At 34.9% G+C, this 144,179-nt stretch overlaps 1 protein-coding gene across 12 annotated transcripts; it reads right to left on the bottom strand.

Moving 5' to 3' along the window:
• Positions 1-45,827: 45,827 nt before the first annotated feature.
• Positions 45,828-119,075, bottom strand: TET10 (tetraspanin10). Of its 12 annotated transcripts, none has more exons than XR_016355661.1 (13): positions 118,824-119,073; positions 118,605-118,716; positions 118,438-118,492; positions 118,284-118,339; positions 107,040-107,087; positions 106,770-106,818; positions 106,563-106,646; positions 106,386-106,453; positions 106,063-106,188; positions 105,876-105,951; positions 105,601-105,665; positions 89,755-89,830; positions 45,828-46,016 (listed from the first exon to the last, which is right to left on the bottom strand). XR_016355661.1 is itself a non-coding variant. In XM_089798360.1 (12 exons), exons 1-12 carry the CDS (start codon positions 118,996-118,998, stop codon positions 45,962-45,964), a joined length of 969 nt encoding a protein of 322 aa, XP_089654486.1. In that variant the 5' UTR covers positions 118,999-119,074; the 3' UTR covers positions 45,828-45,961. The 12 variants fall into 12 exon arrangements, 9 of the variants coding, with proteins under 9 accessions (XP_089654486.1, XP_089654490.1, XP_089654493.1 ...); XR_016355663.1 differs by having other exon boundaries at positions 118,605-118,720; positions 118,824-119,040; XR_016355662.1 differs by lacking the exon at positions 45,828-46,016 and adding an exon at positions 89,043-89,301.
• Between the last annotated feature and the right edge of the window lie 25,104 nt (positions 119,076-144,179).

The following is a 144,179-nucleotide window of genomic DNA, read 5'->3' as shown; positions in this document are numbered from 1 at the left end:
TATTGCTAGTAATCCCATGATCCTGCTTAGGAGCACTATAGAATATCCAACATCATTCTTCATATAAAATCTTTTTATGTCATTTTTTCTCATTCTTCACCCCATAGGTTTTCTATTAGTTGATATAATGATTGAATGATTTCAGTAGCCTTCTGCTCATTGTCCCTATACCACCTTTTTGCTTGATGATAAGTCAACCTAATGTATTGATCTACTCTTGAAAGATGAAATACTTTCTTGATGTTCTTAGATCTTAGATCTAAATCAATCTCTCCTATTATGTTTTTCACCACTCTTTCTTCTAACACATAATTTTATGCCAAGGCCATAACAGGTTCTGAAGATTGCACTAAAGTACGATGTGAGGCCGCATTAACTAACCTGGATTTGATAAGTGTAGAAATCATTGGGGATCTCTTATTTGGCTTGTTATAGAGTACCATGAATGAATATGACCTAATTAAGTGTCCAAAATCTTTGAATGTGCATCCTAGAAGCATGATTTTATTTGTACATCCTGAAACTTGAAGACAAACTAGTTTTGGAGAAATCTCCACTATGAGTGAGGATGAGGAGGAAGCCATTTTATCTACACAAAACATAAGCACATTACTCTAGAAAGTTAAAATTTAAACACTAAATAAACCCTAATTACTCTAAACCCAAACCCAAAATAGAAAACTTAGCAAAAGCACTCAAAAACCCTATTTTATTCTCTAATGTGTAGTTTTTGGCTCACCTTGAGGGTGCGCTAGGTGCACTCTTTATATTAAACAAGATTTACCAACTAAGGGTGTGCATATGTGCATCTTGTGGGGTGTGCATGTGTGTACCCTTTTCTTTTGAAAAATGTGAAGGGTTCATCATTAATGGTGTGCAGTTGTACACCTTGGAAGGTGTGCACCTACACACCATTATAGTGTTTCTTTGTTAATTTTTAGATAGGTGCGCATATGTGCATCATACATTTAGATGTGATTTTTTAGCTTTGTTAATTATGTGATTAAAATGTGTGCACCTTACACACCTAGGATTGGTGTGCAAGGTTCACACCTTCCAACTAAATATTTTGTGTGTATGTGTAGGAATTTAGAGATTGGGCACACCTCTATAGGTGTCAAGTTGTGCTTGTCTACTACTCAAGGGTGAGAATGAATAAGGAAGGAGGGGGTTTGAAGCACACCCTTTGGGGGTGCACACCTATGCATGTGTGTAGGTGTGCACTTCTAAAAGGAAGTGCTCCACACTAGTGCAGGTAGCACACTAGCACACCTTGAGGGGTGCACTAGGTGTGCTAGGTGTGCTCCTTTATATACAAAATCACATTTTCACCTTAAAAACTCCCTTTTTTTTTCACATGGGTTTTTCTAGGCAAAGGGCCAGGCTAGATTCAAACACATATAAAGCCCTAAAAAGACTCAAACCCTAGACTAGGGGTCTAGGAAAACAAAACATTTACTAGGGGGTCCACGTTTCAAGGGGAAATGGGTAGTGCATTGTGAAACTACAACATTATCTTATACGCAACTCATTCAATGTTAGTATGTAGAAAACTTAGTTATTATCATCTTTAAAAAAAATTGTTTGTGTGTTTTTGCCCTAATTTTTGGGCATGATACTATTGATGTGTTGAATTTTTGATAGGTTTTTCATTGATGGTAAAATATATTTTTGAGCTCACGAGAGAATGAGATTATGTATATCACAAAGGTTTATTAAGTCAGGAGAGTTGGCACAAAAAATGTTAAGGTATGTGATCTTAGGATTATGCTCAAAAATGAGTATAGATGCTACATTTATGTTCACTTAAATTTATATAGATCATTCAATGATTTATTGTTCATTTGGTGAAGATTGGTAGCAATTCACTATATAGGAAATCATGTCTAACGTAGTTGCTAGTAATTTTTTTGTATCTTATTAGCAAGATGGAATGGAGGTTTGAAAGCTTGGATCATGGTTGAAGACATGTTTTTTATGCCATGTTTGTTTTAGCATATCTTGGACATCATTTTGGAGAGGTCACAAAAGTAAAACATGTGATAAGTTTCACTGGAAGATTATTTCATTAATATAATGTGTTGATCTTTATTGAGGAAAGTGTTAATTTTACTGTAGCACGTGGGAACACTATTTTAGTAATTGTAATGATGATTTAGAAGTTTTGTATGCCTTAAAGAGTTCCTATGTAATTATTGTAAATTGGGAAAGCTTTAATAGGATGACCAAATTAGTTGTTAGGACAAGGTATAAAGCAAATTTATTTTCTTGGCTTGTAAATCATCATATATGTGGTTGGGGGATGCAAATTTGATTAGAGAAGATAACATGATAGAGTTAATGATGTATTTATACTTCAAAGGAATTGTATTAGAACTTAAGTTGCATTATTAGTCATCTCATCTTTTGGATATGTTATCCTAAAGATCTACTCTTCATTGTTGATTGAAGAAGTTTAGACATTAAGTTCAGTTGTCTTCATATCAACCTTTAATAGGGTTGAAACCTTTTGAAAAGGGTTAAAAGTCTCCAAACAGAGACTAATGTACTAATTTCATTATAGTTGGCTCATAAAAGGGTCATATCCTTTTGCAAGGAATGTTTATATTGTTACACCATCTAGTGGGTGTCATCCCCACTGGGGATTCCCTCTAATCAAGGTTTTCCCTTGTCAACAAATCATTGTTTCACTTTATATGGTTTATCTCTTGTTATGGTTCATTATTTTGATTATTGAAGTTGAATTTAATAAGTTGTATACAAGTTTAATTTTCTAACAACTAATTTCCCATGACCCCCCACCCCCACCCCCCCCCCCCCCCCCCCACCTCTTAGTTCTGAGGGTAAACTTTACTTTCTAAAAAAGTTAACATTTTTTTCTATAACTTAATATCTATTCTCTAGATTGTTGCATCTACATTCTAATTAGAATTTTCACTCCATTATGTGGTATTTATTTTAGTTTCTTTCAAAATTATCATTTTGAGTGACCTTAACATTGTTTTTTACATTAGACGTAATAATACAAGGGTGTTGACCCTTGAAAAACCATAACCCGAAGGTGTCAAGACATAAAATATTTGTGTCCCTAACATTGTTTTTCTCTCATTTCTTAGGATTTTGACATTATTTTTCTCTTATTTGTTAGGATTTGGACATTGTTGGGTGTACTTTTGTAGGTTTTTGGCCTCCCTAACATTTTTTTGTGCTTTCATAATCTTTGACTTGCAAATATCATCTTCTTACCTAGTTCAATATCCTTTATAGTTTAGCACATATGTTTCACTTTATGATGTTTTTAATTATACAGCGGTATTTCTACTTCACAATTTAATGACTTTGCATCTCAAACCTAACATCTATCTTTTATATCATGGATCATATTTTCTCATTTTTTGTTTCTCCCATGTCTTAAGATTCCTAATCAACATTCTCATTTTTTATTTTGATTACACACTTATACATTTTCATCTATTTGTATTATTTTTCTTCTCATTATGTCTCCTACATATGTCACATGGGCTTGGTGTTTCTACTATAGATTGGTATGTGTACTTCATAGAATAGAATTTTTAAATTGAAAATTCAATGTTTATATAGATTAATTCTAGTAAGTTCAAAATTCATCATTTCAATTTTATGACTGTAATCCAAACCCTTTGTTGTATTTTTTTGTATTTTTGTCTCTTCAAACATATATATTCTATACATACAATTTAATAATTACTTGTTTTAGCCTAATGATCCCATTTTCTTGAAAATTCTCACTAGCCTAATAATCATTTGAAAATTATTAACATGTTTATTATAGGGTCTCTTTTAAAACCACCCATCATTTACCACTAGATCTAGTTTTACAACTAAATTTAAGGTAAAATATTTTGTACTATCTTTTTATGAACAATGTGGTGATTACCCTCTCCCCACCCTAACAGATTATCATGAAGATTAAAAGCACCACTCTTATCGCTTTTATCATTTTCAAGTAATCTTTTATCATTTTCAACTTTAACAACCCTAAGTTATCTATTTCACTTTTCACATAGCAAAGAAACCTTGGAGACAAACACCTAATCTTTTATCTCTAGTAGACCTATTGATTTCATCCCCAAATGGATGACCCTAATTATTGTCTTTTAATGATGTCTACAAATTTCCAAGAGAAAGAAAACTCTCCCATTTTGAGATAATTTCTTACAATTGACTAAGATCATAATATATTTATACTTTTTAAAGTGAAGGATGAGGATGGTAAATGTCCTCTTGTAATACTCTCAAATATATTGAGGGCACTTTCCCTAGAAATCATATAAAAGACCATAAGACGTATACACTATATTTGATTGTAATTCACTAGTACATGGTTATCCCTTAGAAGCTACTCATGTCATGAACTCAAAATAGGTTTTTAGGAAATATATGCTCTCTCCTCACATGATTAAATGTGTGATGGCCTACCAGAGAACCTAAGAGGATGACCACAAACTACTAAATAAAAAAACATGATATTTATTTTTAAATAACAAATTCAATATAAACATTATGACTTAATTATCATACCATGATAATTGACTTAATAATATGTTATATAGAAAAACATCTAAACAATAAACTAAAACCTTATTTCAAACCTCAAATCCAAATATTCCTAGATAATTTTTAACATAGGAAGATAATATATAAGCATCTAACAATCATTGATACCAACATCGATCTATTGAAATTTATGTGTTTCTTTTAAATAAAGAAATAATACATGTTATAGGTACATTTAGATCCATTAATACTAAGAGTACATTGTTATAATGCCCAAAATATGATACAATGGTAAAACAATAATCATCATCAATGAAAGAATGAATACTATAATGAAGATACAAGGAAGATGCAAAGTCCATCCAAAATCTCTTGAACCAATCTCCAAACCTCAATTAAGAAAATTATTTTCCACCCAACCACATGGAACCCTGTGGTTTACCCATCGAGCTCAGAGATAGACACAAGGAACACCACAAAAGAAAACACACAATTGGAATATCACAACTAAAACCAAGGACTCACAAGGCATATAACATGGGATAACGTAAGGGATACTAAAGGATTCCAAGAGTTGAACTACAAATCTAAATAGTGGGGATTCTAAGACATGTGTAGGTAAGTGTCATCAAATATTTCTCCATTGTCCTAAGTTACCCTTGTAGTCTATCTAGACCCTAGACCCCATGAGAAACTCAATTGAATTGATAAAATGTCAAGAGGAAAAGAAAGAAAGAAATCTAGATCAATGCCCTGTGCACAACTAGGATTTCTCCAACTGATCTATAGATTGTATAAGCACTCAAGGCTATGGAAAACAAGAAAAAATTATATTTTTTAATGCATTAATCTAACCTAGCTTATTTTTATTTTCTTTATCACTAGATTATAAAATCCACAACGGGTTACTTTGGTAGCTAATTAGGGCTGTGACCCCCATTGCAAGCCACTTTTCCAACCATGCTCCTAGAAACCCACCTCTATACTCCAACTAAAAACCAAAAGAGGGAATCAAATAAAATAAAAATCAAATAATCCCTAAAGATTCATCATAAAAAAACATAAAATAGGATTTGGAGCATGGTGAATAAAATCTCAAATTAAAAAATAAGATCCACATTCATCCACCCTCTATATGGACATCAACACTAAAATAATTTGCACATAATGATAAGAATCATCTAGGAAATCCTCTAGGTTCCAACAACATAAACCATACTTCTAAAGCATGTATATTTATCACACACACATGGTCTCATTTGGATCCATTCCATCAAATTGGATACATAAGATCTCCTTGAAAAATCTATTGAACAACTAGGCTCCAAAGGTGTTAACAAACATAATGCCATAAAATTCCACCAAATAATATAATAGAGAAAAAGGATCATACTCAAAACAATATAAACATTCAAACTAGTTCCAAAAATAAAATACTAAGGAATATAAACAAGACCCTTATGTGACCTCAATTACACAAGCAGACCCATAATAAACATAATGCAATGAACTCGCTAAATCCATTAGAGACACCAATGTGCAATGGAAACATAGAGATTGAGATAAAAATTATGTCAAACCCATAACCTTTAACACACCTAAGGCCCCATGCACTAAGTTTAGTGTATGAGTAGTGACCCATATTAATGACAAATCAAGTTGCAAATAACATTTGTTTTACAAATGAAAAACATCTACAATTTCACATTAGCCATATCCAACGCACGTGTTGTTATCTATGTTATAACTCTAAACTAACATTTCCTAACAAAATGATTTTAAAGAGAACCTAAAATCCAAACCCTTAAAACACATGTACCATTACAATATGAATATGTCACATAATACAATATCACAAACACCACAAGACTACAACAGAAAGATAAACTATAATTATGATTGCACGCCTACGACAAACAAGGAAAACAATTTAACATAGTAATCATAGTAACAAAAACTCACTAATTTATATACATAATTTAAATTATACAATAAAAAAAATTATATTAACTTATTTAGAAACATCTCCTTCACTATTCTACAAATATCTTGCATGACTATTATAACACTATTTTACATAACTAATAATATTTGTTTTAGAATAATATGTCAATAATACAAAAAAACTCTTCAAGTATTATAGACAAGAAACTCTCAAGATTCCATAATGGTAATCCCAAAAGAAAACAACTAAAGTGTCATAAGAGAAGAAAAACTTTTCAATTCCAACAAAAGTTAATGAAGAGTAAAAAATTAATAGAAGAAAAACATAATTAATTTCTTCATTAATGTTATAAATTTATTTATAAAATATTTTATTAACTTTATAATGTGAATAATTATTTCTAATTCAATAAGGAAAAAATAGATAAAAGTAATATGTCTCCTTTTCATTTTAAATTTATTAATTAACCCAAATGAGATACCTAATACAAATAATTGTTAATGTTAAATTATTTATAATTAATATCTTCTTATAGAATTTTTTAAAAAATAACTAAACTAATTTTATATATATATATATATATATATATATATATCATTTAAATCATAATTATTTTTGATAATATAAAATTTTAAAATTCTTAAAATAATTAAATTAAAATATAAATTAAAAATTAAAAAACTAAATTAGATATTTTATATTTTTAAAATTTCAATATTTAAAGTTGAATATGAAATTCAAATAAAAACTTAAGTATATTTGATATAATATTGAAGAACTTTGGTTTTAGCAATGTGGTTTAGAATAAAGCATATATAGAACTTATTTATCAATAACATATACAAAATAATATAAAATAAATAGCTCTCTTTAACATCCAAAGATTTTCTCCATTTCTTACAAATAAAACTTATTTCTATAATTTTTATTAAAAATATTTTTTTTATAACTTCTTATTGAACTTCAACTTGTCTCTTAAACTTACCAAAAAATATACAACTTCATTTAAAATAGATATTCCAGTTGGAAGAGCAATTGACATTCAAGTAATGGTCACCTAAGTGTCTATGTTGTTGACTCTCTTTCTAAGTCCTCCTTGGAGGATTAACAAAGTTGAAACCCCTGTGGAAAATCTTGATGAATTCTCTACATTAGATCATATCTAGGCTCTAGTTATTTCTCATCTTTCCCCTTATTTAACCTCCTTGTTCTTCTTCTTGATAATGTTTTGTCTTATTGCTAGAGTGACATTATCATTCCCTATTCCTTTGCCACTACTTTGTACTAAACTAATGTTTTTTATTATATTGAAATAGGTTTTGAAGGGGCCCTAAAAACCTTTCCATCTTAAAGCATGGGATAAAAACCATTATTGTTCATAAAAAAAACCAGAAACAAACATGAAATGGAATTGGAAAAGAAAGAAGCTAGCTAGACACTAGGACAAGACAGAGACAACCAACTAGAACAACATATTAAAAAACCAAAAGACAAGATAGAACACATCAACATTAACTCAAACACTTCAACAACTCTATTGCCTCAGGTTTTGTGGAGCTATCATTATGCATGATGCTAAATGGTAGGAATTCTTGCGAACTCCTTGCTTGAAAAGCTAATTTTGTGAATCAACTCCAAGGTTCTAAGTTAATCTTGTGACCTACTATAATCTATTTAGTTGAAGATAAATTTGATTGTTCACAAGGATTCCTTTTCTGGTTCATTTTTATTTTGGATGAGATGAAGAACATGCACACTGCTTCAAAATAACAAACAAAAAAGAACTATATTTTTGTATTTTTTATGTTTTTTATGAATGCAATCTAACAATGCCACTAGTATGAAGTCCTATTCTAACAAGGGGGTTAGTAAAGAAAATAACAAAACTTTAAAGAAAATAACATGAAATTGAAATTCCTAATGGACATAAGCTATGGAAAATGACATGTTTACAAGTTAAGCTTTCAAAGAAATTGGTGGATAACCAATGAGAGGAGTAGCACTTCCTTGATTCCACTGATGTAATTGTTGGTGAGAAACTTAGTGATTGTATGATGTTTCACGCTTCATCAAATTGGAAGGCCACAAAAATTGAGCTCATGCACGATGAAAAGTTATGCAAGCACAATTCGATGATTTCTTCTCAAGCTAGTTATGTGATGAAATTTGTCAAAACCATAGCAAAAACTAGAACTAATGAATCACACAACCAAAAATAGAGCAATAAACTTTTGGCTAAATCAAAATTTCATGAACATACATCCATAAAAATATGACACTTTTAGGCAAGAATTACTACACTCCAAATGTGAGCACATTGCAAAATAACAGCGGCCCTAATTAAATATTACAATGGAGTATTTATAAGAAATTGTCTCCTCAATTTGTGTTGAGAGTGAGAGATATCTTCATGCAATAAGATGTTTTTAATTTAATAAAACAAACTAATTATATACAAACTAACAAACTAACTAGTTCTAAGTAGGACTTCATCCATTTTTATTTATTAATTGGATGCATGAGCCTTTACATGTTTAAAAAAAAAGAATTTATGAGAGGAGAAAGAATAAGAAAGCTTTCAGTTGAAGCGAAAGTGTCTGGAAGTGCTAAAAATGGGTGTTTGTCAGAGTTTAATTACCATTAGAATGTGTTTTCGATGCATGGAAAGCTTTATTTTTAGAACTGGTAGTTAACTGTCAGTACACCTCTGGAAAAGCTAACTTGGGCACCTGCAGACCTACAAACCTCAAAATGGCCCAAAATCTCAAAATTTTACTGTGTCAAAATTGAAATTCTGGCATCTGGGTTTTTTTCCCCTTCATCCCAAAGATATGTTTGGATGTTTGCCCTTGAATTTATCTATAATCTTAGTAATTTGAGCTACATCTAGTAAATCTAAAGCCTTATATATTTCTTTGATCTTCTGCCTATAATTATCTACCTCAATTTGAGTCTCAGCAAAATCCCTGAGTTTGGTATCCAATTCTAACAAGGCTTCTTTTGTTCTAAAAGCCTACCAGATATCTTCATCATTAGTAGCTTCCTCAAAAATCTTCTTGAAACTCTCCACTACTACCTCTATAGGCAACAACTTCTCTCATTCCTCATCTTCAAAAATCTCTAAGCATGCATCACTGCAATGCCTCTCTACTTCCAAAATTTTCTCTCGGGCTTGGTCCTTGAGCCTATGGATCTCTGTGTGTAATGTTTTCATTACTTTATTATTGTTAGCAATCTTCCTTGTCCAATCATTAGTCAAATCTAATTCCTCTATTGTATAAACATCTACCAAAATTTTGTACCTTTGACCCTTTATTGCTTGCAAAACTTGTAAGTCCTTACTTCACCCAATATACTAAAATCTTGCTTCAAAATTGCCACCATCTTATTCACATTTTCTTGTGTAGCATGAACTATCTTTAGGTTCCCTTGGATAATCAAAATGCCCTTCTCTTCAAAAATTTCTCACATCTATTGATAGGCTTTCAAAAATGGATCTAAATGCATAGCTCCCCCTTCTTTGAGTATAGTGTTTAACATCCCCTCGAGGTGCTCAGCATCTAGAGGACCAACAACTTTGGCTAAATATCCTCTTAGGATATTGTTTTTCCTTCATAGTGTTTAGAGTTCAACCTCTTCTTGTTCCATATTCTTAAAAAATTCCTTAAACCCATGGTTACCATCAATCTGGTTGTATCTCATGTGGGCTTCCCAAGCATTACATCTTTGATTTGATAATCTTTTGGATCGAGGCTTTATGTATCTCTATCATCAGGAGGTATGGCTACTTGAGCAAACAAATCCTAATTGTGGGTATTGTTGACAAATGCCAACAGTAACCCTTCATGTGTTGGGGATTCAAGTTTCTTCAAGATCTTAGCCAACTCACCTTGTCAACAAAAAATTGTGGCTTTGTGCTCCTCATTATTTCTTTCATGAGTCATCTTGGGAATCGTTCAGTGGAAGACCTGCCTTGGGATGATGAAGGGGTATGCTTGGCTACTTCCTTTCCCTTATCACTTCTCTTTGGAGTTCTTTCCCTTTGCAAGGGATCGTCTTATGTGGCCTCTATCTTTGTAGACCTTGTAGTTTGCACCTTAGTGTCTTGGGAGGCTGGTTGAGAATATTCTACCATTTGTCCCTCCTTTGACATTTCATCAATCATCATTTTTTGTGGTTCATCCTCATGTGAAGGTTCCTTCTAAACCTATTCTTCTTCTAAACTTTGGGGTAGAGGAGTAACTGAGCCTTTATCTACCACCATGACTTGTGGTGGAGATGGGAAGTAAGATCAGGACCCTATGACTCTGGTGGCATCTATAGGGGTATCCCTAATCTTGTCCCCAACCAATTCTATACCCACAAGCATGAAGTCAAAATCTGACATCTTAAACATATCATCACCCTCTATATCCTACTCATCCACCAATTGTTTTACCTCATCTTTTGAAGAAGAGACTTCCAAAGGTTCCTCTAGGATAGATGGTGGTGTTACTATGGAACTTATTTTCTTCTCTTGTTCAGTGGCTTTAGCTAGCTGATCTCTTCTCTATAAAGGATCGTTTTCCTCCTCATCTTCCTCTTCTTCTTCTTCTTCTTCTCCCTTGGGAATAGTTTCAAGGACAAATGGGCAAGGAACCATTCTTTTAGTCACCCTTTGTCTCTTCTTCATACGGATCTTAATCCTTTTCTATTTCATGGAGGTAGAAGGGGATGCTAGCTCTTCTTGTTGAGGAGGAATAGAGACCTATTGAATTTCTCCCTCTTCTAACTGGTTGGGCAGAAAGGGAGCCAATTGAGGGTCAACCTAGACTTGAGTAGCTCTAGTATCCTCTAACCCTTGTACATTTTCTTCCTTTTGTTAGGGAGGTGCTTGCACTTGACCCTCTTCTATATCGACCCTTTGAGGAGAGGTCCTCTTTCTTTTCCCTTTTCCTTTCCCCTCTAGAGGGTGATAGTATCCAACTGGGTGATCAAATCAGTATACTATTTCTGGCCTAATGGAAGACTAGGCTGCAAAGGTAGGAATTGTAACTTTCTTTCCTCTACCTTTCTTTAGGAGGGCTTCCACATGAAATATCATCTTATCAGGTATTGGATCAAGTTGAAAGGGTTTCTTGATCTAATCCTTTGTCATCCTAATAACATTCCTTGCCTAATGATTTGTGTCATCACCCTCCACCCTATCAACTTCAGCATTCATTATGGGTCTTTCTCCAATTTTGTCTGAGCTGAATAGGGGATCCAGCAACTCCCCAAAATCTTGATGTAGTATTTCCTCTTAAATTCTTATTTTGAGAGCCTTCTCTACCAAATACAACGTCATCCTAAAATATTCTCTAATAAAGACAGCATAATCATTTGTTGCATTCATCTAGTGGTCCTCAATGGCCTCTTCATGGTGGAATTCTCTGCCAACCAGCCTCTCAACTTTGCCAATGTTATCAAAATATGGTTGGGGAGAGTTGTACTCCTCAAGGGGATAATGTTCCCACTCCCACTCAAAAGATGGAATATCTTGCTTCCACTTCTCCTGATATGGTCCTATGACCAGGGACTATGTCCAACATGGTCTTCACTATATTCTTACCCTGTCATGTGTAGATTCAATCTATCGTTCAATCTCCAATAACACCATTTTATCACTTGGATATCTAGGGAGCTTCTTTGGGTTGATAGTGGCACCAGCTACTCATAGATATGTGAATGTTTTGAACTAGATCTAGTAGGCCCTGAGAGCTATTATCTGTTCTATTGCATCATCAGATAACCTTTTTGCATAGTCTCCATCTATGAATTAGATGATCACAAAGATGAATGCATCATTCATGATTATGTACTCTTTGCTTTGTCTTGTGAGCTTCTTCCTCACTAGTTGAGGGTAGACAATGTAAGGCTAGGCATTGGGATCTTGCATGTTGGCCCTCTTGTACAATCTAGGATAATTTGTGGCCCTTACTGCTAGTAGATACACCATGTATGAGGTCATATAGAATTTCTTCTTGTCCTTGACTGCCCCCTATTGTTCACACAAGTTCTCACTTAATGTGGTGGCCTAGTCAAGTGGCATCTTTTCCATCTTGATAGTCTTAATAAATTCACCATGAAAACATTCAGGTGTCTAGCTTATGGTAGACCCATGACCCTACTCTAAAAAATAATAGAATAGACAATATTCTCCTTCATATACCCCCTTGTCATATCCATCTTTCCTATTATCCTCCCTAGAGGTGTCTTCTCAATGAGATAGGAGGATTGGACGATATCTATCACCTCCTTTATGTGTTCCCTATACCATCTTTTAGTTGCCTTATAAGAGAGTCTAATGAATTGATCTTCCCTAGGGAGATGGAAGACCCTCTCAATGTTGTCAAGTTGGAGGTCAAGAACAACTTCTCCAATTACACTCTTAACCACCATTTCCTCAATAACAAATTACTATACCAGTGTCATGATGAGCTCAAAAAATTGTAATAATGTTGGGTACAAAACTCTAATCAAATCAAAGCAAATACCAAGGCTAAACTCTCTATGGGTTTGTTGAAGTCTCTCAAAAATTCCCCCAAGTCGATGTGTCCTAAATTAGTATCCTTTATTTCAGTATACTCATCCTAAAATCTTGACATGGATGGGACCCCTTGGAACTTGAAAACCATGGGCTTGGGTGCCATTTTTTTGCCAATTGAAGATGCCATTATATCCACATGATTAAAGATAGAGGCCCATTAGTTCAATGTTAATAATAAAAAGGAAACAATAATACTAAATCTTAAAACTAAATGCATGAAAACACCCTGCTATCCTTTTATTTCTTTAATAGAAAAAAAATTAAAAATAAGGTGCACATATGTGCACCAAATTTAGTGTGCAGGTGTGCACCTCATTTTTGGTGTTCTCACAATGTGTTTTAGGGGGGTTTTGATTTATGTATGGGTATATAGTAGCGGGGTGTGTGGTAGTGGGGTAGACAATAGTGGGTGAGCAGTAGTGAGGTGCATGGTAGTAGGGTGTGTGGTAGTGGGTGTGTGGTAGCAGGGTGCATGGTAGTGTGTGCGCAACAATGGGTGTGTGGTAGCAAAGTGGACAGTAGTGGGGTGTGCGGTAGTGGGGTGCCCGACAGCAAGTGTATGACAATGTGGTGCATGGTAGTGGGTGTGTTTTGGTGACCATTTTTTGTTTATGCATTATATGTGTTTTGTGCACCTATTGGTGTAGATGCACAAAGTTTGGAGTTATGAGTGCGAAGCCCAGAGACAAGCACGGTGTAGGAGTTTGCAAAGTTTTGAAGATACCAAAATAAGAAAGCAAGGTGGGTAAATGGGAGGGGGGTCAGGGATTATATAGCCTCACCCACCCTTGGTGCTGAGATGGTGCACACATGCGCAAGTGCATAGGTGCACACCAGTGCATCACCAAGAGTGGTGTACCCTTTGCGCACCACCTCGGGTGCATGAGCATGCAATTTTTGTTTTTGTTTTTATTTTTTTATTTTTTATTTTTCACTTTTTTGGCTTTTTGACTCTTTGACATCAGGACATGGACTTAGGGCCTCAAAATTGGCTCGAATTTGAAAAAAAAAGTAGGTGGTCCCCATTCTAAAAAGGAAATGGGGTGTGCATTGTGGAACTACAACAAATAGCCCTAAATAAAGGAATAAATGACAAAGCCATTTCTTCATCAGCAAACATTCTTTTGACGTGTGTGGAACACCAACCGAACTCTGAATGCCTTGAGCATATTTTTGAATGACTTCACAGCCAAACTTCAAAATCCAAAATGTTTGAGCTCAGTGTGTGATTCGTGTATTCATTCCCTTTGACATATCAAGATGCAGTCTATCAAAGTTTTCTGACAACATGGAAACAATCTCCCACCCTTCTTGGTTCATCCATTTGGAATCTTCACGAAGGTTTTTTATCGATCGCTTGCTTGACTAGATGAGAGAATCAGTTCGAGGGCTCTTAGCGGGTTGTCACTTTCTTTTAATTTTTTGGAAAATTTTAAAGAATCACTCCATATAGCTCCTAATGTCACTACTTGATGAAGCAATGTTTTAGTACAAGACACTTCATTTTGAAATTGTATCTTTTTTCCATTTCAAATCTTTTAGAATCCTTTAGTCTTAATACTGTCCTTTTCTTTTATTTTTCATTTCCTTCTTTTCTCTTTTTTTTTTTCTTTTTTTTGTATCTTGACTATACTTAGACTGTGTAGCCAAGACATCGATGTCGTTTCTTGGAATCAATCTTTGTTGAACATCCCTTGCATTCCCCTTTTAGAACTTTTAGAAACTCTCACACCAAACAATGATCTTATCAACCCTTCGAGAAGACTCCTCCTATTTGAACCAATTGGGATTTAGATCATCCCTTGTTGTCTTCAACCTTAATTTGACAACACCTAAGATGATTGATTATTAAGTTCACAAAGTTTTGAGAGCTCATTGGATTAGAACCTTGAATTTAAGACTAAAAGTCTCCCTATTTCCACAAGCAACATCCATTGCTCAGTTGGTATAAGACACGTAGTTGTCCAATTTTTTTGACAAAAAAAACCTCCTTCTAAAGTTAGAACTAAAAGAGTGGTTAGTAAAATATCTCAAGATAAAATCTCAAGTGCACCTTACCTTCTGGGACTGACACAACTTTGAAAGTAAACACACGATTGAAAACAAACACACAACTGAAAGCAAAACACACTTGCAGAAAACAAACACACTTACGGAAATAAAACCTAACTAATTGCAGAAATAGAATCTAAATAAGTGTAGAAATAAAGCTCAACTCTTTCTTTTTCTTTTTTCTTTTTTTCTTTTTTTAATAAATTATTTTATGCCTTAAAATAATGTTTCAAAAATTGCCCATTTATTGGTAAGGGAAGGAATTCCCCCTATAAGGAACTAAGACTAAAAGTGTTTTCTCTGAGGATTTTCACAATCTAATAGAGACCAGTCCACAAGAATTGAAACTTGGTATGGCTGACCAATTTTTATTTCACCTTATCCCAAAGTAGAACAAGGTTATAATGGCCCTCTTGTTGAACCATCTCTTGACGATAGCTTGATGTTTAGCCATATGCTCCAATGCAGCTATCTATTTCTCGTCCATCTCAAGAAGATTCATCAATCTGATTTATACTTTTTCAGCATCTTTAGTGTACCCACTCATGAATTTCAAAACAATAATTCTAAGGTTGAGCAAGAATACTAGTTCTTGTCCATAGACAAGCAACTATGGAGAAGTCCCCAAAGCATTTTTGACCCTTACTCAATCCATCCATAGAGCATATTTGAATTGCATATTCCAATCTCTAGGGTTCTCCTTGAACAATTGCCTTATTACTATGATCAAATTCTTATTCATGGATTCTGCTACCCATTTCCTTGTGGATAATAATTTGAGGAGAATTTGATAATAACCTTATTCTCAAATGCCCATTGAGTAAAAAATATTGATGCAAAAGCTGATCCGTTATCACACACTAGAGCGAATGGCATCCTAAATCTAGTAACAATGTGTTCCTCCAAGAAGTCTGTCACCACCTTGGTGGTGTAAAATTTGTAGGTTTCTACTTCTGTCCATCTTGTACAATAGTCATTGTCCATAAGAATGTAGGTGTGTCTGGTTGAGGATGGTGGGTTAATTGGACCAATGAAATCTAGCCTCCACTTTGCAAAATGGTGTACCTCATATACAAGTTGTAGCAGCATCATCAAGTGTCTTTCTTTATTAGCACTAGTTTGGTAGACATGACAAGAGTGCACATGCTCAAAAGTATCCTTAAATAATGTGGGCCAAAAATAACCCAATCTCAAAATCATATGAGTCATTGTTTGTGTCAAACCATGCCCTGTACCATACTTGTCATGAAATTGTTCTAGGAATTCCTTCACTTCCTCACCTCCTAAACATGTCAAGCAGATCCCTTCATAGTTATTTTTGTAAAACTTGTTTTCTTGCAGCATATAGGACTCACACTTCAATTTAAGTATTGTGCATTGCAAACTATTCATCCAACTAGGGCATTGATTCTGTAAGAGGTAGCAAACAATATCCTGGTACCTGACATATGTCACTACACCCTGGCCAATGTCAACTTGAGATACTATCATTTTCTTCTAATCTTCATCATCTATTTCTTTCTCAAAATCAAATTTATTTTCATCACCAATATGGTTATCAACTATCATCATTGACAATCCTTGACCTCTGACTAATTTCATAGGTTGGATCTCTAGGTCGAGTTCTTGAAGTATAGCCATCTATTTACCTCACTTTTTGCCAAGTTCATTTTGCATCAACAATATTTTTACCATTGGGTTAGGTACGATATCATACACCTTACTCCTTAAAATGTAATGGCAAAACTTCTTTACCACTTTAACCAAGGCAAAAGGCTATTTGTTGAGGTTAGAATAATTCAACTCAGCATTTCTCAATGGGAAACTCATAAAAGCAATAGGTCTTTCATCTTCCTTCTCTATCTTTTAGGTCAAGACCCCTATGCAAAAATACTCTGAAGCAAAGGAATATATCTTAAAGGGAACATTGTAGTCAAGGTTTACCAATACTGGGGCTATGAAAATGGCTACCTTAATATCCTCAAATGATTTCTTTACTTCAGGAACTCATTCTATTTTAGCTCCCTTCTTGAGCAAATTATTAAGAGGATGCATAATCTCTATGAATCCACTTATGAATTTTTGAAATAAATTTATCTTCCCAAATAAAGACTTGAGTTTCTTCTAACTGTTTGGGGTGATAACTTTGTAATGGCTTTAACTCTATCAGGATCTACAGAGATGCCAACTTTGGAAATGACATGACCTAGGATTTTCCCCTTAGTGACTCCAAATGAACACTTCTTAGGATTGAGAGATATGCCATATTTATGACACCTATTGAACACATGTTTAAGATCAGCAATGTGAGTAGTTTGATCATTTTAAAAGACAGTCAATTCATCCATATGGATAACTATACATCTATTAATCAATCCCTTAAACACTTCATCCATGGATCATTGAAATGTAGCCCCCACATTAATCAATCTAAATGGCATCCTCTTGTAGGAAAAGGTTCCCCATTTGGTCATAAAGGTAGTCTTTAGTCTATCTTCCTCTTCCACCATTACCTGATTGTAACCTAAGTATCCATCTAAGAATGACATCATTTTTGAACAATGTACAATTTCTAAGACTTCATCCAATGATGGCAATGGGTAATTGTCCTTCTAAGATGTCAAGTTCAAATTGCAAAAATATATGCAAAGTTGAATCTCTCTGGTCTTCTTTCATATAGGAACTAAATTAGCCACCCATGTAGAGTGATGCATAGCGAAGATAATTTTCACATCCAATAATTTCTTGACTTCCTTCATTATCAGAGGATCGAGGATGGGATTGATAGGTTTTTACCTTTGTCGAAAAGTTTTGGCATTAGGTTTGAGTGGAATATCATGCGTAATTATCTGGGGATCATATGTCTTCAAATCCTCATAGCTCCAAGCGAAGACATCCTTACATTCCATGAGCAATTTGAGCATGTGTCTTCCCTTTCCTGTATATTGCATGCTTTCCCAATCCTTACCATCTTGGGATCATCTTCTATTCCTAAATTGTATGAATCGCATTCGTTGGTCCCTTTTTCTTTAGTGATTCTTTTGTTAAGTGTTGATTCATCATGATCAAAGATGCATTCTAATTCAACCATTCCCTTTGGAATAGTATTGGTTTTTAGATTAAGAACCCCATCTTCATCTTCAAGCTCATCACCCTTGAGTTTTTTCTCCAGGGTGTCATCTATTTCTTGTCCCTTAAAGTGACCACTGCACATAATAAACTCTATTATATGTTGATCATCCTAAAAAACTTGGAAGTTCATGATATTGTCATGAATAGATGGAGCAACAACCAATTCAACTGAAAATCATTTCAACTTTGTTCCTTCAACTAGCTACAACGTGCTTGCTGAAATAGCAAGGGCATCGCCTACCATATTTTTCCTTCTTGGAATAGATTTTATGTTCAAGGCTTTGAAATCATCTAATAGACCATACCCTTTTCCTATAAGCAAGTAATCTCTTATCATTACAAGAGTATAGTGATTTTACTTGTCGAATAACCAATTGAGAATCTCCTTCATAGATGAGAGTTGTAACTCCTTTCTTGAGTGCAAAGAGAATTCCTCAAATCAATGCTTTGTATTCCACAACATTGTTAGTGCATCTAAATTTTAATCAATATGCAGCGTAGAAAGATTTACCTTTTGGTCCAACTAGCTCAATACCTGCACCAATTCCTGATTTGCACTTGGAACTGTCAAAGCAAAGCATCCAAATTGAGCTTTCATTGGGTTTTCTAACCTTATGCTTATTTGTCCTCAATTTCTCTTTTACCTAAGCTTTAAAAGATTATTTCTTAGGAACCCATTGTAATTTTTTGGGAGGTAAACTTGATGATTCTTCATTGTGAATTCTTGATAGAGAATGTGTGTGATTTTCTTTTTTGTCTTGAATTTCCCCTATCAATTATTTAATTTCTTCCACTTTAGGTAGAGGGTGAATGACCAATAAATTCCATCCTTGGCTTTTATGTACCATCTTATCCTTTGTACTTTGATCATTTTGGGTGGAGGAGAAGACAAACCTTTGTCGTTTGAAGAGTTATCACTATATGATGCATTTAGATCTTTAGTTTCCCCTTCAATCTCTTCAACAATATTAGATATTTCTGTAGGACTTTGGTTTTTTGTGGGTTCATTTTGTGGGTCATCAACTTTATTTACTTCAACCATTTGTGTCAATACCTTGACATGATGAACATTCAAACTTTGAAATGTCTAACTTTATGCAATCGGAAAAATCTTGGGAGGAGGAGAATATTGGGATCAGCTTCTTCTTCTAGACATTGTAGATTAGCCATCATATGGTCTATGAATTGTTTCATGACCTCATCCTTTGGGGCTGAAATCATGAAGTCCATATCTTGATCAGCTAGTTTTCCAGTTGACATTGTATCAAAAATCATCACCTTGTAGAGCCTAAATCTGTTTGTAAGAAGGCTATCTCATTAGGAGCATTGTAATCTGTGATCATCTTTGCTAACTTAGGCTCCACAACTATCTTGATTTGATTGTTCAGACCTTTCCATGGTAACCAAAGCTGAGTGAAATCCATGGAAAACCATCCCCTTAGAGAATTTGTCCATTCTCTATTGAGGAGTAATCTATATGTCTCTGGAATATCAACCACATGTATATCAATGACATCTTGAATTCAAGGGTCAACTATCAACTGTATCCACACATCCTTCAGTACACCTATGACTTTCACCTATGTTTTGTCCAATTATATCACTATCTAGTTGGTAGGTTGAGGAGTGACCCCTAGCTTTTATGTTATGGATAACAACATGAGATTGCATGAAGCTCCTAAATCAATAAGGAAATTGTGAAGATTCTTCTTGTATATTCTGATACTAAGCAAAAATGAGGGCACCTCTACCTTATGTTTAAACATAGTGGGCAATGCTTCTGCAGTGCTAACTTGTTGTGACACCTTCTTTTAAGGGGTAGTATCTGCATTATGGGAAGTCTTTGTATGGTCTAGGGTCTTCATGAGTGCCTCTCAGTGTTGTGGACAATTTTTCAACATATCAAACATAGACATATTGGCCTTTGTTCATTTCAAGTCCTCTATTGCATTGTACCTTTCAATAGACCAAGCAAGATTTTTTAATATCATTAGTACATTCACTTGGTTTTGATTTTTTTGTCCTCCAAGTGGTGGTCTAACTCGTGTTGAATTGTTCCTTGCCCTTGGATCGAGGGGAGTTGGTTGTAGCACTGGGGGGATTCCATCTGTTAGAGGTTTCTTTCTACTTCTCAAGTTGTACGTATTCTAATTGTCACTGTGAAAGGAAAACATCTCTTCATGTTGAAGGTCAGGTTCTTGGTTGAGTGGAAATGAGAACTCTTCATTAATCGATTGTTCTACCTATGGCTTTTGCATAGGATCGTAGGATTCTAACAGCATAACATTAAATTGCATAGGGGGTGTACTATCATTTACTTGAGAGCTTTAAGCCATCTCTTGATTTCCATTATAGTATGAGCTATCATTGTCTGATGCATTTTAATCATCGTCATACTAATTGGTATTTGCATACTGAATTTTGTTGTTATTATCAACACAAATGCTTCTATTATTTGGATGAGTATTCCACTATCTTTTTTGTCTTTGAAAGCCATTATTTTGATTAGGATGATTGAAGTTGTTCCCCCATTATTGTTTCATGCATTGTTGTTGTTTCCATTGAAGTTTTTGTTGTAAATTTGGCCATAATTGTTGTTGTAAGGACTAGCATTGTTTCTTTGGAAGTTGTTGTTATGCCCTTGTGACAACCTAAGATGAGTCAATTCATTGTTCATTTGTGACATAGTCTTTTTCATCTTACCAAATTTAGAGATGAAATTATTTTCTATTCCAACAAGGACTACTTCCTTTTGTTTAAAGAAGGTGGCCTTCGAAGGTTCATACCCTAGATATGTTAGAGCGAGATTCTATGGAGCAGGTTCCTATTATAATGGAACTAGATTCATAGGTATGAATTGACTAGGCACGGTGGGTACTTTGATTGGGTATGTTGGTGTTGTCGTGATAGCTTAAGTTGGAATCATCAATCCTCCTCTGTTAAGATTGGCTTGCTTAGTAAAAGTTATTGCTTCTATGAAGATCTTTTCCAATGTATTGATATCTATTGCAGGAAGCCTTCTCAGAAAGATAGTAGTAAGAGAGTCCATAGCATTCAAATAAATTTGAATAGTTGCTTCAGCTAGTATAGTGTATGGTGTTTCCAACCTGTGATACGCCATATGAAAGCAATGATTGAAGTGTGAAACTATATCAGATGGATCCCTTTTAATCAATATGAATTGTTGATGTCTCACTGCTAGGTTGAAAAAAGTTTTAAATTGTTCTAGGAACAATTTCTCAAAGGTGTCTCAATCTCCAATACATCCAGGTGGCAAATTGACATACCAATTGTAGGTGACTTCCCCCAAAGAGCAAGGGAATAAATGAAGGACCACATCCTCATTGACGATCTACTTTTGGTTGCAAATTTCTTTGAATACTTTAATTTGGTCTTCAATAGTTTGTGTTTCCCTATAAATGAACCTTGGGAAAAACTTTTCAAGCTTCTTAGGGAGGTCACGGAGTGTACCTCTCAATTTTATTGGTGAGTCTACATCATTTGCGAAAAAGGCCATAGGAGGATTTGGAAAACCTAAGGGTGGTTGTTGAGGTGGAACTATTGGAGTATGTGGTGCTCCACTAGGTGGTTGGAGTGGAGGTGGAGTAGAAGAAGATGATGAAAGCTCGAAGGAAAGTGGTTGAATTCAGGGTACTCCTTTATCACTGTGTGGTTTGTGGAAGTGGGTAAGTGCAAGAAACTCATGTGCCCTTGGTGAAGATCTTAATGCTCACTGAAATGGGGCTTCTAGATCAAAACCCTCTAGTTTGTACCAATTATGGAAAAAGCACACCTCTATTGAAGTACATTTTCTCACAAATTAGGCACACATAGAGTTTTGCGTATCTACATAGTTGCGGATCTGTAGACCTACATACCTACAAACCTGTGGAACTATGCACCTAAATTTCTCAAAAACTCAGAGAATTTTCTAAACTTGTGGCAAACACAAATTTTTGCAAAAGTAAAGAATTTTGAAACTTTGGCAAATTTTCCACTTTTTTTGGAGAATGAAAAGTTCAACCCACCTTCTAGCACCACTTATGTTGAGTTTTGGTTATCCATGATGCTAAATGGCAGAAATTCTTGCAAACTCCTCTCTTGAAAATCTGACTTTTTGAATCAACTCAAAGGTTTTAGGTTGATCTCGTGACCTACTAGAATCTATTCAATTGAAGATAAATGTGATTGTTCACAAGAAGGCCTTTGCTGGTTCATTTTAATTTCGAATGAGATGAAGAACCTGCAAACTGCTTCAAAATAACACACAAAAAATAACTACGCTTTTGTATTTTTTATGTTTTTTATGAATGCAATCTAAAAATGTTAGTAGTATGAAGTCCTACTCTAACAAGGGGGTTAGTAAAGAAAATAACAAAACTTTAAAGAAAATAACATGAAATTGAAGTTCATAATGGACATAAGCTATGGAAAATGACATGTCTATGAGTTAAGCTTTCAAACAAATCAGTGGGTAATCAATGAAAGAAGGAGCAGCACTTCCTTGATTCCACTTATGCAATCATCAGTGAGAAACTTAGTGATCGTATAATGCTTCACCCTTCATCAAATTGCAAGCCCACGAAAAGTTTTCTTATGTGAGATGAAAAGTTATGCAGGCACAATTCGATGATTTCTTCTCAAGCTAATTATTTCAAAGGAATTCATCAAAACCATAGCAAACACCAGAACTAATGAATTACACAATTAGAAAAAAAGCAATAAACTTTTGGCTCAATCATAATTCCACGAACACACATCCACAAAACTATGACACATTTAGGCAATATTTACTACACTCCAAATTCAAGCACCAAAAGCATAATTTTATTGCAAAATAATAGCGGCACCAATTACATATTACAATGGAGTATTTATAAGAAATTGTCTCCTCAATTTGTGTAGAGAGTGAGAGATATCTTCATGCAATAAAATACTTTTAATTTAATAAAACAAACTAACAATCTAACTAGTGCTAAGGAGGACTCTGTCCATTTTTATTCATTAATTCGATGCATGAGCCTTTGCATGTTTTTAAATAAAAAAATTATGAGAGGAGAAAGAATAAGAAAGCCTTTAGTCAAAGTGGAAGTGTCTAGAAGTGCTAAAAATGGAAGTTGATCCTTCACTAGGTATTTTTCAGAGTTTAACTACTGTTAGAATGCATTTATGATGAATGGAAAGCTCTATTTTTAGAACTGGTAGTTAACTGTCAGTGCACCTATGGAAGAGTGGACCTGTGCACCTCAAAATGGCCCATAATCTCAAAATTTTACTAAGTGTCAAAATTGAAATTCTGGCATCTAGGTTTTGTTCCCCTTCATCACAAAGCTATGTTTGGATGTTTTCCCTTGAATTTCTCTATAATCTCAATAATTTTAGCCACATCTGATAAACCTAAAGCCTCATATTTTTCTTTGACCTTCCATCTGTAATTGTCTACCTCAATTTGAGCCTTAGCAAAATCCCTGAGTTTGGTATCCAATTCTAACAAGGCTTCTTTTGTTCTGAAAGCCTATCGAATATCCTCATCATTAGCAGCTTCCTCAAAAATCTTCTTGAAACTCTCCACTACTACTCTTACAGGCAACAACTTCTCCTATTCCTCATCTTCAAAAATCTCTAAGCATGCATCATTGTTATGCCTCTTTGCTTCCAAAATTCACTCTCGGGCTTGGTCCAAGAGCCTATGGATCTCTGCATGTAATGTTTCCATTATTTTATTACTATCAACAATATTCTCTATCCAATCATCAATAAAATCTAATTCCTCCACTATATAAATAACTACCAAAATTTTGTACCTTTGCCCCTTTATAGCTTGCAAAACTTGGCAGTCCTTACTCTAGGCCTTTCCTTCATCTAGTATACTAAAATCCTACTTCAAAATTGCCATCATCTTATTCACATTTTCCTATGTAGCATGTTTTAACTTCAAGTTCCCTTGGATAATCAAAATGCCCTTCTCTTCAAAACTTTCCCACCACTATTGAGAAGCATTCAAAAATGGATCTAAATGCATAGCTCCCCATTCTCTGAGTGTAGTGTTTAATGTCTGCTCAGGGTGTTTGAGATCTAGAGGACCAACAACTTCGGCTAAATATCCTCTTAGGATCTCATTTTTCCTTTGAAGTGTTCAAAGTTTGACATCTTCTTATTCCATCTTCCTAAAAAATTCCTTAATCCCCATGGTTACCATCAATATGGTTGTATCTCACGTGGGCTTCCCAAGCATGACCTCTTTGATTTGATAATCATATGGACTAAGCCTTTTCGTATCTATATCATCAGGAGCATATCTATATCATCAGGAGCAATAGCTACTTGAGAAAACAAATCCTAATCCCAGGTATTGGTGAAAAATGCCAATAGTCTCCCTTCATGTGCTAGGGATTCAAGTTTGTTCAAGATCTCAGCCAACTCAAAAATATCCTCCTCATCAACACGGAATTGTGGCTTCATGCTCCTCATTATTTCTTTCCTGAGCCATCTTGGGACTTGTTCAATAGAAGACCTACCTCAGCATGATTAAGGGGTATGCTTGGCTACTTCCTTTCCCTTACCACTTCTCTCTGGAGTTCTTTCCCTTTTGCGAGGGCTCTTCTTCTGTGGCCTCTATCTTCATAGACCCTATAATTTGCACCTCAATGTCTTGGGAGGCTGGTTGAGAATATTGTACCATTTTTCCCTCCTTTGACACTTCATTGATTACCATTTGTCATGTTTCCTCCTCTTGTGAAGGTTCCTTTTGAACCTATTCTTATTCTAAACTTTGGGGTAGAAGAGTAACTGAGCCTTTATCTACCACCATGACTTCTAGTGGAGATGGGGGAGTAAGATTAGGACCCTATGACTCTGGCAACATCTATGTCCAATCTTCCCATTGGGGTTCATCTTTAGTAGTATCCTTGATCTTGCTCCCAACATCAAAATATGACATCTTAAACACATCATCACCCTCCATATCCTGCTCATCCACCCATTGTTATACCTCGTCTTATGAAGAAGAGACTTCCAAGGTTTTTTCTAAGGTGGATGGCAGTGTTGCTATGGAAATTATTCTCTTCTCTTTTTCTGTAGCTCCAGCTAGCCAAGTTATTCTTTGTAAAGGAACATTTTCCTCCTCATCTTCCCCTTCTTCTTCTTCTTCTTCTCCCTCAGGAATAATTTCAAAGATAGATGTGCCAGGAACCATTATTTTAGTCACTCTTTGCCTCTTCTTCATACGGATCTTAATCCTTTTCTATTTCATGGAAGCAGAAGGGCATGTTGTCTTCTTATGGAGGAGGAACAAAGACCTATTGAATTTCTCCCTCTTTTGACTAATTGGGCACAAAGGGAGGCAATTAAGGATCAATTTAGACTTGAGTAGCTCTAGTATCCTCTGACCCTTGTACATTTTCTTCCTATTATTGGGGAGGTTCTTACACTTGACCCTATTCTATATTGACCTTTTGAGAAGAGGTCATCTTTCTTTTTCCTTTGCCTTTCCCTCTGGAGGGTGATAGTATCCAACTAGGTGATCAAGTTGGTATGCTATTTTTGGCCTGATAGGAGACTAGGCCACAAATGTAAGAATTGTAACTTTCTTTCCTCTACCTTTCTCTGGGTGGGCTTGCAGGTGAAATATCATGGTATTAGGTATTGGATCAAGTTGAAAGGGTTTCTTGATTCAATCCTTTGTCATCTTGATAACATGCCTCGCCTGATGATTTATGCCATCGCCCTCCTCCCTGTCAACCTAAGAGTTCATTATGGGTCTTTCTCCAATTTTGTTTGAGTTGAACAAGGGGTCCAATAGCTTGCCAAAATATTTTTGTAGTATTTCCTTTGGAATGGTTATTTTGAGAGCCTTATCCACCAAATAGAAATTCATTCTACAATAGTCCCTAATACAAACATTGTAATCATTTGTTGCATTCTTCCAGTGGTCCTCAATGGCCTCTTCATGGTGGAATTCTTTGCCAGCCAGACTCTCAACTTTGCCAATGTTATCAAAATATGATCGGGGAGAGTTGTACTCCTCAAAGGGACAATGTTCCCACTCCCATTTTAAAGACAGAATATCTTGCTTTTGCTTCACCTGATATGGTCCTATGTCCAGGGGCCATGTCCAACATGGTCTTCGTTGTCTTCTTACCCTGTCATATGCAGACTCAATCTGTCATGTAATCTTCAATAACACTAGTTTATCACTTGGATATCTAGGGATCTTCTTTGGATTGACAATGGCACTAGCTACCTATAGATACGTGAATGTTTTGAACTGGATGTAGTAGGCCCAAAGAGCTGTTATCTGTTCTATTGCATCATTAGATAACCTTTTCGCATAGTCTCCCTTTATGAATCAGATGATGGCAAAGATGAATGCAACATTCAGTATTTTGTACTCTTTGCTTTGTCTTGAGAGCTTCTTCCTCACCAGTTAAGGGTAGACAATGTAAGGCCAGGCATTGGGATCCTACATGTTGCCCCTCTTGTACAATCTAGAATAATTTGTGGCCCTTTCTGCTAGTAGATACATCATGTATGAGGTCATATAGAATTTCTTCTTGTCCTTGACCACCCTCTATTGTTCACACAAGTTCTCACTTAATGTGGTGGCCCAGTCAAGTGGCATCTTTGCCATCTTGATAGTCTCAATAAAATTCACCATGAAAACATTCAGGTGTCTAGCTATCGGTAGACCCATGACCCTACTAAAGAGAATAATAGAGTAGCCAATATCCTCCTTCACGTACCCCCTTGTCATGTCCACATTTCATTTTATCCTCCCTAGAGGAGTCTTCTCAATGAGATAGGAGGGTTGGATGATAAATGTCGCCTCCTTTATGTATTCCCTATACCACCTTTCAGCTACCTCATAAGAGAGTCTGATGAATTGATCTACCCTAGGTAGATGGAAGACCCTCTCAATATTGTTGGGTTGAAGGTCAAGAACAACTTCTCTAGTTACACTCTTAACCACCTTTTCCTCAAGATCAAAGTGTTGTGCCCGTGTCATGATGAGCTCTAATGATTGTACTAATGTTGGGTGTGATGTTGCACTCACCAACCTTAATCAAATCAAAGTAGATACCAAGGTCAATCTCTCTGTGGTTTTGTTGCAGATTCTTAGAAATTCCCCCAAGTCAGTGTGTCCTAAATCATTATCCTTTGTTTCAGTGTAGTCATCCTAAAATCTTGATTTGGAGAAGACCCCTTGGAACTTGAAAACCACAGGCTTGGGTGCCATTTTCTTGCCAGATGAAGATGCCATTATATCTTCATGATTAAAGAAAGAGGCCTATGGGTTCAAGCTAATAATAACAAGGCAACAATAATACTGAATCTTAAAACTAAATGCATGAAAACACCCTGCTATCCTTTTATTTCTTTAAGAGAAATTTTTAAAAATAAGGTGTGCATCTACACATTAGATTAGGTGCATAGGTGTGCACCTAATTTTTGGTGTTTTCGCAATGTGTTTTAGTGGAGTTTTGGTTTATGTATGTGTGTGCGGCAACGGGGTGTGTGAAAATAGGTGCATAGCAGTGGATGCATGGTAGCAAGGTGCATGGAAAAAAGTGCATAATAGCATGGTGCACGATAGCAGGTGCATAGTAGCGGGGTGTGCAGTAGTGTGTGCATGACAATGTGTGTGCGGCAGTGGGGTGTGTGGCAGCAAAGTGTGGGTGTACATCAGTGGGTGCAATTTGGTGACCATTTTTGTCCATACATTATATGTATTTTTTGCACCTATTGGTGTGGATGTGAAAAGTTTGGAGTTATGTGTGTGGAGCCTAGAGACAAGCACGGCGCAAGAGTTTGCAAAGTTTTGAACATGTCAAAATAAGAAAACAAGGTTGGTAAATGGGAGGGGGTTGGGGCTTATATAGACCCACCCACCCTTGGTGGTGTGGCGGTGTGCACATATGAAAGTACATAAGTGTGCACCGGTGCATCACCAAGGGTGGTGTGCCCTCTACGCACCACCTTAGGTGTGCGGGTGTGCAATTTTTATTTATTTATTTTTATAAATTTTTTTACTTTTTGGCTTTCTAACTCTTTGACATCGGGACCCAAACTTAGGGCCTTAGAATTGGCCCAAATTTTAAAAAAAAGTAGGGGGTCCCCATTTTGAAAAGGAAATGGGGCATGTGTTGTGTAACCACAACAAGTTCTAGCTTCTTCATCTCCCCAAAAGCCTTCTTTAGTAGTTTAAATTTATTTGATTGGTACGGGGGAACTCCTTCATGGTATATGCTTTGGTCCTCTTGCAGGTCCTTATCTACAAGTTTGTAAGGGAGTCTTTATCATCAACAGCATTATCCAAGGAGGAGTTAATCATCTTGTTTAGCGAAATTGTGGTGTGTTCATTTGAAGTTTCAAATATCCTATATGCCACTCCAAGATCTTCAAGGCATCTAAATCCTTTCCAACAATCACCTTTTAAAAAATGACCTTTATAGATTTAAATTTTATCCAAACCATCAAATGTAGAATCTCAAAGTTATAATATGTGTAGTGTTGTGGTTTGTTATAACATATCAAAACCTTAGTTGTCTACAGATGAATGCAACTAAATAGTGATATTTTAGATACAAGGACACTACAAGCTCAGCCAACCATTTGTATCATGAAGACCATGTAGCTAGGAATGTTGCATCTCCCAGAATCTTTTAAAAGACTATTAAGACATGAATTTGCACTAGCTAACTATTACCAATTGAGTCTCTAAGTGTGCATGTTTCTCAAAGGTTGAACATGGAAAGAGGAAAAACCTTCCATTTAGGAAGGTTAGCCAAAGGTAAATCATATGATACTTGCATAATGGAGATCATTCAGTTGTGTAAGGTTAAACAATTTTATCATTGATGTCTAGCTTAATTTTACAATTTGCAAGGTTTAAAAAAAATGTATCCTAAGATCCCTTGTAGTGAATATGTTACCAAAATACATTAGCAGAGAAAGAAGTGTCAGGAAAGGCCTCCATGTGAACAAAAAAATATTTATATTATCTACACATGTTTTCAAGGTCATGTTTCACAAATCACATAAAAGGCATTTCATTAATATAAATGAGGTTCTATGACGACACAGTCCCCAATCAGAGAGACCTCAAGGAGATCAATCCAATCATGTAGCAAGAGTAAACACATTGGAAACAACAAGAATTTAGAGATAACCAAGTGAGATCAACATTCATCAATAGATAAATAGATGAACATAGGTTTGAAAATTAGCCTTCTTACATGCTAGGTTCATACATGTCAACTTATTTACATTCTTTGATCAAAGACATTGGATCCAATATAATCATATTCAATTCATATGATCACTAACTATTGCCTCAAGAGATACATTACATAACTCTTTGTTGGGGCCCTTGCCTTGTTTATCTCTCACTGTTGGTCTCACTCCCTTGTTCCTTCCTCCTTTCTTGCTTCTTCTTAGGCTTGCAACCCTTCCTCTTGGTTCTCTTTGCCCCCCTTAGTAGTCGCTCTCATTCTGGTGTGATCCCCACCCCTTGGTTCTTTGAGTTCTTGCATTTTTTTGGTTGTGCGTCCTCCCCCCATACCCTTACCCTTTCTTTTGTTGTCTCTTTTGGTGTATTTATCCATTTTGTTGTGTTCTGATTCTTCTTACTTTTTAGCCTTCTGGGTCTTCTCAGTCCCTTTCCCTTCTCCCTCTGAATTTTTACCTTTTCCTTTGTAATCGAGTTGCTTTCTTTTGTCATATTTTGTAGTTATTTTTATCTCTTTTTATTTTTATTTTTTCCTTCTTTTGTGTTTATATATTATATTACATTGTTTTTTGTGAACATATATATATAATTTTACATATATATTAGTTTTTATAGTCTTATATGCTAGCATATAGTATATATTAGTTTGTATACATTATATAAACTGATATATTACTTATTAGTTTGTTTATTTTCGTATTATGTATTTTATTGGTTCACATATTAGTATTTATGCACTTATCGTTTACACATATAGTGTTTATTTATATATATTATATACATACATAATGTTATCGACTTCGCATATTAGCTTTTATATATATTGTGATACTGATATTATAGTTGGTTTCATGCTTTTATAGATAGTTAGTAGTCTTCATATATATATATATATATATATATATATGATTTTTAGTAGTTTTCCTATATATGAGTTTACATTATTATTAGTTTTTATTTTCTCATATACTAACATATATTATATATTAGTTTATTTCTATTTTCTATATTATATGTTTGTCTAGCTCACATATTCGTATATATGCACTCATCTACCATATAGACATATGTGTGTGTGTGTGTGTGGGTGTGGGTGTGAATGTATATATATGTATATATGTATATTAGTGAGATTAAGTTTTTATATATATATAACTAGTAATATTTATGCCATGCATTAATTTATTTATTTATGGATATTAGTCAATTGTCATGTGTGTGTACATACATATGTAAGTATACACATATATGTATATATACATACAGATACACGTATACATACATATATATGTGTGTGCACATGTGTGTGTGTGTGTGTGTATACATATACATTTATATATGTATATATGTATATGTATATATATAGATATATTTATACATGTATACATATCCACATATATGTATGTATATATATACATAAATGTGCACGTGTAGACATCCATGCACACACTTACTAGTTTACATATTGAGCGGTTTTCTTATTTGTTAATCTTATTTTTTTCTTCATACATGTGTTTATTTAGTTCTTTATTAATTTGGTGTTTCTTTATATAATTTTTTGGTGTGTTTGTTATTTAATTTCTTTTTGTAGTTTTTTGCTTTTATTTTTATTGATATATTTTTTGGTTGTTTATTTATTTTTGCTTCTTTTGATTTTTTTGTTATTCACGCATTTTTTAAGTTTTAGTATGTATATACTTACATACATACATATATATACATATATACATACACATACATACATAAATATACATATACATATATATATATATATATATATATATATATATATATATATACACACACACATATACATATACATACACATATATATACATACATACATGCATGCATGCATGCATGCATACATACATACATACATGTGTGTGTGTGTGTGTGTGTGTGTGTGTGTGTGTGTCTTTTATTCTCCTTCTTGTTTTTTTTATTGTCGATTATTTATTTTATTGCCCATTTTTAGCCTATAGATTAGTCTTCTTATTCTTTCTTTTTCATTTTTTTTTTTTACTTTTTCCTTATTTTCTTTTTGTGGTTAGTTTTATTTAATTGGTCTTACGTTTGAATTCTTGGTTATTTGTCCCTATCCTCTCCCCTCCTTTGATTGCTCCTTAGGGAGACTTGGTTTGCATAATTTCTATTCTTGTATTTTCTCATCTGGATGATGGATCATGAAGTGTGATCCAAAACATTGATGCTCAAAAAAACTTACATAATCGACTCCAAAATAAATTCACTCATCTTCATATTAAATATAGTCTTTATGAAAAATATCTTATTTGAAATGGAGCGTTTTGGATAAAACTTCACTAGGGTTTTTTTATCAACTCTTTCATCGTCTAAGTTTTTATAATATTAAATGTCACAAATTGTGTGAGCCATAGATGAATACTTCCAAGTGCCTTTCAATCCAAAATATCTTAGCCCTCATCTATCACAGAGGTTGCTTCGTGGATTTTCCTTATAGTGGTCATCATAAATCCTTCTAATAAAGATAGTCCTATATTTGCATTTTCCATAATTGAAAACTCTGCCCATTAAAATTCTCAACCTTTAGCTTGCCCTCGTCTATCATTGGTCTCCACTCAACTGTGAGACCTTCCTGCAAAGGATGACCAAAACCAACCTTGCTTTGATACCACTTGCTAGGATTAATGAGACAAAAATGACAATTACATGCAAATATAACCAATATCAGAAAATAATAATGCATACAAAAGAGAACACAAGACACAAAGATTTAACATGGTTCACCCAATCCATGGGTTATGTCCACCAAACAACGAATCTGATATTTTTATTATCCACTGATTACAAATTGATTATAATTTATAATTCTTTACAACTCAATACTGCCACCAAGGAATTATGATGAGTGCACGATACTTCCCTAATTAGCCACCAAAAACTAAAACACCTTTCATTATTTCCATTTAAGAAAAAAAAAATTATTCATAATTTTATTCATTCATTTTTGTAAGAATCTACCTTAGGGAAGAATTCACCCAAGACCAAGGACCTCAAATGCAAGCACAAAATAGACCAGAGTATGATTAGAATAACTGTATAGTATTCAATTCTATATACAAGTACACTAGGAGTGCCTAAATATATTGAAATCAGCATCATGATAAGTCATACAACCAGGCACATGTCCACCAGATATGGGTTATCATCCATTAAGCACAAAAGTAAGTGTGATGATGAGAGGATAAGCCTACAATGGTGTGACACACAAATCAATGTTGTAGACACCATGTACTAAATTAGGAGTGCAAATAACTGTGTTGTCTACATGACAACTCAGTGAACGATGCAAATTCTTGTGTTGTAGACACCATGTGCATTATTAGAGTTGTGTACTTCTGTGTTGTCAACATGAAAACTCAAAAAGGTGTGCAAACTCCTAAGTGTCTCATAAAAATAAATAATAAAATAATGCAAAATAATAAAATAATGCACTAACCTAAGTAAACTTAAGTAAAGTGTAAATAGTAAATATATATTTACACCAACACCCCCCCCCCCGCCCTTAAGTGAAACTTAGGGGAATGCACTTAAGCTCACTAATGCATGATGGGTCCCAACTGTGAGGCCTTGTTAGGTACCCATGTACAAAAGCAATGCTATAGAATGATGCAATGCAATATCTCATAAAGCAAAGAAAGAGGGAAAACCTCATGAGAAAAACCCTCCAAAAAAAGAGATAAGTACAATAAAGAAGATGAGAGAGAAGAAGACCCCAAATGAGGAAAAATCCCCTCCCAGAAGAAGAAGAAGAGAGAAGTCAAGGGACTCCCCTTTCTGCAACATCCCACACCCCCAAGAGATCTCACAAATGAGTATACTTGACCTCAGTGAAGATATTAGTGACCTGCTTTACTATAGGACAGTACTATAGTGCAATGATTTTCTCATGTATAAGCTCTCTGATATAGTGCATATGAACCTCGATGTGCTTTGTCCACTGATGTTGAGCCAGATGCTTAGAGATTTCAATGGCACTCTGATTGTCACAATGAATAACTATAGGCTTAGGTAGATCAAATCCAAACTCTTCTAGGATGTGTTGTAACCAAAGAGCCTCTATAGCTACATTGACAGCTCCTTGATACTCGGCCTCTGTGGAAGAAAAAGCAACATTATTTTTCTTCTTACTTTGCCAACAAATAGCTAAGGTGAAATGTGTAACCTGAAGTAGACTTGTGAGAATCTAAGTCCCCTACATAGTCTGAGTCTATGTATCCAATCACCTAAAACCCTGTACCTATTGCATAATATATCCCATGTGTATGTGTACCCTTGATGTAATGCAAGTTGCATTTGGTAGCCTTCCAATGAAGCTCATGTGGTTCTTGCATAAAGTGTGAAACCATGCCAACTTACAAAAGCAATATCAGGGCATGTATGTGTCAAGTAGATAAGGCTCCCAACTAACTATTTGTATAAAGTAGCATCAACAAGTGGAGTGGAACACTTAGCTTCTAGCTTCACACCTGATAAAAAAGGAGTAGGAGTAGGCTTGCAGTCACTCATGTGAAATTGAGAAAGCAAGTCAAGACCATACTTGGGTTGTGAAAGTGATATCCCTACTGAAGACTATGTGATCTCAATGCCAAGGAAGTAATGTAGCAAACCCAAGTCTGTCATGGAAAATCTATCCTATAGAGAGGTCTTGAAACTAGCAATGATGGATGAAGTGCTCCCTGTAATGATCAAGTCATCTACATAAAGCACTAGGATCAAGTGTGAATCATCTTTATGAAGAATGTATACATTCAAATTAGAGTGATATCTAATGAATCTGGCTAAGAGGAGGAAGGAATCCATTTTGGCATACCAAGCCTGAGGAGCCTACTTAAGACCATAAATAGACTTCTTCAATCTGCAAACCATAGTAGAATCCTATACAAACCCCTGTGGTTGCTCCATATAAATTTCCTCATGAAGAGCACCATTCAAAAAAGAACTCTTAACATCCATATGGTGTACAACCCAATCTTGAGTTGTAGAAATTGCTAGTGTCAGGCGAATGGAGTTCATCTTGGCAACTAGTGCAAAATTCTCTGTATAGTCAATACCTAGAACCTGTGAGAAACCTTTGACAACTAGTCTAGCCTTATGTTTATCCACACTTCCATTCGTTGCAAATTTGGTTTGATAGATCCACTTACATTGAACCACCTTTCTTCCCTTAGGAATGGGAACTAAGTCCCAATTTTTGTTTTTCATCAAGGAGTTATATTCTTCCTCCATAGCCTTATCCCATTCTAGAATCCTTGATGCTTCTTTGAAAGATTATGGATCTAAAGCAATGGCTATATATGCATGTGGAAATAACTTGTGTTGTGACCTAGTCCTCTGAGTTTCTAAAGGATTTCCCACTAATGAACCTACTGTATCAAGGGTTTGTTGTGCCCAACAAGGTTTAGTGGAAGAAGAAGGAATGGCCTCAACTATTTGTTAACCCTGTGAAGGTGGTGTCCCGTGACTCAAAGTTGGAAGAATCTCATCTTTTCAGTCACTTTCATCAATATGATCACTATCCATGAAGGAGGAAGAAGGAGGAGTTGAAGAAGCCAAGATTTGACATGTTTCTTCAAAGTGAACACTCCTCTCATAAAATATTTCATGCGTCTCTTGACCCATTAGTTTGTATGCCTTGAGATGGTTAGGACAACCAACAAATATGCATGCTTTGATTTGAGGTTCTAATGACTTTCACTTTTGTTGAGGTATCCTTGCCCATGTTAGACAACCAAAAACTTTTAAGTGCTTGACACTTGGTTTCCTTCCACACCAAGCCTCAAAAGGTGTTATGCGGACTTCTGTTTTGGATGTAGTTGGCATAGCACATGGCTTCAGCCCAAAATACTTGATCAAGAGACTTGTTTTGAAGCATGCAAATAGTCATTTCCTTAAGGGTTCTATTCTTTCTTTTAGCTACATCATTCTGCTATGGTGTGTATGCAACTAAATGTTGAAGATCTATCCCCTCATGTGTGCAAAAGTCTATAAGTCTGGAGTTGACATATTCCCTATCATTATGTGTTCTTAGGATCTTGATGGCTTTCCCTAATTTTTTCTCAACTTGAGCTTTGAAGGTGATAAAGTTATAAAATACTTCACTCTTATGAGCTAGGAAAAAGAATCAAGTGTATCATGAAAATTCTTCAATAAATGTGAGAGCATAGCGGGCCTTATCAAATGATGGTACTGGAAATGGGCCAACTACATCACTATAAACCAATTCTAGAATAGCAGTTGCCTTCCAAGACTTCCCCTTGTCATATTTCTCTTCGAGATGTTTACCTACTTCACAACCTGGACATACACCCTCTCAAAACTTGGCTTGAGGTAGACCAATGACCATTTCCTTGCTATTGAGTTGCTGAAGGTAGGGATAATTAAGATGTCCAAATCTCTCATTTCATAGTTTACTTTTTGTGTTTGAATGAGTCAAGAAGGCAAGAGAAGTGAATTTAGGCACAAAATGTGAGAAAGAATGAAGTCTTGTCTCATGATTTGCCTTTCCAACCACCACCATTGAATCATCTTTGAGATTTTTCACCACAACTATGTTGGGGAGGAACTCTACTTTATTGCCACATCCATAGTGAGTTATTAAATAGATGGAGAGAAGGTTGGTGCTAAGGTTAGGAACATGTACTACATCCTTGAAGATGTCATTTTCCAACTCAAAATTCCCTTTACCTTTTACTTCAACTTGTGTATCATTTCCCACATAGATGTAAGGTACATTTGATGGTTTCAATAAGGAAAATTGCTCCCTTGAAGCACCCATATGATATGTTGCTCCTGAATCAAGAACACATTCCTCAACATTGTTTTTACTTGCAACTAAAACTTGTCCCTTACCCTTTGAAGTGGATGAAGAACCCTTATACTTATATGCATTTGGTACATCAATTTTGTGTTTCGTCATTATGTTGACCAATTCATCAATCTACTTATCCTTGCACTCATGTTCATCATCACCATTCCTCTTACAATAGGAACAAGTTTTCTTCTCCTTTTTGTTGGAATTGTTCCCCTTTTGATTATTTTTGGAAGAAGATTTTCCTTGTTGTGAAGAAGAATGTTGAGTGGAAGAAGATTGATTTGAAGATTGTTGTTTTGAGGAGGATTGTTGTGTGTCATCTTGTGGCTTAGCCTTCCACTGCTTCTGCTTCTTATTGGAGTTTTCACCACTAGAATTACCTCCATTTTCTACCAAGGCTTTGGTCTTGGAAGACTTGAGAATTCCCATACCCACTAGATTGTCATGTTCTGAGATCAACATTTCTAAGAATTTCTCGAATGAAGGCTTAACATAGGCACTACCTATTGTCCATTTGTGTGTATTAAAGCTAGAAACAAAAGGAGCATATTCAGGTGGAAGATGATTCATGATGTGTTTGATCATCTTTCCTTCCTTGATGGGATCACCACAATCCTTAAGATGTGCCCTATACATTTCTACTTGGGTAAGATAGTCTTTGATAGTGTCAAAATTTCTAGGATCCAACTTGAGAAGTTTATCCTCTATGGTGTAAGAAATGTCTTCATCTACTGTCCCATACAAAGCTTCAAGTTTAGCCCAAACCTCTATTGGATTGGAAAGCTTCCTAATGTAAAATTTGATAGGATCAAAGATATTTTTCAACAAGGTTCCTAGGGCTGCCTCTTGTTTGGATTCCTAGTCTTCTTTTTGAGCTTCATCAACATCCTCAAGAGGTTTCTTTGCTGCACCAGTGACATAATGCAATAAACCTTTTTGTACCAATGGCCCTTTAATGTTTTCTTTCCAAGTAGCATAATTATGTGGAGTTAACTTTGAAAAAGGACCCATAATGCAAGAACACAAGATCAAGGAGACACAGTACACAGTACACACCACCCCCCCCCCCCCCCCCCCTTTTCACTCAATCAAAAAATCCCCCCCCCCCAAAGAATTATTTTGGCACTTTTTATATAGTGCGTTTATAATGGGCCATTTGTCAAAATGGACAAAGTGGGCTTTCTAATTTTTCTTATTATAACCTCTTATAGAGTACAAATCTAGACTTTTATGATGTAGCTCAAAATTATAACAATTATGAAGCAATACAATGCAAAATAGGACCTATTTCTGAAAGTGGTATTTTTGTCCACACAAGACTACAATCTAACTACAAATCTGAAAACTAAACGAAAAAATATACACTTTCAAAAAAAAGGAACTTGAAAAGGAGTCCAAATGAGCTTGTACGATGCGTTTGAAGTTGCAAAAAGTAGGATTAGATAGTTACAGTAGCCAAAAAATACTTATTCTAACAAATCTATGCACCAAAACTAGAAACTAGCTACACCACTAAAAAGCTCAAAAAATTTTACCCAAAATCAAAAAAAAATCGCACCTGATTTGGAATTTGGATGATCGAGTTATGGTCGTTTGAAGTCATGTTGTCAAATCAAAACTACATCTGAAGAGGGGTCTAGAGAGGAAAATAATGTGTTAAAGTTGATAGTCAAACAGTCGTCACAACAATTCAAAAATGCCCTGGAATGATGTTCAAACGGCTGTCAAATTTAGGCTCATACTTTATTGACGTCAACAAAAACATAGGCCCTAGATGATATCAACATGACATCATGATGATTTCATCATCCTACAAATAGGTACCATGGGTATGGCTATAGATGACATGTAATGTACAGCTCTGCTTATGTGTTTAACATTGTGGCTGGTGACTAGGACACTACGTAGGCATTGACTAGTGTATGGAGCCAGATGATTGGAACTACTAACATGTACAAGTATGCATAAGTAGCGCTAATTATATCTGACATGGCCTTTGCGTAGGGTTTACATGAGTGACTGGGCAACTGCCACATTTCACAAGCTTTATGGGGAATAGCATGGCAAAGGTGCCAACAGGGACACCGCATGTCTAAAATTGGGCGGATGCCGTGGACAAAACAATGTTTGTCACTTGTCAAAGCACCCACATGGAGATGTTGAACACATGGCACAAGAGCTACTTTGTGCAAGTCTGAAAAGATCATGCTAAAGGCTACAAATTGCTTGCACCGACATCAAATTTTATTAAACACACTGGATTCAATGGGTAGTATCCCACATTCATGGGATGAAGAACCACAATGTGGCTTTTATACCACACCCGCAAAGCATAAACTAAATGAGTGGCCATGAGTTGAAAAGAATTTGCCATGATTTGCAAGTGGTTCGACTACTTTAGGAATATAATGGCAGATTTGGTTGATGTTGTGGCCCTATCAAATATTTCGATGCCGAACTTGCTGAATTAATGGATCCGTCGGATGGTGATAAATGTTTCCAAATAAAATAAAGAATATTTTGCAAAATATTCCCAACACAAGGCCGAGGTGTGATTTCCCAGTGCCTATGTAAAAAAAAATTCTCTACCTGGACACCCAACTGGGCTAAAATTCGAAAAAAAATAATTCCAAAAAATACGGAATTAATTAGATCCAAAAATGAATTAATCAGACTAATAAAAGACCATACGCAACTTTGCAAATCAAGCCTTCAGGTTGTGATTTGCAAAAAAAATTTGCCTTCCAGTTGACTATGGCCTAAAATAGGAAAATTTATAGTCAATCTTCACTGAATCATCACTTCAGATGCAATGGTGAGGTCTGCTTCAACTCTAGATGCTCCCAATTGTAGTTGATGCTCTGGATCTCAATCAGGTCCCTTAAAGAGATTAAGCAACAAGGTCTCCAATGGCTATGTGACGAGTGTCTCCCTCACTCTGATACCATTTAAGAATCTACCTTAGGGCAGAATTCACCCAAGACCAAGGACTTCAAACGCAAGCACAAAATAGACCAGAGTATAATCAGAATAACTGTATAATATTCAATTCTATATACAAGTACACTAAGAGTGCCTAAATATAAAGGCCTCTAAGATGCATCTAGAATGTCTTGGAATCATTATCATGATAAGTCATACAACCAAGCACATGTCCACCAGATATGGGTTAGCCTCCATTAAGCATGAAAGTATGTGCGATGATGAGAGGATAAGCCTACAATGGTGTGACATGCAAATAACTATTGTAGACACCATGTGCTAAATTAGGAGTGTGAATAATTGTGTTGTCTACATGGCAAGTCAATGAATGATGAAAACTCCTATGTTGTAGACACCATGTGCATAATTAGAGTTGTGTACTTTTGTGTCGTCAACATGACAACTCAAAAAGTTGTGCAAACTCCTAAGTGTCTCATAAAAATAAATAATAAAATAATGCACTAACCTAAGTAAACTTAAGTAAAGTGTAAATAGTAAATATCTATTTACACCAACAATTTTTAAATTTTTGATTTATTTATTCATTGCTTGATGATATCCTCCCAAGGAAATGATATTCATTTTATATCTTATTATTGAGTTGTTCATAGTATTTCATGATTAAAAACCCTTTGAAATATTTACAACTATTCATCCTTGATTTTTTTATACTAAAAAGATGGAGAAGAAAGGGTCTTGTCCGTTATTAAGACTAACCAAAAAGGTCACATAAAACAAGGTAAAAAATAAACCATAAGCAACACACTAGTAGAACACCTAGTAACCCACACTAAGAGTGGGTAGACAACTCACCCACAACATAGGTAGGAGAATGAGAAATTAAAGAATGATCTTTCATATGATGTCAAATCATCATCTAGGCAATACTATATTTAGGATTTCTACCACAAGAGGTGACAAGAGGGGAAATCCTCTTTGGATTATTGTCAAAATAATGGCCAGAGTGCTAAATAGGTTGCACATCATTGGCTAGAGGTTTAATTAGAATAGGATCAATATATAGAGAATTTTTTGTGAAACCAAACTGGTCCATACCAAAATCAAAAGGTGGCATAGGATTCACAAGGTTTGAGGGGGGAGGATCAATACGATAAGCATCATCTCAAGAATATTTCATCATTAGTCTTTGAAGATTTATTAAAGGTAGACTCTAAAGCCATGATGGTCATATGTTAATCATTATCTTCCTTCAACCAAATAACAATGCCTTTATTACATGAGACTAGGCAACCAATTTTTACTTGACGTGTAGAAAAGTACCACTAACATCAAAAACATAGATCTTCATTATCTAATGGTTGAGTCCATGACATATCCCAAATTATAGGGACCACACCTATAAGAAGAGGTGTGGAGATGTTAATGTCAATCGATATTTGGGATAAGATAGAGAGAATTATTAAGGTTGTGGTATCATCCACTTTTAAAAGATAAACTATAGGGTTATTGATGGCCTCAAAGTGAGAATTATCCCAAAAGTGTAGAGGATGACTGGAGAGACAAACCCAAACTAAGAAAATATTGAGTTATTTAGTAATAGGGTTGAAGGAGTCTATCTAGAGTTTGGTTGAAGGGGAATGAATCATGCAAACCACAACTTTCTTATGACTAGATCTCATTCCTTAAATGAAGCAAAAGAAGCAAAAAAGTCCCCTTATCACAAATGAAAATCTAAAGGCTAACATGAACTAAGGGTCTCCAAAAAAAATTACCCAATGATGAAGATCTATAATAGAGGGTCATAATTGAGCAAATCTACAAATTAACCCACAACATTGTTAGAAGTCCACATTATCCACCACATCTAGGACATAGACCACCATATGAATTGTCTAGACATAGGTAAGAGGTTAATATTTCACCTTGGCAGAATGAACAACAACAACATGAGAAAATATTCTCCCATTAGTAACAACATATTTCCTAGTAGAATGCTCACTTAGAAATGATACAAAAGCACCTAACCTAGCAAGCACCGCCATACAAAAAACTCTTACACCAAAAGTAATTCCCAAACTAGATACATATCTAACCTCAAAAACTAAGGCATTGAGATAGGTACAATAAAGAAGATTGAAGTAATCCATCACAAGCATCCTCAAAACCATTGCTAGAAACACCCACAACCTTAAATCCACCCTAGATCCCAACTTGAGAAGTGACACTATAGTGGATTGACTCGATTTTTTTCCATGGAAAGTAATAGAGGAGGTATTCATTGGAGTTGTTGGACCCATTGAGGTTTTTGTATCAATCCTTGATTGTTGTCTTTTGAAAAAAGACTATTTATTTTTAATTTTATTGATTATTTCCTTCTTAATTGTTTATTAATTGGTGGAAGGATGTCCTTCTCAAATGAAATAGTATCATTTTTACATCTCATGTTTTAAGGATTCAAATATATATTTTTTATGGCTTTTACCATTCATAAAATGTGTATTGTATTTTATTGGATATATTATTAAATATCCTAGTAATATTGTATAAGTCTAGGCATCATATTTGGTTGTAATGCACTAGTAAATGGTTAGCGCCCAGAAGCTACTCACCTAGTGATAGTAGAAATGGTTTTCTAGGTCATGTAGTTTTCTCCTCACACCATTAAATGATGTTGGGTAAAAAAATTGTTAATGCTTCATTACTGTCCCCACACTATAAGCCTAAATGATTCATATTGGTGGGATTACAATCATTACTAGTCTTTTTTTTGAATAATATAGGTTGTTCTTATTTTTGGTATGTTTTCTTATTTACACCTATGAATCAACCCATAAATCCAAAATATCAAATCCTTCTAGCATATACCATCAAATCAAAATCCAATCTTTGAAGAAACCGAAATCAAACATCAAAGCCCTCACGCAAACCAAAACTTGAAACCTCTCATATAAACCATAAACCTCAATCTTAAACCTAATAACACCCTACTAGAACACAACCATGGGTTATCCAAGATGAATAACAAATAATATAAAATCTTAGTTAACATTAATCAACTCTCACCCTCATCTGCATCTAAATAATTTATTTCAACTTTTAACCCACTTGTCCAAATCAAAACCCATAGTAAATATGAAAACCTTAAATCTAAAGATTAAAATCAAAAAAAATTAACATCTTGCCTATCATAAATATAATCATCTGAGTTTTATTAAATGTTATACTTTCTTAACAACTTTACATTTCCAAAGTATAATAATTAATCAAAATCGATCCTTGTTTAAGGAATTAGTCCACCCCAAGAAGAAAGTCAATCAAATCAAATCATCCTAAGGTATGAACCCCTTGATAGTAATGAGAGTCTTACATATGGATCAATATTATGTCACTCGTGTATCCTTATATGAAATTACCTCAAGAAGGAATGCCAAAATTCCTAGTTTTCCAAGCATTAATTATCAAGAACAAGAAACAAAGAACCCTATAGCATAAGGTATTTGACTACCTCTGAATTATTATTTATTGGTCACTCTATCCTAGATTTGACTAAGGGAACCCACCTTTAGCCCAAGGTCTTCATCATATATCTACACCCAAGTACCTAGCTCAAGAGTTCACCTTTCATAGTTGTTTTTTTCCTCGAAGAAGTACCCTTCCAATCATAAACTAGATCTATCAACATGACCTTCAAGGAAAATGATTAATATTACATGAACAACAAATAAAATAAACAAAGAGTAAATATTTAAAGGCTTAAAATACATATCTCATGGAAAAGACATTTGTAAGACCTTCGCACTTATGTATCCAAATATGTGCCTCTTACTTTCTCATTCTATAATTTCGACCACCAATACTTTGTCAACCTTATCACTAACCACCTATCCTTTAAAGTCCTACATCAAGATTCTCTCTCCCCCACTGCATATTTTTAGGACTACATCGTTGTGATGGATCTAAGTTATGTTATGTCAAATTTGTTTTGTTTCATTTTAAGACGAGCACTAGCCATAGTTTGATTTAATTGTGGAGATCAATGTGTGTTGGTATTTTGTGAATGTTGTGTTCCATACAAAATTTTGGAGCATTTTTTTAGGTGACGTAGATTCTAGATAGTCAACCTTTTTAGCATATGTGTTGCATAACATCATGGAAAACAAAAAAGGTAAGAATAAAATGCCAATAATGTGATATCCAAGATAAACATGTTTTTGAAGAGAAGAATTAATTTTATTTTTTAATATATTTGAGGCCATAAAAAAATTTATTTTTTGATATATAAAATAATAATTTATAAGTAAACAAATCGAAGAATGCCTCACACATTGGCCCTTAGAGAGTAGGACATAAAGTTGGTGCTAAAGTTGTCTCAAGTTGTCACCAAGGCAACATCTAGGAGGACGTGGATTTAAAATGAAATAGTTAAAGGAGAAGATAAATTGCACAAGTGAGACATCTTGGGGTGTTTTGGATTGGCTATACAAATTCATATAAAAACAAACACATTTTTAAATTTAAAAAAATATTATTGATTTTGATCTATATGTAAAAGTGACAATTCCCAAAAGTTTCAACATGAGATGCATGAGTTAGTTTTAACCTAACATACATTTTGTTTATTCGAGGAGAAGCATATCAATGTTCCCATATACATTGCAAAATTGTGGTTTTGTCATTTATGTCATTCATTGATATTTTGGATATTGATGTTATGGTGTTATGTTGATGCCTTATGTTCAATTTTATAGAGATTCTGTAAATGTGTAGTCTATGGTTGTATCAACCATCGTCGATATTGACGTCTACACTTGGTTTTTGTGATGTCATCATTAATTGTGCAATAAAGATAATGATATTGATGTTGATAATGATAATGTGTTGTGTGAGAGTATAGATATGATGGTAAATGGTGATTTTGATTGAAGTAAGTCGCGACTTGTTGGTTGTTAGCAAAGATGTCATCATGATGATATCGTACTAAGATGAGGATTAGAAGTAAAATTATGATGATTAGAAGGATAGAAATGAAGTTAATATATATTTTTATGATCTTGTGCACGATAAAGATTATTGTTCTATTGCTTTTAAGAGAGAAAATGGTGTTACAGGGCATAATTAGCTTGTTATAAGTTTATTCCTTTAAGTTGAGGATGAATATATGCAAATAAGAGATTTTCCATCTAAGCTTTGGTTAAAACTATAATATATAATGCATTACTATTGAGATATATGTGAAATTTAGAGCAAAGTATATTTGGTAGAGAACACATTTTTATGAGCAATTGGGGTATGTTGTCGTATTTTTTATGATGTGGTAACTACTTTAATTCAATGTATGAGCATAAAAGACTTACAGGGGTTTGATGGTTATGTTTTTCATAAGAGATTTTCCTTTTGTTTTATGTCAGGCCACTTTTGTTATGTATACAAGTAGAGAATAGTTGGACAAGTGTTGTACACTTGCATAAAATATTAAAAATTCTGCAAACTTACAGCTCATCTTGGAAAAAGATAACACACTTTAGGTATAGTATTACTTTTCTAAGAAATTTTTATACGAACATTAACAAAATACATTTAGCATATGTGGCAAGATTACATGAAGATGCATCATTATACGCATGAGTTAAGGTTGTATTGGTTATTCCTTGGAGTTTGTAATGACCCTTAGATCTAAAGCCAAGCTCACACATAAACCTTTGAAATGTCACATTTCTTTTGTTTATAATCTTTATTTTTTTAAATGCTTGTCTATGTTAAGTGTTTTCAATCAGTTAGGCAATATTATGCTACCAAATTTCCTCCATGGTTGAAGAGTATTGATATCTTGTTGTTGTTGATCTTCACACTTAATTATAGCTATAGATGTGCAATTGTAATGTTGGGTTATTCACAAATCCAACAACTTAAGAGTATGAGTTGCAATTGACAAATCTAATCTTATGTTGCTTCTCATGGAACACTAATACTCTAATATTGTAATGTGTCTAGATTTGTTGTTAATATTACATTAGGTAAGCTTTGTTGTTAGGGATTTCTTACTCAAAATGCCAAAGTCTATTCACTCAAGTTCAATTCAAGTACAAACTAAATGCCAACCCTTATATAAAAATACTCAACTAAGCATTAGATTATGACATAAAGGAAAAAGGTCAATGTGAGTTCAAAATCAATGGCAAAAAGAGCTACAACTGCACCTTTCACTTCTAAAGTTTCCAAATTTACAATAATCAAATGACAAATCAATATCTATATTTACATGAACTCAAATCCAAAAATAATATTATAAAGAGTTTTTAGTAGCGCTTCACTAACATGTTTGTGTTAACTTTTATCTCAAATCTCTTTTTGCTTATATTTGATATTTCATTGAACAAAAAGATGTCAACTAAATTAATAGGCCTATCTATATGATTCACTCTAGAAATAATAGACGTTTATATTTATTATTTATAATAAAGACCAATTATTATTTTTTAAATACATGATTTTACTATTCAAACCTAACAATTTTCTTTTTTACAATCAAAATTACAATATAATAAAAATTATAAATACAAATATACAATTATTGAAACCCTTGTAGATGTTTAAAACAAAATATTTGATCTTTATACATTTGTAAAACAATGTCATAATTTTGTGACAAATGAATATTATTATAATATATTATCATGATTCCATGACAATAAAATAATTTTATTATAACACATTATGAATGACATCAATTTCATTCAAATTAATACATGTACGATTCCTGCAAAACAAAAATGAAAACGTAAAATGTTAGAACATTTTTAACAAAATATTCAATAGTTTTAGGCAAAAAAAAAAATTATGACCATGAACTTTATGTTTTAAACAAAAGTATAGTTTCCAACATATATTATCCACTGAAAAATATTAGTATTGAAGAAAATAATAAATGAAAAAGCTTATTGTTATACATACTTGTGTATATTTAATAATAAAGATACAAAAGTACATATCAATATATAGGAAAATGATTAGAAATTATACATGGAAAATGGGAATTGAATTTAATAAGATAATATATAATTGATGATAAATCGATTATAACTTTAATAATGTAGGTGAGCATTCAACTTAATTACTATAACACTATGTTTAATATGTTATTGTTTATAGTTTCTCATAAATAATAATTCTAAAGAAGAAGCAAATTATAGTATTTTTTATTCACATGGTTCAACAAAAAAAAAACATTAAATAAAATTATTTTTTAAAAATTATTTAAAATACTAATCAATTCAAACAACTCACTCCATTGACCATTAAGATTGTTCTAAGATTATTGTAAGCAATCTTCCATGGCATACTCGTAAAGAGTGAGACCTATTATTTTTTATATTCCATGAGAACACAATGAGATATGTTTTTTCTCTCATTTGTGGCGATATATTGAAGCAATGATAAACAATTGTCCAAAAAGTAGCAAATACATTTTACAAATAGCACTATCTTGATGATGTTGTCTACATATCAATCTCCATAATCCATGTGTATTTTCCAATAGTTAATGCTAATTATGTATATGGATACATAATCACGCAATTTTACATAAGACACAGATTCATTATGTAAGATACAACAATTTCTCTTGCATGTATGAATCTTCAACTTTTAATGGTTAACCATCTTTAATCTTATTTAGTGCTAACATTTTGTTATTTTCTAATCTCAATAGTAAAACCCAATGAGCCAATAGAAAATACCATGTAAGTGTTGATGCATGTTTGGAACTATATCTCCAAAATATTGTGGAACTGCCTAAGACATTGAAATCATATATGTGATATATGTTTAAAATGGAATAATAATATAGGTTGTGGAATCTCATAAACTACTTTAGAAGTATTTGAGTTATGATAATATTTTACGTTCGCTTTTAATATTTTTATATTATAGTTTTAATATGTCAACCTGTTAATAGTTTTTGTTTAGACACTCACAATTACACTCTACCACTTGCTAACATTGTAATTACATCTTAAGAGTAGTAAAATGATGAGGATAACATGTGCACAAGATAATAAATATACAACAAAAAAATTAAAGAAATGGGAAAAAAAAAAAACCAATAAAGTAAAAACATCTTAATTTGACAATTTATTAAAAAAATATTAAAATGCTAATAATTAATACATATTGAGAATCTAGGAGAGTATCTCTAAGATTGTCGTTAGAAAGAATAAATGCCTCCCTAAATCGTTATTATAAACTTGTACTAGGTATTGAATAAGAAGCCAATTCATGCAAGGTATGGCATTGTCTAAGTGAAACCTCAAGTGTCTTAGCACTATTATTTATTGGATTTTTTTCATCTTGGCTGCAACATCTTACTTTTTGTTGTTGTTGTTATTGTTGTTTTGGTTGAGTAGTTTAATTTTCCCTTTTGCTCATGGTTTAATTTCATTTTTTTATTGGATTTTTACTAAACAATAGCAAATATAAAATTTACACTTTACCACATTTTTACTATAAATATTTTTAAATTTTTACCTTTGTTATGATTAACAACATTATTATCCCTCACAAAATATGGTCTTCAAGGAAAATATTGTAACATAACCAAATGATTGGACAAATCACTAGACATGGCATTACTAAATGCTTTATTAGTTTTAATTAGTGATTTAGTAATTCTTAGGGCCATGGTTTTTATATAAGGAAAGCTGCCCTCAAAATATCAATGGTAGACTAGATTGTACCTCTTTGAATTCATGACATTATGGGAAACTCAATCGCCATATTTCTAGCATATATAATATTAAATTTGTTGTTTGTTAAGATTAATTAGATTAAAAATAACATTTACATGCAAATAAAACAGATATCACAAAGGAATAAAGCACACATACACGGACAGAAGACACAGAGATTAAACGTGTTTCACCCAATCTTGGGCTACGTCCACCAAATAGAGAGTCCAATATTATTATCCAATAACTTCAAATTGTTACAATATTCAATCTCCCTCACAACGCAATACCTCTACAAGAAGCTATATATTCACTTCAAAAATCCTTGGCATGTGTTGGCTTAACAAAATAACCCTAAACATGCTTGAATCAACCTAGGGAAATGGTTGATGAGTCAAGCCGAAAATGCTTGACAAGTTAACAAACAAAAAAATGGTTGATGTGTTGAATCCCACACCTTATGAAAAGTGTACAATACTTTATCAGTCACTACAAACCAACATTATTCACCTTATATGCTTCAAAGTGGCTTCGATTAGGTGTGAAGATAGATCTATGATATCCAAGTAGTTTTTGTTGTATACTGTCGAACCCATTCTCATAGCATATTCAAACAATGTCTTATGTTTGACAATTTGTGAGATTTCACAACCATGGTATATTGCACTTCTAATATCACCATCTCATTTCAATCATATAACAAATACATATATTTAGGGCCAAACACCATCGAATACTACCAAACATTGTCTACACAATCTACATTATATATGTTATTAAAGTGAAATCTTCACCTGTAGGATACCACAAACCAAAGTCCAAAATGCCCCTCAAGAGTTTAACCACTATTTTCGCCTTGACATTGTCACATATAGTAGGTTGAAAAACATTGGCTTATAAAATAAATGGTCATCAAAAGTTTCTATAGCCCATTTTTTAATGTCATAACTTTCATTTGTTTGTTATATGCAACATATTTCGCCCTTGATTTTGTTGAGGATGAATAGGCTATTTATCATTTTATTTGCCTCTAGAACTAAATTTCTTGCACTTTACCTTTCTATCTTACAATCTTGAGTATGAAATGTAAAATATGCCCTTGATCCCAAATTTTTTACTAGCACTTAAAAGTTTATGCTTCAAACTGTCAACATACAAGGCATTTTTTTTGTCTTTCCATTATCCAAGCTACAAGTAGATTTCAATTATCATTATAGCATTATCTTCAACTTTCATAGTGTCATTATCTAAGGTCTTCAAAGTAAGAAACTTGTTATTGGCCCTTGTCATGTAGCTTAACCATCCATTATCAAGCACACCATGTATTTCCTCCATCTTGGGTGTGAAAAGTGATTTGCACTAGCATAGACTTCTTTATCTTCTATTTTCTTTCCCATGCTTCATTTTCCAAAAAAACCCACTTGTTCTATCTAGAAGGTTCCCAAAAACTACTACAAAAATTTGTTATACAACCAAATTTGTTACACTTATGAAGGGGAACATAAATTGTAGTTTAAGTCTAAGAACCCAGAGAAGTATTATTTTTGGTTCCACACAAGATTATTTGCTACATTCTTACACTCAACCAACTTATGACCAAAATGATTACAAGAAAAAACAAATAAAAAACGTAGTCAATTTAAGAACCTATTCATGTTAGGTTGTCTTGAAGAAATGTTCTTTAGAGACCCTTGTTTAGTTCTAATCAACACCATATTTTTCATGTTGGTGCTTTCAATCTTGACAATCCCCTAAGGCACAGTTATATAGACTTTTGACTATTCTATATTTGATATATTTGGTTGTTTTACAGCCTCTGATTTTGAACTTCTTTGATATTTTGATTTTCTTCATAGCCAATACTGGTCTTAAATAAATGGTGACCTTTGGCAATTGACAATTTCATCTAGAATTATAGCACTCTTCCCATACACAAAAGTTATGTTAAACAAAGAAAATATTTTTGTCAATCCTTTCCTCAAGGTAACAATTTAAGACTATCTTATGTAACTATGTAGTTTTGTGATGTCTCTCTAGGGCTCCTACACTAGGGCTTCCATGCTTGTGAATGGTGTCAATGAAGGGGTTTCCCTTAGCCCTGGTTTGAGGCTTGTGTGAATTCCTCCTATCGTGGATGGTTCGTGCATTGGGGGCTTGGGGAAAGTCTCATTTCTCCTCTCTAGCAGACGGTTCCACCACAAATGGCTCCACTAATAGGGCTTCTTGTTTGTGATTCATGTTCCTCCACTTGCTTATGCCTTGTTGCAAGTAGGGGGTTATACTTCCTCTACGAATCTTTTGACGGAAGGGGGTCTCCTATCTAATCTATCATCTTTTGTGGCATCACATGATAGTGACTCAAGTGGTTTTCCAACTAGGTATTCATCTAGGAAGAGCATTGTTAGTGATTTAGGTCAGAGCCATCACTTATTTAAAAATAAGTTGGTGGAGACAGAGTCTTTTCGTGTCTCCAAGTCTATTGATATCTCATTGGAGGCTACAAAAAGTGGCTGAAATTAACTAGGCTATGTAAGATATGTCATCTCACAAATTGATCTATAGATTTATGGGATTTTTGCATAGTCTCTCGAAGTTACATGTCTGGAACTATCAACAGTGGGAGCCTATTATTACTGGTAAAGTAAGAAATTTCCTTTTAGCAAGGGGTCTTTTGCTTCTAAATTTAGTAACATTGTTGATAGAAACTAGACCTTGTACAATCATTTCTTCAGGTAGGAGGATCACTTCATGTTGATGGTCTAGCCTTATCACCTTGATTTCAACCATTGTTTGAAAACTTTTATAAAATGCTAGTTTGTGTTGGACTCTCCTACCTCCCCCTTCATCTTTGGTTGGATTCTCTTCTTAAAGAAGTGGGTGAGGCCTTAGGCACTCAACATTTTTGGTGGATTCAAATGTCTCTAAGGGGCTTCTTGAGAAGATCAAGATTATCTCTCCTAAGGGATGTTGGATTCAACCTTAGGACTATGAACGGATTCCCTTCATGTGTAGGATGTGTTTTAGAACTAGTCATGTGGCAACTAAGTGTGATTTAGAGAAAGCTAAGAGGGCCAGTTCTCAGTCGAAAAATGCTTATGTTCAGCATTAAACAATTTATAAGAACTCCTAGAGGAAATTCTCTAAGGTTGTTGTGGATATGGGTCTTGTGCCTTCTGTTGAGGTCAAAAAATAACACGCCTCTTGTACAGATCCCAAAAAGGTGGTTGGTTTTGAATATACCAGTCTCAATCTGATTATCAACAAGCTCCTACACATAAGTGTGCTATTGGAGCTATCTCTCTGCTGGTTGTTGGCCCTGTCTCTGAAGCAAATCCTTGTTATATTGACATTGTTGTCGGTTCTCTCTCTACAAATGTTTCCATTGTTCCTTGAGTGGATGTTGAATTTATCGTTGGTTCTTCTCAGTGTTCCCTGGTTAGATCTTGTAAGTTGGATTCTTCGGCTTGGCAAAGTGCAACTACAATGGTGGAAGAGGCTTGGATTATGGTAGAAGGTAAAAATTTTAAAAGATATTTTCCATTGCAAGCTTCTCTAACTTCTAAAAGAGGGTTTTAATTGCAAGCTTCTCTAACTTGTTGGCATGTTGTTCTTCTCATGCTATGTTAGTTACAAGTTAGAGAAGCTTGCAATTAAAACCCTCTTTTTGGTCACCAAGCATTGCATGTTGTGGGCTTCCTATAAATATCTTTTAGAAGCTCCTTGTAAAGCGTTTCAAGCCACTTCAAAACCTATTTTCAATTAATTAAAAAGTAGACTATCTTATTATAATCTTCTTTCTTTGTCTTCAACTAAGTTCTCACCACTTGATCAATTGTCTTTGCCCATTCCAATTTAATCTTTAGATAGATGGTGACAATTTTCATCACACGAGGCTTTATGACATTTTTGCTTTTCAATCACGAACCTCTTTTTCATATTTTGCATGTGTGGTTTTTGTCTTACATTTTTTTATTAATCTTATTAAATTCCTTTATGGCATAAACAAGGTTTTCAAGATCCACTTCATCAAATTTAGCAACTTCTTCTCCTTCTAGATTTGTAGTTTCTTTCATGATATTATATTGATTTTTCAAGACATCAACCATTGTTTCTACTAGCATGAAAAAAGGTTATACTTTTTCATGAGATAATTTATCGCTCTCTTTGAATGAGTTGTTGCCACCTTCAGATTGGAGACTTTTCATGCTTTTATGAAAGTTAATTATGTGGTACAAGGTATGTTCCCTTTCTTCCAACTATGATATCCTCCATCATCAATATCATCCTCTTTTTCCATATGTACCATTGGTAGAAAATGTCTTATTTTACTATATGTTGGTAAGAAATCTAAGGGTTACAAACCAAACTTCTATATCCTAAAGATTTTTGGTGTTGTAGTTTTCTTACCCTAGACTCAAAACTATTGAGGTGACAAGGAATTTTTTCGATCTAAGATAAGTTGTAAATTACAATAACAACTGCATACACAACCGAAGATATTGAAACTCAAAAGTATTAGTATTCATTATATTCAATCGGTATATTTGACATTGGTATACTTGACATCCCTTTATCTTCTTACATTGATATATTATATGTTTCTCTAATATTTGTTCACCTTATTATATTCATCATCCTATCCATCGCGTTACTAGTGAATGGATCTTAGAATGTGTTTATATTTACAATATAGGACATGACTCTTAGATAGCATCCCTAGATAAAAATTTATATTCTAGAATAAATATTTGTAAGGACATCGTGCAATGAGATGTAATAGCTTCTCTTGATTTGTCTTTGTGCCCTATTTCCCTACAACTATTATCTCATCCTCAACATTCTAGCTAGTCTTCAAGTCAATTGTTTCCAAAACCATGGTAGTAACATTTAACTTTGGTTCATTATCAGAGCACCATGGGACTACTTCCCATCTAACATCTCCGACCATATTGCTTTGGAATCAAGAGTATTATTAATTTTGTATGGTCTTCATTAGTAGACTTGAAGTTTGTCCTACCTTTTAAAATTTATTGTCATACAACAATACTATGGAAACTCCAAGATGGACTTGTTTCTTTTCGATGTTACTATCATACAAGGTTTTATGCCTTTTTTTAGCTCATAAGTGTGATTCTCGTTGTTTTCTTTCTACATTCATCTACCTCGACTCCTAGAATATATACTTAATGGATTCTACATTGGTGAGCAATTGCATTAGTGTTGTCCAAAGATTGTTGGCTATAAATTATTGGTAGGTTTGCATCGAAGCCACATATTAAATCAAAGGATATATGTATTGTAGCTCTTTGCATGTTATCTTTTAGACCTAGAGTACCACAATATATTGATACATTCATAAGATCCATTTGCATTCCACATCTTAGTTAGGGTGGTGCCTAGGATTTGGTTTAATGCTTCACTCCCACCATTTGTTTGTGGATCACAAGGAGTACTTTGGTTGTGTGACCATGAACGTAATTAGCAACTCTTTCATGGCTTTGATAACATTGTGTTAGTCTTGATTGCTTCTAATACCCAAGGGACATTAAAAATTAGTAATGATATAAGTTTTAGATGATGTGTATGTGATGTGAATCCTTGTTGGTTTAGGTTTTTTCCATTAGATAGGTTATACACTATTGGTAATAATGAATCTAATTTTTTAACGTTATGATGGATACCATAATCAATGGGACCAATTCAACCAATTACCCATTTATCAAAAGAATTTTGTGATATAACAAGTTGTAGAGGTAATTCATGGTAGATTGATTGTTGCAATGCAATTATCGATAATGGTAGTTCAAATAACCTAGCTTCAAAGGAGTTGGTGAACAAGTTGAAATTGCAAAGATTTAAGCACCCTAAGCCCTATCAAATAAAATAGATACGAGGTGATCATAAGGTACAAGAAAGTGAATAATGATTGGTGCAACTTAAGATTGGATCATATCATGATGGTCTTAGGTAATATTATGCATATGGACGTATGTTATATCTTGTTTGGCAGACCATGGAAGTATGCTAGTAGAAAGAACATACATGTTATTGTTGCAAATGAGATGAAACAAGTGTTGTTTCCTTTGGAACAGACTCTTAAGAGTGAGATTTGTATTAGTGTTAGAGTTTGTTTGGTTGAAGGTAGGAAATTCTCGGATGGCTTGAGAAATGAAAGTATGTATAATACTTTAATTCCTAAGAAGTCTAATTTAGGATGAGAAGGTTAACTAGAGAATATAAAGGAGTTGTTGACAAAGTATGAAGACATAGTCTCATATAATGTACCTGATGGACTACCACCAATGAGGAGTATTAATAATTGTGTTGATCATATTTCAAGAGCTAGTTTGCTAAATAAAGCAACACATCGGATGACACTTACAGAGAATGGAGAGTTGAATGTACAAGTACAATATTTGTTAAGTGTTTGGTCACAGGAAGTTTGATTGTTGTGTAGTACTTGCAGTATTAACACCTAAGAAGAATGTGGAATGTGTACTGACTCTAGAGCTATAAAAAGAATCACAACAAACTATAGGTTTCTTTTGTCAAGGATGGATGACATTATAGATTGTTTGAGTGGTGTTGGATATTTTACCAAGATAGAAGTGGATCTCATCAAATTGGATCAGAGAAGGTGATGACTTGAAGTGTGCATTCAAGACAAATGAATGATTGTATGAATGGTTGGTGATGCCTTCTCAACTAACCAGTAGACCAAGTACTTTCATGAAGTTGATGAATGGGGTATTAAAGAAATAATTGGGTATTTTGGATATGTTGGATATTGGGGGAGATCGTTGATTGGAATTGTTGTATAGGATGTTGGCATTCAAGTTTTGTCATTAATGTCAATATATGTCCATATGTTTTAGTAATAAGTTGGAAAGACTATGATTCTAGATGTTACAAGCTATTGGACAGAAAAACACAAATTATGTACAGTATTCCTGAGTATGCGAGCTTGGATATTTGTTGCAGAGTGAGTGTAGACCTTATGTATATGGCCGCAGAGCTTTATGTGTGTCAGTGGATACGGGGCAACATATATGCACCCCTCCCAAGTGTTAAATAGTGGAAGTCTTTTATACTTCCATTGAGTAAAGGTGCATATATGTTGCCCCGTAGATAGCACCTTTATGTGTTGGTTTGTGAGAGTTACAATTGTTTTGGTGAAGGTTGGTTCAATGATAATGGTACGGAATTATGCCAAAGGTGATTGACATGTTTCAAGTATAATTTGTTGGTGATTTGGAATTGTTGTATTCAAGCATAAGGCATGGTAGAAGACTTGGATTAGAGCATGTTTCAAGATTTGTCCTTCATTTCATTCATATTGTATCGATTGTTTGTGTGTGGTTTCTATATAATTTATTTTGGGAGTCAACTAGATGGTGTAATGCATATTAAGGACTAGTGAGCATTGATTGTGGATCATGCGCATTTTTTGATATTTGTAATTGTTATATACTTGTAATATGTATTTTGTGTACCTTAGCATTCATTGATGTAATTATTTATGGATTGGGGAAGTCCTAATAGGCCAACCTAATAGCTTGTTGTAGCTTGTATAAAGGAAAGTAATTCCTTTGTTGTCATGTAAGGAATATATGATATAGATGTGAGCGTTGATGTTGGATATTAGAGTAGAGTTAAAGGTGTGGTCATATGCTTTAATAGAGGTATGAGTAGAATCTATGATCATTCCTTGTGCATTCAATGGCATTATAAAGGCAATTGAGTTTTTATCAATCAACACATCAAAGGTGGATTCAACCTTTATATTTTTGAATAGTAAGTCCACTTGAAGGTGGCTTTAACCTTCACTCTTTGAGAAATGTGCTCAAGTACTATGTCTTTTGTTCTCAACTCCTAACATGGTTATGAACCTTTTAACGTGAATTTTGTCTTTTAGCAGGGACTTGTCCATTAACAGGGATTATGTACTAAGTGCTTTGTATGGGCTTCTAACGGGGTCAAGTCTCCTATCAGTAGACATTTTCATATTAGTGCATGATCTTGTGGGTATCATTCCCATTGAAGGTTTTTTGTTAACAAAGTTTTCCTCAAGAACCAAAATCGTGTGTCTTATGGCATTCATTTTTGTCTTGTTTAATCTTGTTTTGCATTATTATATCTTTCATTGGTGATTTGGTTGAGAAGTATAGAGTATATTAAAATAGCACAAAACTGACTTGTTGGGAAGTATAAAGATCATTGGACATATAATTATAGATTTCAGTTAGTAACTAGGCTTGTACGCATATTCCTATAAACCTACATGTTGTTGGTTAATTGTATTTGGTATCATGAATATGTATTAATGTGAACATCTAATCTTGCATTTTGTCTATCTTTTCTTGTATCCATTAATTCATTAATAAAAAATAGTCATAATCTCTTATTGTGTCCATTTTGACACATGTAACTTTTTACACGAAAGTAGGAAGGTTGCCCTTCTTATTCTTAGATAAGAGGCTTTTATAAGAAAGAACAATAACAAGAATAAGAAAAGATCAAAGTCTTCAAATTCTCACATCTTGCCAATCACATATGAATTTTCAATGAAAATTGAACATCAAGTATCAGCACACTTTAAAACAATAAGATGCCATAGGCGCTAAAATAACATTCACCAAGAAACACTTATTTCATAAATCTAAATTCAAAGATTCAAATCATCCCATATATCAACTTGTATTATCATAATTGAAAGTTTCAGATAAACTATTCAAACATATATGATGTCTCAATTCAACTATCCACTAAAAGATTAATAATTATTGTTAAACAAAATACTAAGATGTCTCTTTCCCCTCCCTTTTTCTAAGCCATAACCTACTTTAAGTTCAAAATGTATAGTTTTAGATCTCTAGAAGGTCTCCCTGAAAACCCGACCTCTTGGTAGTTAACAAAACAATTATAATAACCAAGCAAATGTTTGTAGGGCATATGTCCCCAAGGTTAAAACTGTATTAAGAAAAATAAAACTAAGTGGTGGTACTACATTCTATTTTTTCAGCCTATTCATCTTCACCTAATGCATCACATGACAATTTCCATCCCTAGTAGGCACCCACGAGCTCTTCAACAACAATTGAATTAGGGTAATTTAGGCTCAACAACTTCATCTTTTGTGCATCTTTATCTCATTTCATCCTCACAATTAGCCAGGTGACGCATATACAGACATAACATAGATTCCGACTGGGTGACCCGTGTGAAGTCCGATGTTGTAGGATTCACTTCATCTTTTGTCACCTTTATGTCTGTCGCGAAGATCTTTACCATTATTTCTAGATCCTGGTTCCCTTCTTCATATTGCGGTATACCAAATGAATTAATGATCTTCATGTCCTTAATAAAACTATGCACAACAATTGAATTAGGGTACTTTAGGCTCAACAACTTCATCTTTTGTGCATCTTTATCTCATTTCATCCTCACAATTAGCCAGGTGACGCATATACAGACATAACATAGATTCCAACTGGGTGACCCGTGTGAAGTCCGATGTTGTAGGATTCACTTCATCTTTTGTCACCTTTATGTCTGTCGCGAAGATCTTTACCATTATTTCTAGATCCTGGTTCCCTTCTTCATATTGCGGTATACCAAATGAATTAATGATCTTCATGTCCTTAATAAAACTATCAAAAATTTGTTTTATTTCCCTCTCAATGGTTTGGGCCCCTGCAATTGCAAACTTGTATATCGAGCACCTCCTGTTCATTTTCTTTTTCATGATGTATAGCATGCCCACATTAGTAACTTTTGGGGGTTCTCTGTCAGAAACCTCAAGACATTGTATTCTTCTCTTTGTAAAATCTGGATGACTTTTTCAGTCCACCTAGCTTCATCAGCCTCCCAAATTGGTAATTGGGTCTAACCCTCACCTAGTGGAGTTTTCACTTCACTAAAGACTTCATTAGACTCTTGATGAACTTAGCTTCATCTTTGATCACAACATCTATCTAGTCAGCCATTGCGGGTGCCACTGACTTGCCCTTTTCTAGTTGGTTCAATAGCCTTTTGTTATCCAGGGAATTTGGATCAAAAGTTTCTAGTACTTATACCAAGGGTAATGCTCCACATCCTTAAAGGTAATCGATATATTTCGCCATGGCACTTATTATTTGCTTGAGTTCCCTCTTTACTTTGGCATCATCTCTGATTGATTAAGCATTTGTTGGATTGAATGTTCCAACCAATGCTATTTGGTTTCTCTAATCGGGTTTACTTTGGTCATCTCAAAATTGTTGAAATCTAGTTCAATAGATCCCTCTTTAGGTTTATAAAGAGCAACTTTTGCCATGATCTTCCTTGTTTTTGAATCTATAACAACTCTTGTTGCTTATTCATTATTTTTGGCTTGGGAGTTCTTGCGGTATACATACTTACAATGTCATGAACTAGTATTGATACGAGAACCAGGTTGCGCTTTTTACTCACAAAATTGGTCAGCCAACTCAGCACCGCTAATGAATTTTCTCTCTTCTCAATATATTTCGCTGAGGTCACCACTATATCTACTAATTGAACAACAATGTCCATCAATCCTTGAACTTGTTGTTCATCGTTCACGAATACAACATTATGTTACTTGTCTTTATCCAAATTGACATTGACGGTTTCCTAAGTTCCCATCTTAGTCTAGTTTTCAGACGTAGTTCTAGACCTAGTCCTTTGCATTATATGTTGGTTTGTAGCAATTGCTTAAGAAATTGGTTCCCTTAGCCTATTTTCCCACCTGCATGGTCAATGTAAAGAATTGTGTCAGAAATAGGGCAACATTACAGATTTTATCTGTCTATTCTTACTGGTTCATGGGCATTTTCTCCTTTCTCTTTTATTTTATCCAGGATTTAGTGCACTCGACAATAGCTTTGGATCTCTAAGCAACATCATCTTCTTCATTTCGAGTCCAATCAATAGTAGGCAAAGTTATTCCATCTAACTTCAAATAACCTAGTTCAACAACATCTAAATTGTTGTACTATACTCCATCTATTTTCATCTTCAACTAGAGTGAGGTCACTTGAGACAATAGGAACCTGAAGTGATCTCTTTTGTAAACTTCTCTTTCATTGGGGCAGTATTCCCACTAGTTCTCAAGTTGGGAAGAGGGTATAATCTGGCCTTCCAGTTCAAGTGCCTTACTTGTGAATTCTTTACTATCAAAACCTCTTCTCTCTTGGTAAAATCTAAAATCAAAACTGCACGATTCATATCCAACGTTGACAACATCTTCAAGCTTTATAGGAAAGTGTGTCGAGCTTTATAGGAAACATTGTATCCCATTTCTCCTTGAGAATAAATCTTTTGACCTCGACAACCAATTGTCTACATGCTTCAACGAGCACAAAATGGTCCAAAACAAACATTGGCAATCTCATGGGCTCCTCTTCAAATCCCCCTACCCTAATGTAGGTGAACTTAGGGAATCGGCTAAAAATGCTACCTTATGTCAAAACCACTTGGAAAGCTTCAAGTGAGACTCATTGTTCAGGTACACAAGCAGTTCAAGACATAATCTTCCCATAAATACATCATGAACTTTTGTGTAGTCCACAAGGATTTGATTTCTCTGCAGTGAGGGGCAGTAATCATAAATAATGATGTTTTCATTCCATGGTTGATGTGGGATAGCTATGAGATTTTGTGTGAATGCCAAAAAATACATTAACTATGAAGGCATACAAAAATCTTTCTTAATTGTTTAGGTTAGCTTTAATTGTTGCCTTAGTGACCCTGCAATCGAGTCTCCCCAATCCAAGTATTGTTTCCCTTCTAATATGATGTCCATGTAGAAAAATTTCCATTCTTCAAAAAGGTGGGCATCAAGAGAACATTTCAGCCTATGTAGAAGGACCATCAGATCATGTATGTGAGGCTTCATATTACCCTTGTTCAAACTTATAGGCAATCGTGAACCGACTCTGTAGAACTTCTCAGTCCAATGTCTGGCTATGACACGATGACATTTATCAGGGGCTTCATTAAATTTGAGGAGAGACTATGTGGGGGTAAAGTTTGCAAAATCCCTTTTGAGGATTTTGAAGAGCAACATTATGGTTTCACGATCAACAAATATCACTATCCCTCCATCATTCTTCATTATACACTTAGACTTGATGTTGTGGTGGTTTAGAAATTCTTATATTAGCTCTAGGCTTATAGCCGCAGGAGGGAAGGACGCAACCAAAATAAAACCACCATCGAGAATTTCCTGGACAAAAGGGGCCCATAATTGATCGTACAACTTAATATCTATATCCTCTACATTTACACCTCTTAGGTCTATATCAGTTGTTACTTGCCCTCGACAACTCAGACTACTAGTATTACCAAAGAAATGGAGAGACGATCTCATGATTCTGTTGCAAAGGTGCAACCACAACCTAGTATTTACATAAAGAGAAAAAACTACAAAAAACAAAAATCGAAATCGTTGCAAAAGATTACCTTGAACCTGTTGAAACTGGATAAAGAAAACCTTTTTGAACCCTTTGTACTTCACCTTCGTAGCTAATTCTTGGGAAAGACAATTAACTTACTATATTGGAAGTGTAGCTTTTAAGGTGGTCGAAGTAATTAAAACAAATCTCAAAGATTGGGTAATAAAGATTTTTCTACCGATTATACAGCTTGATTTGACATTTTACAGCAGGTTGACTTGATTAATCGTCTTTTCACTCATTTAACCTTATTGTATCATGATTACTTTGCATGCGAGGTTCTCTTTTCTGCCTACAATAGTTGTTATGTACCTTTTACCTTAATCTCAACTTTAAATGATTATCCTACAAAAAGGTTGTTGTGAATCCTATATCCATTTTCTCTTACCACATCATCTTTGTCGTACCTCCAACTTAATGTGTTCCTTTAAACTCATTTGTACTTTGTTTCATCGACACAACTTTGGACTAAAAGCTCATCATACTGGGGCTCGTAACCATTGACACATAAATGAACATAATATTGTTGAACTAGTCTAAACTACTTTGAACTAAGTTCAAAGTGGTTCAAAAGAGCTCAAAGTTCAAAATGGTTCACAATTTCGAGAATGTTCAATGGTTTAGGACTTTACACTTGGAAACCTTTGCTTATATATACATGACCCAAAATAAGACTAACCTGTCGTATGGAAACTTATTTAGCAAAGCTCAAGGAGGGAAAACAATTGACTCAATAGCCTAAGGGACTTGGTTTTGAATTGATGATTCAAATTCAGTTCATATAGACATCAAAAATGAATAAAAAACAACTTAATAATACCAAAACTAACACATTCATATATTCTTCATTTCTCTTATATCTTTTCACCTTAAATTTGTTGCCCTATCACCTTATTATTGGTGAGTGTATCTTGCAATGTATTTATATATACAATACATGACACACTATGAGTTTCCCTTGGTTACGTTCTATGTCAAGTTTAATATCATAGAGGTGTCATGTAGTGAGATGCAACAACTTCTCTAGATTTTTATACGTGCCTTGTTTCCTTCCCAACACCATAGTTTTTTAATCAATGAAAAATAAGTTTTGAAGGGACCCTAAACCAAGTACAAAGAAATTTTTATAGGGACATGATACCTCATCACTAAGGATATTCAAGATGACCCATCATATAAAACAAGACAAGACAAGACTGGGCAAACCCATGAAAGGGTCACAAACCATTACCCCCCACCAAGACAAGATGTTGCATAACGAGAAACAAGAGTCCAAGAAAAAATAACATGCACCCAAAACTGGGGAAAAGGGCTAGAGGGAAGTTTGGTACTCTCCAACTAGGCACAATTAAGATTTATTGTTTGACTTCCCTTTGTGGGATTGAAGGATCGTGCCAAACAAGGACTCGAGAGCTTTGGATTTTTTTATTTTCACTGAGATCCAATTCTCTCTCACCTAGCAGCAATGTTCTACCAAGAAATCAAATCCAACACAAAATTCCCCACCTTGGGAGAGAAAACCATCAGAAGAACCCAAGGAAGGGTCATCAAAACAAAGAGAAGCAGGGCCAACAGAATATGAGCATGGCCAACAGAATTATATGAAGGCATAACATATCTAGTTGAAACATGAAAATCAAAATTTGAGATAGCCATAGAGGGGGCAACTAGCATAGTTTTTTATCAAGTGAAAGTAGGTTTTGAAGGGACCCCGAAAGCCTTTACAAAATAGGTTTAAAAGGGACCTGAAACCCTATAACTAAGAGGTATTCAATACTACTCACAAGATAGAGGAGCATAAAGCAAGACGAGAGCAAATCAATAACAGAAGGCAACCCACAGAAGCTTCCCTCACAAAGAGAAGATGTTGCACGAAAAAGAAAACAAACAATTATCATTATAATTTCCCTTTCAACTTTCCCTTATCAGAACAAAGGGCCATATTAAATGAGGACTAAGGAAACTTTTTTTTTTCTCTTTATTGTCTTCCAACCCTCTTCCACCTTAGCAGCAACATTTTGTCGAGAAATCGAATCCAAAATATAAATACCTCCATCCTCAAAAGGCTCTGAAGATCTCATTGAAGAATCAACAGTAGCAAGGACCCTAGACGTATGAGAAGGCAACATTTACACAAAAGATTGTATAGGGCCAACAAAAGTATCAAAGCCAGCAAGAGTTTGAGAAGGCTTAAGAGCATCTGAACCAGTAAAGGGAAAAGAGACAACATCCACTCGATCAGGAACAACATTCCCAATCAGAGCAGCTACAATAGACAACAACACTAGAAGCAGAAACACACAATGAAGTACAATCGTCAACAACAACACATATGGCGAACTCTAAGCAATAACAATAGAATTATCATGAGAGTTGTCAACCACCAAGGGTACACCAGGATCAACACACGACACACTCTAGGCAACCACCTGGGAGAAGGATTTCTTCCGAACCATGTAATGCTTAGAATAGAACCCACTCAAACAAGAAAAAGATTTTTCCTTTTTTTCCATTTTGTGCTAAGTTGAAACATGACCCACCCAATGGTGCATCAAGCAGCCCTACAGGCATCAAAATTCAGTCTCATAGCCCACCCTACCTTAAAATTATAAGGCCAGAAGCCTTTATCATTGCTATAGGCAGATTATTCTATGACAATTGGTTTCTTTGTAAATGATTCCAAGCTTCCCATGTAGATCGTACCACGTCTGTAGTGGGATGAGTAATGTCTAATAAAGGTCTCTGACATTTGAAAGGGATGCCCTCATAGTCAAGGGGTTGAAACCCCCCAAAGAAGACTCAAGCCTGATCTTGGCAATGATACCCTTAGAAACATCCAAATCAACCAAAATGTGAGCATAAGTATGGTGCTTAATATTGAGAGATTCATCATAAATCATTAGAAAGTCCCCTTGAGCCTCACCTACTTCCTCAAGTACAAAATCCACCCATAGATGAAGATGAAGGTTCAGAAACCTCACCCAAATAGGAATGTTAAACATTTATAACAAATTTAAAAAATAAGAATTTTATCATTTAATCATTAACATATGTTTATCATCCGAACTAAAAAAGTGATCTTGCAACATCATAGTTCTATCTTCCACAACCTCAAATTTAGCAATAAAGTAGTCCTTCATCATTGGATTAACGTGACTTGTACCTGCAGAACCACCCTCAATGGTACTAGATCTAGAGAAAGCACTAGAGGCAAAAGATGCCGAAACCCTATTAAGAAGCAAAGCTCCATCAGAAGGCAAACCCCTAGTGGACAACATCCAAACAAGAGGCCAAACCCCAACCAAAGACAAACCACCCTTAAAAACTCTAGAACTATTGCTAGGAAAAGCCTTGGCATCATATGGAAAAGCCTCAAGAGACAATGAAGCTTTGAGATATGACGAATGTCAAGGAGACAACAAAGTGCCAACCACTCGAACACCATCAAGAGTCGGTAAAATTCCTCTGTATATTCTTGGACTGATCTTCCTGCTTGCTTTAACCCATGCATCTTCTTAAACAAATCAAGCTCGTAGTCCATAGGAATGAACTGCTTCTTCAATTTGTCCACCATGCGGTCCCACCTTGTGATCTTCTCCTTTCCTCTTTTGTTTCTTTCCAATTGGACCTCTTGCCACTAGATTTTGGCATGGCCTTTCAGTTTGGCCTTTGCAAACTTAACCCTATCTGGGTCCCTGATATCCTCATACTCAAAGTATTCTTCCAGTTCATTGATCCAATCAATCAACTCATCTGGTTTCAGATTTCCTGAAAATACACCCACTTCAATTGTAGGTCTTTTCTCAAACTTAGTAATGGCCCTAAAAAGCCTTTCCTCTGCATGATTTAGAACTTCCCCGTCAAATTCCCCTTCTGGTCCAATTTCGTCTTCTTCGTTGTCATCTTCACTTTCATCACCTGCGGCCACAATTGTTCCTCTACGGAGCTCCTCCTGCAATGCTTGTACCTGCCTTTGGAGGGCTCTAACATCCTCAGGATTAATAGCTCTAGCCCTTCCACCACGCTCTCTTCGTGGAGGCATCTTCTTAACTCAAACCCACAACCACACAGTCCTGGTGCAAACTGCCTCACAGTCGGCGCTCTGTCTACACACTCAGGAAAACCAGCTCTGATACCACTTGATGGGGACACAACCCAAGAACAGAATGGACGCAACAGAAAAGGGAAAATTATATTAACTGAGAAAATAAGCTAGTACAACAGTACAAGGAAAACAAACTTCAAAACATGCCCTAAGGGCTTACAATAGCATAAATGTGGAGATAATTTCTCCCTTCAGTACCTCTTATCAAACTCCACTCCGAACTACCTTTTACAATGCCAGAAATCTCCTTAAATAGACCCCGAAGGGTTAAGGACTAGGAATACATTCTAGAAAGTGCTAGTAGGCATCCACCGACCAAATAGAAGGTTCCAGAAGCTGCGTTAGAAGTCTGCACAAATCTAGAAGAATCCAGAAATGGTAACCGAACTTCCGAGAGGCATAACTTTTGAACCGTAGCTCCGATTGATGAACCGTTTACATTTTCGGAAAGCTCTTGAAGCGCTCTATTTTTTTGGGTGACACAGGATTACCCTTATACCTCTGGATGCTCCTGCATCAGACACCCAGGGTAGATTGAAAAGTGACCCTGTCACTTTATGAATGGTAAAGGAAATCCCAAATGGGAAACCTCAACTGTTGAAATCCAAGTTGAGTCCTCAATCGGTCGTCCTTTCCATTTGACCAAATACTCTTCATACTGCCTGTTTCTGGTACTCCTACCCACACGATGATCTAGAATGTCTTCTATCTCCTCCTTCTTAGAAGCAGGAATTGGACATGGCTCTAACACCAGCTCCTCATCTGCACCATCATCATGATACTCTGTTAAATTTGCAATGTTGAAAATGGGAGAAATGTGAATACTATCTGGCAGCTCCACTTCATATGCATTTCCTGAGTCATGTTTCTTCAAAATTTTGCAGGGGCCAAATTTCTTCATTTTCAGCTTGTTGTAAGTACCGGCTGGAAATCTTTCTTTTCGTAAGTGCACCATGACTAGATCCCCTACTTGGAATTTCTTATGTCTTCTCCTTTGATCAGCCCTAGCTTTATACTCTTGACTCATCTTGGTAATGTGTGCTTGAACCTCCTCATGTAGACGCTTGATATGTTCAGCAAATTCTTCAGCTTCAGCACTTATCCTCTCCCCTTGCTCTATCTTCCTCAATTCTGGTGCAGTTCTTGGGCTATTCCCATATACAATTTGGAATGGTGATTTTCCAGTACTCCTATTTATAGAGTTATTGTAAGCAAACTCTGCTTGTGGTAAAATCAAATCCCATTCCTTGGGCTTATCCCCAACTAAACATCTCAGCAAATTGCCCAGACTTCTGTTTACCACTTCTGTTTGGCCGTCAGTTTGTGGGTGATGCGTGGAACTGAATTTCAAGTCGATTCTTAACATTTTCCACAATGTCCTCCAGAAATACCCCACAAATTTAGTATCTCTGTCAGAAACTATACTCCTTGGAAGACCATGTAGTCTTACCACCTCTTTGAAAAACAAGTCTGCAATATGGACAACATCATGAGTTTTGTGGCATGGAATGAAATGTGCCATCTTGGAGAACCTATCAACCACCACGAATACAGAGTCATTACCCCTTTGTGTCCTTGGCAATCCAAGAACAAAATCCATACTTATGTCCTCCCATGGCCTTGATGGAACAAGTAATGGCTGATATAGGCCAGTATTGTGACTAAACCCCTTGGCAACTTGACAAACCTGGCAACTCTGTACAAACTTCTTCACATCCTGTGAAATTTGAGGCCAAAAATAATGTTCTCTAAGAATGGCAATGGTCTTATCTCGACCAAAATGTCCTGCCATCCCTCCACTGTGTTTCTCCTTAATCAGATTTTCCCTCATGGAACTCCTTGGAATGCACAATTGACTACCTTTGAACAACATGCCATCCTGAATCAAATAGTCTAACCACTTGGTTCTATCTACAGCAACAGGTTCTTTACAAGCTTTCCATGCTTCAGCAAAATCAGGATCCTCGGGGTACAAATTCTTGAGTTCATCAAACCCAACTACTTCAACCTGCATTACTGTAAGCAACAACTGTCTCCTACTTAGTGCATCTGCAACCCTGTTAGATTTTCCCCTTCTATGTTTTAACACAAATGTATAGCTCTACAAGAACTCTACCCACTTCATATGCCTCTGATTCAATTTACCTTGGCTATTTAGATACTGTAATACCTGATGATCAGTATAAAAAACAAATTCCTTTGGCAATAAATAATGATTCCATTTCTTTAAGGCCTGAACTATTGCATAGAACTCTTGATCATAAACAGAATACTTCTTCTTTGCATCATTCAATTTTTCACTAAAATATGCAATAGGCTTACCTTCTTGGCTTAATACAGCCCCAATAGCGCTGCCACTGGCATCACAATCCACTTGGAAAACCTTTCTAAAATTTGGAAGTGCCAACACAGGTTGTTCTGTCACCTTCTTCTTCAACAATTCAAAACTTCTCGCAACTGCGGCAGTCCATTTGAACTCTTTTCTATCCCCTCTTATTGTATCAGTTAGGGGTGCGCATATGCCACTGAAATTCTTAATAAACTTCTTGTAAAAACTAACCAGAGCATGAAATGATCTTACCTCAGTAGCAGACCTTGGAGTAGGCCATTCCAAGATGGCTTTTACCATCTCTGGATCCATTTTGAGACCTTCAGGTGATATAACAAACCCCAAATAGACTAACTCCCTTTTTGCAAAGATACACTTCTTCAGATTAATTAACAGTTTCTCTTCCCTTAGCCTTTCAAGGACACTACGAATATGCAATAAATGTTCTTCCAAAGTCTTGTTGAAAATTAAAATATCATCCAAATAAACAATAACAAATTTTCCCAACAACTTCTTAAGAACCTCATTCACGAGCCGCATAAAGGTGCTTGGGGCGTTCGTCAATCCAAAGGGCATGACTAACCACTCACAAAGACCCTCCTTGGTCTTGAAGGTTGTTTTCCACTCATCTCCTTCTCGAATCCGTATCTAATGATAGCCACTCTTGAGATCTATCTTTGTGAAGTACTGAGCTCCACTCAAGCAGTCCATAAGATCATCCTTCCTTGGCAAAGGAAACCGATACTTGATGGTTATCCTATTTATAGCTCAAGAATTTGTACACATCCTCCACTCTCCATCCTTCTTTGGTGCGAGTACTGCAGGTACTGCACATAGACTCAAGCTCTCTCGAATCAAGCCCTTCCTCAACAACTCCTGAACCTGTCTATTTAGCTCCTCTGTTTCAGCAGGAGTCATCTTGTAACCAGCCTTGTTAGGCAAACTAGCTCCTGGAATCAGATCTATTTGATGACTGATTTGCCTTACCGGTGGCAATCCATCTGGAACATTATCAGAGATAATATCTCCAAACTCCCCTAGTAAATCTGAAACTTCAAGTGGTATTTCACTACTACCTTCTTTATCTTTCCTAAGAATCAAAGCATAGCACATATGTTGATGTTTCATGCCATCTAAAAGCTTCCTTTCATCAACAAGACAAATCCTAGTACTACTACATACCTTTTCACCTTCCTTTTTCATGGGCTTCAATTTGTGGCGAACTCCATCCTTTGTCAAAGAGTATGTGTTTGCATGTCCATCATGTACTGCATGTCTATCAAACTGCCATGGTCTACCCAACAATAGATGGCAAACATCCATCGAAATAACATCACAGAGAACTTCATCATGGTAACTCCCAATTTAGAATTTCACTAAACATTGTTCACTTACCAGGACCTTATGATCATCTTTTACCCAAGTAATCTGATAGGGCTGAGGATGCTTCTCCCTTTTGAGCTTTAGCTTAGAGACCATCTCTTCTGATACCAAGTTATCAGTGCTACCACCATCAATTATCACGTCACAACATTTATCCTCACACTTGCATCTGGTATGGAACAAACTCCTCCGTTGTCCTAGTTCAATCTCACCACTTAGCAAGACTCTTTCATTTACCAAGGTCTCTCCTCTTTCTGCATCCTCTAAATGTGATGATTGTGCATCCTCATCCACATGAGCAACCCTAGCTTAGCCCTCAGCTCTCCTATCTGTCCTTCTTTGTCGTTGAGGGCATTCAAAGGCACGATGACCTTCTTCATTGCAATGGAAACAGGTACCACGAAAGCAGCCTCTTCCTTGTCCACGTCCTCTACCTCTTCCTCTCTGATTTCCAAAGTCTTGATCATGGAAGCGGTTGAAACCCTCATTCCTCTGGTTCCTGCTAGTACCCACATCTTCATTTTTCTTTTGGGTTTCATTGCGGCCTCCAGATGATCTACCGCTTCCCCTTCCTCCTTGACCGCGCCCTCTTTGTCTTTCTTCAAACCTTTTATTCAACTTCTCTTCAACTCGTAAGGCAAACTGGTATGCCTCTTCAACGTTGGTCATTCTTATCAGACTTAATTCCTCCTGGATGCTAGGTCGCAACCCACTGATATAACGAGCAACCTTCTCCTTATTTGCTTATGCATGCCCTGCTCTAATCAAGAGTCGGTAAAATTCCTCTGTATATTCTTGGACTGATCTTCTTGCTTGCTTTAACCCATGCATCTTCTTAAACAAATCAAGCTCGTAGTCCATAAGAATGAACTGCTTCTTCAATTTGCCCACCATGCGATCCCACCTTGTGATCTTCTCCTTTCCTCTTCTGTTTCTTTCCAATTGGACCTCTTGCCACCAGATTTTGGCATGGCCTTTCAGTTTGGCCTTTGCAAACTTAACCCTATCTGGGTCCCTGATATCCTCATACTCAAAGTATTCTTCCAGTTCATTGATCCAATCAATCAACTCATTTGGTTTCAGATTTCCTGAAAATACACCCACTTCAATTGTAGGTCTTTTCCCAAACTTAGTAATGGCCCTAAAAAGCCTTTCCTCTGCATGATTTAGAACTTCCTCGTCAAATTCCCCTTCTGGTCCAATTTCGTCTTCTTCATTGTCATCTTCACTTTCATCACCTGCGGCCACAATTGTTCCTCTACGGAGCTCCTCCTGCAATGCTTGTACCTGCCTTTGGAGGGCTCTAACCTCCTCAGGATTAATAGCTCTAGCCCTTCCGCCACGCTCTCTTCGTGGAGGCATCTTCTTAACTCAAACCCACAACCACACGGTCCTGGTGCAAACTGCCTCTCAGTCGGCACTCTGTCTACACACTCAAGAAAACCAGCTCCGATACCACTTGATGGGGAAACAACCCAAGAACAGAATGGACACAACAGAAAAGGGAAAATTATATTAACTGAGAAAATAAGCTAGTACAACAGTACAGGGAAAATAAACTTCAAAACATGCCCTAAGGGCTTACAATAGCATAAATGTGGAGATAATTTCTCCCTTCAGTACCTCTTATCAAACTCCACTCCGAACTGCCTTTTACAATGCCAGAAATCTCCTTAAATAGACCCCGGAGGGTTAAGGATTAGGAATACATTCTAGAAAGTGCTAGTAGGCATCCACCGACCAAATAGAAGGTTCCAGAAGCTGCGTTAGAAGTCAGTGCAAATCTAGAAGAATCCAGAAATGGTAACCGAACTTCCGGGAGGCATAACTTTTGAACCGTAGCTCCGATTGACGAACCGTTTACATTTTCGGAAAGCTCTTGAAGTGCTCTATAGCCCTATGGACCAGCTTTTCTCGTCCCCCATTTTTCAGCCCTTTTCGAGGTCATTTAATGCCCCTAACCTGACTTTCAAGCATTCTTAGGAGGTCTCCATAACTCGAAAAACTGCCATAACTTTCAAACCGTGGGGCGTTTTGACCTAATTCTTTTTCTGGAATGCTCTAAATCACAATTACATTCATCTGGCCAATTTACACCTCCTAGTTCACCAAAATGATGGCCCAATTACATGCTCCTATTTTTTCGGGATTTTCTAGCACACTAATAGTGGAACTGTGAGAGTTGGAACCTTTATTTGACCCAAATGGGTATCCAAAAAATGAAAACACATGAAATAGAAACTAAGTCTAAGTATATTTTTTTGGGTGACACAGGATTGCCCTTATACCTCTGGATGCTCCTACATCATTCTCGTTAACTCATTCCACTCCAAAAATACTAATTGCATCTAAACAACCACTTCTAACCACTATTTACACATTTAGCACCCTTAGTAGCTATGAACCCAAAATTAGTTATTGCCACCAATAAGGGTCCTTAAAACTAAAATGGGTCTTTAACAACGCTTCACCCCACAAGGTCCTAACGTTTAGACCTTATTAGAGGACATTACAATTGTCCACACAAAATCCAACTAAAATTATGGGTGCTCCTACACCATTTTTCTAGCAAGATGGCCTTCCTTACCATTTCAATCATTGTTTGATTCAGGCTCTTCATTATTTACCTACTTTGAAGCTTCGAATGTTCATTCTCCCTATGATGGGCTTTAATTTTTCGTAATCATTTCATATGCTACAAGGATCCTATGCAATTCATCCATTGTTAATGAAATCAAGTGCTTCTAACAATCATCTTTAGCGAGTTTTGTTTTAATAGTTAATTTCTATTTTGGTATCTAGTTAACAATTATTTTGTTAAGAAACATTGTCTTGTATTTTTCTCTTAAAAGAGACTTCAACTATGCTCTTTAATTTATCAAACTATCAAGTTTTATAACATGGTATCAAACCAGGTCAAGTTCTAACTCCTTCATGTGAGGCCTAGGGATTTGTGGGTTACATGTCTTGCATGTGTTATTTTCCACATGAAGTGCTCTATTGTTTTATCATGTGATGCAGTTTGGCCATTTTTAGGGGTATTTACCATTTTATGTTTGTGTTTTTCCATGTGAAGGTTGTTATGGGTTGTTTTGTTTGCACAACTGTAACCTATTTTCTATAGTATGAGAGTTGTACATGACTTTGTCCATAAATTTGTGTCAGTGGGTTTTTTTTTTTTTAATTCCACAAAAAATCTTAGAGTTGGGTTTTCTAGTTACTTTCCACACAAAAATACCAGTGGAGATTTTTTATTTTTCTCAACAAGAACTCAATGATTTGTTCCATTAATATCAAAGGTATGTGTCAGTTTTATCTTGCAAGGAGAGTTGGAGAGTTTGTAAATCATGATTTTCTTAAAGTCGAAATTGTTTACTTTTGTGAGTTTATAATCATCCCTTGAATATTAATTTGAATTTTCTCTTTGATTGTTAAAAAAGTAGTGGTTGGGATTTAATCATTTTGTCCTCATTTTATTGTGTGTTTTCATAATTTTTCCCTTAAAAACTTATGAGAGGGTTTTATAATTTCAACCATAAAAAAATATTGTGGGTTTTGTGTTGTTTTTTTGCAACAAAAATTGTTTTATAAAAGGGTTTTAATGAATTTCTTCAAAAACGAAGTTTTGTATTTTGATATGTGGCTTGTATTTTGTGTCTTGGGTTTGATCAATTCTTTCCTTAAATATTGTTTTTTGTTTTTTATTTTACTGTCAACAAATATTTCTCAAATCCTAACTACCATTGTTAATCTTAGGGGTTTTTTAATTTGTACAAAAAACACATCGGAGGGTTATTGTAAATTTTTCCACAAAAATCATGGTACGTTGCAGTTGTTCAAGATTGAACCTAGAGTTGCTAGGGCAATGGTCTACACAAAGGTCTGTTGGTTTTTCCTCAAAAGCATGGTTACAATTTCATATCAATGTCTCTCTCTATAGGGAGTGACACCTTTGTTTCCCAACATTAAGTTGGATGGATTAGGGTCATCTCGGTTATTTACAAAAGTTCTACGAAATCAACAAAGCTCTTAGCAAAAAATTCATGTCACAAAGTGTTATGATGAAAATAGGGCATCTTTTTTTGCAATCGTAATCAAAAGATCTACAAATGGTCTTTTGTAGGGTACTTAGTATGATGACCCTTAAGAGGGGTATTAAGATAATAATGTAATGTTTCTAATGGTCATCATTACCGAGTTTAGTTTTATTAGTTACTTTTAATTTTCATATTCAATTAACAATTGTTTTGTTTAGAAACATCATCTTGTACTTTATGTTAGAAAACTGAGAGGGTACGAGGTGAATCAATTATAACCAGTTATCCTCGAGGCCTTAAAAGCACATTTGTATCAACTTAGACTTCATAGACTTTTAGATCAATAACTCAGTAAACAGATCTAACATCACAATTCAAAATAATAAAATGCTTTTTATCAAACAATCAACTTTTTGTTCCATAATATATTGAGTATCAAAGTAATCATTCATCTTATACCAAGTTGTAGCATTAAACAATTAACTTGAAATAAACATGTAACACAATAAGCATTCACACATTTGACAAAAGTATTTAACATGGAAACCATGTAAAGGAAAAAGCCATCTGGGAATTAACAACCCAAATACTTCCACTCTTCTGAAGTGAGTTCTATTAGGAGCCAACCATTTTAAAGGTTGCATGTACATTTCTAATGTGACCTTGCAAGAGGGTTTTCACCAAAGATCATTGAGACCTTATCACTCCTTGACATTTCTAAAGAGTGGCATGCTCTAAAGGACATACAAACATTATTATTAGATGTTACCATATAGGAGTTCAAAGACTCATTAGGTCCACTCGGTTAAGAGATCTTTCTGCTACAATGGTCAGAAAGTAACAGCGAAATGATCTGATAGGTTTTAGCACTACGTTGCTTGTTCAGATCTCTGCTTCATTCTATATCTTCCTTCTAATATCTTTCTGGTTTATTAACACACTCACACTTTAACTTAGCACTTCATCTGCTTCATCTTTACACTTATGTTATGCTTCGTTCACCTTCTTTCTTATTTCACTTCAATTCACATCAGCAATGATCAACAACTAAAAACATCTTGTTCATCCCTTTAAATAGATAACTTTACCCATTCCAGAATCTTCTAGATTTTGCTGCTTAAATACAATCATAGATCTCCATCTAATTCGAATACAATGAATCTAGACACTCGGAAAATAGACTTCCTTCTTGAACTTTGTCCTCCATTTAAATTTTTTAAATCTTCTCCATTAGATCTTTGAATTACTCCAATTGTTGATCTCATAACGGACTTTGTACTTATCTTTTAGACTTCTCGAGCATTCTTAACTTTCACTAAATGTCGGCCTCAGATTAATCTTTTACAAAATTGTTCTTTATGTTCATGCTCAGTGAACATTACAACTCTCTTGGTTAACACTAAAATTACTTGGTTAACACTGAACTTCAACACTTCTTTGTTTGATTTTTTATGACAATTGTAGTAGCTAGGTTGATATTGTATTCCTTCATTAACTGACCAACTTGTTTTGCATATACAACTCGCTTAAAATCATGTAAAGCAATCAAACCAACATTATAATGACAGAGTCTAACTCATCCAAGTGCCCATTGAATACCATACACTTATCAACATTTACATCATTATACTTTCTTCAAATCCTCTTCATCAATCAAATGATATGGCAATCTAGTGAATTAGCATAATGTCCAACCAAAGCCTGACATCAATGACAACACAACAACCGATATCACTCTTACACATACATTAATCAACATGATCTGTTAGGGCCAACTCTTTTTTATTTCAGGAGACTTCATCCCCATTGTTTAAAAAGGCCTTCGTAGCTTTTGTAAAATCATTGAATCTTCAATCTTAAAACACATTGTCTTTGATGTTGATTGCAACTTCATCAATGCAAAGAAGACATGTTGCCACAATCATTTTCAAGCTCTTTAACTATCTTCTATGAGTTTGAAACCTAGCCCTCTTCACCTTGTTAGTACCTTCATAGATGTTAAGTTTCTCCTAAATCTCTTTTGTTGATACACAATACATCACTTTAACAAACTTTGACTCTTCTAGACCACACAAAATAACATCCATGGCTTTTACATTTTTTTCATTGGCCTTGTTCCCAACCTAATTTGTTGCCGGTGGTATTGGAGCTTGATATCAATTCACAATTGGTTGACATTACTAAACCCTAGAGCCATTATATAAGTTTCCATCCTCATACTCTACTATGCATAGTTTCATAAGTCAAACAATGGATCTTTATTTAAGAAGAAACCTTCTTGACTAGTCATGAATACTATTTTAACGATTGGAGTATTTTTTGAAGATAACCCATTCTAATACCAATTCATGAATACACACTTATACTAAGGGGGGTTGAATCGATATAAGTTAAACTTATAATTATTTAGAATCAAACAAAATAATTGCAAACACATGAGATTCAAAACACAAGATTTATGTGGAAACACTTTCAAGGTAAAACAACAAAGAAAGATGGCATGTGTCTATTGTCCAAATCCAACTACAACAAATATAAAAGACATTATGATATTTGCAAGCATTAACCCACTAGAGACACGAATCCCCACTTTCAAGATTTATATGCATCAACCTTTTATGACACCTACCCATCAACCGAGCACCAACTCAACATGACACAAATATGTCCTTTTAGGAGGCATCAACCTCTTCTACAAAACATAAATTTTGGATGTTGCTTCTTCAATGGATGATGAACTTGGTTGCAATTTCGTACGTCGCAAAATCTTCTTTGTATTGAATATGTTTTGCATTAAATCTAGATTGTTCTTTATTTGAATGATAGTAGTTAAAGCATTTTCTTAGGCCCACTACTCACAAACATGCTTCACCTTTTCAAATCTCTTTGGATGCCTAAATTGACTATGGTGGAAGTTTAAATTAACTTTTATAAAACAATTTGGAAACCCTCCTTATTAGAGTATCTTGAAAGCGTTTCAAGTTATTTGTATTTGTAACCGTGAATAAAATTTGATTCTTGGTTTTCCTAAAGTAGATTCACAAGATTGTCAAATATACTTGGTCTTGCATTGAAAGGTTATATATTTTCGAAGAAAAACGATGCCCTAGTGGGCAAAGACTATGAAATTTCTTGTTTATGAACTATGCATTACAAAACATCAATTGTTCCTGAAGGGTAATGACCTCTATTGGTATGAAAGTGTTGAATAAGGGTTGGAGTAATCCAAGACTAACCTCTAGTAGGCAAATCAATACAAGTCCATAGATTTGTTGCTTAATTTTAATGTTTATATTGCGATTGTCAAGAATAGTCATTTAGTGTGCGCTGACAACAACAATTCACAGTTTCTTTCTTTTTTATGTTGTATGGACTTAAAGAGGTTTGTGTAGGATTGGAAGATAATTTAAAAATAAAGGTAATCTTCATGCATGTCAAAAAGTGGATTTGTATAAGACATTCAAGTTAGAGTTATGTAAATAGTCCATTATCTCTAATGATGGCAGTCATGATAATGTTCATTTCATGGTGATGCAACCAAACCTTTGAAAGATCATGGTACCAAGAATGATTAATGGTCCCCTATGATGGCAAAACTCTTATGTTGAGATTCAATTATTTCTCAATGACATACTAAAAATGTTGACAGTGAATAGGTACCCTATTGTAAGTAACAAACCATATCATTGTTCTAGTCAAGGATTGATATTGTTATCGCAAAGGTATGTGATTTAACTATAGCAGATATGGTAGAATGATTGTGAACCCTCTCAAAAAGATTGCATTATCATGATGAACTCATTCATTGATTTATGACAATACATTGACCTTGATAGCAATAAATTGATCAGCTTAATGAAGTATCATATTGGATGGATCAGTGAAACTATTTATTTGAGCATTTGAACTTGAATGATAGGATGATCTTGTGAACATGGTAGTTGAACTTCAGTAAAAACGTTGGTTGAGTTTAAGGACTGGGAGTATACCTTGTACATGAATAAGTATTGAATGTTTCACATGAATAAGTACATGTATAGTACATTGACCTTGAAGACTAAGGAAATTCTCATGATTCTATTCTAATCTTATCATAATGATGAAAGACATTGATTATAATGCATCTTATTAGTTTTGAGTGTGTGCATGTGTGCACGCGTGTACGTATATGTGTTCGCGCACATCTACATACACATGGGTGCATGTGTGTTAAGCATTGGGAACCATATCTAACAAAATCTATCTAGATCTTTCCTCTGCTAAAAGGTTTTTTTATTCTCGGGTTCGATAATGTGGATGATAGAAGAACCATCCTTCGTGGCCATTTCCTCACATGGGAAAATTGCTTTACTTTGATGATCAAATTGTGGCACAAGGACATCAATCCAATCAATGAATCTTTCTGCAAAATGCATATTTTGGTAAATCTCCCTAATCTCCCCCTTCATCTCTAGCAAGATTTTGTTCTTGAGGAAATCAGTGAGGCTTTAGGTGATTTCTTAATGGTGGATTTGGACTCCTTTAATATTTTGCATTCCACCTATGCTCTAATACTTGTTCATATTGATCCATTTAAACACCTTGTGACCAAGATCAAATTACACTCTTCTATTGACTCTTGGATCCAATCCTTAGCTTATGAAGGTCTTCTGTTTAGTTGCAGAAAATACTCCAATAATGGGCATGTTGAGGGAAAGTGTGAGGCAGACAAATCCAAATCCAAGAAACCCTCCTCATGGTGGAAGTGTGCTCTCCAACAACATTATACAGTGCTCAAAAAGCCTGCTTCTGAAGGGGTAGTTCCCTCATATGATACCATTGCTCCTCAATGTAAGAAAGGTAATTCTGCCCCTTCTCCTAATCATTTGTTGGATGTCTGTCTCGATCAGGAATTTGTTGTTGTTGTAAATCCCTCTACAATTGGCTTCGTTCATTGAGTTTTTGTTGGTTCTTCAGTTGGTGGTGTTGTTCAAAATAATGATGTTGACTCTTTCCAGCATGGTGTTGTTGAGCACTTAGTGGCAGGTAATGATAAGGTTGTGGGTATGCCTATTGTTGTTGGCCCTATCCTTAATGATCGTGTGAATGATGGTTTTGGTGCTATTGGCCCTATCTTTAAGGGTGTTGGTTCAGCAGTTTCAGACTCTTATGTCGGTTCATTGGCCTAACAATTTGTAGTGGCTAAGATTGAGGAGGGATGGATTTCAATTAAAGGTAAACATTCAAAGAACGTCCCTTCTCATTCTTTCTCCTAAAGCCCACAAGGTTGGGGCTAAGGGGAAGCTTTAATTCTATAATCCTTTTTTTGATGGGTGGTCAATCTATTAAAGGCTTATTATTTCTTTGACCACTAGTTACTATAGGTGTAGGCTGCAGGATGCTTGGCACCACTTCTTTTGTGAATGTTTTGTTGTGTCTCTGCCATGTTTCTGTTTGTTGAGTTTATTGTAAATCTTTAGTTTTCGTTTGCGGGCTAGCACCTACTTTGTATTTGGGTTTCAAGGCCTCTTCAAAACCTCTTTTCTTTATCAAAAACTATGTTTTGTTGCATACGCTCAAACTGCAATTATTATTTTTTAGTTTCAAGGGATGTATGTTCAAATTGTTTGTCATATTTCATTATTTAGTCAAACTTTATAAATATGATCAATTTTACAGCTACGATCATGGCTTCCCCCAATCTTAACCAAGGAGATTTTGTTTTTGAAACCCTATTCAAAAATCCTTAACACTAAAAATTTCTCACTACTGACAAAATAAAAAAGATTCCATCTTAATAAGTCCTTGGTCCAAAAAGTTCATTAATTCAATCGAAACCAAATACGTGATAAACTAAACTAGTTGATATTTACCTCTAAAATTTATAAAAAGTAACTGATGCTAGATATTGTCAACATTGATGTCAATAGAGTGTAATCACAATCATCAGCATAGAAGGAAATGCAATGAAACTGCCAAAGGCAAATAATCACTTAATTCATGCATATGTTGAGATAAAAATTCACACACACACGTGCGCGCACATGCGCGAGCACACGCACTAATGCTAGTTATTGCCATCATTGATGTCAATATAGTGTAGATCATAATCATCATCATAGAAGGAAATGCAATGAAAAAGACCAAAGGCAAGTTATTGCTTAATTCATGCATATGTTGAGACCAAAATGCACACATGAGAGAGAGAGAGAGAGAGAGAGAGAGAGAGAGAGAGAGAGAGAGAGAGACATGCACATACGCACACACACATAAAGGCATTAGTGTGCACACAATATATGTATATAAACACACACATGCACAAACAAATGTATGTATAACATATAGATATACATATACATAACCATATAGATATAGATATATACACATATAGATATAGATATATAAATACATATACACACCCATATGAGCAATCTACCACCCTTGCAAAGGCTAACCCTATTGGTTGAAGAGGCATGATTGGGTTATAAATAGAAGTTGAAATGGAAGCTAGAGAGAGCACTTAAATGTAACATCATGCAGATTTAGTGCAAAGGTGGACCTATTGCAGTAGATTTTGAAGAAAAAAATTCAAGGGAAGAAGTTGCAAGCGGATCTTATGAAGGGTGTCATCAAATGATGATTATCTATTCAAGAAGCTAGAAATTTTGTTTATTTTGAGGTTAGTGCCCGCTAATCAAAGATATCAGTGTCTTCCTAAGTTGGTGCTTAGTGGTGGGAATTGGGGTCTCCAATAGGTTGGTGTCTACTAGCAATTGTAAGGAAAACTCAGTTTTATGGTTTGATTTAAACAATAAATCCAAAGATTTTTTCACTTCTCTCCTAACAAGACTTACACATAAAACATGTGTTTCTTAATCAATCTTATGTGATTTCTATATTGTGCTTGTTAAATTTCCAATAAGTTAAAGATTGTCTGTAGTGATTCAACCACCCAACCCCTCTCAATATAAGTATGTACTCATTAATTGATAATAGACTAGGTTCCATCAATAATAGTGTAATTGTTAGAAGGTAGAACTCAAAGCACACATGGATTGTTAAGAACAATTCTCCTAAAAGAGAGTCGGTTGACAGAACAAACTAAGCATTTGATAGCATAAAGATGAAAACTTGTTTAATGGCTCTTAGCTTTTATATTTGGCAATCAATTGCCAATGTTTGTAAATGACTGCAAAACTTATAATCAAATTGTGATATCAATGATCTTTGATTTCGCAAGTAATAATAATTAGTCACTACAAATATGAGTCAAACAACTATCAATTTAGATAACTATTATTGTGATTTACTTGATATGATGTTTAATGCTAAGAGATAGAACTATTTATTGATTCCCGTGGTCATAATCTCTTGAGGTTTCTCTCTATATATATGTCCACCAATGCTACAAAGGGTGGTCCTATCTGTTTATTTGGAGAGACACGATAATTAGTTTCCAAGAGGCTCAATCCTAATCAAACGGATAGGATATCCTTAAATAAATATGAACATCGATCATGATTACTTCTGTTTAGACAAACAAATTGATACAAGTTAGCAATGATCATGAACTCGATCAATGCTTGATCGATATGGCAAGATTAAGATGTTTGAGCAATGAGTAGATAGTATGATCGATATCCAGGAGGATTTAACTAATGGCAAAGATGTGCATACACACACAGTGTCCAGAAAAAAATGATTAACACTACAATATCTTTAACATTCCTTCTTAGCTAGATAAGATAACTAAGTGTGAATTGATATCAAGGAATATATGAAATATCAAGTCTTCATGATATCCATTTATCCTTGTTATGGTATGTGAATTGACATCACGTCACATTATGTCTACCATAACATATCATGGCATGTCCACGGATATTACATCACACAATGTCCACTATGATTATCTCATAAAGAGTATATCGATACACAACAGATATCAAGTGAGCATGGTATAACTCCAAGAGACATTAACTATCAAACCATTTCCATGAATATCAAGTCAGCATGATCTTTGTCATGATAATGAACATTGTAAAGTTGTCTGACTCATATTTGGATTTTGTTGTTGCCTCTTTTAACTTTTGCAAGTTTGTTTCCATGGGTGTGGAGATAGGCCTACAATTTAGCATTTGAAATCTTTTCAAAATATCAATAATGTATTTTTCTTGATTCCGAAGAATAACATATGGAAACTGCCAAACTTCCAATCCTAGGAAGTAGGGTAAAATACCAAAGTCCTTTATATCAAATTTTGTAGCCAAATGGTTCTTGCATTGAACAATGAGGTAATATTTTCGTGTAATAATTAGGCCATCAACATACAGGATTAATTTCATCATGTCACCTTAAAAATTTTAAAGTAGAGATTTGGATTGCATCATTCTTTGAAAAACCTAGTCATATAAGATAGCTATCAATTCTCGCATACCAAGCTCTAGGAGCCTATTTGAGTTCATATAGGGCTTTTTTTTAGTTTGCATACATTAGATGTTGCATTCTGAATCATAAAACCATCAAGTTGTTCTAGGTAGACTTCATCTTTGATAGTCTCATTCAAGAATGCAATTTGTACATCCATCTGGTGTACCTTCCAGCCCTTAGTTGTAGCAATGACTATAACTACTCTAACGGAAGTATATCAGGCAACAGGTACAAATGTCTCATCATAATCAATTCCTTCCTTTTGTGGAAATACTCTTGCAACAAAACTTGTCTTATGTTTCTTTATGTTGTCGTTTGCAACGTGTTTAATTTTGAAGAGCCATTTAGAGGAGACAATAAATTTCCCTCCAGGTCTTAGTACAATATCTCATAAATCATTTTTTAGAATGGATTGGTACTCTTGTCATGGCATCTTTCCATAATTGGTATTGAAGAGCTTCAATTAGACTAGTAGGTTTCGAGTTTATAATCCCGTTCATTAGAGCCACATAGTTTGATAATATGTTAAGCCTCTTAATGTCTCTAAAAGTGCCTTTGGGTGCCACAAAGTTTTCAACTTCCTCAACAACCTTCCTAGCCCAAAGTGGTTGTTTCCTTCAGTTAAAATTTTGATTTTTCTCTTGATGCTCCCTCTGAATCTCAAGATTAGTTTGGATTTCATTAGAGGTTTCTTTTGGTTGCTCCCTCTAAGGCTTAGAAGTAGGATACTTCCTCCATGTTTTTAGGTAAGTCCTGAATTTCTAACTCATCTAAGTACTTTGACCTTTTGAAGGCAATGTCTTCCTCGAAGATGACATCTTTACTCAGCTCTACTTGGTCTTGTTCAAATAGTTCTATCTTGTTGGCTTTAGAAGTTTTAACGTAACCTACAAAAATCCATTTTCTCCCAGAAGGTTCTAATTTTGTCCCTTTCTTTTAAGTACAGACACCCAAATATCCTTATGTGACTTATATTAGGTTTTATCCATGTAATTGCCTCTTCTAGTATTTTACTATCAAGATGTAATTGAGGACATCTATTTTGTATGTAGACAGTTGTTCTTGAAGCTTATGCCCAAAATGAAGTATCAAGATTTTGGTCATACATCATTGACTTTGCAGCATCCACAATGGTTATGTTTTTCCTCTTAGCCACCCCATTTGTTTAGTTGTTTTGGATTATAGGGTACTATAAAATCCCTCTTAATCCTGACTTTAACACAAAATTCTTTAAATTTCTAAAGTGAATTCTTTCCCAATGTCATTTCTCTGGGTTTTAATTTTCTTTCCAGATGAATTATCTGCTAGGATTTGAAATCTTTGAATCTCTTCAGACTCTTTACATCTCAAGAACTAGATCTAGGTCTTTTTGGAGAAATCATCCACAAAAATTACATAGTATAGAGGTCCTCCCATTGTTGGGGTGGACATGGGTCGAAATAAGTCCACGTGGACTGATTTCGATATATTTTTATTTCTTAAATTATTTTGGAAGGATCCCTTAGTGTTTTTCCCTAAAGCACACCCCTTACATGTCTCATTATGGATTGGATTTAGTTTGGGAAGTCTTGTCACTAAATTCCCATCGGTGTTAGGGCTTGAAGTGTATATGCCCTAACCTTCTATGCTAGATTTCATTAGAGTCATAGAGATTATTTTGACTCAGTGCAGAGTTTTATAGGTATCTAAGTCTTATACTTATGGTCTTAGATTTCTTAAATGTAGCATCTTTGGCCATGCCAAGACTTTTCAATCCATGAAAGTGACTCTATATTCATTATCTTCTAGGGTAGATATCAATACTAGGTTTCTTTTAATTCCTGGCACAAATAGTGCATCTTGTAGTTGAATAGTGATGCTTGAGTCTATTTTTATGTTACATGTTCACACTTATTTTACAAGATGTGAGGAGACATCTCTAATGGTTACCACTTCCTCAATTTCTTCAACCATAGTATCTAGATGTTCTTAGATTCTAGTGATATGCCTTAATGACCCATTATCAATCACCCAAGTGTTGAGTTGTTTGATACGTGATTTGATAGTATTGAATATAATAGGAACTTCTCATAATCCTCTTTCAAGTTTGATTTTCTTAATTTAGCATAGGGTGTGTGTTTCTTAGTTCTATCAAGCCATTTTGCAACATAATGTCCATATTCATCACATCTGCAGCATTGGATTTGTGAGACATCTCTTCTTTGCTTGACCTTTCCATGGAAATTTCATTTCCTTTTGAAGTTCTTCTTCTTTCCTTTCTTGGTTGTATTTGTGTTGAAGGAATGCATCTCCTCATCTATAGATTTTTGTTCGATTCCTTTTGGTAATTGTCTTGCTTCGTCTTGTAGGCAATAAGATTTTAGGAGCTCTAACTTTGGGAGTTTGACCTTGGACATATGCCTTGTTTGAATGATTCCCATGAGTTTGGTAAGCCTACTAAGGCTATTAGGGATAATTGTCTGCTAACAATTTCATACCCAATGGTTGACAAATGATTCCTCAATTTTGTTATTCTAATAAAGAAGGCATTTACAGATTCTCTATTGTTCATACTCTTGTGATTCAACTATGTTTTGAATGCAAGGGTTCTATTGGTATTATTTATCCCAAATGTTCTTTCAAGGGATTTGAGCATAAGCTATGCAAATGTTTGTTTGGCTAGAATAAGCACTATGTGGTCCCTCACAATAATCAACTATTACTCGCATAGATTTCTTGTTATTTTCAATCCATTGGAATTTTTCTAATTCAACCTCAAGTTCTAACTTTTTGTCTTTTACATATGAGTCTAACTTACTTTGTTCTAATATAATCATGATCCTCAACTTCCATGCTATGAAGTTATTAGGCACCTTCCAAGTGACCCTCAAATCAAATTACACTAGTCAATTTCAGAAAATGGAAGACTAATTGTATTTATCAAGGTATGTAGTCTGATTTCTCAAGTTTAACTTAGTTCTTCCTAACTTGGCTCTGATACCATGTAAATATCTATCAAACTTATAATCAGATTGTGATATCAAACAGAGGTAATATTGATATGATCTTTGATTTTGCAAGTAATAATAATTAGTCACTACAATTATACAACTATAAATTTAGATAACTATTATTGTGATTTATTTTTTATACTTGATCTGATGTTTAATGCAAAGAGATAGAGCTATTTATTGATTTTGATGGTCCTAATCACAATCCTCAACTTTTGTGCTATGAAGTTATTGGCACCCTCAAAGCGATCCTCAAATCAAATTATACTAGTCAATTTCAAGATGGGAAGTTTGATTGTATTTATCAAGGTAGGTAGTTTGATTTCTTAAGTTTAACTTAGTTCTTCCTCACTTCACTCTAACACCATGTAAATGATTGTCAAACTTATAATCAGATTGTGATATTAGACTGAGGTAATATTGATATGATCTTTGATTTTGCAAGCAATAATAATTAGTCACTACAAATATACAACTATAAATTTGCTACAAGATTCAAGAAGAGTTGGCAGATTAACGGATTTCCGGATGATTGATTGATAAACAGAGGAACAAATGTGTTCCTTATAAAGAATTACAAGGACGTCGTTTCTAAAAGAAACAACGTAGACTGAAGACGGAATTAGAAACAAAACTAGAGACAGGATAGGAAACATTCCTATCTGGACTGAAGAAAAAAGAGACGGGATAGGAAACATTCCTATCTAGATTGAAAGACGGACTATAGACAGACTATTATAGAAAGTATAAGATATTATCATAATACCCTCCCTTAATGGTCAACGTACGGATGTTGGAACATTCTGTGATAACTGAGACCCTCCCTAGATCTACAGAATGCTGAAACCAAGAAGCTTTGCCAGAAGAGTGCTATGACTCAAAATAAGTTGCAATTACAAAACTTTGTTTTTGTGGAAAAAACGGTAAAACCCAGAAACTCACGCAACTTTGCGTATTACAGACAACTTGAAATGATTTTTGAGGAGAAAATCAACAAACCCAGAATCTCACACAACCTTGCGTATTACAAACAACTTGAAATGATTTTTGAGGAGAAAATCAACAAACCCAGAATCTCACACAACCTTGCGTATTACAGACAACTTGAAATGATTTTTGAGGAGAAAATCAACAAACCCAAAATCTCAGAAACAAATTCAGAAGGCGAAAAATGCAGCTTCGCCTTGATCAGGACCCGGAGAAGTCGGACACTGCATAACACCCAGAACAAGTTGATCGGTGTTTCGATATTCGATGATTGCGATGATGCGCAGCTTCCAGGTTCCATAATTGCGACCACTGAATTTGGAATTATGTTCGAGCAGAATATTTGTCAGAGATGCCATGGCACGTTTTTCAATGAAAAACTGTGAAAATCTGTGAAGGCACGTTCTTCAAGGCAAAAATACGAAAGACCCAGAAGAATCAGAGAATGACCCAGAAGAGAACTTGAAAAACCTAGAAGGAATTTGCTGTCGTTTTTTGGATCCGCTGGCTCGAAAATCGAAGCACAAAAATCGAGGCACCCAGAAAAAACGGACGACAACCCAGTTGAGCTCTCGAAAAACCCACCAAGAATTTACAAACAAAATATTTTTTCGACCCCAAAAATTAGGGTTTCGAAAAAAGACGGCCCTAGCTGAAAAAATGTTGAAAAAACTTCAAATTTCTTGATAAAAAATGGCAGATTTTTCTTCAAGGATCGATGTGCATGGACGAATGGGGCTAGAGTGTGCTGAACAAACACAGGCAGACCCGAGTTCGGGAATTTCTCTAGGCCGAAAACCCTAAGCGGGTTTTAGAGAAATTCAATAGAAAAAATTTTGAAAAAATTTAAACAAATAATTTCACGAAGAAATTATAAATTTTTTCGAAAAAATTTAAGTAATAGCTCTGATACCAGATGATTGATTGATAAACAGAGGAACAAATGTGTTCCTTATAAAGAATTACAAGGACATTGTTTCTAAAAGAAACAACGTAGATTGAAGACGGAATTAGAAACAAAACTAGAGACAGGATAGGAAACATTCCTATCCGAACTGAAGAAAAAAGAGACGGGATAGGAAACATTCCTATCTAGACTGAAAGACGGACTATAGACAAGTAGTTAACTATTATAGAAAGTATAAGATATTATCTTAATAAAATTTAGGTAACTATTATTGTGATTTATTTTTTATACTCGGTCTGGTGTTTAATGCAGAGAAATAGAACTATTTATTGATTTTGATGGTCCTAATCATGGTCCTCAACTTCCATGCTATGAAGTTATTGGCACCTTCAAGGCAATCCTCAAATCAAATTACACTAGTCAATTTTAGGAATGGAAGTTTGATTGTATTTATCAAGGTAGGTAGTTTGATTTCTCAAGTTTAACTTAGTCCTTCCTACCTTGGCTCTGATACCATGTAAATGACTATCAAACTTATAATCAGATTGTGATATCAGACTGAGATAATATTGATATGATCTTTGATTTTGCAAGTAATAATAATTAGTCACTACACATATACAACTATAAATTTAGATAACTATTATTGTGATTTTTTTTGATACTCTATCTAATGTTTAATGCAGAGAGATAGAATTATTTATTGATTTTGATGGTCCTAATCACTTGAGGTTTGTCCATATATATATGCCCACCAATGGCCCTACAAAGGGTTGTCATGTCTAGTCATTTAGAGAGACACAATGATTAGTTTCCAAGAGGCCCAATCCTAGTTGGGTGGTTAGGATATTCCTAAAAAGGCTTGAACATTGATAATTATTAGTTATGGTTAGACAAACAAATTAACACCAATTAGCAAAGATCATGAACTCGATCAATGCTTGATTGATATGGCAAGATTAAGATGTTTGATTTCATACTAAGCAATTTGTAGATAGTCTGGTCGATATCTAGGAGGATTTCACTAATGGTAGGGGCATGCACACACCCACACTTTCTAGAAAAATTGGTCGACGCTACAATATCTTTAACAATGTTTATGTAGCTTCATCATCTCTACCGAGAAATTTGGATGGAAAGCAGGGAAGTGAAAACAATGCAAAAGCCATGAATGTTATGTTGTATGATCTATCTAAATTTGAATTTGCAAAAGTAATACAATGTGAATCGATGGAAAAGGTTTGAGACAAACTTAAAGAGTCTCTAAAAAAGGTGATGGCAAAGTTCAGTAGGCTAACTTCAAAGCCCATAGAAGATAATTGAAAAGCTTGATGATGAAGGATGAGGAAAATATCACATGTTTCCTTGGACACCATTGGATGACTTGGTGTTAAGTTTTCGAATTCAATGATCGTGCAAAAGGTGTGAAGGTCTCTCCCTTTGAGATTTGATGTCAAAGTTTTCGACGTTGAAGAAACGAAGGATCAAGATAAATTGACAATAGATAAATTGCATGTGATTCCCATGACGAATGAAATGGGGACAAAACAAGGAGAAGACATCTAAGTGAGAAGTGACCTTCAAAGCCTCAAAAAGGATAAAAAAATAAAGAACTCGAATCAAGCTATAGCTCCACGACGAGTTGAATGCAATAAAAGATAATTTGTAAAACATTTTGAAGAAAATGGAAGCAATGGCAATGAAGATCATATCATTAGGAAACATCATCAATAAAAATAGGGTAAAATTAAAAAGAGCTTCCACAAGCACAAGAAAAGTGTTTCCTCCAAAGTGGTTAGTAGCTCAACCCAGAAGAGTGATGAAAATATCTCCAATGGCGATAGAGAAGAAATTCTCTTCACAGCAATAGAAACAAAGAATGATCCCTTGGAAAGGAAGACAAGGGATAAAAAGAATTTAGAAGAGGAAGAACTCATTTGTGCCTTTAACAAAATCAAACAGCATAAGAAAAGAAATTTGAAACAAAAGATGTTGTGACAAGATATGATGAAAATAATTGTTATTCAAAAACGAAAAAAAAAAGTCCAAAAGCCTTGAAGAATAGAAAAAGATTACCATCGAACTACAAGTTAGAGTAAAAAAAGAAAAAGGGATACAAGAGGAAGTGAGAACTCAACCAATTATAAGGGAAGAAAACTATCAAAAGCTAGAATATGAAATTATTTCCCAAAGAAAGGAAGTGGAGAAAATAACGACTCAATTGAACAAAAGCATTAAGTTTGAGAAGGGTGTTGAAACACTAGATGAAATAAGCAATTCCCAAAGTTGCATCCATTTTCCCTAGTCTTAGTTATTTCAAAAATACATAAATAAAAGACTAAAAATAATTCAATCCGAAGGCTACAAAGTTGAAAAAATAAGATGAATTAATAAAAGCCTTATGGTTGTGCAAATGCACTTAAAAGCTCAACAATAGTGATAACACGGAAAAAGAGAGTAACATTTCTCATAAAGACAACACCTCTTCTAAGGCTAAAAAGATACCAAATAAGAATAACGAAGAAAGGACTAAAGGTTTTGTGGATGTGTTGAAGAGCTCACCAATAGTAATAACAAGAAGAAAGAAAGCCATATCTCGCAAAAAACATTCCTCGCAAAGACAACAAGGACAAATTCAAAGGATCGTTTCCTCTGAGGCAGTCGAGCATGACCATGCTCCAATACTCTTTCTTTCGTTTGGTTTTGTAATGAGTTTGATCATAAAGCAACAAATTGTAGGACACCTACAAGAGGTAGTTCTTATAAACATGTAAATAGAAACTACATTTTTTTCCCTCATTCAATAACTACACAATTATGTGTTATAAGTGCAAGAACTACAGTCATAGGGGAAAATTTTGTATAAGTGATTTTGTGAAACAACCTAGACAAAACAAGAATGTACATATCATTGCCAATAAAAATGAAGACTCAACAAAAGTTTGGAAAAAGAATCAAGAGTGAAAGATTCAAAAATAAATAATTGTGCAAACTACATTCAAGCCCAAAATAAAGGAAAACAATAGTACACTGGCAGTGAATTCTCAAGCCAAGTGACAAGGGACAAGAGCAAGTTTTGCACTTTAAAAGAAGTAAATGAAGATACCATAAATTTTGGAGATAATCATGCAACAAGAACTATTGGAGATAAACACTTAATTTCCATACTCAAAGTTGTGAGATAAGGTGAGTACAAGAAAATTGCTTGCTAATGCAAATAGAACAATGAACAAACGATTCATCCTTAGTGAGGTCAAGGAAGAAAAATGTTTTATGCGACAAACAAATGAAACTTGCGTATTGCAAAAAGAATGGGCCATATAAACTCTAATGATCTAGTGAAAATTAGAACCGAAAAAGCCACAAAAATATGTCAAAGATTGCTAATTCTTCAAACACTCTATCGAAGCAATGTCACCATGGAAAATAAACAAGAGAAAGCTTCAAGTAGGAGGAGTACTCAACAACAAATTCATTGCAACTTATCTAAAAAGATCTCTTTGGGACTACAACATAAACCTTGCAGGTTAGAGTTACCTTATGTTGCTCATTGATGAGTATTCAAGAATTGCAAAGGTTGGTTTCCTAAAAGAAAATTATGAAGCACTGAAGTAGTTTAAATCTGTTTAAGTGTTGCTTGGAAATAAAGCTAGGTTAAAATCAAGTACTTAAGATCAGATAAAGCGAGTTCACCTCGAGCAAATTTGAAGACATCTGTGAGCATCATAGGAGAAAGAGACACTTTTCAATTGCAAAGATTCAACTATAGAATTAGACTTGTCAATAGAAAAAATCAAAACATGCAATATATGGCCAAAATAATGTTGAATGGATCTTATTTATTGACATCCTTGAGTATATATTTCAAAATAATACTTCTATGAAGAGTTTTTTTATGTGGATTTGGGGATGCGCAAAAGTTTTATATGAAACAAAATTATTTTTTGTTTTCATAAATGCAAAAAGCTTTTTATATGTGGTGGTAAAGCTTTTAATAGTGCTGCATCTTTCCTTCTTGTACTTGCCATCATATATTCAGCTGATCTTTGTGTGGTATGTGAATAGATTGTAGAAAATTCAAGGTGATACCCCAACTTAAACAGCTGGTGGCAAACTAAATAAGTAATTAAAAACCACGAGGATTGTAGTGAGGAAACTGTAGGGTACCTGACATAGAAAAAACTCTCAGCCCTCTCCGTAACATCAAAAAAAGGATCAGCCATCTACGAAGAGGATATTTCAGCTGAAAACCAAGAAAATTTCAAAATGAATGTCACCAAGAGAATTCAAAATCATAATATCAGATGTTTGTTATAGTTTTGTCAGATGGCATTGGACAATAAGGTAAAAAGTGACATAAATATCTTAATATCAGATTTAAGGTCCATCAGAACCAAAAAGGAATCAATAAGGACCTAATAAGCCCAACAATTCTGAAAGAGATTAGGATAGGGTTTGTCCTTATCCATAATACCCAAAAGCCTCATGATTTATAAAGGCCTTTTGCAACAACTCTGATAACAATAAAGATGTTGTTCTAGGTGTTGTTCCAATGTCACACTTATATCCTAGTTGTGCAATCAGGGTGTCTTTATAATAATAACTTCTATAATACATTTTCATAATTGTCACTTTCTATTCAGCCGTGTCTAATAAGTGTGGTATCAGTGGGGGGAACCATGTAGAGTGGCAGTTAAAAGTCAAATCACTTCGTTGGTGAGGCTGCCACCAAGGTTGAAACCCCAACTGGGCCATTTTGCTCCTATGCTGGGCCATTATACTTGTGGATTTAAATTTGTGGAGTGTTTGGCAGCTATAAAACTGCTTATTACAGATTAAAAAACAAAAAAAAACTATGGTACCAGAGGGTCAAGTTAGTCTTTGTTACATCACACTGAGCTTTTGAATTTGGGGACTACCTTTATCATTAGACAAATTGCTACAAACAATATTTCTGGTCTGAAAATAAGCTTCTTTACAACATTCAATCTAATTGTGACATGGTTATATTTAAAATCTACATAAAAAGATTCCTTGACTGGGAATTGGTACACCATTAAAAATATCAATGTCTAAACATGTTTACCAATGTATAACATCTGAGTAATAAGGATTTCTTTTTTTCACTAACATGGTTCATTTGACTGTATATAATTCGACTTGTATAGTGAAAACAAGAAGAAGAGAAACCTAAAAGTGGCATCCAATGGCAATAAAGGTAATAGAGTCGATCTACATAGCAATTTAACATTATTAAATCTTCAACGCATACCTATCACAACCAACTTGTAAACTGTTTTTTCTTGGGAGATGCCAACACCATCTTGACATGTCAATGCCAGATCTAAATATTATTTGGGAGAATAATGTGGGATATGGTTTCAGTCTTGGCAGTTATAGATCATAAGAAATGACAGGATATGAAATCCAGGTCTAGAATTAACTAATGTCATTATTAGATTTTCAGATAGGTGGCATTTATTCTTAAGAGATCATATGTAAATGTAGGCACTAGTTGACAAATACATTCACACCACCACACAAGAGAAAGACAAACAATTTTGCCTTAGAAATGATTCAAACTTCGCCTTAAATGAGACAAATAAGGAACTAAAGTGGCATTGCTACCCCATTGTAAGCTTTATTGTGGGCAATAGGAGAACAGCAATCAGCTAAGGTCCATTATAGCATGCTCCTTTATACAAGCAATCAGTGTAATTTTTCCTAGATGGACAGATGATGTTTTTCCATCTATGTCATAATAAATGTCAGGGTGAATAAAAGAATCAATTTTCTCCTGTAGAATTTTAAACCCCAACAGTGTGTGGTTTTAAGGTTTCCAGTGTTTCTATTTGAAGTATTATATAGTTGTTCATGTTGCATGCAAAAGGCTATGAACTACAAAAATAATTGCATTGTAATTCCTTGTGATATTTACTTAGTGGTTTCATTCTAGTTCTCATCATTTTTTAAAATATAAGTATAATTTCTCAATATAGAAATATCCAACTATGGACCTATATACAGCTCAATTCATTGTGGTACTTTTTGGGTGGGTATCTCGCTACCAACAGTTTAAAGGATCAATTGCAAAACAGTGGTTCCAACCACAGCATGTGAGACAAAGTTTCTCCTAATTGAGGGAAGGCTCCCCCTATCTACTTTTACTGAAAACAACTAACACCTAAGATTATGTACACCAAGCTAACTGATAGAAAATTACATTTACCCTACTCTCTTCTTTAAGAGTGTGTGTTCTTCTTGCATTGTTATCTCTTATTTCAGAATACATGTTTTTCTATTTTTACAACAGTATCTCAAGTACATTTCAGCAATAAAAGGAACATGAAAGCTCAAAGCATTTTCACAACTTCTTATGTGAATTCAGGAACAAGGAAGAAATATATATGCAGCTCAAGTTCTCCACTGTATATTTCACCTTACATGCAGAAGATGAGAAAATAAAAGCAGCACAAAGTCTGCAAGTTAACTCCTTGCTTGAGTATTCTACAATAGCTTCAAATTTGATAAGCATCTCAAAATCTGCAAGATCAAATCTGAAACCAAACTATAACTCTGGATGCAATAAGCAGCTCAAAGTCTGGAAGATTGAACTCAAACCCTCTTGAACGAAAGCACAATACACCCAATCAATCTCCAGAAAAATGCCATCATATAACACCTTGAAAGCTATTTGATTTACATCTAAGCTCAAAGTCTTATAGTGCACGTAGAAACTAGCAGAATTTTCTTGCATCACCAAGAGATAAAAATTACAATGAAGCATCCTCTCTTATTTAGACGAGGGGCTGAAAGACAAAGGTGGGAGAAGTTCAACTTTCTATGACTTTTTCCACAACCATCTGCAATTCAGTTATTCAACATTGCAAGTCCTATCGTATTTCATCTTACAAAATGTTTACATGTAATTACAACTTTGCAACTAGCATGATCACCTACAATTACATTTTCTGACATTAAGTCTAATTTCCAAGTTGTCAGTTCACGCTCAGGTTTGAAGAACCAGTTCGCCAGTACAGCAAAATTTTGAAATGGGTTTTGGGTTCGTTAGCACAAAAACATGTAAAAATGTGTCTACAACCTAGAAAACTGATTTGAGATTAAAATGCCACATAGTATCATAATAACAACAAAAACACTATAAACATGTAATTATACATTTTATCAACATCAAATTATTAAGATAATAATATGGAGCACAAGTATCATTGTTTTGACATTCAGCAACTGGAACTTTATACCAAGCTTTAATCATCTAATGGATTGTCTAAATCTTCATCATCTTCTTTTTCATCAACGACATTAGTTGACTCACAAATAGTGTCAATGCCAATGGGAATCAGCTGCACCAATTACATTCTCTCTTTCCAACTCATCAAATGCTTATTAATTTTTCACCATACAAAGAGCTTGTTTGTTTGTAATTAACATCTTACCTAAAAAATGCTATAAAAGCAGCTTGCAACTCCCTTAACCTATTGAAAATATTGTTTGATGTTTAAATATGATTAATCACTACAGAGAGCTTCTAGTTGATCGGACAAGGGTTATTATAAGAAATTGGATATAAAAATTTCCCTCAAAGAATTCTTGAGGGCTAGTTTAATTTGATGTAATAGATATTTGAACTTTAGAAAAAAAAATTGTAATGTTAAAGATCTTATTCAAATTTTGTGATAATTGTTTTCCGCACTATATTATAGAATGTTTCGCAGTGGAACTGTACCTGTGGATCACACTTGGTCTGCCTAGGTCTATCCTGATTCGACATTGGTTTATCCTAGGTTTGGCTTAGACGAACCAGCCTCCCTGGATTCAAACCCACAGGCAAACCGAGACCAAGACCACAGACCAAATTGAAAATCACTTGGTTCAGAGAGCTATAGGGTGCACTAGGTAACTTAGTGTTATTTATTTATTTTTTAAGGGAAAAGAAATTACAAGTGCATAATTGAAAACTATACTCAATTTCTTGAAGACACGGCTCTATTTACATCATCCTTTGTCCTTCTTCATATTGCTACAAGATACTTGCACTTCACAAAATTTGGGCTCGATGAGGGCAATTTGAACCAAAATAACATGCACCCTTAACAATTCACATATCTTTGTGAACGAAATTTAACTCCATTCTCTTGCCACAATAATATTAATTTTCCAACGGAACTTCTTTGCATGGATGAGGGAAGAAGCCCTAGAATTGAGAACATTGGCATTGATATCTCCATCTTGAAAGCAGTCTAGACTCATTATGAAGCAACAAACCCTTTACCATTTACTGTTATCAATGTTCAATACACTACAGTACACCTTTTTTCGTTTGATGATATAAAGTGTTTATTGTACTTTCATGGATCCCACTTGATTATCATTGTCTTTGTTCGCTGCCTAGCATCTCTTGATTGTTCTACATCACAATGGTCTTTATTGGGAAACCATCTCTATTGAAAGCATACTATGTTCTTGATCATTCTAGATCACTTTTCCACCTCCTTGTATAGTTGTCATGTTGTTCTTGCTTTGTGTCATTTTCCAATCTTGGAGTCCAATTACAAAATAAAGCTTGTGCCTTAATTTATTGACTTGGTAGGTGATGTGTGCAAAGAAGACTAATAAGGGCAAGTTGAACAAGATGCAAAATTGGTGCCAAAGCTTGATTTCAAGTCTTGGAATGCACATTGCAAGTGGGGAAAACCATGTATATTGACATGCAATTGTCAAAAATGAATATGCATTTATTGTACTTAAAATTGCGTCCCAAAGACCCAATTCAAGTGATTTTGAGCGCATTTTGGGTTACATTCAGGTTTTGGAAGGTCAACTGCATGTTTTCAGAACATTATGTTTTACAAGTGTCAAATATACCTTAGAACTTTGTGTTTTGGAGAAAATCCTATAAGCTTGGGGAAAAGCACACTTGCATTTTTCAGTCTAATGGAAATTTGCAATGAAGCTCTCAAAACCCAAAATGACATAAACAATGCACAATTCAGGTCTTAGGAACTCAAGCAAGTGCGACAATTGCAACCTTTACAAAATGGTTACTTGTAATTTGAAAACTTGCATTTGAAAAAAGAAAACACATCTAGGCACATAAGGGAAATTGAAATGCAACTACAAGTACACATACTTGCAAATTGATTTAGTTTTTGGATTACAATGCATCTTATATGACCCAAAGATATAATACAACAAACAAGACTCTTCAAACTCAAAGAAGCTGCCAACATAAAATGCATTCTTTGTAAAGACCAAAGATCTCTTTGGAACTCGCGTATTTTTTTTAAAACAAAAAATGAAGAGAATATGTGATAAAAACTCCATTAAATGAACCTTCAAAATGACTAAGGCAAAGACACCATAGTTTTCATTATACAAAACAAACTTATAAAACTCAAGTAAGAAACCCCCTAAATGGTATCATGAAGTATACTCCCTTTACTAGCGCAAACACACACAACACAACGAAGAGATATACAAAAAAATTGCAAGTATCGAACAATAGCAACAATAAAAACTCTTTCTATTATCTTGAATTGAAATGAATTACAACATTTAGAAGATAACATGCTACAACCATGCCCCTAGTAACTACTTTTTGACCTCTTTATATTGAGAAATTTCACCACCCTAGAAAGATCTGGAAATCATAACCCCCTTTTTAATGCTAACCAACTATATATTATAATCCCCTGCATTGCAACCATAGTTCTCGGACTCTCCAAGGCTCTCCAAGTCCTGGCAAGTTCTCAATCAAGTCAACACGTTAGAGTCCTAGTGACCCATGACTCTCTAAAAACTCGGCCTAGGTGAAACTCGCTAGAAGCCTAGTTTTTGCCAAGTCCTATCAAGTCTTGAGTCAAGTCAGCCTTGCCAAGTCTACATTGAGTTTGACTTTAAAACTATGATTAGAACATACCAAGAATATGCCCTCAAATGGGTACTCATTAGACTGTTTGAAGGGATTCTATTTTTCCTCCTAAAGTAGTGCAACTTCCAAAGGCCATATCTTGTAAACCATGTACCCAATTGGCTATTATAACCACCTTTCAAAAACCTCTCAAAGCACTCCTACATCTCATTGTGAAGTGTCATCCTAGACAAAGTTTGGCCCCCTTTTTGACGTTCACCTTGATAACTAGTTCAAAGTTTTTACACCACCCTGACAAACAAAAAATTCAATACCTTCAAAAGCAGACTTGATCTTGTCATTAAACTTTACCGACATGCTTATATATCAAAAATGAACCTCGAAGAAATTAATTGAAAAAATCTATGTTCAATTGAAGACTTGCTAAAAATAGGAAACATGCCAAAAATAGTAAACCTGCCCCGAATAGCCCTTATTGAAAAACTAGATAATCGTTTTCTATATGATGCAAGATTGCTCTTACACCCTAGATGCCCTACCATCAAACACCAAGATAATTTCAAAAGTGACCTTGTCACATCTCAAGTGTGCAAAGGAAAACCAAGCTAGTTAGCCTCTTCCTTTAATAACCTTGATATACCTTCAATACGCATTCCCTTCCATTTGACCAATTGCTCTTCATACCTTTTGTTTCTTGTGCTTTTGCCAACACAATAATCCAAGATGTCTTTTATCTCCTTTGTAGTTGAAGTAGGTGTTGGAATACTCCAATATGCTTTTGCATTCTCAACTTAAATACTTCCTTCACAATGCTCAGTCAAATCTAAAATATTAAACACCGGTGAAATATTGAGTTTACTAGCAATTGTTCTTCATCAGCATTTCCTCAATCATGCTTCTTCAAAAAAATTGTATGCCCCAAATTTTCAACTTATTATATGTTCCTACAGATGAAACATGACTTCGTCGCCAACTTAAAATTTCTTTTATCTTCTTTTTTTATCTGCCTTAGCCTTACATTGAATATTCATTTTCTTAATATGTGCTCTCACCTCTTCATGCAAATTCTCCAAGTGTCCTGCAAAGTCTTCAATTTTGGCATTGCTCTTTTATTCATTGTCCATCTTCAACTCCGAAGCATTTCTAGGACTACTTCCATATACAATCTGGAAAGGCAATTTACTAGTGCTCCTATTGATAGAATTATTGTATGCAAATTTTTCTTTGGTAAAATCAAATCCCACCCCTTTGGTTCATCTCCTACTAAGCATCTTAATAGATTTCCCAAACTCATATTCACCACTTCTATCTATTGATCAGTTTGTATAGTGTATTAAGTTGACCATCAAATCTATCTTTAACTTCTTCCACGATGTCCTCCAAAAGTAGCCAACAAACTTAGTGTCTCGATCTGAAACTATACTTTTGGACAAACCACGTAGTATCACCACTTCTTTGAAAAATGATTCTGCCAGATGATCAACATCATTAGTCTTTTTAAAAGGAATAAAATGTGTCATCTTCAAGAACCTACCTAACACCACAAAGATGGAACCATGTCCTCTTTGAGTCTTTGGTAAACCAAAAATAAAGTCTGATAATATCCTCCCATGGCCTCTCTGATACAAATAATGGTTGATATAACCTTGTTCCATGTTTGATTCATTTTGTCATCTAACATATTCAGCAACTTTGCACAAACTTCTTAACATCATGTTGTAATTGTAGCCAATAATAATGTTCACTAACCAAAGCAATAGTTTCATGTCAACCAAAATGTCCAACCAATCCTCCACTTTGCTTCTCTTTGATTAGGTTCTCCCTCATGGAACTCTTTGGAATGCACATTTGGCTACCTCTAACTAACGTTTCATCTTGGATTATAAAATCAAACTATCTAGTCCTACCTAGAGTAACAGATCCTATTGAAGCTCACCTAGAGTAATAGATCCTATTGAAGCTCCCCAAGCCTCCCCAAAATCAAGATCTTCAAGATACAAACTCTTGAGGGCTCAAAACCCAACAATGTTGATCTGTATCTTTGTCAGCAAATTTTGCCTCCTACTTAGGACATCGACAACCCTAGTAGACTTTCCACTCTTGAGCTCAAAAACAAAAGCGTAACTCGACAAAAACTCAACACATTTTAAATGTATTTGATTTTACTTTCCCTAGCTATTCTAATGTAAAGCTTGATAACTAGCAAACAAAACAATCTCTTTAGGCAAAAGATAATGACTCCATTTCCTCAATTATAGCATAGAACTGCTAATCATAAATAGAATATTTTCTTTTGGCATCATTCAACTTCTCGCTAAACTAAGCTATTAGCTTACATTCCTGACACAAAACATTTCATTGCCACTAACTTCATAGTCTACTTAAAATAACAAATTAAAATTTGAAAGTGTCAAAATAGGTTGCTCCGTAAATTATTTTCAATAAATCAGAACTCTTTACTGCTCTTGTAGCTCACTCAAACTCTTCTCTTCCCTTACATTGTTTCAACTAGAGGTCCACATATACTATTGAAATTTTTGATAAACTTTTTGTAAAAACTAGCTAAGCCATAAAAAGATCTTACCTCAGTAGCACCCCTTGGAGTGGTTATTCAAGGATAGTGTTCACTTTCTCAAGGTCCATTTTAAGACCATTCGTTAAGACAACAAATCCCAAGAACAGTAACTCCTTCGCACAATCGCACTTCTTCAGGTTGATCAACAACTTTTCTTCCCTTAACTTCTCAAAGACCTGACAAATATGCATTATATGCTCTTCCAATGTCTTACAAAAGATCAAAATAACATCTAAGTAAATAATAACAAACTTAGTCCAAAAAAAATTGAATACCTCATTCATGAGATACATGAATGTGCTCAAAGCATTGTTTTCCTCAAAAAGCATGACTAACCACTCATAAAAGCCCTCCTTTATCTTGAAGGTTGTTTTCCAAACATCTCCTCTAATCCATATTTGGTGATATCCACTCTTCAGAACTATCTTTGTGAACTACTCAATAACACTCAAACAATTAGTAATTCCATCCATTCTTAGCAAGGGAAAACTATACTTGATAGTAATCTTATTGATATCTGAAGAATTTACATCCTCCATTCTCTAGTTTTCTTCAGTGCTAGTATTGTTGGTACAACCCATGGACTCAAAACTCTCTCAAATCAACACCTTATACAAGTCATAGACTTGTTTGTTCAACTCTTCACTAAGTCATTATATGGGATGCCATATTTGGCAAACTAGCTCCACAAATCAAGCCCATTTGGTGACTAATTTTTCTTATTGGTAGCAATCCATCAGATACATTATCATATACAATATCCTAAAACTCATCCAACAAATCTGTAATTTCCATAGGTACACTTCTACTTCCTCTTTATGAACTTTTGCAACTAAAGAAAACACGTATGCTCATGCTTCACGCCTTCTAGAAATTTCCTCCCATCAACTAAACATATTCTTGCATTGCTACATGCCTTTTCCTTTATTTCCTTCAACAACTTCAGCTTGTATTGAACTCCATCCTTACAAAGAATAGGTATCTGCATGTCATCATGTACTCTATAATGATCAAATCACCATGATATCCCTAACAATAGATGACAAACATCCATAGCCGTAATATCACAAAATACCTCATTCTAATAGTTTCCAATTTTGAACTTTACAAAAGATTGTTCATTGACCAAATCCTTGTGATCCTCCCAATAGTGAATCTGATGCTTCCTTCTCTCTAACTTCAACTTATTAACCATTTCCTCATAAACAATGTTATCAATATTGTCACCATCTATAACAACATTGCATATTATATCATTGCACTTATATCTTGTGGAAAAATAAATTCTTCCTTTCCTCAAGTTCTTTCTCATCATTTAGCAAGGCTCTTCTGGTAACATGAACCTCTCATATTTGAACATCTTTAGAATGCGACGACTCAAAATCTACATTAACATGTGCAACTCATGCATTGCCATCTAGTAGTCTATTTGTCCTCCCTTGAGGTTGGGGGTACTCGTAAGCTCTTTGTCCTCTGAACTAGAAACACATTCCACAATAACCTCTTCTTCCTTGTCTTCATCCTCGGCCTCTTCTTCTTTTGATCTTCGTTATTTTGATTGTGAGGATAATAGGAATCATTTCCCCTCTAAGTTTGACAGCTACTAGAGTAGTTTTTCTTCTTTTAATCTTCATTTTAGCCTCCATAATACCATTCACTAGGCTTTCCACCACGACCTTTGCCAGTTTGCTTACTCTCAAATTTATTGTTCAGTTTTACTTCTACCTCAAAAGCAAGTTTATCAACATCTTCAATAGTAGGCATTCTTATCATTATCAACTCTTCTTGAATACTTGGCATCAAGCCATTTATGTAGCGAGAAACCTTCTCCTTATAGGCTTTAGCTTGACATGTCTGATTGGGACTCAATAGAACTCTTTTGTGTACTCTTGGCCAGATCTTCCTGCTTTCTTTAACCCTTGCATTTTCTTTAGTAAATCAAGCTCATTGTCAATAGGAATGAACTATCTCTTCAGTTTTTCCACCATCTAATCCCATCTTGTTATCTTCTCCTTCCCTCTTCTATTTCTCACCAACTAAACCCTTCCCACCAAATTTATGCATGACCTTTTAGCTTGTCTTTTGCAAATCTAACACTCTTACAATCTTCCACTTCTTCATTATTCAAAACACTCTTCCATATCATTGATTCAATCAATCAATTCTTCCGGATTAAGATTTACTAAAAATGTAAAAACTTCAATTTTTGGTCTCTTTCCATTTTGGAAATCGCCCTTAAAACCTTGTTTTCCTTAGGATCTCTAGTTGTTTCTTACTCTTCTTCAAACTATATTTCAGATTCATCTTATTTTATCTCTTGCCCTAACATAATCTCCTCTTATAGTGTTTTCCCTTGTCTTTGGTCTCTTTCCAGTCTTGGAAATGACCCTTAAAACCCTAGTTTCCTTAGGATCTCTAGTCATTTCCTGCTTTTCTTCAAACTATATTTCAGTTTCAATTTATTTTATATCTTGCCGTAATATTGCCTCCTCTTATAGTGTTTGCCCTTGTCTTTGGAGGGTTCTAAAACCCTCTTCTATCACACTAGTGATTCTTCCACAATGGTTCCTCTGTGGAGGCATTTTTTCACACTTGTCTCTCAGACTTACAACCACAAACCTGGTGCAAACTGACTCATGCTTGGTACTTTGTCTACACACTCAAGAATTTTTGTGTTGATACCACTTGATGAAGAGTACTCCCCTTACTAATCCAAACACACATAACACACCAAAGAAATAAATAGACAATTGCAAGAATAGAAACACTTTCTTTCTATTATCTTCAATTGAAATGACATTATTATATACAGCCACATGGGCATTTTTATTACAGTAATCTGCAGACTAAAGCAACTATATGCCCAATCAAAATTGTCCTAGTAACCCCTATTTGTTCTCTTTATATTGGGAAATTTAACCACCCTAGGAGGTTTCAATCCCCTTTTTGAGGCTGGCCAATTTTATGTTACTTTCCCCTACATTGGAATGTGCCTTAAATATGCACCCAAATGGGTTTTGGCACTCATTACAGTACTTGAAGTGATTATATTTTTCCTCCCAAAGTAGCGCAACTTCTGGAGACCATATCTTGTGACTCCTGCTATTGTAACTACTTTTCATAAACCTCTCGAAGTGCTCTATAAATCATACCATGAAGTGTAGTCTATGACAAAGCTTGAACCGCTTTCAAAGCCTCTAAGACCTTAAAAACTAAGTTCAAAGTTTTTGTACTACCCCACCAAAATAGATAATTCAATATCTTCAAAATTAGACTTGATCTTGTCATGATACTTTATCGACATGCTTATATATCCAAAATGAACTCTACAAGAATAATTGGATCAATTTGTGTTCAAACGAAACGTTGCTAAAATAGTAACCCTACCCAAAATAGCCCTTGTCAAAAAATAAGAAAATTTTGTTTTGGGTGATGCAAGATTTCCCTTACACCTTGGATACTCCTACATTTAACATGGGAAAAATGAACCATAAAAAACAAGGAAAAATGTGAAAGTGAAAAATTTGAAAGTCCTTCTAACAAGAAAAATGCCATTGAACACAGCTTAAAGCTTTCAAACACAAAAATGAGTGTTGAGATAGAAGATACGAGCTTATGAAGGAACCAATCCAAGTTCAAAAATGAAGGAACCAATCCAAGTTCAAAAACCATTTGAGTAACAATTCAAATCCAAATCAGCTTCTAAGATTATAAATGCATTTTCAGCAAAAATAGCATTTCAAATGGCATGGTTGTGCTTCAAATAGCTGAGTGCAAGCTAGATTGACTTTAAAAGGGCAAACATAAGGTTAAAACTTGTGTTTTGGGTTGTAAAATCCGAAATGCAAGAAAAAATTTGCAATGAAAATGTGAAAAGAAGAGATCTTGTGTTTTGCATGAGGAATTACAAGCTCGTTTTTTGGTTGAAAGCTCGTATTGCAAGTCCTTTCCAAATTCATGTTTTCTTTATGGGCTTAATCAGGTTTCAGATGGTAGAATACAACACAAAGTTATAAAGATGTACTAGATTTTACAAATTGCACAATATACAAGGCACACCCAATCAGGTGTCTTTGAAGTCACTAAATGTTCATCACATGTATTTCAGACCTTCAAGGCCGATTTACAAGACAAGTTTTAAGATGAAAATACAAAAAGGCGGTGGGATTTTATATAGCAAGTTACAAGTTGTTTGAAAAATATAATGCATATTCATAACATGTATGTAGGGTTACAAGGCTCGATATACAAGTTGTCTTTTAGATACACAACAAGTCTCTTCATGTAATCAGGCCTTGATACCTGCTATGCAAGAAAGGGACTTCTATTTTTCTTGCCATGGATTTGAACTTGCAATGGTAACTTAAAACCTGAAATATAATTAAACACCAACATTTAGACACTAAAACTAAACAAAAACAAAGGCAAAGGACTTAGATTTTCTAACGAATGCCAATGCGAAGGAAATTTCTAGAGACTTAAAACATTATTTATGGCAGGTATCCCTAACTTTTTGCAAGTCAAAAGTTAGGGACAACATTACCATAAAAGAGACACCACAATCCTTGTATGACTAATTGGATATTATTGTGATTTTATTTACAATAATGGATAGAGTTAAACTAGTAGGTCAGACAGATGGACATTAGGTGGTTTGGTGGTTAACTAATACCTATCTATCAACAATCAATGGCGAAAAATTGTACTCCAAGTCATGCAACATCATAAATGAAAAGCATCCTTATTATCCATGAGTTCTAGTGTGATCCCTTGTATCTATTGCTCTAATGTTTGATGAAAATATTAACCCTAGTATCTTCATACAAAAAAAATAGTCAATATACTATACTTGTGTATGTTGCTCTAACTTTGGGCAGTTAACTGACTCATACCTAGCAACAATCAATAGTCAAAAGACTATACTTGTGGTCATATAAATTCATAAATGAAAATCGTCCCTTTTTTTAGACTCCGGGAATTAGGAATAGTGCCCCTATAAACTACAATACATGGTGTAAACATTTTAATGTGGTCAATGATGTTGACGCGACACATACTCTAGTACCACGTGGGTTGGGGGACTAGACCTCGTGACCTCATTCTTTACCACAAGAATCTCTTGCCAATCAAGTCAAGCCCCTAGCCCACCCTTATTCGTCCTAAGCTCTAGTGCAATTTTTTGCGTATAAGTTGTTCTAATGTTAAATAAAAATACTAAACCTAGTATCCTCATGCAAAAAAATTAATCTTCGGTAATTTGTCTACGTCTTTTCAACGCTTTTCTAGTTGTGGAACTTGGATAATATCTCTAGTAATATAATAATGCATTTCTGGTATAGTTATAGAATTGATAATGTAATATAACAGTTCCACATCATGGAACAAAAAAATGATGGCGAGAATGTTATGCTAAAGTACAATTTCATAAATGAGTGCTTGTTAGGTTTAGTTGTCGATTTAACAAGAGTCGAGGTAGGAATATAATGATTTGGTCGATATCTCCCTATTCAATAAAGCTCTTTATTGAGTATTCTACTAATTCTTCCCTCTATTCTATAGAATGGTTTTGGCTGTTCATTATAGTAGTGGAGTGAAGCTTGGCTGTGGGAAAAGCGAGTGGAACTATAGAGGTAGGGCTACTAGAAGCCTTATTCTAGGAAGGTGGAGCATGGCAGCCCCTATGGTCCCTTTTTCAGATTGTTCCTTCCACCCACCCCAAGCAGGGAGGGAGGTATATTAATTTGTGGGTGGATATAGACATTGCCTCCCACCCTTAGTGATCGGACTCAACTACTTTGTTAGTGGGGTTTAAGTCCTTCAATTCCCATCCTGAGGGGAAGTATCCTTATCTTACAAGCACTCTTATCTTACTAGTACTCTAGTGGTATCCATTGTTTTTCTAATGCTAGATGATAATATTATTCACACCCTATTTTCTTAATAAATATCATGTTCAATTCACCCTTCTTATGGATATACGCTTTCATAAATAAGCATTGTCGTTATTCTCCTCCCACTCAAGTGCGCTCCTTTATGTACACAGCTCTAATGCTTGTTGACAATACCATTCTCAACCTATCATCTTCATGCAAAAATGTAATATTGTTTGTTTATGTCTTTCAATTAGTTTTCAATGCTTTTCTAGTGTGCCAATTTAGTGTTATCCATGATGGCACAGCTAGGATTTCCAAGATATCTGAGTATTGTAATGGCATTCATGATGCAAAATAATAGTTCAATAATACAAATCACAAAGATTCATAGCAAAAATGTTACCATTGTTAAAATTCATTGTTAAACATTCAAATGACTTGGATTTTCTATAATTGTTTGGATTTTTTATTTAAGAGGTACTTGAATTACATATAAGGGTTGCAAATTCAACTAAAAGCACTTTAATTGTAAATAGTATTTATAAAAGAAGTTCTGATTTTCATCACATTATGTTTTTCCAAGATACTTGTATTTATTTAGGAAATATATCCACCCCACATTCTCCACTCAATTGTCTGTTGCTTTATCCAATTAATTTTTTCTAAGTATCAAGTAGTGTTCGGCTCATTAAAAAAATTCAGATCAACAATAATATTTACAATCAGCAAAACCCTATAACTTAAAGCCAATTCTCATAGGAAACCCTAAAAGATTCATCACACCTTGTATTTAAAGGATAGTGAAAGCAATACATAAAACTATATCTTTGGTCTAATTTTTCCCTCAACTTGAACAAAAACTCGAGAGAAATGACACTTAGTCGTATTAACTCAATCATTTACTTTGCAATTAAGATATTTCTCACTTGTGCTTCCCTAATGTCCAGTATTTAATGGCACATTAATATAGGAAACCATTCAGTGGTATTGTAATACCACAAGCATAAATATAAAACTATGAATCAAAAACCCATCTCTAAAGAGCCCAAAAAACATTTGAAAGTCTTTACACCAAACCCCAACATGGGGAGCTAGTTGCCCCCCATATTCCCTGATCAAGGCATTACCCCAAGCCCCCATGATTGTAACAAGGTGTACAGCTCATAAGAAGTGTGAGACATTAAAATTTACAGCAAACATCCAATCAAAGTGACTCAAAACATGGAAATCAACAATTCGTGACAAAGTTGTATCCAACAAATTGTATTGTGTTTACCTGTGAAAATCTCAACTCCTTAGAAAAACATTAATAGCACTCGGTCTTTATAGGTAATCTCACTTTATCCCATTACGTTACTAAACAATTCAATGACATTTCTACAAGATGTGGCACATTTGGTGTTTGGATAAAGGCGAGGCGTTTGTCTGAAAAAATGATCCAGCATGTATTTCATGATTTCAAACAGTTATTCCAGCTGTTCATGAGTATAAAACATCTTTTTCTTTTATAAAAACAGATTGACATAAATGTTCAAATTTCTTAATTTTACAAAACTCGTGTTCCCCAAATAATTTGTGTCAATCATATCTATTCAATGGACTGATTGAATACAAGATCTAAAATTATCATGTTAAATTTATAAATCTTACAAATTCAAAGTCAATACACTCACAATTTAGAGTTATGAGATCTGGAAGCATTTCGCCTGGCATAGCATCCAACACAGTAAAGAACAACCTGTTCCAAAAACATCAAGACGTTTCACATAAAAGCAATTCATTTCTGAATAATAAAAACACCTCAACTCAAACACAGATATACTGAGTTGATGGTTTTTGGTAGCTTCAAGGTTGTTCAATTAGTTATTACGTCCTAGATGAGCAGAACACAATTATAAATTTAGTGGAAGAAATATGTAAAACAATATAGCAGGGTAACAAAATTTACCAGCACTGCAAAAGCAATGACATTGAATATTGCAGCAATTTTCCATTCCTTCTTCAAATATTGTGCTACTCCAGCCCTGCACTATACACTCTTATCACAATCTGGTTTTGGAAAAAAGAGGCACATTCATGTGCAAACAAAATTTAAAAAATCTGCATGTCAAACTTAATAGAAAATAGCCACATACTTGCAAGAATTGCAATTGTAACACTTGACTGAACGCTTATTTTTATACAGTTTGCAATCCTTGGTTGAACTGACAGGGTTAAAACTTAAATCATAATAGGATGCGTTTTTTGCTGGGTAACCACACCTAAAATAGCAACAACATGCATACAAGGGTTAATTCATACTGCATCAATTATACCGTAAAAAAGTTTCAAGCCCTTGTCACTTTACAAGTTTACACTATCATAATAATTCTTGTGCCAAATATTAGTCTTGATATCAGTAATTGACTGGTAAGTTTGAAATAAAGGATTGATTAGCAAGATTAAGAGACAAACTTACTCTGAAGGTGGTCTGCAGCAACCAGCTTCTATTGGACTTAGTTTGGCCCTTTTATATTGCTTAAGAGTCTTTAAAAAAATTCAAAAGCTGCACTATATCATTGTCCACATAAATCTACCAGAATCCAACATAAAAGAAGAAAAGTATTCTCAGGAAGTTGAATTCTATAGAGATCACCTTATATTCTTTAATCAGGTTGTTACAGTAGTCAGGTTTTACCAAACAGCTCTTCAAATGTTTCCAGTTACCGGTATTGTTCAGCTGAAAGAAAAGATATCGGAATGTAATGAACAGTGAATAAATATTCACATCAGATGGACTCTCAATTAAACATTTATAGGGAAAAAGCACATAATATTTCTCTTAGTATGAAAGAACCCTTACTTGCTTTTGAAACCACAGCGAATAGTCTTCAAGACGATATTCTTTATATCTGCACAAGCACATATCTATGTGGTAAGTAATCTAAACAATCTGAGCTCCAATTTACAGATTAAATTGCAGCAAATAGAACCAAAGGCAGATCCTTCTTTTCACCAATATTATAAGCAGTGTACATTGAAAATTTCAAGCCTCCTGCCAGGAATAAGTTATTAGTTATAACTTGTTAAAGTTCTCAAAGCAAACAGTGGAAGCCTCACTGTTTGATTATACCTTTGGCCAGTAACTGTATGACCAGCACCGTTGTTTGTTATGATGAACCTGTGTCAGCATGCATCAAACAAACATCTTTCATCATGGAAAAGTTACAGTTTCTTATTAAGGGAACCTTGAAAAATAAAAAGCAGTTTTATAACTAATGCATTTAACTCACTAAGATTTATTATCATACATCTTTTAAAAAAATGTCACTAATCTCTTTTACATTTAAAAAGGGTGTATGCACAATCGGCACATGTTTTACCCATCATCTCAACTGGTATAACTGGCAGGATGTTATATTGGGAATTGTTTAGCTATTATAGACTACAGTATTAATGTCAAGGTTTATCCAAGTTTCCATGATGGGGCGACGCATGTTTCCTAGATAGCCATTATTTTCCAGTTTTGGAGACAGCTAGGGGGCGGCTACGTAAAATACAGCGGCAATTTAAAATATACATGGAAAGTTTAAATATTCATATGAAAACATGAATAAAGCGTGCATATATACATTATAAAACCCTAACATTCAACACTCCAATATGTGTTCAGAATTCAAACTCAAATCATCAATACTCAATATGCATTCAGAATTCAGAATTCATTGTCAATATTCATGTGATTTTAAAAAAACATACAAAATGCCCATAGCCTATTCTTCTGCCATATAGTCACATTTTCAATTACGAGATTAAAATGAAAATACAAAAACAACAAAGTACACTACGGCCCCCAATCTCTATCTCCCAACACTGCATCAAAACCAGAGTGCTCCTCTGAGTCACTGCCACTGTCATGGTCCACCTCATCCAACAGAAACCCAACCAATCCCACTGGTGTTTCCTTCTCACCAACCAGGGCCACATCTTCAAGATCAATCCTCTATAAAGTCCGTACCCTAAACCCTAAATCCTCTTGTTGCTCCACTTTTTGTCTATCACACAAATGCTGAAATGAGTCAAAATGTTTTACCCATCCACCTTTAGGGCAAGCTGGGAGGTAGCGGCCCACAAAGGAATTAAAAAACTGCTTAATTTGTTGTTTTAATTGAGTGTATTATTGAAAAAACCACACTGACATCGAGGATAGGACAATCAAGGGACATCCCAGATGTCCCATCCTCCAGACAGCCGTGTGTCCCCTGTGTCAAAGGGCACTGTCCTTAAGTTTCCAGTACATCTATAAATTTTGCAAAATTGGGGACACAGAGGGGACATCCCTTGGTCATCCCTAGTACAGGTACGGAATTTTTAGGCACAGCGATGCATCCCTGAGTTTTGTAGATTAATGTCAATAATAGAGGTGATGTTGAAAACAAATCTTTCTATCTATGTCCAACTAGTTTCTTTCTGGAATCAGCTCGCTTGAATAATCTAAAAACTGCAAGTTTAGGAATAATTTTGCTACCATAGAACAAAAAATTAAGAATCCACTGCAGGGTCATCCCAAAACTAAACTTTTTTGTCAATAGTTATTTTCTTTAGAGCTAGTGACCAGTAATTTGTATACAGCTGGTTTGGTTAATGGAGAACATGGATATTTTTAATATTGTTGTGTATTTTTGTACAATACTCTGGAAACCCTGCATTAAAACTTTTTGGAGTTGAGAAATGTATAAAGGATACACCCTTTTCAAATGGAAATAGCACTTCTGTTAGCACTTTAATTTGCGCATTTCTGTGCAGTACGCAAGGATATGAATGTTCGGTAGAACTGCTCTTCAAACTAGAAGGGAAAACTTCCTATAAAATAGAAGTTAACATACTATGAACAATATGCACTTGCAATTTACACTTTACAAGTTTTGGGGGCAGATTTCAAATTGAAATGACTATTAAATGCATGTGGTTTTGGGTTCGCCTAATCTAAAAGACCAAGATGCTCTTTCAACACAAGGCAGAGAATTTTAAATTTATTTTACTGAAAATAAATATAACTAATTGCCTCTGTTGCTTTATTATAAGACAAAACTAAACAAATCAAGTACACATAAGGATTTAAGGACACCTAACATTAGAAGAGAAACACAGCCATTGCATCCAAAGCTACAAGAGACTATCCCAACAATTATTACAATACAATGCTCAGTAATTGTTAAATGATGTTTATCATGTAAAGGTGAATTAAAAAATAAGATAGAGCATTTCAATAGAAATTTAAAAGCAAAAAGGTGTACTAAATCCCCTTGAATAAATACCATAGTAACGAGAATTGGAATCGTATCGGAATCGGCACGACCGAATCGAATCATCAATCGAGGGTGAATCGCCGGTGAATCGGTGATGAATCAGCAAATTTGAAAAAAATCTTTTAAATGTAGAGATTTTAACAATTTAAGACTTATTTCATGCACCCTTTATTGAATATAACTTGAACACACTATAACATCATCAAATAGAAGTTGAAACTTAACATATATAAACATGGAAGTTTGTGTTTACCACATGGGGTAAAGAGTTTTTATAAAACAACTTCGCATCCAACACCTACTCCAAGTGCTTCAAAGCATATCACCCCTCTCGAAAGGCTTGCTCTATTGTTCTCTCCACCACAGACACTCCATGCCTACAACAACTTCAGGTCTCATCAATTGGTCAGATTTCCTACGACTGATAACCGCAGCGACTAGGGGTCTAGGGGGCAACGCCCCCAGCAGTGTCGAGGGATAGCGCCCCTACTAGGTCCTGGATACAAGGTAGGGTCGAGGGGCAGCGCCCCCACCGCCAAGACCAAATTAGCACTCTGAAACCCACACAAAACTACATGGAACACAGTGTTTTTGTGATTTTCTTCTGATCCCACAGTCTTTCTGGGAACCGTTGATGTTTTACTACCTGATTATGTCTTTCCCTTCCCTTAGGCATCGTCCGTTATGCATTTTAAACATTTTTTATTTGTCGTCATTTTTTTTTTTTTATAACCTATGGTTCTTCTTTTCTCTTCTCCTCTCTTCTAGTCATGCTTAACAATTAGAAGGCCCTTTAGGGTTATAACAAAGATGAAAGGTAAAAAAGAAAGCAAAAAACATAAGTGATTTTTTTATTATTTCCAACTAAACATGCTTGTTGCTGCCAGCCAATTTTTGGTGATTTCTGATGGCGATTCAGGCGATTTTTTGAGTGAATCGCCGATACATGCGATTCAGGGATCACGATTTTTGACACCAAAAAAATCGGCATGCATGAATCTAATCGCTGAATCGGTGATTCACGCGATTTTAGTGCGATTCTCGTTACTATGGTATTAAATACCATATTCTTGATTCACAATAACATTAGTGATTTCAACAATATGGAGGCATAAGAATTCCCATCAATCCAACTAAGTGCCAAATGACACTTCACTTTTTTAAAGCCAACAACTACTACTCTAAAATAACTCTCGTATTAAATGCAAATTTATTAGAAATCATATTCTTAACACTAAAACTAAAACCATGCAACCTCAAAAAAATGCTATAGGTTAACAAACTATAACTTAATACATACATATATCACATGGCAAGAGATCGAAAAATAGTTAACTCCATGCTATCAATAGGGATCACTAAAAATGATGTAAAGCTAAAAATGGCATGGGCTCAAGCTAAAGATAGCGTATCCCAAGGTATGTCGTTTTCTTTGGGAAAGGTGATGGCTAAATAGATGAGTTCTTAGCACAAGCAAAAAATGCACTCCTAGATAGGCAGCTACAAATGACCTTGATGATTTTGCAACTTTTACTTTGATCAAGGCTAACCCTACTTTGACATTTTCAATCGCTTTGATAACTGCACACCTTTGATTCACACAAGTGACAAAACAATACACTAATAAATGGACTCCAAACTTGTACAAATTCCTTTGCAGAAGTGTGCACTTCATCACCCAGAGAGCTCTGACTTGCATAATTTCTGAAATTCAAAAATCCCTTTGGTTAAGGGCACAACTATACCCCAAAGCACGTCTCCACATTATGGTTTTTGAATATTTGACTTTTCCTTATCTGAGGTGTGTGCATGCTGTTAAGTGCACACGAAACAATGGGGTTCCATGTAAAAACCCCAGCCTGTTCTAACTTCAATAAACAATGAATTTTCTTCACTTTTTAGATGTTTGACATTTTGTCAAACACTTTGCATGAAACCTTTATGTTACTGTCTTTTGTTTTAGATTGTATTTGCTTCCTTGAAATGATTTTTAAATTAAGTTTAAATCCTTGCAAATGATTATTGAGAAATCCAGGTAAAGAATTGGAACACAAGTGCAATCCCTTTTAAGTTTTAACCATTTGAATGCATTTATATGATTTTTACATGTCAAGCATGCACCTACAGCCCATAGACATTTTTACAAACATTTGGCATGCAATTTAACTTGCACCCTAACTCCATTTTGCAGTTATACAAGTATTAACAAGGCTCACACTTATATGCAATAACCTTAATTACTTACAGAACCTCAATGGTCTTGGCGCCTGATATAAATATTGCAGCAGACTTGGAATTTCCTATGCCAACTCCAAAAACTTCAGCTCTAGTAATGTGCTAGCAGCTGAAACATTGGCCTCTGTGATTCCAGATGCAACCCTTAATGAGCTGCTGCTTTAGCAAAACAAATTGCAGCCTTAAGCAGGGTATGGCTGCCCCAAATCCCTGAACACCACCTCCTCTAATCAGTGCAGATTCAAACGTCTAGTTGCAGCCTCTTGTAATGCCTTCTAGCAACAGACTAGTAATAGTAATAAAGGCAAATAAATGGCGTCTCAAACAGTAATCTTTCCTGTAGAAAATTACAGCAGATTGAAGGATAATCTGGTATACAACAGCACCAAATTATCAAGCCTGATTGCAGAATTAGTCCACACAAATTCACTGTGTATCTCAACAGCTCAAAGTGCCAAACAGATTGGAGGAATCGGTCCTCTCATACAGCTCACCCTCAAACCCTTAAGAAGTTCACGAAAAATCATAAAAGAAAATGGTAAAAGATGAATGAATCAAAGCTAGAGGCTTGTTTTTATAACAATTCGAGCCAAAATCTTCTTCAACACACCAGTAACCAATAGCTTCTTCCATACACTTTTCACTTAAATGCAAACTTTGCTTTTGGTTGCATATTTGAATTTGTAATAATATAAAATGATAATCATTTACTCCAAAACTTTAATTAATTCCTTTACTCCAAAACTTTAATTAATTCCTTGGCATAAGCTTCCATGAATTAATTGAATAAATGGCCCCTTCCAATGATGATTCAATCCTTAAGTGCAATTATAAAGTTAAATTATAACTTTATAATAAGCCATTTAATGATTTAATAATAATTTGGCCACTAAAATAATAATAACTCCTAAAATACTTATCCTTTAAATGTGTCATCTGAAACAAGAGTCACACCTATTATTTCCCCATGTGACCAAATGCACTTTCCTAAAATAAAAAGGGTGACCAAATGCACTTTCCTAAAACAAAAAGGGTCTCTCTCAACCATCACCAGACTTGTCATCAATATTAGGTGCATGGAACTAAAAGCCCAAACAAAGTCCAATCTGAGTCAAACAAAGACCAAACTAAAAACATATTGAATTGTGAGAAGACAAGACCCTCACATAACCGAGCCTCTACCTCAGACGACCCTATATCCACAATAATTAGCCTACGAGTATCACAATAATAGGTTAATCCCTCAAACTTTAATGCTAGCAAAAATGGGGACATTACATTTCAAACTCTGATGTCAATTAATAATTTTCTTGTTGGGGTGCACCCTTGCCCTTGGGCAGACATCTAACAAAGGGTTGAAACTTGTTTCATTTTTATTTTTTATTCAGATGTGTCCCTTATCATTGGCATGCACCTAACAATTACGCATTGAATTTTCATAATGTACTTACGAATCCTACAAGTACAAAGAAATTTACTGGGCATGGGAAATTGTAATGTCCCCATTTTGGTACGTTATGGTTTATGACTGAATTAGCCTATTATTGGCCCTCATAGACTAAGGTTGATGGTTAGAGGGTCTTAGTTGGCAATGCAGGAGGCTTATTCCCATTCCGGAGGTCAGAAATGTTCATGATTGCTATTTTTTGGTTCAGTTTGGCACACTTGCTATTTATAGTAAGTGACTATTTCAATAAAAAATTGGGATTACTAATTATAGCAGGGCACCTAAATAGGCCATGTTTGCAATGTTGATCCTTGGCACCATTGCGTTGATCAAATATTTAGGGAATAATTATTTATAATAAGTCGTATTTGCAAAGTTGTTATTTTTGGCAGGGCAGACGAATACATGGTATATGCAATGGTGGTCCTATTTTTCAGTCAACTTAGTGAAATAATGATATTGGTGCATGTTATATTATTTAATTAGTAATAAGCTGACTATTAATAATTAATCATTCAAATTGAATTATTAAGTTATAAATTCACTTTATGCACAATGGGGCGTGAATTATTAAGTTATAAATTCACTTTATGCACAATGGGGCCATGCCCCCCAATTGAAGTGACTTAAAAGTGCATTAGTTGATTATAATTTATGCGGCCAATTACTAAACTGATTAAGTCAGTTGAAGGTATTTACTAAGTCAACATCAAAGGCAACAAAAGGATATAATTTAATGATTTTAAATGACTTAAGTGGATCAAACTCTTTTTAAAAAGTATATGAAGGCATCATTGGCAATTCAAACTCATTATTGAATGATTATTTGTCATTGCTATTAGGTGTTTGGGATTGGAGCTTGAGAACAAGGGTTTTCAGCTGTACCAAGGCATTCGAGATTGTGCAATCTTCATTGTTATTGCTTCCTGAGGTGGTGAAATGTTTCATTGAAGGTTTGCTTCAAAGATGGCTTCATACAAGAGTCACTGTTGTGAATAGTAGCGAAGAAATACGAAGATTATTCAAGGGTTTCAAGATTATGTGTTTGCAGATTCGAAGATTGTTAAAGATTAAGAGTTAATCATTTGCAAATCAATATTTATGTTGACTGCTACAGTGTTGTGAACAGTAAATGCTATATATATATATATATATATGGCCATAGTTTTATCCGACTGAAGCTACCAAACATCCACACACACTTTTTGATATATTTCTTGACTAGACCATATTTTTAATGCTCCAAAGGTTGTTCTAATGATTCTGGCACTTACTAAAGTTAATAACAACTGTTTCAATTATTATTAGTATTACTGTGGTCATGGGTGGCTTTGTAGGCATAGTTAAACCTACATGCCTAACTGAGATTGCTCATGCTTTTCTTTAATATTCTCTCACTCAGCTTAACAACTTTTTAAATTTGGATTGAGAGAACTTTCTACAAGTTTGCAGACAAAATTGTCCATTTCAGTTATATAAAATATTACATATAGCTTAAGCCATGTGCATTCCAGAAAATAATATATAAATATCCTAGTGTCCAGATTGCATACAAAACAGTAAGTAGTCAAATTAGGGACTATGCCTTATTCTCAAAGGACACATATTGAGCTGAAAATAAAGTTAGCAAAGAAAGTTTTAAGAGAAAGATTGAGACTAGATTATGACAGCAGGGGGGAAGAAAAAAGAAGCAAAACAGCAAGAGCTTTCATATGGAAAGAGTTTATAAAGTCATCTTAATCAGGCTCAATCTTCGCAGGTCTACAGAAAAGGATCTTTCTTAGAAAAATGTTTCTGCACAATTTGTGGAGACATGCCAGAGCTGAAGGATTATTATATTGAAAACATGTTACCTAATTTTAAAGATATAGATACTCCTACCAAAATATATGATGATCAAGAGCATCACACTTATATGCATAATGCTCAATAAGCATGACAAAGGTCTGATCTTGTGGCTAATAATGGATATTGCAACCTTATTTTTGGAATGTGAGGGATGTGTCTCACACTAATAAAAAAGTTTGATATAGCAACACTAATAAAACAGCAGAAGCCTGGCATGTTAGTAAGTAATTAAAGGTTGCAAGGATTGGAACTAAGATTTCATCAAGTTCGCATGTAATGGTCTAGGGCAATCTGCAAGCCATATGTGGGCGTCTTTTGTTCAAGTTATCTTATAGTTTCAATGTCAATCGATCCACATAACTTTTGAGCTGTGTGTATTTTGAATTCCATTCAAGAGGATTCAATTACAGTGCCAGATGTCTAATACTTGTCCTACAAGAAACTGTAAACATGGACTTAAATTTAATGGAATGGGTTGGTGACAAAGGACGGATCTCTAATGAAGCTGTTCTATTATGGTGCCAGATGTCTAATACTTGTCCTACAAGAAACTGTAAACTGCAAATTAAATTTAATAAAATAGGTTGGTAACAAATGATGGTTCCCTAAAGAAGCTGTTTACTGCAGAAACCAAAGGTTGGAACTGTCACCCAAAAACATAACACATCTTTGACCTTAACTAGAAGTAGACGTACAAGAAAAGGCTTGGTTGGTTGCTGAGCTGAATCAGCAAGTGGACTCCAGCACTCTTGCAAGGTTTTATGTTTGCTTTTTCAATGTTCCAGAGCTCTAGTTTGCTGACTAGATTTTTTTAACTTCTTACTAGAGTTACAGGAAATGCCTAGGACACTCTTTAATATCAACATATAACCATTGTATGATGTGGCAAGTGGTCCCAAGGTCTTTCAGGAAAGGGGCGTAGATTATATGGTGGGAGTGCAGTTTCGTACAGTTGTGGATAAATGCTGACAATGCAAGGCATGGAAGAAAAAAGAAAATAAGAAATATATTGATGTCCACAAATGACAAAAAACATCAATGGGACTGGGAAGCAATAGCAAAGGACTAGGGCAAAAAAAACTGCCCTCAACATCAAGCATACAAACACAGGTGGTCGCATGAAAAATGGCATAACCATAAGCAAGTGCAGCAATAAAAAGGCGGACCACCCCATAAGACAGTGGACAGAGGAAAGCCGTTCAGACTGGGAACCAAAATCCTCTAGTGTCAATGCTCCAAGAGACAGAAGAGGAACCGACAATAACGCCATCAATCACAGTGGGGGTACCGAAGCAGAATCTGAGAATGATCGTCACAGTGAGTCAAGCTAAGGGGAGTTGGCTGCAAAATTGCAGAAGTTAGACAATCCTATGTAGAACCTCTCATAACATTCAAGGTTGAAGATCTGCTGATAATCATGAAATAATCGGTAATATGAAGCTGCCTCTGAGATTGTACCATGGATAGGAAATGACTTAGGATCCCCAACAACAGGTAATATAGAGCCACAACCACAAGACTGAGTACCAGAGTGGCAAGTAGCCTCAACCATAGTAGACACAGATTCCAATTGAATTTAAAAAGGTTGAAAAGGACAATTTATAACACTGCATTAACAGATAAAGTTGTAAAGTGAAACATACTAGGTGAACGGAAGACTACAGAACAAGAGCGATACAAATCAAAACAATGAATCTTGGGTGCAATCTGGTGAGGACCCATTTAAGTTTCTATTCAATTTTGTTATCACAGAAATAACAGCTGGACGAGGGCATCAATAACTCAATAATTTCTTGAAAATTGTATTGGCATTTCAAAAATATTCTGGAAGAATGAGCAACAAAACAGGAGCTTTTGGAAAACAAGTGAAAATTACTGGAAATATTTCAAATTTTGCCAGAACAATTTCAGAAAGTTTTCAACCTTTATGCAGGATTTCCCTGAAGTTTCAAAATGGAAAAATATTTTGAAACCTGCGAAATAAGTTTCAGCTACTAGAAATCCTTACAAGATCCAGACCATATCTGATATTTGACTGATGAGAAGGCAAAAGTCAATTAATTCAGTTTAAAAGTGAGCCAAAAATGGAAACCTCCAAACTGGCAAAATCTCAGTTTTAAAGACTCGGAAAAGTAGGTAAGTCATGTTTTATCTATGCAAAAACTTGCTGTAAGGTAAAATACTTCATATCTTACAACTCTTATAATCAATGATGTCAAGTCTTGTTTTCGTACCCTGAATTTTGGACCTGGCCTTTGCAAGTCTTATGCAAGGCCTGGATTAAGTTTTGACTCTTTGGCACGTAGAGCTACACATGCATGCATAGATTAAGTTTTGACTCTGGCACGTAGAGCTACACATGCATGCATAGATTCCACTGACATTTGATGCTCACAGTCCATCTATACTGCAGAATTTATATAGCTTGAATGATGAAACCTTTATTTGACTTTTGTTCAACAAATTGTCAAATACCATTGCAAAAGCAGGTGAAAACTAAAACTCACATCTAGCATTTCAGATTATCTTGATTGTTGCATATATTTTCATTAATTTGGATCCAAGTATCAATCGAATCCAGATTTTGATATCATAGATATGATGCCTCACCATTTCTCTGCTGCAAGTTCAAATGTATACAGCTGTAACCAAAGTTAATTCTAAAATAGCTCTGCTGCTGCAGTCATTCTTGGCACTGAAATTGTATTGGTCACCTTAATCTTTCTTCTTATCACTGAATCCTCACAATCACCTTCTATAGAGAGCTCTGGCTAAAATGTAACATGGGTATTTGTAGTAACAAAAATCTTCTGCTCTTGTTTTAGTCAATATAATCACCTGATATGAAGTGGTCTGGCTAAGACGCAACATATGAATAGGGAATAAAAAAACAAATCAAAAACATATTATGGCTCTGCACAGGAAGTAACATAACAAAACAAATTACCAAAACAACCAATACCAACATTATGGATGAAAATTGAAATGGCATAATGTAGGTCAGAGTTGGAATGTGAATACTAAATTAAGATATATTGCCCGGACATAATAGCATACTACAAGAGATAAACCGTTGCAAAAATAAGATGGAAGCAGCTGCCGTTAAGAGCGTAGTGCAATGGTTGAATGGTAGTGTTGTTTCAACAGCCACCCAGTTTCATAGAGTGCTATGGTTGAAAGATGGTGTTGTTCCAACAGCCAACCAGTTTCAAAGAATGCTATGGTTGAAAGGTGGTGATGTTTCAACAGCCACCCAGGTTTAAATACTGCAACGGTTGAATAGCGGTTCTGTTTCAACAGCTACTCAAGTTTAAATATCCGGTGACCCGATGCCCTGGCAGGTTTCTGCCCACTGCTGGACTCTGTTAAAACCCAGATTAAGGCCTAGGGTCCAATACCACCCTCTTTAAATTACTAAAAAGAAAACTAAGCGAAGTGCATGGACAAAAATGCCGATAGCTGTAAAGGTGAAGACATAAACTAAATCGAATTTTAACAGTGGAAAGAATAAAGAGTAAAAGCATTTCAAAATACTCACGCGAATACTGTAAATGCCGCAATAGCCGCTAAGAGCAAAAACATAAGTATGAGATACTGCCAAAAACATCACAGTCAAGGACAACGATATCATAGAAATAATGCAATTTTAAACTGTAAAATGACTTTCAACAAAATCCCGCCAGAAAGGATACGATCCATAACAGTATCGGGATGTTTCTCAGAGCTCCTACAAATCCAATCAACGATCTATCACAAAACCAGCATATCATCAATGAGGTACAGTCGAGTCGAAAGGACGTATACTCAATAAATATATACAAATACATTCAAACCCTAACGTGTTCTTGTATCGACATACATGAGAAAAACGGAAGCTCCAAAGGCAAGAACAGGCGCGCTGAGAAATCTGTTGCAGTCGTCGCTATGTCTGACGCCTAACCACGCTCCGTATCCCAACACGCCTATCGACACTAACTGCCGGGAAAAATAACTCAAAGCTTTCTAAACAGCTGAAAATGCTTGAAAGAAATCTGTAAGCTGCAAATGACTTCTGAGCTCAAAATCCATGAATACATACCAGAGCAAAGAGATTCACCCACAGGATAACATATGTGCTGGCTCGGGATCCCATTTTCGCCAAGATTTTGCCTTTTACAGACTACTACAACAACATTTATATTTGAGGGAGTGAGACTCGAACCCGAGAAGCTGCACATTTCAGTTATCTTTCTCTGCTCAGGCTTTAATTCCATTCATTAAAGTATTGTCGTGAAGTCACGGAAAGCTTGAAACAGAGCAGCTAGCGTGTCATGATGGCATTCACCGTCAAAATGGCTTAGAACTAACATTAAACTAATATTTTCGGGGCCCACGTCATCATTCTGGCCACACGCCCACTGTTGCTCTGTTGGCGTGTAATTATGACGTGGCATCGTGCTATGCAGCAATTGGCCACACAATAATACCGTTTCATTATTTTGCTTGCCCACGACTCAATATCACGAGGCACTAAACTATTCAACATTGGAGCCATAGATATAGTATTTTAATGTTGGGAAGTTCAATGTAATATTTACATAAGTTAATGACAAGAACTTTATAGAGCTATAATCTTGTCTTGTGTAAGAAAGGGTATGGCATTAGTTTAAAGAAGATAAAAATCCCTTAAAAATATTTGTTTATATACTTAAATCAAAAGTGATAAGTGTAAATCTAATAGTAACAGAGTTCCACAATCTATTTGTAAAATAAGATGTATTCTGGATTCGATTGTGTGCACTTATTTATCATCAAAAGATGATAAATAAACACACACAATCGAATCCAAAAAACATATTATTTTACAAGTGTAAATTTGATATTGAATTTTTTGTGATATTGCTATTGTGTGATTTTGAGTCAAACTCATTGACCCATGTTCCATGAGTAGTGATTCAACATGAATCCATCTCTCATGAGAATAAATGGAACACTTAGCACTCATTGGATCTAGGTGATGCTTACAAGGGTGGGGATTGCAAGCTTTGGGTTTAACCATGGAGGAAACTGTGTATTTAAGTGCGCTCAGGCTGGAGTATTACTGGGATGGGTGCCCTCCCAAGAAGTCTCAGTGCTTCACCCTTGTGAGCATCACCTAGATCCAATGAGTGCTTAAGTGTTCCATTTATTCTTATGAAAGATGGATTCATGTAGAATCACTACTCATGAAACATGGGTCAACGAGTTTGACTCAAAATCACACAGTTAAATCCTAATAGCAATATCACAATTTGACTTCTTGTGGAAATAATCTCCTACTTATCAATTGAATTTTTTGTTTAGACATTATAGTTGTATAGTGCAATTTTTAATTGTTCTTAATTGCTAATTAATTAAAAAAAGGTGGTGAAATAAAATCTACATTGTTAATATAATTAAAATATTAGTCTTCTAGCATAGAGGGGAAGAGGATGTCAATAATAGTGTTTCATTATTTATGCGTGGCCATGACTCAATATGACGAGGGACTAAACTATACAACTATTCAACATTGGAATAAATGAATGGATGAAAGAAACTTTAATAAAGTATATAAGACCAAAAGGGAACCAAAGTTACAACATTTTAGTTTTAGGATATTAAATGTCAGTGTTCAAAATTTACATATCTATTACATATGTGAGATAGTTTTCTTTGTGTTTAGAATTGTTAAAATAATTCTTTATAACTAGGAAACTCATTTAGAGAGTTTCCTATAAAATAGGATGTTAGAATTAGGCAAGAGCCAACAACACAATAGTAAATTGTGAGCCTCTTATCTGGTAAGCAACCATTCACAATCATTCAAGTACTCAAATATTCAAGTCATTCTCCTCTCTCTCCATAAGCATTGTGGCGAACAACAAAATCCATTATACAAGGTTTTGTCTTTTTGTTGTTTCCTTTAGGGTCTTTGTGTAACTCAAAAACTATTATATCAACATACTTGGTCACATTCAAAGAAGCACTTGCATTATTAGGTTATAATAACATTCAATCTAGCCTCTACTAAATGAGAACACTTTCAGTTCAAGGTTGATTCCAAACCAAAGTTTGACTAAGGGAAACCTCCTCTGTAGAATATTCTCCCCATTTGTTTTGTATGTAAGAGCAAGTGACATTCGTAGAGGTTGGGATCTAACAAGTAAAACATCTAACAAATACTTTGAAATTCGAATCAATTTAAAATGCCTAGTACACCTCTCCCAAGGAATAGGATGCCCCAAGCAACCTCCTCCCTCCACATTTGCGTCAAACTAAAACCACATGTTAGTGGCATCTTCTAGTTATTATTTTTTGCTTCTCACATAGAATAATCTATCTTTGTTAGTATGTGTGCATACTTAGTCATTCATTTCATCTTAATTCTCATATCTACCTATCATTTTCCAATATTAGCGAAGGAATATTGATGTACCCATTTAGACATTGGACCCTTCTAAGCCTATTGGGTTATTTCTCCTTCCTAATATGCAATATGAAATAATGATTAATCCAGATTCTTTTTTAATGTACATCAAGACATGTCTAGATTTATAGTTCATCCTATAGATAGTGTGTAATATTGCATGTGTTATTGAGAGCATTTATCGAAAAAAACTGTGTTGCAAAAGCATTAAGGCATCAATATGTTTGACAATATTATCCTTGATCTTTTCTATAGTTGATAAATTAATATGCTAGGTGTAAGTTGTCAAACTATGAGCAATTGTTATGTGATAATCGACTACAAACATTGTAACGCCCCGCCATGTGACCCAAACGAAGTTAACCTAAAATTTTACTAAATTTGTCAAACATTTTTTTTAAAGAAAGAATAACATCCACATCGAACATAAAGTAGCAGAAGCAATTATATACAATCATACAGAAGCAAAAATAATAGATTATATTCCTCAAGGATCCCAAGACATTAAGTCACATTTAAAAATAATTAATACTAAGTCTAACAAATACCACACCCACATGAAAGATTAATTAAAAGTCCAAAGTCCATTTAAATAATATACATTTGTTATGAATGCCACTAGGCAATAAATTTTAGAATGCACAATCATTCACTGTAGATGTCACAGGGTATGAAAGGCTAAAAGAATATACATTTATAAAAACAGATTACATCATCCCTTTCGAATCCATGAAACAAAGTATAATACAATAAGTGAAATCATCCATCATAAAGATATAACCATCCATCATAAGATATAACCATCCATCATAATGCACAAAGATAGAATGAAAGGAAATGCAGACAAGGAAACTCTAGCCACAGTATCAACGAACAGATCTCAATGGTAAGAGTAAAAAGCACTACCACCTGACCATGTGGTAACCCAAAAAGGTCCACTCCCACCGCACTAAGGAGATAGTCTCAAGTCCCAAACATGATATCAATATCAAAAGTACTCTCTAAGTCTAGGAAACCCTAAAAGTAATCTAACTCAAAGGGTCCAAGATAAATCGACATCTAGACCTAGAGGCAAACACAAACAAGTAGAAAATCTATACTACTAGTGGGCAAGTGTCATCGCATTAACCAACTCTCGGGTTACTCGGCTAGTCTTTTAATCCTATAGCCCCCTAGTGACTCTATGTGGCACTAGTATCCTTTCATACTAACAAGGCATACTAACGAGTCAACTCTAAGGTTACCCGGCTAGTCTTTTAATCCTCTAGCCCCTTAGTGACTTTCTGTGGTACCAATATCTTATTAATTCATTTTAAACATATTTAATGAAATATTATCACTTATTAAGCTACTTATAATGGGTTATCCTGGTAGGTACTTTGGGCCTCGGCCTCCATTGCAAGCCACTTCCCAACTTAACATACAGATTACCTACCCTAGGCTCATAAAAGTATAAATCAAAGAATCACAAATTGCACCTCAACCCTATACAAGTGATTGAAAAGCATCAAAAGATAATTCACAATAACACATTAGTTCTCTACGAGCAACTGGAAAGCATCCCAAAATACTGATCGAAAACTCAAAATGGTTAAGTCAAGTATGTCACAAATTCACCTCAACTTCAAACAAGAACACTCGAAAGCAATAACGAACAATAAATACAAACTCATCATAGAGCATACCAGACATGTTACCATGGTTGAGTTTAAAAGATCAAGATCAATTCATCATAACATCACAATCACAGGACTCCCAAGCCTCTGGTAGACGTCCTAAAACTGGTCAACACTCTAGTCAACCTAAAACCCAAAGTACAAATAACATACAAATAACAGAGTACTTTCATAGTTTGGTTTGATTTGAAAACATGTAGTTGAGTTAACAGTAAGATTTCAATTTCCATTCAATGTAAGTTTTCAAATACCTATGATTTACAAATTAACCCTTGCTATTTACCCCATACTTATATTTGAATAATTGCACAATTACCCCTTTTCAATTTTAAGTTCATTGTTCCAAATGACTTAAGGGTAATTATTTATTTAAATTATTAAAATAATTCTCATTGATTTTAAGTAAAATAATTTACAATTTTATTGAAATCAGAATTATTAATAATAAAAAATAGATTTGCAACTCTATTGAATAACTTCCATTTTTAAATAAACTTAATTAAATTTAATTTAATACATTGATTAAAAAGAGAAGTCAAGTGAATTTAATTAAGATATTTTATATTGCAGTAAAGGTGCATGAAAACATTAAAAGAAAGATAATAAAGAGTTAAAGAGAGGTGAGCAAGGATTCCTCTTGGGTGATCGCATAATTAGTGCCTCGAATTTAGGAGAGAACTCCTTAGCACCAATTGAGGGTTCATTTTCAAGGGATGGAAGTTTTGGAAAGGAACTCCCAATTTTGGAGAAGGAATTTTTGAAGAGAGAAGGTTTAGAGAGAAAATTTTCTCCACAAATCTTTTTGGTGTGTGCAATTTTAGCATCATAATCTAGGTATATTATTGTGTTATTGATTCACACAAATAATTATTTAATTTTTATTCTTTAATTTATTTTCGAAGCATTAATTGATAAAATATTTATTAACTCAATTAATAATAATATTTAGCATTTATTTAAAAATGGTCTCCTAAATATATTATTATTAAATTAAATTAATATTATTACACTCTAAAATTAAACTCATAATTTTATCTTTAAGTTTTAATTCTTTTTATTGAATTTAATTTACAAATTAATTAAATACAATTAAATATTTAAAAATATCATAACAATTTTCTATTAAATTAAATCATTAATTTAATCATCAATTTGACTTAATTAATAGAAAAATCACCAAAGACACATAGGACGAAATATGAAAACCCATTATAGAAAAACACACACAAGATCAAACTAAAGGGTTATAATCATGAATTTACGTCACACAACACATTCAGAAGGTAATCAACTCAGATACTTGTCCTAATTTTCTAGGAAAAATGGGTTTAAAGGTTAGGATTTGCACTCAAGAATTGATTGCCCCTCTCTTACCATTGAGATAATGCGATAGGGTACACTCATCCTGGCAATTCAGTGAAGTCAATACCCGGTTCCTGCAATCTATATAAAATCCATGCATGTACAAACACATATATACTAAACTAAACATGCAATGGCAGGAAGTGATGTATCATGTAGATCCCGACTGGTAAGTGATTACAACTCCCTTAACCACATCAGAAATGTCATACATAAAGAAAACATACACGCACACCATACACATGCAATATGGGGTAAGTATCCCTAGAAACCGCATAAAAATCATTCGTCTAACTAACATCATTCAATAACTGAAATAACTGGCACTAAGTACCTATATATATATATATATATATATATATATATATATATATATATATATATATATATATATATATATATATATATATAACTGAATATGAAATACAACTAATCAATTCCGAAAATCTAGCACCGCTAATCATAAAACATAATAATAGAATAGGCCTAAAAGAATCCAATCAAAACAAATCAGAAAAGTCAAATAGGGGTAGGCATTACAAACATCATTTTGGTATATGGAAACTAATCATTTTGCTATGCTTAAATTTTGGTGGATCTATTAGTCCCATCTCCCCTTAATTCAATTATCAAGAGATTGCAAGGGGGCATATCTTGAGGGAATGGATCCCCTAGCAAGGGGTCAAGGTTGAAGCCCATGGTGGGGGTCTAAGGGAAATGCCCCTAGTGGGGGTTGCTAGGTGTAGCACCTCTAATAAAGGATTGGCTAAGGTTTTGGCATGTAAACTAACTTGCATAAATGTACTGTCCTAAAATTACATCACTATGTGATTCTCATTTAACATGCCCTCATTTTGGCATACATGGGCCCTCGCATTAATTTCTAATAAACCATCTCAATTTCACACTCTCTTGGCACTTATTTTGGTATCTTTTAGGATCTTTCTTAATCTAAATCAATAATATGAGCCTTTCTTAATTTATTATCACCAAAATACTATTTTGGGTCATTTATTATCTGTGTGGCTTTAAAATATGTCCATCTCTTCAATTTAAAATGGGTCCTACCTCATTTTAAAGTTTAAGTCACATTTACTAATCTCACATTTCTAATAGACATATCTTTTCGGAAACTAGACCCTGCAATCTCATTCATCTTCAAATTTTCTTCTTTATAGATGTTGCATTGTCCTAAAAAATGAACACCCATAATTGGATGCTCAATCAATCCCCATTTTGGCTATTTTAAGATTCTATATCTGACATGTTTATTCTAGCTACCTATTTCTTCCCAATATGGAATCTACCCTAATTTCTTAATGTTCCATTCAAATTTTGGCATTTTTCCCTAGGAACAAAATGCCCAAGGAATTTTGTTCATCGAGGGACGGGTCTAGACTTGAACTAGAGCCCTATTGTGGTATTTTGGTGGAAGATTTAGATCCCTCGGTCAATCTAGATTAGTTTTGAATCTTGAGATGTGTGATGAGGTATGTAAAAGCCCTATTGCTCCTCATTTTGGTAACTATAACTAAGGATATGATTTTGGAACTCAAACAAACAAGCTATCAAGTGAATTTGATATTTGAAAGCAAGCATCCAAGATCTAGTATTTCTTAAAGGATCTAGGGAAATTTTAAGGAAAACATATCTATTGAAAAAAGCTCCTCTTTTGTGATGACCAATTAGAGGAGCTCTCAAGAAATGAAGAAGATCCTTTGTCCATTCTTTCTTTATAACAAGTGTTCAATCAAGCATAAAAATCTTGAATATTTAGGAGTTCCATTCATAGATCTATGAATTGATGGGGGCATCATTGACTCAATTTTAAATTTTAAATTCAATAACTTCAATTCAATGTATTCTCAATCTCCATGAATATATGTGATCTCATTATCCATTCATGAAGGTATTGACAAGGTAGATCAAATATTTATCTTCAGATTTACTTTCCTTTCTGTAATTGTCCTTAAATTTTACCTTCTCTCAAATTCCACTCCGAACTGCCTTTTACAATGCTAGAAATGTCCTTAAATAGACCCCAAAGGGTTAAGGATTAGGAATACATTCTAGAAAGTGCTAGTTGGCATCCACCACCAAAATGGAAGGCTCCAAAAGTCACTTTAGAAGTTGATACAAAATTAGAAGAATCCATAAATGGTAGTCAAACTTTCGGGAGGCATAACTTTTGAACCGTAGCTCCGATCGACGAACCGTTTACATTTTTGAAAAGCTCTCAGAGTGCTTTATAGTCCTATGGACCAACTTCGCTCGTCCCCCATTTTTTGGCCCTATACGAGGTCATTTAATGCCTTGAACCTGATTTTGAAGCATTCTTAGGAGGTCTCCAAAAACCCAAACATTGTGATAACTTTCAAACCGTGCAGCCTTTTGACCTGATTCTTTTTTTGGAGTGTTCTAAATTACAATTTTAATCCTCCTTGCAATTTACACCTTTTGATTCACCATAATTATGGCTCAATTACATGGTCCTATTTTTTTGGCATTTACACGTATCCCAAGGTGCTTAAATACTCTAACCCAGAACACTGATAGTGGAACTGTGAGAGTTGGAACCTTTATTTGACCCAAATGGGTATCCAGAAATGAAAACACATGAAACAAAAACTATGTCTAGGTACATTTTTTTGGGTGACACAGGATTGCCCTTATACCTCTGGATGCTCCTGCATCAGACACCCAGGGTAGATTGAAAAGTGACCCTGTCACTTTATGGATGGTAGAGGAAATCTCAAATTGGAAACCTCAGCTACTGATATCCAAGTTGAGTCCTCAATCAATCAGCCTTTCTACTTAACCAGATACTCTTCATACTGCCTATTTCTGGTACTCCTACCCACATGATGATCTAGAATCTCTTCTATCTCCTCCTTCTTAGAAGCAAGAATTGGACATGGCTCAAACATCAGCTCCTCATCTGCACCATCATCATGATACTCTGTTAAGTCTATAATGTTAAAGATAGGAGAAATGTGAATTCCATCTGGCAACTCCACCTCATATGCATTTCCTAAGTCATGTTTCTTCAGAATTTTGCAAGGGCCAAATTTCTTCATCTTCAACTTGTTGTAAGTATGTACTAGAAATCTTTCCTTTCTTAAGTGTACCATGACTAGATCCCCTACGTAGAACTCCTTATGTCTTCTCCTTTGATCAGTCCTAGCTTTGTACTGTTGATTCATCTTGATAATGTGTGCCTGAACCTCCTCATGTAGGCACTTGATATGTTCAACAAACTCTTCTGCTTCAGCACTTGTCCTCTCCCCTTGCTCCATCTTCCTCAATTCTGGTGCAGTCCTTGGGCTACTTCCATATACAATTTGGATTGGTGATTTACCAGTACTCCTATTTATAGAGTTATTTTAAGAAAATTCTGCTTGTGGTAGAATTAAATCCCATCCCTTGGGCTTATCCCCAACTAAACATCTTAGCAAATTACCCAGACTTCTGTTTACCACTTCTGTCTGGCTGTCAGTCTGCAGATGATGTGTGGAACTGAATTTCAAGTCTGTTCTCAACTTCTTCCACAATGTTCTCCAGAAATACCCCACAAATTTAGTGTCTCTATCAGAAACTATACTCTTTGGGAGGCCATGTAGTCTTACCACCTCTCTGAAAAACAAGTCTGCAATATGGACAACATCATGAGTTTTATGGCATGGAATGAAATGTGCCATTTTGGAGAACCTATCAACCACCACAAATATTGAGTCATTACCCCTTTGTGTCCTCAACAATCCAAGAACAAAATCCATACTTATGTCCTCCCATGGCTTTGATGGAACAACCAATGGCTGATAAAGTCCAGTATTGTGACTAAATCCCTTGGCCGCTTGACAAACCTGACAACTCTGTACAAACTTCTTCATATCCTGTGAAATTTGAGGCCAAAAATAATGTTCTCTAAGAATGGCAATTGTCTTATCTCGACCAAAATGTCCTACCATCCCTCCACTTTGTTTCTCCTTAATCAGATTTTCCCTCATGGAACTCCTTGGAATGCACAATTGACTGACCTTAAACAACATACCATCTTGAATCAGATAGTCTAACCACTTAGTTCTAGTTCTATCTATAGCAATAGGTTCTTTACAAGCTTTCCATGCTTCAGCAAAATCAGGATCCTCAGGGTACATATTCCTGAGTTCATCAAACCCAATTATTTCAACCTACATTACTGTAAGTAACAACTACCTCCTACTTAATGCATCTGCAACCCTGTTAGATTTTCCACTTCTATGCTTCAACACAAATGTATAGCTCTGTAAGAACTCTACCCACTTCATATGCCTCTGGTTCAATTTACCTTGGCTATTTAGATACTGTAATGCCTGGTGATTAGTATATAAAAAAATTCCTTTGGCAATAAATAATGCCTCCATTTCTTTAAGGCCTGAACTATTGCATAGAACTCTTGATCATAAACATAATACTTTTTTTTTGCATCATTCAATTTTTCACTAAAATATGCAATAGGCTTACCTTCTTGGCTTAATACAGCCCCAATAGCACTGCCACTAGCATCACAATCCACTTGGAATACCTTGCTAAAATCAAGAAGTGCCAACACAGGTTGTTCTGTCACCTTCTTCTTCAGCAATTCAAAACTTCTTGTAGCTTTCGCAGTCCACTTGAACTCTTTTCTATCCCCTCTTATTGTGTTAGTTAGGGGTGCACATATGCCACTGAAATTCTTAATGAACTTCCTATAGAAACTAACCAGACCATAAAATGATCTCACCTCAGTAGCAGACCTTGGAGTAGGCCATTCCAAGATGGCTTTTACCTTCTCTGGATCCATTTTGAGACCTTCAGGTGATACAACAAACCCTAGGTAGACTAACTCTTTTTTAGCAAAGCTACACTTCTTTAGATTAATTAATAGTTTCTCTTCCCTTAACCTTTTAAGGACACTATGAATATGCAATAAATGTTCTTCCAAAGTCTTGTTGAAAATTAAAATATCATCCAAATAGACAATAACAAATTTTCCCAAGAACTTCTTAAGTACCTCATTCATAAGTTGAATGAAGGTGCTTGGGGCATTCGTCAATCCAAAGGGCATGACTAGCCACTCATAAAGACCCTCCTTGGTCTTGACGGCAATTTTCCACTCATCTTCTTCTCGTATCTGTATCTGGTGATGGCCACTCTTGAGATCTATCTTTGTGAAGTACTGAGATCCACTCAAGCAGTCCATAAGATCATCCATTCTTGGCAAAGGAAACTGATACTTGATGGTTATCTTATTTATAGCTCGAGAGTCCGTACACATTCTCCACTCTCCATCCTTCTTTGGTGCCAATACTACAGGTACTACACATGGACTCAGACTCTCTCGAATCAAACCCTTCTTCAATAGCTCCTGAACCTATCTATTTAGCTCCTCAGTTTCAGTAGGAGTCATCCTATGAGTAGCCTTATTAGGCAAACTAGCTCCAGGGATTAAATCTATCTGATGACTGATTTGCCTTACTAGTGGCAATCCTTCTGGAACCTTATCAGAAATGATATCTCCAAACTCACTTAATAAATCTAAAACTTCAAGTGGTATTTCACTACTACCTTCCTTATCTTTTCTAGGAATCAAAGCATAACATACACACTGATGTTTCATGCCATCTAAAAACTTTCTTCCATCAACAAGATAGACCCTAGCACTGTTGCATACCTTTTCACCTTCCTTTACCATGGGCTTCAATTTGTGGTCAATTCCATCCTTTGTCAAAGAGTATGTGTTTGCATGACCATCATGTACTGCATGCCTATTAAACTGCCACGGTCTTCCCAACAATAGATGGCAGGCGTCCATTGGAATAATATCATAGAGAACTTCATCATGGTAACTCCCAATTTTGAACTTCACTAAACATTATTCACTTACCAAGACCTTATGATCATCCTTCACCCAAGCGATCCGATAGGACTGGGGGTGTTTCTCCCTCTTGAGCTTCAGCTTAGAGACCATCTCTTCTGACACCAAGTTGTCAGTGCTACCACCATCAATGATCACATCACAACATTTATTCTCACATTTGCACCTGGTACAAAATAGACTCCTCCTTTTTCCTAGTTCAATCTCACCACTTAGTAGGACCCTTTCATTTACTAAAGTCTCTCCTCTTTCTGCATCCTCTGAATGTGATGACTATGCATCCTCGTCCACATGAGCAACCCTAGCTTGGCCCTCAGCTCTCCTATCTGTCCTTCCTTGTCATTGAGGGCACTCAAAGGCACGATGGCCTTGTTCATTGCAATGGAAACAAATACCATGGAAACCTCCTCTTCTTGAACCTTGTCCACATCCTCTACCCCTTCCTCTCTGATCTCCAAAGTTTTGATCACGAGAGCGGTTGAAATCCTCATTCCTTTGGTTCCTGCTGGTACCCACATCTTCATTTTTCCTTTGGGTCTCATTTCAACCTCCAAATGACCTACCACTGCCCCTTCCTCCTTGACTGCACCCTCTTTGTCTCCCTTCAAAATATTTATTTAGCTTCTCTTCAACTCGTAGGGCAAACTAGTATGCCTCTTCAATGCTGGTCATTCTTACTAGACTTAATTCCTCCTAGATGCTAGGTCATAACCCACTAATATAATGAGCAACCTTCTCCTTATTTGCTTATGCATGCCCTACTCTAATTAGAAGTTAGTAAAACTCCTCTGTATATTCCTGGACTGATTTTCCTGCTTGCTTTAATCCATGCATCTTCTTAAACAAATCAAGCTCATAGTCAACAGGAATGAACTGCTTCTTTAGTTTGTCCACCATGCGATCCCACCTTGTGATCTTCTCTTTTCCTCTTCTATTTCTTTCCAATTGAACCTCTTGCCACCAAATTTTGGCATGGCCTTTTAGTTTTTCCTTTGCAAACTTAACCCTATCTAGATCCCTGATATCCTCATACTCATAGTACTCTTTCAGTTCATTGATCTAGTCGATCAACTCATCTGGTTTCAGATTTCCTGGAAATACACCCACAACAATTGTAGGTCTTTTCCCAAACTTAGCAATGGTCCTAAAAACTCTCTCCTCTACCTGATTTAGAACTTCCCCTTCAACTTCCCCTTCTGGTCCAATTTCTTCTTCTTCATTGTCATCCTCACTTTCGTCACCTGCAACAACATTTGTTCCTCTATGGAGCTCCTCTTGCAACGCTTGAACTTGCCTTTGGAGGGCTCTAACCTCCTTAGGATTAATAGCTCCTGCCCTTCCACCATGTTGTCTTCATGGAGGCATCTTCTTAACTCAAACCCACAACCACACGGTCCTGGTGCAAATTGCCTCATAGTCGGCGCTCTGTCTACACACTCAAGAAAACCCGCTTTGATACCAATTGATGGGGGCACAACCCAAGCACAGAATGGACCCAACAGGAAAGGAAAAGTTTTATAACTATGAAAATATGCTATTACACTTAGTGTAGAAAAAATAGACTCCAAAACATGCCCTATGGACTTACAATAGCATAAATCTGGAGATAATTTCTTCTCCCAGTAACTTCTCTCAAACTCCACTCCGAACTGCCTTTTACGATGCCAAAAATGTCCTTAAATAGACCCCAAAGGGTTAAGGATTAGGAATATATTTTAGAAAGTGCTAGTTGGCATCCACTGCCAAAATGGAAGGCTCCAAAAGTCACTTTAGAAGTTGATACAAAATTAGAAGAATCCAGAAACGGTAGTCGAACTTTCGGGAGGCATAACTTTTGAATCGTAGCTCCAATCGATGAACTGTTTACATTTTCGAAAAGCTCTCAGAGTGCTCTATAGCCCTATTGACCAGCTTTTCTCATCCCCCATTTTTGGGCCCTATACAAGGTCATTTAATGACTTGAACCTAATTTTGAAGCATTCTTAGGAGGTCTCCAGAAACCCAAAAATTACGATAACTTTCAAACCGTGCAGCCTTTTGACCTGATTCTTTTTTTGGAGTGTTCTAAATTACAATTTTAATCCTCCTTGCAATTTACACCTTCTAATTCATCATAATTATGGCTCAATTATATAGTCCTATTTTTTTGGCATTTACACATATCCCAAGGTGCTTAAATACTCTAACCCAAAACACTGATAGTGGAATTGTGAGAGTTGAAACCTTTATTTGACCCAAATGGGTATCCAGAAATGAAAACACATGAAACAAAAACTATGTCTAGGTACATTTTTTTAGGTGACATGGGATTTCCCTTATGCCTTTGGATGCTCCTGCATCAGGAATGTATTGAAAGATACAATCTGGAGACAAAGAAGATATTGTTGCATCACCAATCTATTATGTTTTCTATGAACAAGGAATTGATGTAGTCTTCCTTTGGAATACCAATAAAGGAGGAGTATTGTGACATTGATTTATCTTTATTTGCATCAATGTTTAATGAGAAAAATACTTTGAGAAGAGAAGACATGCAGAGGACATGGTTTCAGACTCCTCATGGCAAGAAGAGTAAGATGATGAGGACTCTTTTTGGAACTAATATAAAGAGGGAAATTGTGGATATATTAGCACTATTGCTAAGATTAAAAGAAAAGGAGGGGATTCTAGATTTCATTGAGTGTCACTTCTTCTTTGTCCAGGTTGTTTGTACTGAAGGATTGCAAATTGACTAGACTCAGATTATATGTGAGGAGCTTGTCTCCAAGCTAAATTTGACCAAGGCATTTAAATAGTTATTTATGTCTTCATATTTGATATATGCCTTAGCCACACATCATCTTTGGCCTGGTCTTCCTAATATCAAAGATTTTGATGAGAACACCAAGCCGTATGAATTCTATCCCCACCTACAATTGCAGAGGAGTTTTAGGGAGTATGTAAAGGTAAATGATGCCTTCATGCTATGGTAGGAATTGCAAGGATTCCCTAAGCGAAGGTTTTCACTAGAAGCCATATTAGCAGTTAACTAGTTCATATGTTGTTTCATCCAATTTCCATCTTACTTAAGGATTGGTGCATTTAATGGCTTTCCAAAGAGACTCCCCAGATATCATGAAGTTAAGTTAGTTCTTATTGAGTTGTGTAGACAAATACTCACCTTATGTTTCAATGTGAAGAAGATAGCCAAGATTCATTTTACAATCGTGGTAGGACCTTATTCTTGCACCTCAAGATCTGATGCCCATAATTTAGTTAAAGCCTTTGAAAACATAATTAAATTGATTGATTATGAGGTGATAAGACCCTAGTATGACCCTGTTAACTTTGTAAAAGATCATATGAAGTTAGGGTACGCTCAGAGGCATGTGTCGAATATTGAAGAGTATTGGGTTGGATGTTATGATGAGTACCAAACCAAAGAAAGGTATTGGTCTACATTGACACTAGATGAGATTAAGTTGTATAATGACACTATTATGTTAGTGGTCTTGCATATGATGGCTCTTACATGTGTCCCTCAACTTATGAGCAAGTAAAGAACACTCCTATAGTGTTAAATTGGCCTAATGGCCTTGTTATCAATACAATGGAAGTCCTAATATGTAGTGTCATCAAGAGGGCAAACAAATGGGTGGAGTAGACTAGAGCAAGGAAAAAGAGAATTGGAGCTGCAAGTTCTACTAATGGAGTAGTTGCCAGAACTACCCAATCATCTACTACTACTTCTATTATTGTTGCTACGTCAACATCAAATAGACCAACACAATTTGTTGGTGGAGGAGGAGACCAACCTCCTAAGAAGAATGTTTAAATCACTCCAACCTATGGAGGAGGATCTCTATCAGATACTGGGAAGGTTGGAGAAAAGAGAGATGTTGCAAATTTTCAATTTTTCCTTTGTCCCTTATAATTTTTGGTATTCATTGAATCTCTATCCAAGTTTGCATATCAAGTAGTCTTTAGGTGACTTACTTCTCATCAATTCCCAAGGCTCTCACTTTGTATCTTTTATGGGTATCCTTTTCTTTGCCTTCCCCTTATCCCTCCATGTGGGTTTCTTGTTGTCTTAATACATTCAAGTTTTAGGTAGTTTAGGTTGGTTTTGGGTGTGTTTCAAGTGTCTTCCTGATGAGAAGTAAGTTCTCCAATGTTTTTGAACTTCCATCTTTTACCAACATTCCATTTCCTGTAGATTCTGAATGATCGGATTGGTTTTCCCCCTTGGTGAAGTTCATCAATTATGTACCTAAGGAATGAAGTCATGATGGTGTTAAAAAATGGTGCACCTGGTTGTGTCATTATAAAAAAGTCCATGAAAGTGTAAGTCGAAGCCATGAAGGTCTTGAATCAAGTTGCATAGGTAAAAATCTACTTTTATGAAGGAGTACAGGTTTGTGCCAGCTACTGACTAATGGAAATGGAGGTATTATGTTCTATTTCCAAGGCTAACTTGGCTGGTGCCCAATTCTAAAGTCTTTGTACATAAGCAGGACAAGCATGATGCTAAAAGGAATTTTTTTGAGCCTGTAATGAAAGATCCACACTCAAAATCTCACCTTGTAGCCATCAGATTGAAATCAAAGGGAAGATTTCATGAACTTTTCCTCTCTCTGGAAAATGTTACTTTCAGAGGAGTTTTCCATCCCTAAGAAATGTAAAGGACCACTTCTTTGAAGGCTTGGAAAATAGAAAGCCAAGTGTCTATAATGTGTGAATATTCTTCAGAGATGCCCAATAGATGCTTCTAATACAGTCAATTATAAAGGTGCAACCTCGACATAAAGAAAATCAAGTGTTAAGTACTCAATGTAGAGAATGAAAGAATGAAGTGCCCAAGGTATTAAAAGGATCATTCCCCACACTGTGATTTTGAATCAAAGGAAAATTGGGCTTACAAAAAAGTTTATTTGTGCTCTCTCCCCTGCACATAGTAAATTATCTAATAAATCTTCATTTTGGATTCTAAAGGAAACAAGGTGTTTTCCACCAAACTAAAACCCTTGTTTCAGTAAGTGGCTTTTAATGATACGACTTTACTTTAGGTAAAGCAATATGGATTTTGAGATTATGAATTTTTATCTGCATAGAAATGGAAATTTTTAAATAGTCATTGATCATGAAATTTATTGCAAATTTGATCATTTTGATCATTGGCTGAACTTAATTTCATTCTTGTGGCGCCAACATTCAAATTTTTGCATCCATTTCATCGAAATTTCCTCTAATTTGTTTCCTCGTTATTTGAAAAGGCTATTTATCAAGAATTGTATCCTTTGAAATCATAGCAAATGACTATCAAAGCTGCAGGTTATTATAAGCTTATAGGCCGAAAGAGTGAGTTAAAAGATTTAACAGATACATCATTCTAGTTTTATGATTTAGGTGATCTTCACAGAAGACTTAACTCTTAGCCTATCCACCCCATTACTTAGAAGTTGAAAGAAAGCAGATTGCTAGAAGCTATTGGTTTTCCCATGGCTATACAATCTCTAGAGCTATTAAGGGAGTGCATAGAGAGATATGATCCAAAGATGAAGCAAATTTTTCTTCCTAACCAGTCTATCCTCCTCTCAATCAACAAGGCTTTAATGCAGTCTACATTTGATGTGCCCATGAAGGAGGAATATTGTGACATTGACTTTGGCTCCTCTGCATCCATATTCAACAAGAAGAAGGCCTTGAGAAGGGAAGATATGTAGAGGACCTAGTTCCAAACACCTCACTCAAAGAAGAGCAAGATGCCCAAAACCCTTTTTGGGACCAATTTAAAAAGGGAGATCATTGAAATCCTGGAACTGCTGCTCATATTAAGAGGAAAGGAGGAAATCTTGGAATTCATTAAGCACCACTTCTTCCTAGTGCAATCCATTTTGGCCAAAGGCATGAAAATCAACTAGGCCGAAATCATATGCAACAAGCTTGCCTCATGGTTGAATACAACTAGGGGATTCAAGAAGTTTTACATGTCTTTGTTCGTAATCTATGCCTTGGCTATGCATCATCTATGGTTGGGTCTTCCCAAAATTGAAGACTGCTACGAAAACATAAAGGTGTATGAGTTCTACCCACACCTTTAGTTATAGAGGAGCTATGAGGAGTATGTAACAGTCAATGACACTTTCATAATGTGGTTATGTTAGGAATTGCAGGGCTACCCTAAGAGAAGATTCTCACTAGAAGCAATCTCGACTATAAGCTAGTTTGGATGCTCTTTCATCCAATTTTTGAACTTTTCCTACCTATGGATAGGTTCTTTTGATGGATTTCCCAAAAGACTTCCTAGGTACTTAGAAGACAACGTTGTTCTTGTCGAATTGTGTCGACAAATTCTTGAAGTGAACACCTTTTGTTCAAATGTGAAGAAGATAGCCAAAATTTCCTTCCCCATAGTGGTTGGACCCTATTCATGTGCCTCTAGATCTGATTCTTAGAATCTAGTCAAGAACTTTGAAAGTAAAATCAAATTGATCGATTATGAGGTACTCAGGCCTTAGTATGACCCAATAAACTTTGTGAGGGATCATTTGAAGTTGGGATATACCTACAAACACATTCCATAAATTAATTGTTTTGGGCTAGATGTCTTAATGAGTATCAAACCTGGGAGAAGTTTTGATCTTGGTTGACAATTGATGAAGTAAAATTATATAATGACTCTATTGATGTTTCTGATCTTGCAGATGATGGCTCCTATATGCATCCCTCATCCTACAACAAGATTAAAGGCACTCCCATTGTGTCTACCCAACCTATAGGTCCTATCATTGATGCCATGGAGGTCCTCATGCATAGAATCATCAAAAGGATAGACAAGTGGGTAGAGTGGACTCAAGTAATAAAGAAGAGAATGTGAAGCACTTGATCCACTACTGGAGTGACTTCTAGATTTGCTCAATCAACAGCAATGACCTCCACCACTGCTACCACTTCAACATTTATGGGCCCAAATCAGTCTATAGGCCAAGGAGGAGACAAACCCCCGGAGAAAAATGTTCCAATCACCCCCACTTGTGGAGGTGGATCTCTTCCAAATTCGAGAAGAGTTGGGGAGAAGGAAGGGGACAAGGGGAAGGAAAAGGGGAAAAAACAAGAGAAGTTAGTAGCTAATCGCACCTCCCCTGTCCAAGTCATCAATTTGGATGGTGACACAAACCCCATGGATGGCCAAGAACAAGATAAATCACAACAAGGGGATTCTTTGGCCCTCTCAGTAACCAAATTCATTGCCTTCCCTGTTGTTTCTCAAAGCAAGCAAACTCCCCTAGTCCCAAGGAAACTCTTTGATCCTACTACCTTGCAATCAACACTCAATGTCCTTTCAACTGAATCATGTTTGGAAGAAACCATTAATCAGAAGAAGTGAAGGTATGAAGAAGCCACCCCATCAAAAGACCTCATCACATATAAAACTTCTTCTTAGTTACCATCAAAGAAGACAAAGAAGCAAAAGTCCATAGCAACATAATGCCCCGCCAAGGGATCCAAAAGAAATAACCTAAAGTTTTACTAAGTTTGTCAAACATTTTTTTTTAACAAGAAAGATAAAACATACACATCATACACATAGTAGCGGAAGCAACAACATACAATCATCTATAAGCATACATAACAGGTTACATTCCTTAAGGATCCACGACATTGAGTCACATTTAAATTTATTTAATACTAAGTCTAACAATTACCACATCCATATGAAAGAATAATTAAAAATTCCAATGTCCATTTAAATAATATACATTTGTTCCGAATGTCTCTTGGCAAACAAAATTTGGAATGCTCAATTATCCACTGTACATGTCATAGGGTATGAAAGGCTAAAAGAATATACATATGTAGAAGTAGAAATACATCATCCTCCTCGGATCCATGATACAAAGTACAATACCATAAATGAAACCATCCATCATAAAAGATATAAACATCCATCATAAGATATATCCTTCGTCATAATGATACAAAGAAAGAATGAAAGCATATGCAGACAAAGAAGCTCAAGCCACAACAACTCAACCGCATGGAACCTAAATGGCCCACTCCCATCGCACTGAGGAGATAGTCTCAACTCCCAAATAGGATATCAAACCACATATCAAAAGTATTGTCTAAGTCCAGGAAACCCTAAAAGTATTCTATCTCAAAGGTTCTAAGATAGGTCAACATCTAATTCCTAGAGGCACACAGAGACACATAGGAAACCTACAATCTAAGTAGGCAAGTGTCATCACATGGATCATGCTAGAGTTACCTTGGCAGTCTCTTAGGACCTAAACCCCCTAGGGATCCCTATGCGGCCACTAGTATCCTCTCGTACTGACAAGGCATACTACGAATGCAAGGTTGCAAGCAAGCATTCTCTCTAATCCCTTCCTACTCTGTATTAGCACTCGAGGCATGGGTGAGAACATACAAAAACTCTTATTAGGTTCATTTTATTCCCACTGAGTGTAATGTTTTCACTTATTAGACAACTTACAATGGGTTACCCTGGGAAGCACTTAGGGCCCCAGCCACCATTGCAAGCCACTTCCCGACATCACAAGTAGATAACCTACCCTAGGCTCATAAATACATAAATCAATAATCATATAAAATTCACCTCAATCCTATACAAGTGACTAGAAAGCATCAAAAGATAATTCACAATAATTACATAAGTTCTCTACGAGCAACTGGAAAACATCCCAAAAATATTGATCAAAGACTCTAAAATGGTCATGTCAATTATGCAATATCATGACATCATCAAGAACAAATCATTCAAACACCTCAGTCCTATAAAAGCAACTGGGAAGCAATCCAAATATAACTGATTGAGGACTCAAAAATGGTTAAGTCAAGTAGGTCACACATTCACCTCAACTTCACACAAGAACATTGGAAAGCAATAACAATTATTAAATACAAACATATCATAGAGCATACCAAACACATTACCATGGTTGGGCTAAAAAGATCGAGATCAAAACATCAGCATGACATCACAAACACATAACTCCCGAGCCTCTGGTAACATCCTAGGATTGGTCAATGCTAGGACAAACCCTTAAACCCCAAAACATAAGCAACATACAGATAACAAAGTATAGGTTTCATAGTTTGGTTTGATTTTTTTGAAAACACATAGTAGAGTTAAAAGTAAGGTTACAATTTTTCGTTCAATGTGTGTTTTCATGTAGGTGAGGTTCACAATTTTTCTCCTACCTATTAACTCATTCTATATTTAAGTAATTACACAATTACCCTAATATGATTTTAAATCCATTATTCTAGATGACTTAAGGATAATTATTTGTTAAATTATTAGAATAATAATAATTGATTTTTAAATAAATAAATTAAGATTTAATTAAAACCAATATCATTAATTAATAATAAAATAAGTTCAACACTTCATTAAATAATCTCCAATATTGTTTAACTTAATTAAATACATTAAATCTAATTAATTAATTATTACAATAAATTAATCTTTACTAATCATCCATTTATTATTCATTAAATTTATTTAAATATTAATAAAAAATTATTAACAAAATTAATAATAAAAAATAATTTAAATTAATAAATATTAATAAAATTATTAATAAACTTATTAATAAATAATAATTCAAATTAATAAATATTTAAAAAGTTATTAATAAACTTAATAATAATAATAATAATTTAATTAACATTTATTAAAATTTATAAATAATTTTTTTAAAAAAAAATTTCAACACAAATTTTATGCATTTAAGGCCCGCACAACTAGTAGGATGCCAGTGCAACAGTACTCACTACAATGCAGGTAAGGTAAGAAAGGGGGTGGGGGGTTGGTGGCCCCCGCCCACCCTTTTTTTAAATATATATATATTTTACTAATTTTGTAAAACAATAACCCACCCCACCCCAACCCCCCCGAATAAAATTATATATATATATATATATATATATATATATATATATATATATATATATATATATATATATATATATATATATATATATATATATATATATATATATATATAATTATTATTTAATATCATTTCCAAATATAGTCTGATAGAACAATTACTATCAACCATTCAAATTTCCCATTTTAGAATTTTCTTTTCTTTCAAAACCCTACCCAAATTTAATTTCTCAATCTTAATTCTATGGATGACAGATTACTCTAATGTTTTAATCTTCTCATATACAGATGAAAACAACATGCATATAAGAAATTTTAGATTAAAAAATTGAAAGATTTGTCATAGTAAAACATAGACAATCAATCCACAGTCATGATGAAGACAGGTAAAGAAGAGCATAATAAATTGAGTGAATAACATAAGCGTCTACCTGGACACTGATGCTAATCGCTACACCCAAGAAGCTTGTAGAGAATTTCCTCCTCTCAGTACCCTCTCCTTTCCGAAAAATTCCTTCCTTCTCCAAAATTTGCAGTTTTTTTTTTTTTTTTTGAAAATGAACCCTCAAATTGTGAGAAGGAGTTCTCTCCTTAAATTGGGGCACTAATTGTGCATTCACCTGAGAGAACTCTCTGCTGACCAGGCTTTAACTCTCCATTAACTTTTCTTAATATTTTCTTTGTCTTTTCCATGCACGTTTATTGAATTATTAATTAACTTTATTTAATTTTCACTTGACTTTGCTTTCAATTAATTAATTAAATCTAAATCTCATGCACGCATTATGCAACTCTTATTAAATTCACTTGTTTTATCTTTTTAATTAATTTCTTATATTTTAATCTCATGCATACATCATGCAATCTTGAAACTTTTAATAAATTAATATCTTTTCACTTCTTAATTTATTTTTGAACGTTTAATTTAATAAACTATTTATTAACTTAAATAATAATAATATTTAACATTTATTTAAAAATGAACTCTAAATATATTATTATTAAATTAAATAAATATTATCATGTTCTAAAATTATTCTTATAACTTTCATCTTTAAATTTTAATTCTTTTAATTTAATTAATTTCCCAATAAATTAAATATTAAAATATCATAATAATTTTCTATTAAATTTAATCTTTTAATTAGATTTAATTAATGGAAAATTCACTAAAGACTCAGAAAGTAAAATATGAAAACCCATCATAGAAAAACACATACAAAATCAAACTAAAGGGTTATAATCACGAATTAACGTCATTCGACACATTCAAAGGGTAATCAACTCAGATACTTGTCCTAATTTTCCTAGGACAAATGGCTTAAAGGTTTAGGATTTGGACTCAATAATTTATCTGCCCTCTCTTACCATGGAGGTAATGTGATAGGGTATGCTCATCCTGACAATTCAAGGAAGTCAATACTTGGTACGTGCAATCTACATAAAAATCTACGCATGTACAAAAACATATATGCTAAACTAAACAGGCAATGGCAAGAAGTGGTGCATTATGTAGATTCTGACTAGCAGGTGACTATGACTCTCTTCCTTAACCACATCAGAAATGCCATACATAAAGAAAACATACACACACACCATACACATGCAGTATGGGGTAAGTATCCATAAGAAATCACATAATAATCCATCTAACTAATCATCATCAATAACTGAAATCACTGAATAATCATCATGCATACATGAAGTATAGAGTGCCAAGTAATCTCATCATAAATCAACTGAATATGAAACAATATCTAATAATCTCTAAACAATGCTACTAATCATCAAGCATAAAACTAGATTAAAAGAGTTCAACAATGATAACAAAAATGCAAACTAGGGGCAGACACTACAAGCAACATTGGCTACTGATCCTTCTACTAGCCACATGTTGATGGAGATAGCAGAGCCTCAAAAGGAGGGCAAATTCCATGAGCTCACTGCAAACAAATTCTAATCAGAATGGTGGACCTTGGTATCCCTATTCATGATTCCTTGGTAAATATATGTAAATCTACTAATGAAAAGATTGAGAATAGGCTAGAAGAGTTGAGGGTGGAGAAAGAGGTGCTCAAGGCCTTAAACAAAGAATTAATGGACTACGTGAGATACGCACTTGGAAGCACTTCAGCTAGTGCATTTGAGCCAAATGCAAAAGAGAATAAGAACTTGCTTATGAAGCTGCAACAAGAAAGGCAATTTGGGAAAATTGGCTGAGCATGGGTTGATCAAATGAAGGCACAAGGTCCCCCACTCATTGAGAATTTGGGAAATCTATTGTAGATGCTCACAAGTTAAGGGAGGCAACTTCTAGTCATCAAATTACCATGCAAAACACAATAGATATAGTAATAGAGCAATTGGAACTATTGCAAGAAGTGGTCGATATGAAGACCAATGTGGGCATCTCCCATGGGATCCTTAAAATAGGTAAAGAGCCATTGTTTCATTGGAAACAATCTTTGGAATCTATAGTGGAAAGCTCTGCAAGATCTACAAATGAGCTTAAGGATGTGCATGACTAGGTGTAGAAGGTCATATAGAAGCTTTTTGAATACTTGAAAGTGTTGCACATAGAGTCCTATGTGTCTGCCAATGGTAGATTAGTAGATATTGAGAGGATGAAGACCAAGTTCCTATCATTTTTTGATGAAGCCATTGATCCAATCGATTTCCAAATGTTAATAATCTAGGAGCTTTCATCAACTAATTCAATCTTAAGGCACACATCAAAGAGGTTCCAATCACAAGTCTCCAAAGTGGACAAGTTGACAGAGATGCATGACTATTGGATGATTCGAGCTAACAATACCATCATCTTAAGTGTCAAGGAGCTAGACTAAGTAACAGATGCAATGAAGGCTTATAGAGCTAAGACAATTACTCCTAAGAAGGAATGATGCTCTAACATTCCTTTGGACATCTGTCATCCCTCTCTTCTCTCTCTTTTTGTAGCCAATTATGGCATTCTCTTAGTAAGCTTGGTCTCTGTAACAGACAATGATTCAATCATGTCCTATTTTTAGCTTATTTCATTCATAGATGTTCTACACTACAATCATCAAATGTAACTGGCCATTTTGAAGAGGTCACTATATGTAACTTTTTGAGAAGTTAATAAGATCAAAAAATTTATTTGTGGGAAAACCCCTATAGCTGAGACTATTATGTGTGACTCTGAGTCCATTTTTAATTTTGTTGTTAATTTAGTTATTGTATAATATGTGGAACAAATGTGTTGTTGAAAATTGAATGATTGCAAGTAAACTTGGTCTTATTTCCTTCATTCAGTGGATTGTAAGCTTTACTCTCTTCAACATAAGCATTATTTTGTGTTATACACTATATTTTGTATGTGTAGTTTAGTTCATTGTATGAGAGGACCAAAATTAGACTAATAAAGTAGCTGAAAAGGGGACAATACGAGAATTGTCGAATATCATTTAACTCAACAATTTAGGAATTGCTCATTCTATTGTTCCTTCTACTCTCTTATTGTTGCAGCTAGTCTTGCATGTTTCCATCTTTGCATTTAAGAAAGATTAGATTGCATTTCATGTGTTAGTCCCTATTTCTAAAACTACCTAGGTTGTTTGAAGTGTTGAAGAATCTGGTTATTAACCTCTTTTGCTCTCTGATTAAGAGCATACCCCCAAATTTTTTAAAAAAAATATCATTGCAAATCTTGCACCAAAGGGAGTTGTACCTTTTAATTCAATGGTCTTTGATAGATTACTACACTAACCCATTTTGTTGTTAACTTCTTTATTCTCCACTAGCCATTGGGAAGTTAAGAGTCAAGGTATAAACCAAAGAATTAAGGGAGACAAATTGTTAACCAACAAAAGATAAAGACAAAGAAAAGTAAAAAGATAAATTAGTAGCCAAGGCCTCCTCCCCCATGCTAGTCATCAACCTTGATGGTGACAATAACCCTCTGGATGACCAAGAATATGAAGAATCCCAACAAGGTAACACTCTAGCCCTCTCTATTACTAAAGCAACCGTCTTTCCTATTGCCAACCAAAGAAAAGTAACACATCTAGTTGTGAGTAAGCTTTTTGATCCTACAACCTTGCAATTAGCACTTAATGCCCTTTCAACTGAATCTTGGTTGCAAGAAACTATTGATTGAAAGAAGAGAAGAAGAGAGGAAAGTGCTCCATCTAAGG

The sequence above is a fragment of the Cupressus sempervirens genome, chromosome 8 (genome assembly GCF_028749045.1).
Source record: "Cupressus sempervirens isolate cs-2001-9-10 chromosome 8, ASM2874904v1, whole genome shotgun sequence".
NCBI lineage: Eukaryota > Viridiplantae > Streptophyta > Pinopsida > Cupressales > Cupressaceae > Cupressus > Cupressus sempervirens.
Note: the sequence above shows the minus strand (reverse complement) of the source record. Positions and strands in the feature narration are given on the sequence as shown.

What these genes read in the sequence shown, in the direction of transcription:
- TET10 (XM_089798359.1), bottom strand. Translation starts at nt 118,998, where the DNA reads ATGGAATTAAAGCCTGAGCAGAGAAAGATAACTGAAATGTGCAGCTTC. An exon ending in GGAGCTTCCGTTTTTCTCAT is followed by an intron (nt 118,493 to 118,604) that starts GTATGTCGATAC and finishes GTTTTGTGATAG; the next exon opens with ATCGTTGATTGGATTTGTAG. An exon ending in TCCCGATACTGTTATGGATC is followed by an intron (nt 118,340 to 118,437) that starts GTATCCTTTCTG and finishes TGTTTTTGGCAG; the next exon opens with TATCTCATACTTATGTTTTT.